Genomic DNA, 122826 nt, shown 5'->3' with positions numbered 1-122826 from the left:
GCTTGGCCAGTGGGGCTGAACAGATGGCGTGTGTAGCATATGGCCATGGTGACTCGGCACTAGAGAGAAATATCTCGCGTGCTACACGTCCTCTTGATTGATTCACGTCAGACTAACGTACACGATTCTCTGATTCATGAATGACCAGGGAAATCGTGGAAGTGATCTTCGGTTGATATGTACGTACGTGGTCAACAACACGGCCAAGGGCCAAGTTGACGCTTATGCCGACCAACCTTCACTGTTGGGCGAGGCACCAGGCAGGCGTGTTCCTCTCCTGCTCCTGGCCATGAGTAGAGTATGGTGAAAACTGTTTGTACGAGGTGGTCGGTGTGACGCCCAGGCCGATGAATGCACTCATGTCTTAATGGTGATCACAGACGTGAGCACTGGAAGTGCAATGTCTAAGGCGGTCGTATCATCCAGGAAGCACCAAGCACCAGTCCTGGCAGCGCCCTGGCTTACGTCACTGGTCGCTGCCATCAATTGTTTGTGTTTCCTCATTTTTTTTTTCCCCAGATAGAGATTGTCCCTGGCTGGTGGTACTGTGGCCCACCTGTTGGTGGCGCAGGTTAAAGCGGAGGACCCGCCGCAGCGGGCTTCCTGCCCTGTGTTGGGATGGTGGGAGGGAGGATGGCTCTGTGGGGGGAGACCCACCACGCTACCATCACCTAATACACTCAACACATTACCTGCTGTGATACACTCACCACAGCACCACCAGCTCTGTAACATAGCAGTGATGCTGTGCTTGTCTGTGTAACACAACACTAATGCCGTGCTGGAATCAGTGTAACTCAGGATTGTTTCTATGCTGGATGCAGCGTAGCAGAGCACTGATGCTGTGCTGGGGTCAGTGTCGCACAGCACTGATGCTGTGCTGGGGTCAGTGTCGCACAGCACTGATGCTGTGCTGGGGTCAGTGTCGCACAGCACTGATGCTGCGCTGGGATCAGTGTCGCACAGCACCGATGCTGCGCTGGTGTCAATGTAAGTGACGAGAGCAGGTCATCATCATCGCCTCTCCAGTCATCCATGCGTAGCCCTGGTCATCACCAGCATTGCTCGTAGTTTACAAAAAGACCACATCACACGTCATGATCCCGGTGTGACGTCACGGAAGACAGCACACACTGAAGAGTGAATGCTGATGAGAGGCTCCCTCGTCCTCCCCTTGCTCTCCCGTGTAACCAAAGCCTCTCGGTACATAGAATCATCATTGGATACAAGGGCATTGTGATGCCTTCCCCGTCCGCTGAGAATATCACGAAGGACCTGGTGTGCAAACAACCCTACATCGGTTAGGTTTTGGTCGCTGGTGTAACTTAACTTTGCCGGCGGATTATCCAGTCAGCAAGTGTGGTAATGTGGCTTTGATTCACCCCTGAGTAAAAAGTAACAAATTACCGTAATCATCTGTTTCCTGTCCTCGTTTTCCCCCCGGTGACGAGGTCATGTATACGTGCTGGGAGTAAAGGCTCTTGCTCGCGGTGTTGGGACGCCCTCATCTGTGTGTGTGTGATGGGGTCCGTCACACGCTTGTCCTCACCCTGGTCCAGTCTGTCGCACATCGGTCTCTCCACCTCCTACCACCAGAGATCCTTCTTCCCGGAGCTGCCGTTCGGCATCATAACCGGATCGAACCCATCCCAACTCGTACACACCGCCACCAGATCAGCCCCATTCCAGTCACTGTGAACATCGTCAGCAACATTGTAATGCTTGTATTGCAACTGTCAGTTTGAAACCCCACTCCCTGTCATAACCCCGATGACTTTATTGTACGTATTTACTCAGTATATTATCATCACTCCATGTCTCACAGGTGGGTCGTCCGGTCTGCCACGGTATGATCACAGCGTAGGTTCTTGATGGCCTTGATGCGCTGCTCCTCTGTTTATAGAGTATTATCCTACATGTTTATAGGGAAGCCGCGCGGCCTTCACACTTTCTCTACATGCGTATTTTCTCTCTCTCTCTCTCTCTCTCTCTCTCTCTCTCTCTCTCTCTCTCTCTCTCTCTCCATCTCTTTCTGGTTTATAAACATCTAATGTTCCTTCTGACTTTGATTTTTTTTTTTTTTTTTTTTTTTTTTTTTTTTTAATACTTTGTCGCTGTCTCCCGCGTTTGCGAGGTAGCGCAAGGAAACAGACGAAAGAAATGGCCCAACCCCCCCCATACACATGTACATACACACGTCCACACACGCAATATACATACCTACACAGCTTTCCATGGTTTACCCCAGACGCTTCACATGCCTTGATTCAATCCACTGACAGCACGTCAACCCCTGTATACCACATCGCTCCAATTCACTCTATTCCTTGCCCTCCTTTCACCCTCCTGCATGTTCAGGCCCCGATCACACAAAATCCTTTTCACTCCATCTTTCCACCTCCAATTTGGTCTCCCTCTTCTCCTCGTTCCCTCCACCTCCGACACATATATCCTCTTGGTCAATCTTTCCTCACTCATTCTCTCCATGTGCCCAAACCACTTCAAAACACCCTCTTCTGCTCTCTCAACCACGCTCTTTTTATTTCCACACATCCCTCTTACCCTTACGTTACTTACTCGATCAAACCACCTCACACCACACATTGTCCTCAAACATCTCATTTCCAGCACATCCATCCTCCTGCGCACAACTCTATCCATAGCCCACGCCTCGCAACCATACAACATTGTTGGAACCACTATTCCTTCAAACATACCCATTTTTGCTTTCCGGGATAATGTTCTCGACTTCCACACATTTTTCAAGGCTCCCAAAATTTTCGCCCCCTCCCCCACCCTATGATCCACTTCCGCTTTGATATGTCTGATATATATGATATTGGTATATGATAACAATAATTATGATAAATTTTATATATATATAATATATATATATATATATATATATATATATATATATATATATATATATATATATATATTGGAAAGGATCACAATTTTGCGCGTGATCAAGTGTATTCCTGTGAGTCCACGGGGAAAATGAAACATGATAAGTTCCCAAGTGCACTTTAGTGTAATAATCACATCATCAGGGGAGACACAAGAGAGAAATATAAGTCAGTTGATATACAACGAAGAGACGTAGCTAGGACGCCATTTGGTAAACATGTGATTGTCCTAGCTACGTTTTGGACAATCACATGTTTACCAAATGGCGTCCTAGCTTCGTCTCGTCAATGTATATCAACTGACTGTTATATTTCTCTCTTGTGTCTCCCCAGATGATGTGATTATTACACGAAAGTGCACTTGGGAACTTTTCGTGTTTCATTTTCCCCGTGGACTCATAAGAATATCTTGATCACGCGCAAAATTGTGATCCTTTCCAATATATCTATATCTGTCTATCTATCTATCTATCTATCTATCTATCTATATATCTATCTATCTATATATATATATATATATATATATATATATTTATATATATATATATATGCGCGCCTCCTCTGTCTGTTTGTAATCACCAAATTTAGCTATAATTTTGTCCTTCCAACCTTTCCCTCCCATTTTCTACGCTTTCCCTCATGTCCGATAATTTTGTAGTGTTAAAGTTTTGCTGCCCAGCTATATTCTGAGTCACGAATTATTGTAGAATTCCTTTATGGAAGTGTTCAGTTACGCACCATGAGGATGAGATCTTCTGTTACACACACACACACACACACACACACACACAAACATCCACTTCCATGATTGGCCCAGGTGCGCAGAGTGGCCCACCAGATGAATACGCAATCATCTGTATGGCAGACTGACCTGGGGGAGATGCTGAACAGGTAATCGACTCGTGTGTCCTGACTTAATTTGACTGTGTGTCGATGGTAGGAGCGACGCCGCGGGCAGGGCACACCTCACGCGCCACAGTGCGCTCCCAAGATGAGCAACGACGCCTCCGGCCAGGCCGACATCCCAGGCAACACGAGCGGTCGCCGCTACGTCTTGCTTTCCTCTGGGAAATCAAGGAAAAAGTTTTTTTTTTCTCTCTCTCTCTCGCTTCTGTATTTTCCATGGTGTTTGTTCCGTACCGTCCCAGAGTGCAGTAAGTTGCTTCCTCCAGGCTCCAGCGGTGTGGGCACTGATACTGTGGCCATCATAACCACATCTTGTGCATGTGGCAGACACAGGGCAAGCACAGCCGAAGACCCTTTTCTAGCATCATGCTAGCCAACACCACGCAGTAGAGGCCATCATTATATCAGTAATCATAAGGTAATATCGCCTCTACTTACTTGGATATCATTAGTCAATTATCCTTTCATGCCTGCTGAGTTATACATCTGACGGCAGGTAATTATTCATTAACTGTGGTTATCCGTGGACCAATTACTGGACACAGGCAGGGGGGGACTCCGGCATTCCAGTTCAGTGATGGTTAGAACTGAAACGGTCTCCAGTGTTTGGAGACCTGACCTCCCCTCCCCTTAGTGTGGCGTCAGTAGCCGTGTTCTAACTTACCGCACGTCGCATCCTGGTGTATCCTGGGCTCTCCACAACCTTGGTGTGTGTCATGCTGGGGGAATAATGGCGAGAGGTTAAGTTTTTGAGACTTCTCTGCAGACGAGGGTCAGTCACTGATTTTAGGTCATGAAAATGTTGATATTTCAGGTCTTATTAGGTTCATGCTGAATGTTAGCGATGTTTGAAAAGTGTATCACCTCCATGTCTAGTGTCGAATGTTAGCGATGTTTGAAGAGTGTATCACCTCCATGTCTAGTGTCGAATGTTAGCGATGTTTGAAGAGTGTATCACCTCCATGTCTAGTGTCGAATGATAGTTTGAAGTTCATGTTCGGTGATGGCGATGATGTTTGAGGTTTGTCATTGCTCGGGCCAAAGTTGGCTTGTGTGTGATGTTTACACTCGACCTGTCGAATGTTGGTTAGGTCCTGAGATCCAGCTTTTGATAACAGTTAATAATGACTTAAGGTCAACCCCTTTTTGTTTTCCAGTCCCGTACCGTCAAGATGGCGGTGGTGGTCGTTGGCATTCTAGGAAGCCCTTGATTCCCCGGGGCGCGACGACACCACCCTCAGGTACTGACGCCCTGGAGTTTGCTCACCCTATACACATGGTTCGCACCGTCGTGCTGAGGGGTCGAGAACACGGATTGCCAGGGAGGCACCGTCGTACTCAAGGTTCTGGCTTGAGAGTTAATTAGTACAGTTAACGAAACCACTAAGTCAACAAATGGGTATTGCGTCACAATTCAGACTCGCTGGGAGAGAACGTATACAAACCACCAGATGTTCATCTTACTATCTCTGGTGCCTGCAGGCGTGTGGTGGTGGTCCCAGACTGGGTGTGATAATGTATTGGTGCAGACCAGCAGAGTTTCCCACTACTGTTGGAGTCCCCACCTGTGTGTGTGTGTGTGTGTGTGGTTGTGTGTGTATGTGTGTGTGTGTGTGTGTGTGTGTGTGTGTGTGTGTGTGTGTAACACGTTGGGGCTGGGAGTATGCTTGCACATTATGTTTACTCATTCATTCGTTTGAGAACTTGTCTCCCGGCGCATTAGAGTCAACATATCAGACTGATGGCGTGCATGTGTGTGTGTGTGTGTGTGTGTGTGCAGGAGTGAGCCGGTGTGGTCAGCAGTACAGATAACTTCTTTGAAACCGACCATTCGGTACACCTGCCACGTGAGGGAGTCCCGGCAGCAAGGACGCAGCCTCAGTGGTGTCATTCAAACTTTCAAGATAACTACTGCCTCGGTTGGGTGGCTCCCCGGTGTGAGGCGACATGATAGTCACCTGACGAAATTGGGAGCACATGACGGCACCTGTGTTTTATGGATGTGATGTTTCGTCATAGTGTTTAACGGGGACTTCGTTGGTTGTGAGGGTGGGCTGTAGTGAGGAACTGTGAGGTATGCGGAAACTGTCAGCCTACGTCAGGAAACCTACCCCACATAACGTCGCACCTGTCCCTCTGTTTCCACACTCTACCTACCCTGTATAACCTCCTCCGATTCCCGTTTTACACAAGCCATCGATCAAGAACAGAAGTGTATGTGTGGAGAACATTTCCTTTACAGAAATTAACTTTACAGTCGTGTGTGTGTAAGTTTCATTGTCACCAACAAGATCAGTTTCAGTCAGTCATCGCTCGGGATTTTATGGACTTACACTCAGTTTGACCCGAATGCATGCATGACACATGATGATACGTAACCCATGTGACTCAGGGTCGGGAGGGGATGTGTAACAGCTCTGTAATCACCCAAGGGAAAACAGAGATGGCCGTGTTTGCACTCTCACCTCACACGCTCGGCCGGGGACGCTGGTAGAAAGCGTCGCTGAGAGAAACTAGTGTTTTGACATCTTTGGTAATGCAATGATCGCCAGCAACCATGACAATGGAGATGATGGTGGTCTGGGGAAGCGCTGGTATCATGCAAAAGGCTCATTGGACCACCTGACATCCATCAGTATGTAGCGTTACCCCCAGGCTGATGACTGTGGCCAGGAGACGTGTAGTGCTGGGCGTAACGTACCAGTAACAGGTATTAAGGTCTGGTCCAGTGATGCTGGGTATGTATCAGGGACTCTGTAATTCACTCCTCCAACATGTATAAAGTCCCACACAAGTTTTAATCCTTCAGATGTCTGGATGTGTCTGTGTATCTTGTTGTCTGTGATGATTGGTACGCGACAATATGCATCCTGTTTGACCCAGAACCAGGTGGTTATCACCTGCCACACGAATGATCGAAACCCTCAGACAATATAGTGTGTGACGTGTAAGTGGACACCTCTGTATCTCTTCTTCTTATGTGTCGTGACGTAACTGGCCTTTGGTGACCAAGCAGAACCCTTGAGTAATGTACCTGCCTCCTGAAACGTGAACCAGGCGGCTTGCGGCATCCATGGGTCTCGACATTTGGTTTTCCACGATGCCTGGAGATATTCCAATACTTGCTGTTATACATTTCTTCGCGAGTGTGGCCAGCACCCAGGTGGGACAGTCTTTGGCGATGGCGTAATTGTGCATCGTCTCATTTGTAACGCCGTGGTTCCCACCACTGTACAACAGTGTGTTTATGGCTAGTTGGCTGGAGGTAAAGATATAGATATCTTTCTTGATTTTAGACCGGATGGACACAGTCTGTAGGAGCTGAAGAATCTGGGGAGTGCCAGTGTTCATAGAGATGTTTAGAAGAACGGAGGTCAGGGGTTGGAGACCCCCTGGGAGGCCTTGTTGGAGGGTACCTGCGAGTGTAGTATGCAGGAGTAAGAAAAAGATGAGTAAGACAATAGAGAGTTGGGGTTCAACCCAGGTGCCCCATTGTCAGTTGTCAAATACTCTCTCATACTCTCTCTTGTGCATGATCGTAAGGACTGAGGAGCAAGTGGCGGACATTTAAACGCAAAGTTTTCTGAGGAAACTTTTTGTTGCATATGAATGTAATTTGCACAAGCGATGCCTCGCAGTGTGTGCTGGCAGACTTGCTTGAGTCTTTATATTTCCGGCGAGATGTTTCCCAACGTTCAGCAGAGTGGAACACACAAAATCTCTCCTGGCCGATCCTTCTTTTATGTGCGATACGTTCTGGCTTGTGCACTCGTACCCAGATGTTTCAATACAAATTTCCTGTGATATGCGTCAGGATCCTTCTTACTGACTCTCCTCCGTGGCTCTTAGCGAAATTATCTGAGGGGGAAAGAAGAGGAGGAGGAGGAGGAGGGAATAATAAAGGCTATTCGAGGTTGTATCCAATCTCTTTGTCACCGCTTGCTTAAGTGGTAAAGAAAACGGTATTACCAGAATAACTTGTACGTATCTCTCCTCTCCCAAAAGGTCACTTTGGTGCAAATGGTCGTGCATCTCTGTTGTCCCTCCTAGCCTGCTGTGTGTGTGTGTGTGTGTGTGTGTGTGAGAGAGAGAGAGAGAGAGAGAGAGAGAGAGAGAGAGAGAGAGAGAGAGAGAGAGAGAGAGAGAGAGAGAGGATGAGGTGTCACGGCGGTCGGTCATGACCATCGTGACTGTCATGTGATACTTGCAAGCTGGTGTTGACAGTCGGTGTTGAGAGAGAGAGAGAGAGAGAGAGAGAGAGAGAGAGAGAGAGAGAGAGAGAGAGAGAGAGAGAGAGAGAGAGAGAGAGAGGTCACAGTGGTGCGCGTGATCTAGTATATGCATAAAACCACGAGGAAAATGAGACACGATAAGTTCCCAAGTGCACTTTCGTGTAGTGATCACATCATCAGGGGAGATACAATAATGAGATAGAAGACGTAAAACAGTCAGTTGATATACATAAATGAGACGTATCTAAGACGCCATCGGTTTGCGAGAATGAGATAGAAGACGTAGAACAGTCAGTTGATATACAAGAAAGAGACGTAGCTAAGACGCCATTGGTTTACCAATGGCTTCTAAGCTACATCTCTTCCTTGCACAGCAACTGACTATTCTGACAATGTGATCATTACATGAAAGTGCACGTAGGAACTTATCGTGTTTCATTTTACTCATGGTGTGTGTGTGTGTGTGTGTGTGTGTGTGTGTTCATTCCTCATCTCTGGCTCTGCCATACACCTCCGTTTTACCTACGCGTTACACCCCATCCTCCACCTTCGCCCTCCAGTTACCTTCCCTCCCTACAGCAACCCTCCCCCCGCCGCGCCGCACACCTTCCGCCCTGGGGGTTTTTCTACCGTGGTCGCCACAAGGAAGTGGGTGACGGCTGCCGGGGGTGGCAAAAAGGTGGATAATGATGCGTGAGGACCGTGGCCGCGGCTGTGGCTGTTCTGGATCGCTATACACTGGGCATTCCTACTGGCCTGGGGGAGTTACGGTGGCCTGGGGAAGGAGTTACGGTGGCCTGGGGAGGAGTTACGGTGGCCTGGGGAAGGAGTTACGGTGGCCTGGGAAAGGAGTTACGGTGGCCTGGGGAGGAGTTATGTTGGCCTGGGGAGGAGTTACGGTGGCCTGGGGAGGAGTTACGGTGGCCTGGGAAAGGAGTTACGGTGGCCTGGGAAAGGAGTTACGGTGGCCTGGGGAAGGAGTTACGGTGGCCTGGGAAGGAGTTACGGTGGCCTGGTTAGGAGTTACGGTGGCCTGGGGAGGAGTTATGTTGGCCTGGGGAGGAGTTATGTTAGCCTGGGAAGGAGTTACGGTGGCCTGGGGAGGAGTTACGGTGGCCTGGGGAGGAGTTACGGTGGCCTGGGGAAGGAGTTACGGTGGCCTGGGGAAGGAGTTACGGTGGCCTGGGGAAGGAGTTACGGTGGCCTGGGGAAGGAGTTACGGTGGCCTGGGGAAGGAGTTACGGTGGCCTGGGAAGGAGTTACGGTGGCCTGGGGAAGGAGTTACGGTGGCCTGGGGAAGGAGTTACGGTGGCCTGGGAAGGAGTTACGGTGGCCTGGGGAAGGAGTTACGGTGGCCTGGGGAAGGAGTTACGGTGGCCTGGGAAGGAGTTACGGTGGCCTGGGAAGGAGTTACGGTGGCCTGGGGAAGGAGTTACGGTGGCCTGGGAAGGAGTTACGGTGGCCTGGGGAGGAGTTACGGTGGCCTGGGGAAGGAGTTACGGTGGCCTGGGGAAGGAGTTACGGTGGCCTGGGGAAGGAGTTACGGTGGCCTGGGAAGGAGTTACGGTGGCCTGGGGAAGGAGTTACGGTGGCCTGGGAAGGAGTTACGGTGGCCTGGGGAAGGAGTTACGGTGGCCTGGGGAAGGAGTTACGGTGGCCTGGGGAAGGAGTTACGGTGGCCTGGGAAGGAGTTACGGTGGCCTGGGGAGGAGTTACGGTGGCCTGGGGAGGAGTTACGGTGGCCTGGGGAAGGAGTTACGGTGGCCTGGGAAGGAGTTACGGTGGCCTGGGGAAGGAGTTACGGTGGCCTGGGGAAGGAGTTACGGTGGCCTGGGGAGGAGTTACGGTGGCCTGGGAAGGAGTTACGGTGGCCTGGGAAGGAGTTACGGTGGCCTGGGGAGGAGTCATGGTGGCTAAGGGGAGTCGTGGTGGCTGTGGTAGTCGTGACTGCAGAAATACTGATCGAGTCAGAATGTTCTGGTGAGGAGGGGTCAGTTCTGTGATGGATCACCAGGCTGTAGTCTAGGTACAGTATGGTAGTTACGGAGAACGGTGGCTCTTCCGTTGGCTCCTGGTAGTAGTGGTAGTCCTCTTGGCTATTAACTGGTTGTGATGGAGTATGGCAGTCCTGGTAAATGTCGGAAGTTATTCTGGTTTGTAGAAGTGACGTTTCGTTACGTTAGGAGAAGTTTGGTATTGGAGTTATGATTGCTACCACTGATAGTGGTAGAATTTCTTATGTTTACAGATGCGCGTCCTTCATCTTTTGTGATGTTCACTGCGTCATACACTGCTGAGGTAAGCACAGCAGGTCTTCCCCGGCCGTGGGCAGGAAGTGAAGGCAGCGTAGTGCATCTCGCGACGCACGGAGTTGGCGAAGCGTTGCAGCCAACAAGACCGCCAGCCGGGGGTGGTGGGAAGGTGAGGGGGATGGGCTGGGCTGCTGGAGGAGTCGGGAGGTTACCGAAGACACCACAGCCGCCCAACGATGTTCTCGGTTCAGGTGTGAAAGGAGCCAGCGTGTCGTCTGTTGCCTAGCCATTGTTCGCGACTGATCCTGGATGCCAGGCGGGAGAATCACTCGCTTTCTTACTGAAGTAAACACACACACACGGAGTGTGGGTTGGGGTTACCTGTGTCGTACCGCAGTGTCATCCTTAGGGCCGTTGCTGTTCTTGGTGTGTACAGTAAACGACTCGCCGAAAGGATTGGAGTCGTACTTGCATATAAGTTTGCGGATAATGCCATGGTCGTGAGGGAAGTAAGGAACGGCGAGGATTGCATCATCTTTCTAAAGCACTCGGACAAGGAAGGTTACATTGTTGGCAGATGCGTGGTTGATGAAGCTAAGGCCAAATAAATACTGGTGAAAAAAGTCCTCGTTATGATAATGAGTTTACAGGAAACATTTTACACGATCTGAGTGTGAGAGGAACTTAGGCGCTCAACGCTGTATCCAACCAACAACACCACGTCAGAGTCCAGGAGACATATGTCTCTTGGTTGGTATTACAACAGTCTTTGATCGCATCGATAAGATGATCCATAACCTACGTATCACAGACTTGGATTGTAGTATATACCTCAAGTTTGGGTTTCACTTAGAAAAGTATCCAAGAGACGATCCAGGAAAACAACAAAGATGGTGCATGTACATGAAATGAAAGTTGTTATAGGAAGAGGTAAAGCCTCTCTCTCTCTCTCTCTCTCTCTCTCTCTATACACATACTATCCCTGGGGATAGGGGAGAAAGAATACTTCCCACGTATTCCCTGCGTGTCGTAGAAGGCGACTAAAAGGGAAGGGAGAGGGTCTTTGTCATGCTTCCTGACACCAATTTTGTCAGCCTTCCTGATGACATAGACCAAGACATCAGTTGTGTTCTCCCTCCTAGTGGCACTGGACCTGACACCAGGACAATGTGGCACTGAGTGCACCAGCCATGACTCCATCTTTTGTAAACCTGAAGATTGGCAGGTCCTCGTCATGAAGGGGAGACAAGACGAGCAGCCATGACCTTTAGGTGCCCCTCTCCATAAACTGACCTTTCGTACCATCACCAGGAGTTCACCATCATACACCCACACCAGCAGGTCAACACCCCCACCACACTGAGTCACCCAACACATCCCTCCCTCCCTCCACTCCACTCCACACCCTACCTTCCTCTGTATCCTAACCTAGCTTGAATTTGTTTCTCCAGATGTTATGACTTTGTTTGCCTGTCCCGCTCTTATGTTTTGGGTTGTATTTTGGTCTGAGTTACAGCAGTGTCTTGTTACTGGCACGGTCGCTGCACATGCAGGAGCTTCACCTGTAACGTTACACCTCCACTGTAACAGGTTTGTCACACGCTGTGCTCTCATGTTTCCTGCGCAGTTTGAAAATGATTCTGTCTGTGCGTTTACAGACAGACAGACAGACACACACACACACACACACACACACACACACACACACACACACACACACACACACACACACACATATATATATATATATATATATATATATATATATATATATATATATATATATATATATATATGTATATATATATATAATATATATAATTTTTTTCCATACTATTTGCCATTTTCTGCGTTAGCGAGGTAGCATTAAGAACAGAGGATTGAGCCTTTGAGGGACTGTCCTCACTTGGCCCCCTTCTCTGTTCCTTCTTTTGGTAAATTAAAAACGAGAGGGGAGGATTTCCAGCCCCCCGCTCCCTACCCTTGTAGTCGCCTTCTACGACACGCAGGGAATACGTGGGAAGTATTCTTTCTCCCCTATCCCCAGGGATGATATATCTATATATCTATCTATCTATCTATCTGTCTGTCTATATATATATATATATATATATATATATATATATATATATATATATATATATGTTTATGACAAGAACTGACAAGTAATTTTAGAATGCTTATACCACAGTGCTACTCATGTCAGTGAAGGGGAAGGCTGCATTACCAAAGCTTGAGAGTTGTTTTGTCAGTGTATGATGGTATGTTCTGATATCAGTTATTATCCTTTGTAAACAGATACAATATAATTAACAATTATGTCCGTCTTGCTCGAACGTGAAGTTAGGAGATCTGACTTGCCCCTTCCATATAGATTTCCTAGACGTCAGACACCCATAAGAACAGATTCACTCTTGTCATTGTTTAATTTTTCACTGAGGTAGTGAGTGAGTGAGTCCTGTGCTTTTCATTTACCTGTAGGAGAAACATTATCAAAATATTCAAGCGTCATCGTAGAAGTCGGTTGGTTGGTTGGACTTGTGGCACGTCAGCTGCCAGGGATGTTAAGACGTCGAGCGACGTCCGCCAACCGAAAAAATCTGTTTGCGTTTTAAAGTATATAATATTTAATATGTAAACCACGTGACAAATAAAAAAAGTTTGGTTTTCAATAAGGTACTTAGTATGCTGAAAAGAGATTTCATTAACCCAGGAATTAATATGATTACTGTTAGTCACATATTTTTCCATTCTCTTTGTTCCAGATGACATTATTAGATTTTCGCTAGGGACGCACCAGTTTCGTCTGGCGCTACATTCCACGCGTCACTGCTATATCGTCACCTTCAGGCAATATGCAACATGCATGAGAGGTAAGTTGCTCTAATGCAGTACTTAGGCGTGCTTTTCATTATTGGCGTGATGAACGCGAAGGTGAAGATGTATGGAAAAGCCTTTTTTGCCAGACCGTGATAACAGATGGGTGATATGGTGGTCAAGGAAGGAGACAAGTAGGCTTCTGTCCAACACCAGGTTGTTAAAGCTGTCTGGAGGGATCCCGATCGTAGGTAAGTGTTTTGCCTCGTGTACAGCAGAGTTCGTGTTTTGTTAGAGTACATCATATTAGAAACTTAGCAACGATGGATTTCTATTTGTCAAATTATATCCTTTATTGGGGATGTATGGAGTTAGGGGAATGTCCCGCTCCACCTTTAGCAAGGTCAGGGAGCGACCCCACTCCACCCGTGTCATGATAACTTCACGGTCGTGTTAAACTGGTGTTCTACAAGTGTCCCATTATTGTTCTTAGTTTGTTCACTGTGAATAGAAATGTCGACGGGAGGAAAGGGGGAGACGATGGTGCAGTTGAACCTGGAGATTGGTTTATTGATTCAGCATAAATTCCTATATTTTTTAATTTGATTTACTGTTTTTTTTTTAATATATACATTAGATAAAACTACACATGCATGAAGACTTCTTTAATATTCCAGTATCATTTCGAGCCATCACGAACCCTTCTCAAGAGGGGAGGGTCCATGATGGTCCGAAACTGCAATGGAATAGAACAAAAAAATGTCTACAAGAGTTGTGGTTTTGTCTTCACATATTCGCGAGTGCGTTGTTGTTCGTCGTCAGAACCAGTAAAAGCTGGTAAATTTGTCGTCAGTGTCAATTTTATCGTTATCTGAAATATAGCCAGCGAACGCCCGTACTCTGTGTGTGTGTGTGTGTTGTGTTATAATTTGCGGGTTTCCCGGTGGAACCATCGGTGTTCCTTCGTGGCTGTTGGAGGGTATTATGTGATATATATATATATATATATATATATATATATATATATATATATATATATATATATATATATATATATATATATATATATATATATAGTTTCCAAGAACCCGTTGTGGAAACATGATTATACCAGGACATTAATACAACCAATAACATGGCACATAACAGTTGATGATCATCACCTTAGATGCACTCCTCTTTAAATGTGCTAATACAGCTGAGTAATGTGAGTGTTCAAAACTCTCGTCCAGAATAGGAAATGTTCCAGCTAGAGTCTGACACACTTGCGTGCATGTAAAACAGTTTCACGTCCAGTGATTACGAGCTATTTCAGCGATGCTCACCTCGGCAGTGTCAAGTGGAAGCTGAAATACTGGACCAGAGTCGTCAACACATTACATAGAACCCGGGTCTTGTGTGTGTGTGTGTGTGTACAGTGTGTGCCATCATGAAGTACATAGTCGGTCATCGCCAATGATCAACATGGCCAGTTGTTATGGCGCAAGTGTGGAGAAAAGAAAATAACCATAATCTTTACAAAATAATATATTGTATTAATTTACACAATGTGAAAGGTTAAATAGTATCTTGTCTCACGTTAATGACACCAGCTGGATGGCTGGAGGTAAGGCTTTCCCTAGACACATGGACCAGCCAGGCCCACAAAGTGTCACAACCAGTAGCTACAGTATCATGAGACGTACATACATGTCTGGGAGAATGACACTACCCTACCCTACCCCTGGCGTGAGCCCTGGAGTTGGGGGGGGAAACAAGCTTAGGTCGCTGACGTAGGTTAAGATCCTCGGGGAGGTTAACTCCACAAAGACTTTAGTCTCAATCTATCAGTGAGGCTGATCATGCGCTAGATGGGCGGGTTATCTCGACGACTTATCGCTGCCTAGATCAACCATCAGCGGAGGTTAGCGGTTTAGGGCTACCTCGATCAACCACCAGCGGAGGTTAGCGGTTTAGGGCTACCTAGATCGACCATCAGCGGAGGTTAGCGGTTTAGGGCTACCTCGATCAACCATCAGCGGAGGTTAGCGGTTAAGGGCTATCTAGATCAACCATCAGCGGAGGTTAGCGGTCTGTGAACCAGGCCCTCTGTCGCTGCCAGTTCCCCCTTGGTGTGGGCCAAAGCCCGTTTTCTTAATGGTAGGGAAGCAGTGAACGACGTTGTTAGTTAACCTACCCAACACTAGGATGCGTTTCTTGAAAGCGTTTCCGAGGCCTCGCGCTCCGGCCGTCCGAGGCAATGTAGCTAAGAAAATAAAAAAAAAAGTCTTCCACTATCTCCCTAGCGACTAAGAAAACGGCCTCCGGACATGGAAACCCGTGACGTATGTGGTTTGGTCGCTACGCAACAACAACTGGTCAATGAACCCTCGACCACTTTATCGTGGAGACTCGTAAACCGTCGCACCAGTGTCTCATGAACCCCCTAGACTCGCTGTTCACTCTAGCACTGTCCAACGAATCCTTCGTTCGGTGAATCTTTGAGAAGTCAAAGTTCCCAGGTTCGGAGCCCGTGCTCGGAGAATAGCTTCACGGTTTACGCTCGCGCTTCACAGTCAGCTGTTCCTCGTCAGTGGCGGGGGAGAGGAAATGTGTGGTTTACTGGGCTTCCCCAAAACCGCACGAATACTGCGTTCAGTTGCAGCGGTTCCGCGAGGACCTGGACCCCTGCATCAGACCGTCTGGTGCCAGAGGGGAAAATCATGGTTTACTGATGGACGAAGAGAATCAATGTCATTTTACACAGAATTCGCTTTCACTAGATGTTTGGCGTAATATTCATTTTGTTCGTTAAGTTTTGTATCATTGTAGAAGTTACAGGAAGTTAGTGTAATGCTAGACCACACTGTGATCACAAGGTTGAGGTTCGTTTTAGATACTGTCTCTCTCTCGGTTCCCAAGTGTTGGCAGTGAGGCAGCAACATGAGTATTGAAATCACATCAGTGAGGCATTGTGAAGATATCCGGTTGATGACCGAAAGGCAGTGTAGCACATTTTTTTTCTGGGTTGTTAGCATCTAAGGCCTTAAGGTGAGGGAAGGTTGCAGGATATTGCATAACTGATGCATTTAGAGTTTCATTCCATTATTTAGGGGATTGCATCTTTTCCACGAAGGATGTTTCCTTCACGCTGACGCTGAAACTTGCAACACAAATGAGGAAAATTTCTTGTCTGAATATTATCCACGGAGGAAGTATGTTGTCACTCTCTGGGCAGTACCTTGCTGAGAATGGCTACATCATGGTTAGCCAGTGTTATCATCTGTAATGATGACCTGTTAAATAGGATATAAATCTGGAGTACCTAAGGGTTGTATATTTGAACCCTTGAATTCCTGTCTTGATTGATAATATCGCCAGGTCATGAAAACTTGCCATGTCCCATGTTTTTTGCTCACGACACCCGTGTTCTTCGACTGTCCGCCTCTGGAGGAGCTCATGTATCATGATGACCACAGGTCAACCTCCAGTAGATACATCACGGCCGGTATGTGTACTGCATGAGAGCATGGTCCACCACCTTACATGTTGGCTTTCCTTCGCGGGGCAAAACCTGGACCCAGTCATTATCAAAAAAGTGTCATGCCTTAAATACAGACGGAACATTCAGGTGACTGTAAGACTGAAGATTGATTTCAAAATAGTAAACCAGTGATGTGGTTTATTACATCCATAACCTGATGAGCTTATTTACTGTTTATGTTACATACATCCAGCTGACATACTGTGATAAACATTCGGCGTAGTGACACCAAGAGCTCATATTAGCATCCAAAAAAGTTGGACGCAAATAATGGTCACGAGTTTACATGAGGAACAGACAGACAACGGGAGGCCTGATTGGTCCACGACTGGGTTGTCTGGTTAAAACACTGAAGTTCTATTTAGCCTATAAGATTTTCTTCCATTAAAAGGAATATATGTCTAATGATGATCATGACGATGTGCCCACTGCACTAGACTGCCATACACGACACTGGAGGTGTCATGCTGCAGGTTTGGTTAGCCACTGAGATTTCCAGCGAGGGAGGCCCTTACGGTATGCAGAGATCTGTTGCATGTCGTGCCACGTCTCCTGCACAGTTGCTCCCGTTGTACTTGAAAGGTTAAAGATCAAGTAGTGGTATATACCTCCGTGTTCACTGCATGTACACATCCTTCAGCACCGTGAAGCACTGCCCACACTGATGTGTATTTTACTCTTTCATCATTTCCCTCAGGTATGCAGAAGCATTCTCCGTATATTCTTTTGCCAAACTGTGAATAATGTTTATGATTATTGCTAGCAAATTAGGCATCTGAATCGTCCTTTCTCCCGTATGCAGACAAGTAGTAGAAGAGGGGACATTCTCGAACTGGAATTACTATAAAGTCTTGGAGCAGTTGGCCATCGGGTAAAATATTCCCCAAAATTTGCGCCCAACGCAGAACCACACCCACCATCGTTGTCATATCGAACCCTCCTCAGCTACATGTGTGGGTTTTTATCCCCCGAGGATGTTTCCCATTACTGTCAGACGACCACACGAACGTACACAGCACAAGGATGAACTGATGAATTCATGAATTATAAAGAAACATGGCTTTATATTTACAGCACATTCATACACACACGCGCACTATATATATATATATATATATATATATATATATATATATATATATATATATATATATATATATATATATATATATGAAGTACCAACAGTCTCATTAATAATATAAAGTTATAAAACATTCAACTCAGCTTTGTTTAGTAAAATAATTTGTCAAAATATGTAGACTCCGGAATCAACCAGTGCAGTTGCCAGCTTTTAGCAGTGACTGGAATTTGAATTTGACAGTATCAGAGAAAGGCTGATCATTCTGGTAATATCAAGAGCAGGCTGATCATTCTGAAGCCTATAATCTAGAGCGTATCAGTCTTCATCTTCGGTGTCAGGCGTTGAAGTTGTTTCAGTAAACGGAATCGGTTCCGTTTGTGTTTCCACGTCGATCAAAGTTACCCTTCGTAGCTCAAGGATTCCGTTTTCTTTGGAGTCCACTTGAATACTGCCACGTTTTCCTTCTTGTAAGTTCTTGTCGTCCTTCCCTTTGAGTCCTGCCAACTGGATAACTTCCACCTCTTCATCCTGCAGAAGATTCTCCTTCTCGGCGTTGTTGAGTTCACGCAGGCGGTTGCGATGCTGGATGTAGATGTGGAAGACGAAGAAGATGATGGCGCTGAGAAGGCTGGCCACGGTCATCATACGGAAGGTCTTGCGTGCTCCCAGGTGGTAGTACATGTAGCCTCCCACCAAGCTGCCCGCGCCCTTACCTGTGTGCAAACCAAAAACTGGTAAACACTGGCTAAGAATCGTGCTAGAGCTGTCACACTGCTCCAGTTTTGTTTAATAAGTATAGTAATAAGTTTAATAACTATAAAAGATATTCAAAGCATTATTATTTAGCAACATATTGATAGAAATGAGTACTGAAATAAGAATTGTCAGTCTCCGCTGTGATGGAAGTAGGAGACATATTAAATGACCCATTTGTGATAAAGTTCATGGATGAAGAGAGGGGAAGACAGTGGATAAAGTACGTTATACTGAAGTACACACAAAAAAAAGGTTATTCCCCTGTGTGTGGGTACTGACCAACACCGTGGTAGAGGGTGCCACACAGCCCCTGTAACGACACGATGTTCTTGGTGGTGGTGAGTTCGCTGGCGTAGGTCATGCCCGTTGACAACATGAGCGCTATGGTCACACCCTCCAGGGCCTCGAAGTAGAGGGCGCTCACTGGGTCGTAGATGGAAGCGTAACCTGGCGATGTTAAAGGTCATCGTTAAGACACAAGGATTTTGCATATCCTGCCTGGACAATTCCGGGATAAACTGTGCCAGATATGGCACAACACCTTAATGTTTATTAATCAGATGAGAACCTGAGATTCTGGGACTGTATCAACGTTGTGCATGTAGTCGATGAGTTTATAGTAAGGTGGTTGTAAGTTGGGGGTAAGGAGCCAACTTTGTAACAACTTAACGTCACAGTTGTTTGGTCACTGGGGTCTGACAACGTCCCTTTGTGACTCTCTCCGTGTAATCATACGCCACCAAAGGAGCGTAGGGTGGCTATATTGCACCGGCTGGCTGATAGCGGCAATCTAAAACATCCCTCGGGGAGAGACATATTTCTCGTGGATGAGTTAGAAATTAGTCCTATGAAATTAAACTGTCATTAGAATGTTTGGGTGAAGCGGTCCTCTAGAAAAAAAAAACAACAAGAACTATTATCGCCATACTGACGTGAGTAAGTTTATACCGCTGACACTGGCAGAGTACCGCTGACACTGGCAGAGTTCCGCTGACACTGGCAAAGATCAGCACAGAAGAGGTTGCACTCTTGCTGACACTGTCGGGGAATATAACAATGTCTTCAAACACTGGACCTCCCGGGAAAAAGAAACTTGGCCTTGGCTGTGACTTATGCACGTGCCGTAGTGGTGCGCAGTTTTTTTTTTTTTTGGCGCAGCAACGGAAGCCCTTAACAAAGGAGACGAGATGATGAATTGAATTGTGACCGTTTTGTTCTCCGTTGTCACGAGTTTTAAGTGTGAGGAGTGAGAGAGTTCGCCCTTCCGTTGGTTATCTCCGCCATGCAAAATAGATATATTCTGTACAACGTCACTAGATGCCTTTTTGAATATTTTACCCCCGTCGACCGTTAACATATTTCGTAACCAGTTTGCCTGTCTCCTCACCAACATATCCCTTTCCGTCGATTACATGGCGACACTTTCAAATAGCTTTTGAAGACCTGGCACATACGCAGACTATTGGTGCCGGCGGGCTGGCTGGCCTATAATGGGATTACTCGTTAGTTACGAAATGTTTTCCCCTCGGGGCAGGGTATTGGGGTTGGGGCCTGGGTAGAGATGGTGGGGTGGGGCGGGCACAGCGAATGCGCGCCTCCTCCTCCTAGTCAGCCTAATAACGGTCCGCCGGAGCTGTGGGCCGCCGACTCCATGGTTTTGTATTCCATATTTCCAGTCATTGTTCTGCATATCTTACTCCTGAGTGGGCACACGAGCCATGTCCGTTTTCTCTTCCCTGATGTGTAGGCATGTTATTCGAAGGCTAATCATACCCCGTACCCCCTACCCTCTGCATATATTATGGCCTGTGGGTTCCATTTACATGGTAATCCTATTATACTCCGGTGAGTTATTGGTGATATATATATATATATAATGCTCTTGCCAGATTCTAATGAAATCGCGAACTTTATTCCGGTGATGAAGATTATTCGTTTTTATTCCAACAGATTGTATCCATGCGAGTTCTAGATTGATCTAGATATCAGTTCTTCATGCGCCACGCTCATATTATCTGTACGCTGGGTACACTGTGTCAGCTTTACCTGTACAGTGGGGTTACCCTATTAGCTTTGTACTGTGGGCACACACTATCAGCTTTTTATCGGTACTCTAGGTACACCTTATCAGCTTATCTACGCAGTGCTTAAACCCTATTATCTTTATCTGTACAGTGGGTACACCTTTTTAGTTTTATCTGTACATTGGGTTTACCATATCAATTTTGTGTATACGTAGTAAACGTTGTCAGCTGTCAGCTTTATCTGTACATAAACGTAGTGCACACTGTCAGCTTTACTGGGACGTTGCATAACGTGGGGGGGGAAACTTGTGTGACGTGAGGACTGTAAATACTGAAGCTTGTTACGCAGATGAACAGCTTAGTGGTAAGCTTGTCTTTGGCGTTCAATACGATTCAGGGATTTATGTTTTACGTTCCATAACAGATGATCGGGTGGGAATAACTACTTGTGTTCTGTACCGTCTTCTGTATAGATATAACTCTGGAATATAGATCTTAAGAATATCATGTTTTTTTTTCATAATGGATATAGAAAAAATTTTAAATGATCGTTATCAAGGAAGATTGTTCGTCAAATTGTATTTAGAATTAGATTTTTGATCTGTTCTCTTCGTGCACTTTTTTTTGTAAAGGGAGTTTGAAGCCCGTGTACCGTCTTCTGTATAGATATGACTCTGGAATATAGATTTTAAGAGTATCATATTTTTTTTTCATGATGGATATAGAGAAAATTTTAAATGATCGTTATCAAGGAAGATTGTTCGTCAAATTGTATTTAGAATTAGATTTTTGGTCTGTTCTCTTCGTGCATTTTTTTTTTTTTTTTTAAAGGGAGTTTAAAGCCCGACCTGGAATGTAGGCAACGAAAATAGTGAGACTTTGAAAGTACGACAGAAATAGGGATCAATGCGGAGAGCAACTCACCGGCGAACCTGATGGCGTACATGAGGAAGCCGGCGGCGATGACGCCGATGTGTCCGAACTTGTTGACGATGGGCGACATGAAGATGAGGAAGGGGAAGGCGGAGGCCGCCCCCATGGTCACCGTCAGGCCCATGAGGGACCTCGAGGCCCCCAGATCGCCCAGGAACCAGAACAGGAAAGCCTCCAGGAACCCGAAGAAGGCCCCTGTGTAGGAGGAGAACCAATAACATTATTGTGTATTCATGTACTCAGACCGTCGTTATAATGGGTTGGTTCAGTCCATTCCTAGTCATTCCCCCTTACCCACGACGTTACGACCCTTGGGTCAGGTCAAAGGCCTCGACATCCTCCCGAAGGATAGGATGGTTGTAGTCGAGGGTCGTGCTGTCGTGGGCAAGGGGTTATGAACATGCCCTTACGGAAGATAGTGATGGGTTTTGACCAGTTTTTATTTCCACATGAGGTCTATAGTACTTGACTGCAAAGAATCGGTCATTATAGATTTGTGAGAAGAGTCGATGATACCCACCGGCCAACATCATAGCCAGGAAAAGCATGATAACCTCCGGTTTGTGCATGAGGAGCCAGATGTTCTTGATGACCTGTTCAGAAGGCGTCTTGAACTTGAGGTCCACCGAGAGAGCCACCAGGCCCGCCAGGCCCTGCAGACCGACGAACAGGTAGAACGCCGGCCTAGGGTGAGGGAGGGACAGACACACAGACATCACTATGGGTGATCCACTGGACGAGAATTATAGTACGACAACTGATGTCGCTTGATCGGATCCGTAGCAAATGAAGGTACGATCCTTGAGAACGACGGTACGATCCCTGGCTTTGGTGTCCGGCTATCATAGCCAAAGGTCGTACCGACGTGCTCAAGTGCTGTACCGTTGGGCTCAAGAGATCGGATTGACTTGGAACCAATTACTGTAGCAGGCTATGGGAAAATGTATTCATGAACACTAACAGAAACACGGGATACTGTCAGTATGTGACACATGAGTTGTCACAACAAGGTTTATAGAGAGACATGGCCACTGACCTGTAGTCCGGGGAGCTGACCCCGTAGCTCATGGTGTCAATGAGCCAACCCGAGAGTGGTGTGAACACCATACAGCCTATGTAGCCCCATATCCTGCAACGAGGGACCACTGTCAGTTTACAGCTGGACTCCAGAGGAGCCACAGTATAAATGTGGAGTTACCAGGGGGCAGGTGAGCTACATGATAGGTATGGTAACACTAGGTGAGCCACAGGACACGTGTGGAGCTACCAGGGGACAGGTGAGCTACATAATAGGTATGGTAACACTAGGGGAGCCACAGTACACACGTGGAGCTACCAGGGGGGCAGGTGAGCTACATTATGATTATGGTAACACTAGTGGAGCCACAGGACACACGTGGAGTTACCAGGTGACAGGTGAGCTACATTATGATTATGGTAACACTAGGGGAGCCACAGGACACACGTGGAGTTACCAGGGGACAGGTGAGCTACATTATAGGTATGGTGACACTAGGGGAGCCACAGGACACATGTGTTGCCAAAGGAATCAGGATGTACAGAACAGGTATGGTATTGACAGTGGAAACACGAGAACCCAAGTACAGTTGAAGTGTTATCAGTGGAACCAGGTGTCTCTCTTCAGCTGTAGTGTGTGTCACCAGGGAGTCATGGTGGCTGCACCACATCATGACAACTAAGATTCATTAACCTATTATCAGGACGGCTCAGCCCCGTGTGATGACTTGAGTTAGTTCAACATTAGAAAGACTGTGGTCGTCCCTCATGTTAAGTTTGATTTCTGTATTTCATGAAAAATATTTTGGCTCATTGACTGTACCTCTTCAGTGATTTTCAAGTCTGCTTTGGAGTAGTTAGGGTGCTAGTAGTAAGGTATTACAAGTTACGAACAACCACAGTGAAGCAGATAAGCCGAAGGCAATATATATTCATAAGAGCGGCATCCTGAAGCACAGCCTTACTTACCTCTGTAACCCATAGTCTCCGCCGTGTTTTTTGAGGAGAGAGAGCGTGGCGCCCTCAAAGAGCGCGAAGGCTGCGTTGAGGGCGCCGTTGAGGATGCTGCGGGCGAACAGATAGGTCCAGAAACTCAGGTTCTCGGCGCCTATGATGTCGGCGTGGTGCGGCTCACAGAGCCCCGGCACCTCCACTTTACAGCCGCTCCGCCACCAGGCGTCCATATCCGTCTCCGCTACGCTCCCGTTCACCGTCCGGTTGAGGCCGGACGTATTGTAATCGACCAGGATCTCCGGCAGTAGGTCCTCGGCACCCTTGGAGAGCGGGCGTAAGGGGACGTCCTCAGGGCAGAAGAGCGGGTGGTTGGTCGTGACGGCCATGAGGGAGAAGTTCTTGGCCTTCAGGATGCGGGTGATGTTCACGGTGGCCATGGGCTCCGCCGACCCAATGTTGATCTGTCAACACAGCTACAGTGAGCCTATAACTCGGGTCATCCCTGAGCGCGACGGTACGACCCTCGGGGAGGACCATGTCTGGCCTCTGACCTAAGCCGTAAGGACCGGGCCAAAGACTATGCTTTCATACCCAAGGGTCGTATCGTCCTGCGCAAGGGTCATGCAGCCGTGCTTAAAGGTTTAAGGGACATCATGCTGTAGATGTGATGACCAAACTGCACTTTCCATTTGACTGATTGCTCAGCGGAGTGACCATTAGTGCAACCAGTGTCGATTTGGTATATATATATATATATATATATATATATATATATATATATATATATATATATATATATATATATATATATATATATATTCCTATGAGTCCACGGGGAAAATGAAACACGATAAATTCCCAAGTGCACTTTCGTCTGATAATCACATCATCAGGGGAGACACAAGAGAGAAATATAAGTCAGTTGATATACATCGAAGAGACAAAGCTAGGACGCCATTTGGTAAACATGTTTACCAAATGGCGTCCTAGCTTCGTCTCTTCGATGTATATCAACTGACTTATATATCTCTTGTGTCTCCCCTGATGTGATTATTACACGAAAGTGCACTTGGGAACTTATCGTGTTTCATTTCCTCGTGGACTCGTAGGAATATCTTGATAGCGCAAAATTGTGATCCTTTCCAATATATATATATATATATATATATATATATATATATATATATATATATATATATATATATATATATATATATATATATTTACGAAAACAAAATAAAGGTATGAAATTGTAAAGCTAATGTTTATGTTCAAACTTTAAGATAATTACATCTATTCATGCGAGGGGCAGGCTGGGTGAGGTCATGAAATTAGAACAGTTAGAGGTTATATCTGACGAGAGACAGCGAGGGAACGTCAGGAGCCGTCATGAAGATATGACTGGGGAAGTTAACGTCAGGGTGAGACGAACTATGACGGAGGGACGTGTCAGGCAGGGGACAACACTGTCAAAAAACCACAGAGGTCAGAGGAGGCCATGTAGAGTGTGGGGTGCAGGAGGCTAGAGGAAGCCATGGAGGGGGTGGGGTTCTGGAGGCTAGAGGAAGCCATGGAAGGTGCGAGGTTCAGGTGGCTAGAGGAAGCCATGACGGATGTGGGGTTCAGGGGGCTAGAGGAAGGCATGAAGGGTGTGAGGTTCAGGTGGCTAGAGGAAACCATGAAGGGTGTGAGGTTCAGGTGGCTAAAGGAAGCCATGGAGGGTGTGAGGTTCATGTGGCTAGAGGAAGCCATGAAGGGTGTGGGGTTCAGGTGGCTAGAGGAAGCCATGAAGGGTGTGGGGTTCAGGTGGCTAGAGGAAACCATGAAGGGTGTGAGGTTCAGGTGGCTAGAGGAAGCCATGGAGGGTGTGAGATTCAGGTGGCTAGAGGAAGCCATGAAGGGTGTGAGGTTCAGGTGGCTAGAGGAAGGCATGAAGGGTGTGGGGTTCAGGTGACGAGAGGAAGCCATGAAGGGTGTGGGGTTCAGGTGGCTAGAGGAAGCCATGAAGGGTGTGAGGTTCAGGTGGCTAGAGGAAGCCATGAAGGGTGTGAGGTTCAGGTGGCTAGAGGAAGCCATGAAGGGTGTGGAGTTCAGGTGGCTAGAGGAAGCCATGAAGGGTGTGAGGTTCAGTTGGCTAAAGGAAGGCATGAAGGGTGTGGGGTTCAGGTGGCTAGAGGAAGCCATGGAGGGTGTGAGGTTCAGGTCAGGAGAGAGAGGGTGTCTACTGACGTTGTTGAGGCCGTCCATGGAGGTCTGGTACTCGTCGTAGATGTCGCAGCCGCTCTGGTTGGTGATGACGATGAACTGCAGGTAGTCGGCGTCCACACTGTGGCCCGTCTCCTCCTTCGGCAGCACCTCCGCCAGCTTGTTGATATCTGAAGCAGTTTATCCAGTTACCATCGGGTCCCCAGTGTCTGTGATTGTTAGCAAGAAGTTAACAGGAAGCAAAATGTACTGTAGTTATCATTGGTTGCCAGATGACGTCATAGTCTGACACAGGTCTCTGGGGGTCAACACACACTACCAGACGTACGAGTTAGCGTGGGTCAGTTTGGGTTAACACATCAGCCGGGGTCAACACGAGAGAAGTAGCAGCGTTGGAGGTTTCCAGCACCTGTAGGTGGACCATTACTAGGTAATCTCTGACTTACTGAGTATACCTCTGGTCTGTTCAGTATACCTCTGGTCTGTTGAGTATACCTCTGGTCTACTGTATATACCTCTGGTCTACTGAATATACCTCTGGTCTACTGAATATATCTCTAAACAACCGAGTACATCCCTGGTCTGCTGAGTATACCTCTGGACTATACTATACCTCTGATCTACTGGGTATACCTCTGACCTACTGTATGTACCACTGGTCTACTGAGTATACCTCTAACCTACTTATTATACCGTTGGACCACTAGATATACTTCTGACATGCAAAGTATACCTTTGACGTACTCAGTATACCACTGGCCTATTTAGTATACTTATGAAATTCCTTTTACGACATCTTAACTGTGGTTTGATTACCGATGGAACCTTGACCTTTGATGTAACCTCTGTAGGGACCTTGATCTTTGACCTGGTTTTGCAGGAAGGTCGACCTTTAACCTTGCTGGTTCAAAAAAGTCACCATCCTTTACCGGGCATCAACCTAGACCATCAGCTCACGTATCTTCCGCCTGACCTTACACATCCAGTGTCCTTCGTACATAACTACTGACCTTTCTGCTGGATCTCGTAGGAACTGAGTCTTTCTTGTCGCTTGACCTTATTCTGTCATATCCCTTTATTTGACCTGGCTCCCGCTGAGACATTGAACTTTTATGGCTGTAAGACTCTCGACCTTTTGACTCGACTTCTTTGCCGGCTGGATAAAAAGGCCAAGCTTGAAAAAAGGCACCAGGCAAGGCACCTGGTATTTAGGGTTATTTGTTACGTGTTTTTTTTTTTTTTTTTTTTTTTACGGGATGCAAATTTTGCCCAAAATATCATCATGTATACCTTTAGTTTTTATATCTACTGCTTAAAGAAATTATATATATATATATATATATATATATATATATATATATATATATATATATATATATATATATATATATAGGTTAACCCTTATGAATATATTTATTTATATTCATTGTACTTTGTCGATGTCTCCCCCGTCAGCCAGGTAGCGCAGTTATGAATATATATATATATATATATATATATATATATATATATATATATATATATATATATATATATATGTGTGCGTGTGTGTGTGTGTGTGTGTGTGGTGAAGCGGCCGGGGGAACCATGGGAAAAATAAGAACTTGATGTAATTGCTAATAAGTTCTTACGTTCTTATGATGCCAAGAAAACTGCGATAAGCCGAGATATGAAATCCAGCGCTACAGTTCTGAAAGTCAAGATATCACATGATTCTGCCTTGGGTACTTTAGGAGGGTGGATGAAGAACAGGGATACATTAACTTGTAACTGCTGGGGAAACGTCAGGGAAGATGAGAGGCGGGAGGTCATCAGTACACCTGCTTGTGCGTATACGCAAAGAACATACCAGTCGGTTCCTTCCCAGTCTCACTATAACAAGTATATGTTGGAAGAATACAGGCATATAACATTTTCATGACTTATTGTGAACATGGCGTATCATACGTGCTTGTATATATAGCATGGTTACATACAACGTGGGCCACATGCACAGTGAGAATGTATGTGGTTGTGGAATGGTTCCAGACGCATGAAGAAGAAGATGGAAGGTATTTTGGTTGGTGGCTGTGGCTTGCCGTTGGCGGCCTGGGGTACCTTGGCAGTTTACAGGCCTATAGCCCAAACAACCATCCAAACTTCATGAGGTAATATGGAAGATAAGGTTTAAGTGAAGCGTTTAAATGGTCGTAATAAGAAACATCTGAGTATTGTATGTTACTTTCTCTTTTACCCTGTTGATTTGAACGGTCGACCATGAGGCTCAGGTGAGTTTGATATCTTGACCTCACTCGGAATCTTGACCCAGTAACTGGGGCTTCTAGGCTCCACCAAGAACAACATCTCGTTGTCTAGATACAGTGACTTTAAACTGGAACTCCAACTGGACCAGTGAGCTTCCTGCTTTACAATCCTCTCTCCATTTCAGAATTTATTTTTCAGTTCTGTTCTGACACCAAGGAGTGGGGACACGAATTGTGAGACATGAATTGGAGTCGCACAATACCATAATTTCCCATCACAGTTAGTGAGGTACTGACACGGATAAGCTGAAGATCACTTCAGGTCTACGTCCTGATCGTCTCTGTCTACAAGTAAACCAAAAACTTTTAATACGAAGTTGCCAAACCATTAACTTGCATCTTCAATAAATCTCTCCAAGATGGATTAGTCCCGCAGGATTGGAGACTGAGAGACGTCACTTCTATATTCAGAAAGAGAACCCGTGAAATGCCTTGCAATTACCGTCCTATTAGCCTCATACAGAACCGTGAAATGCCTTGCAATGACCGTCCTGTTAGCCTCGCATCAATCGTATGTAAACTTCTGGAATCGATGATTAGAGATAAAATCACAGCCTATGCGGAACAAGAGTCTTAATCAACGATACACGGTGTGGGTTTAGAAGGCACAGATCATGCTTTACAAACCACCTTCAATTTTATCCTGGATTATCCAATACCCACGACAAGACAAAAGCAGTAGATATATCCTGACTTCATAGAAGCATTCGATACAGTTCCCCATGTTAGACTGATGTCTCGGGAGTTACTGGTCACATAGGAAACTAAATGGAAGCCTGATTACATGATAGAAAGCAGAAGGTCGTAATGAATGGTGAATCATCACCGTGGTCACTCGTTATTTGTGGCGTCCCCCAGGGATGCGTCTTTGGGCCTAATATTTTTCATCACTCATATTAAAGATATTGATGCAAGGCTGATGAACTTAAGTGTCTAGATTTGCGTATGACAGAGATCGGCATTGCCATATAAACTCGAAAAAGATTGGCTAAGCGTACAAGAGGATCTAGATAAAATCGCTAGCTTGTCTAGAAAATGGTTAATGCTATTTGACACAAGTAAATGGCAGCTGTTACAAGTAGGAATCTTCAACAGTGAATTCGACTATGGACTGATGGGCCACAAGATAAAGGACATCCTTGTGTGTGGGATTTAGGGGGTCACTACATCCAACAACTTCAAATTCTCCCCAGCACTGTAATGAAGTATATGAGATGGTAGGATTTATTAACAGAAACTTTACATATAAAAGCAAGGATGTGACATTGCCACTATAGTTCTAGTTAGATCCGACCTCGAATATGCAGTGCAATTCTTGTTCCCCCACATAAAGATATTCTCAAATTGCAAGCACTCCAGGGAAGAGCAACTAAACTGATGTCTTCCTTGCGTGAGAAACCATGAGGACAGATTGCTAGAATTGAACTTGGTCTCTCTAAGCATGAGGCGTCTCCGAGGCAGGTTGATAGAATGTTTCAAAAAACTTTTAAGAACTTAACCACTTCGATATTGAAAATTTCTTTAGAGTAGCGCCAGCACTACCAGCGAGAGGAGGTGAACAGAAACTTACGAGGTTCACAGAGTTAATCTGGACTGTACTGAATGTTTATTTACCAACAACATTACTGATGCGTGGAATAAGCTCCTAGAACATGTTCAGAGCAACGCTCCTCATGTCTCCAAAAAATTAGGTTTGATCATCACTCGTCGCTCACCGGGATTGCATAATTCATTTAATCTGTCATGATAACGTGGTGGTGTATCATGCTACCTTCTCAACCACTAGATCTCTCCCTGGCCATGCTGCGGTAACATACCAGCATTGACTAACCCGTGTCGTCTGGTTTCAGAGAACAAGAGAGAAATACTGTATCGATTCCTCAACCTCAGGAATAATGGAACATGGTGTGTCGAGAGGCTGGAGCACAGGTTTATCCTTACTATTAACTTCATAACAAAGAGTGAAGGCATGCATGTCGTTGGTCACAGGAAGCATGGCATATGTTCATTCTACCTCATGACTCTCCTATTGAAAATTTCCATCAGACATGTTAATCCTGCAAGGTATTTTTTTTTCTACAATCCTGCAAGGTTTTTTTTTTCTACATGTTTTCCAAAGCCCGTCGTGTTGCCGGAGGGAGTAGGGAGGGTGGGATGGAACCTTTCCTTTGCTCTGCTTTTCTTTCATTGCTTTTAAGGGGATTTAAAGCTGTGTTATGACCAGAATACCTCGCTTGAACTTAAGGTCTCTGTGGTCTTTGTATCTATATAACTCTGTCTAGGTGTCGAGTTTGAAATTTACAATGCTTTTAACTATCCTCCAGCAGAAATCCTCGTCATAGACCATCGGTTCTTCTGTTATCTAACTTTTCAGTATGCTTCCCAAAATGAGGGAATTTACCTACCTTTGACGTGGCACTACTTTACCTACCTTTGACCTGGCACTGTCTTATGTACCTTTGACCTGGCACTATCTTATGTACCTTTGTCATAGCACTGTCTTAATGTACTTTTGACCTGGCACTATCGTATCTACCCTTAACCTGGCTCTGTCTTTATCACTGACCTGGCACTATCTTATCTGCCTATGACCTCGTAAACTCTTCGTTACCACTGACCTGGCACCACCACATCTTGTCGTTTTCCAGGCGACACGAGTAACCTTTAGCCCTCACTTTGCTGTACCTGATCTTGGGTTAATCTCAGCGCAGTGCTGGCCCCCCCTCTATATATCAAACAGACACACACAACATCCATCTTTACGTTGTAAAAACCAATGATTACTCTTCCCTATAACAACGGTACATGACTCGAGATCTTCAGGAAACATTTTTGACTTTGAGACTTCCCTGACCTTACCAGTCAAGTCTTGACCGTAGGCAAGCATAAGAACTAGAGTACATCCTCTACGAGAGACTGACCTTGAGCGCCTGGATGTTCCGACTGGTGTTGGTCAGTGATGAGGGTGAGGGCTAGGCCGGGAGGGATGGGCACCTCCGGGATGACCAGCAGCGGCAGCGACACCATCCCGGACACCGCCACCATCCCGGAGAAGAACAGCTGACGACGAATAGAGCAGCAGGAGGCGTTAGCAAGACATGGTGGTTGGAGGCATAGGAGGTACCCAGTTGTAATAACCTGTGTGTGTGTGTGTGTGTGTGTGTGTGTGTGTGTGTGCAGAGTGTGGGGATGGAGGGGGAGGTTGGTTCTACACTCGGAGGTGCCCCAGATCTCAAACTTGCTTGCTTAGGACGAGATTTTGGTCTTAGGGTTAACACTCAGCGCCCAGCGCTCACTTGCAGGGAGATTTAGAGTTCAGAAAAAGTCGCGCGAGTTTCATGTTGTCATGTGGTACGTGTGAGATGAAGTGTGCGCTTGTGTGTGGGCTGAATGTCTGCAGCCCATGTGTTGGCTGAGGCAGAGAGATTAAGACATCCAACATGGGCTGCGGTAGGGAACTTGACAGCCGCTGTAGTGCTGGCTCTCTCTGCAGCCGTCACTAACCCTCCAGGCGGGTGTAACTTCCCTATGTGTGTGTATCTGTGAGTGTGTGTGTGTGTGTGTGTGTGTGTGTGCGCTAATGGAACAGTTTTAAATTCGTGTTGTCCCGTCTCTTAACCTTCTAGATACACCATGTCTCGACCATATGTATATGCACTTGTACACGACCAAGCCTGAATCCAGCTTAACGACCAACCCCAGTGGAGAGGATGAACAGCTGGGTTGGCTTTTGAGTCTACTGCGCGGTCCGGGACGCGAACCCGGGCACGTGAGATCGCTGGGACTTAGCGCTAACCACTGCACTATGAAGGCTATGAATGTGTGTGTGTGTGTGTGTGTGTGTGGGTGGGTGGGGACTTACCTTAAAGTTGCCCAGCTTGTCGGCGATGGCTCCGGCAACCGGCGGACCCATGATGGCCGCCAGGGGCGTTATACCAAGCAGCACTCCCGCCTTGTCCGCTCCGAAGCCCAGCGACTGCAGCTGTACCGCCAGGTACGGGTAGAGCGTGGCGTTGGCTGTGTGGAAGACAGTGTTACACGGGTTACTAGGGTAGTGACCCGTACCTGTGCACGGCAGGGGAAGAGAGTGTCTGTTATGCCAGGGACATCCTAGAGACCCAGGCTACGACATCAGGGTTGTCAGCAACAAGTATTTGACCAACGGATCGCTCCGTTGAGCAGCACGACAGGACGACCCTGAAGGGTGATGGTTAGCCCTGTACGACCAAGGGTCGTCCCGTCATGCTGAGCGGTCGTCATATCATGTTGAAGGGTCGTACTGTTATACTGAAGAGTCGTACTGTCAAGCCGAAGAGTCGTAACTGACATGTGCTAGAGTTAAGTCAGGAATCCAGGAGCTGGAGCCTGGGACACGTCTGGTCCCTGGTAAGGCGAGGCAGGGGCCGCCCTCTCTGGCGGGGCGGGATAGTGGGACGAAGTTCTCGGGGAACCTGGAGGGTTCAGAGTTCTTAATACCTCACACTAACACCTGGAGGGTTCAGAGTTCTTAATACCTCACACTAAACACCTGGAGGAACATACCTTGTGCTCTCTGAATGTGGAAAGAAATGATAAAAACTCTTTAACTGATTTTATTCTTGCACGGCGACCAGCTGTCACTGACGGCCGTGGGGAAGACCTATTTAACCTTGTAACACTGAAGGGCGTAGTTCCTTGGTTGCATAGTTTATCTCCATGGTAGACAGAACCAGCACGGCGCACCTCGCAGGTGCTTACAATAACCTCCTCTTACCACATACGTCATCAACAGACTTCAAGTACGTTTGGCAAAGCACTCCAGAGGGATCTGTCATCAGCCAGTCACGAGGAGTTAATGTTAACATTTGCTTTAAGTTGGGAGATTGTGCTTGAAGAAATATAATACAGTCACACCAGGATTGTACGGTTTAATATAAGGAATAAATACATCCATGGAAAAGTCTAACTACATTCTCTTAGTATTATACAATATGTTTTGGTTCAGTAGATAAAGAAGTTTCGTTAAATTTATTTAAGTGCAGTAAATTATGGGAAAAAAAATGTACGTTTGTCAGACAGAGCAAGCCCAGCCTAACATTAGGAATGGGGAAGCTGTGGTGTGTGTGTGTGTGTGTGTGTGTGTGTGTCTGTGTGTGTGATAGTAATACATGTCGCGTTACTGATCCATCTTGTTTACATCTTAGATAATATAGAACTGACCAGAATAAGTTAACAGACGATTGTTTAATGAGATTGAATAAAGATGACTGTTGAATACAATGGTAATTAAAGACGGTTGCTGAATAACACAGTTTTCTCAAATGTTCCACAATCCCGGTTCCTTCCCTCGGCACGCACTAGAATGTTGATGTGAGGGCGATACAACTCTCCTCCCTCTCCCCTGCTCGTATCTCCACTGAGGGAGAGATGTCGGAGTGAGGTGTGTGATGCGAGTGCACATGCACCACAGCCTCGGGAACAGCAGCTCACACCACCGGCGACCTTGTCGGCTTCATGATAACTAGCATAAATTAAAAGCCTTTGTTTGTGAGACGACCCTCGTGAGAGGCATGAAAACTGCCATAAATCTGTGGGTGTGAGTGTGTGTGTGGGTCTTGACCACCCATTGTCGGCCGTGTGCCTCACCCTTCCCATAGTTACTCGCTCACATAGAGCTGTCGGCTCCTGCCGGGTACGCATGGCTCATGATCTCGAGTCGCTTTCCTTACAAAAACTGCCAGCTGTCCGACGTTTTTTTTTTCTTCAGGGATGTAAAAGAAGACGGAGGTGTATTCCGCTGTAATGAGGCGCCTCATTACCATCCAAGGTGTAGTAATTACTACAGGACTAGACGCCACCACCAGCCAGGTACACCTCGCAAGGAGGAATACCAAGCAGGAGGTAATTGTGGCAGCTCTTGATGATTACCTCTTATTGATGCCCTCCTCTGACTTAACACCTCTCTCTCTCTCTCTCTCTCTCTCTCTCTCTCTCTCTCTCTCTCTGTGACAACATGATCCCGACAACTGTATGTGTCTTGTTTACTCATTCGTATGAAATTGAATATATATATATATATATATATATATATATATATATATATATATATATATATATATATATATATATATTATATATATATATATATTATATATATATATATGTTATGCAGATGCCGGCCTGGAAATGCCATAGGCCCTCCCGCTTTGCTGGGTGGCGTGTTGGTCGCGTATTTAGGCCAGACTATAAAGTATGATATAGTTCCAACCTGACTCTCGGGCTTTTTATATAAAGTCCTGAAGACATGACAGTTTTCCTATCACGTCCGTACTGTCACCCGGGAGTGCCCATGCCATCTGTAGCCCTGGGTAGATCCCTCATTACGTACATGAGTAATGGGGTCTGTATCTTCGACCTCCAGCCACTGGCGGAGGCGCTGGACGTGTGATCACTCGGACGGCGGTGGCGGCCGCTGGCTCCTGCTGAGGCACGGGAGATGGATGTGCCTCCAGTAACAACACGTTGGTTTGCATTTACCTCATACGGTCTGTAAACGCCTGCTCTTCGTTGTTGAGTGCCACTCCGTCTGCAGGTGTATATATGATACTCCCGCGCTTGTGTGATGGTCCTGGTCTCCTCTTGTCCGCTCTTGAGTGTGGCTCTGCGATTTTTCTATAGCAGTCAGAGGAGTAAAATATTGGGGAGGGTTAGGGGAAGTGGGAGGCAAATCGATACAAGAAAGAGAGAGAGGCTTGAACAAGGGGAAGGGGCGTTAGACGGCCTTTACACACGCACTACGTGCTACCTGAAGTGTTCACGTTGGCTGGCACAATGTTGTTCTGGTATGGGTCCGTTCGTTGGATGGACGAGGTGCGGTCATGGTGGCGGAATGCAGCTTAGGGACGAGGGATACCTGGCGCCAGGAGGTGAAGGTAACAAGGAAACAAAGAAGCAGTGTGTGTGTGTGTGTGTGTGTGTGTGTGTGTGTGATCACCCTTTTTTTTCATAGATACTTTTGCAATTGCTTGGATATTCTCTCTCTCTCTCTCTCTCTCTCTCTCTCTCTCTCTCTCTCTCTCTCTCTCTCTCTCTCTCTCTCTCTCTCTCTCTCTCTCTCTCTCTCTCATTTTCCCAGGACACATTTCCCCGTGGGCTCCTGCACCTCCCAGGCAGGACTGCCCTGGGCTTTGCTCCGCGACGACATTGTGGTCCTTTTTCGCCCCTGACGGTGATCGACTCTCGCCGGAGGATGCATCCCGCTCACGGCGCACTCTGGTAACACACACACATACACACACACACACACACACACACACACACACACACCGAGGACATGGTTAATGCGGGCAGCATACATTTAACTGAGAACTTGTACGTTGATAGAGCATGTTCAAGAGACGGGGCCCCGCTAGACTCTCTTCCCGTACAATAAATAGAAACAGGTAACTGCATATTTGTGATCACAGACACGGCATCATATCCATCTTTCTTTCTTTCTATCTATCTGTCTATCTGATTATGTCTATCTATCTATCTCTATCTGTCTATCTCTATCTATCTATCTATCTATCTATCTATCTATCTATCTATATATATATATATATATATATATATATATATATATATATATATATATATATATATATAAATATATATTAAACATAAATAAATGATTATTTGCATTAAATATTAAGGCCTTCATATCTAAGATTAACTTCCTAGATCGACCCCGTTTTGCTCGTATGATTTAAGAGCTGCAGGCGACGTGTTTTCCGGGTGAAGTGCGGAGCTCAAGTTACCCTAGCATGAGGTCAAGGTGTTCCTGCTGGTGGCCCGCTCCAGGACGTCCGTACTGGTGGCGGCCAAGGTCACCACCGCTGCTCACGTGCACCTGCATTGGAGGCCCGACCAAGAAGAATTCGGCCAGACCAGCAGGAATTCTGCCGAGCGACAGTGGGTGAAGAGCCCCCCCCCTTTTTTTTCCCCGTCAGGTGATTAGAAGTAAAGGGGAAAGCAGCTCCGTAAGGCAAATCGAAGTTGCTGTGAATGATTTGTAAGTCGGTGAGCGAGTGGCCGGGGAGTGCTCAAATTCTTGTATCGAAAAGATGGCGCGCGTTGCGGGGGGAGAGTCTAGCGTCTCGTCAACCCACTTTTTTTTTTTTTTTATCATTCTACCAAAGAGCAACTTTTTTCGCCACTGGATGACTACTCTTGCCCCTGAGTCCGCCGAACGTTTAAGAGATTTCTATATATATAGATAAAGTAAGCCGTCGTAAGTTCGTAGGCAACCAAGTGGTTTGTTTGGTCCTGGGCAGAGGTACTGACTGAAGTAGGAAGCTCAGGGAAATGACTTGAAATATCTGGGTAGAAATATAGAAACCATCTTGATAATTGTGGTTGACAAGACTTTTCATGAAGGCTATGCAGCACGGAGGTAAATGGAGATATTTATAAACGAAAACGTGTATCCTCAACTCCCATAGCCTTAAACACCTCGAAAATCACTGGTGATATTCTTTCCAATGTTACTAAAGTCTGGTCGCCATCCTGAAAGGTTTTGGGGAGTCAAGTGTAGTTGACCTTGACATATCTGAGGCTTTTGACAGGGTGTGGTATCGGGATCGCATCTCTAAGCTCCCCTGTTTTGGCTTCCCTCCCTCACTTTGCTCCTTCATATTTAGCTTCCTCTCCAGCCGACCTGTCTCTGTGGTTGTTGATGGATCAACCTCCCCACTTTTCTCCTTCAGCAGCGGTGTCCTTCAAGGTTCTGTTCTGATCCCTACCCTTTTCCCCCCTTTTTGTTTCAACGATTTCCTTTCCTCCACAAATAATCCAGTGCACTCGTACACTGATGACTCAACACTGCATTGTTTCCTACCCTTCAATTCTGATCCTCCTCCTCTCACTCGCTGTTCATCTCGTCTTGATACAGCCTCCTCAGTAAGCTCAGTCTTGGACAGGATATCTTAGTGGCGTAGAGAAAATCTGGTTAAGTTTAGAGCCTCCAAGACCCAGTTTCTACCCATCTCTCCATCGAAAACTCCTCACAACTCTCGTCTCTTCTTTGGCGGTTGTGTAATTCCACCTCTTGATTCAGTGAACATACTTGGCATTACTGTAACACCCACTCTTTCTTGGAAACCCCACATTACAGGAATACCTAAGTCTGCCTTTAAGAAACTGGGTGTCTTGTTTAGATGTCGAAACTTCTCTGAACAGTTGCTCCGTTTATACAAGGGACTGATTCGTCCATGTATGAAGTACTGCTCTCACATTTGGGGTGGTCTAGCTCTGTATGCTTACTTGACAAGAATTGAGTCAAATGCGATCCGCCGTATGAACTGTCTCAGGCCAACTTCCAAACTTGACCCCCTTGCCCTACGCCGTAATGTTGGTTCATTTTCCCTCATCTATATATATTACTTTGGTTCTTCCTCCCGAGAGCTGGCTGCCGGTGTACCCACACCACTAGCCAAACCACGCAAGTCTCGGGAAGCTGCTGCGTCCACGATTATTGTGTCGCCTTCAGCAACTCAGGGTGGGCCGTTTTGCTACCTGCTTCTTTCCCTACATGTTGACGAAGCTTTGGAACTCTACCCTCTCATATCTTTCCTAATAGCTATGACCTGGCGCATTTCAAAAGACAGGTTTTTCACTTTCTCAGAAATTCGTAAATACTTTCCCTTTTCTTTTTCCGTTCCATAATTCTCTATATTTCAGTTGATACAGTGGCCACAAACAACGTAGTTCCTAAGTAACCCAGACTGTTGATATAGTGGCCACAAACAACGTAGTTCCTGAGTAACCCAGACTGTTGATATAGTGGCCACAAACAACGTAGTTCCTGAGTAACCCAGACTGTTGATATAGTGGCCACAAACAACGTAGTTCCTGAGTAACCCAGACAGTTGATATAGTGGCCACAAACAACGTAGTTCCTGAGTAACCCAGACTGTTGATATAGTGGCCACAAACAACGTAGTTCCTGAGTAACCCAGACTGTTGATATAGTGGCCACAAACAACGTAGTTCCTGAGTAACCCAGACTGTTGATATAGTGGCCACAACGCAGGTAATAAGACGAGCCCGACGCTCTAGGGCTTTAGTTCAAAACCTCGCATCACTCCTGACTCCCGGCTTAACTAACGCTACACATGATCGAGTCGAACTTGGCAGCATGGATATGAACTGACCAGTCCCACAGGACGTGTCTGTATCGCTGTAACATACAACTTTTGTAATCTACTGGTAATAACTGAAGAAGTCTCTCTCTTCTGGAACCTTGAAATGTGTTGCCAGCAGGCTTGATCGCGGCCATGACAAACTTGACGTGTTCCAGCCCTTTTTATTGGGAACTTCTCGCACTTAATTAAGTCCCTTTGTCCCAGTAAATGGAATACCAGAATGATGGAGTAGACATACTGATTGCGAGAGGGGGCGAGAGTTGAGGCAAGGCGTCGTCGGGTGGCAGAGTTATAATGTGGATAGCCCGTTAAAGACGCCATCCCCGTTACAGTAGGCAGTGGTGACGGAGTCGGCCACCCCACAAGTATTGCGTCTGAATAACATGAAGGTACACCTGTAGGTGAGTGTGGGCTGGCTCTGGGGAAATAGTCGTAAGTCAATGGGCCTTATCACTGGTACATCGTCCACAGAGAAACGGTTACAAGTTTTGATCCAAACTTTGTGAGTGGGACGAATTAAAAATTATATATATATATATATATATATATATATATATATATATATATATATATATATATATATATATATATATTTTTATACCTCGTCGCTGTCTCCCGCGTTTGCGAGGTAGCGCAAGGAAACAGACGAAAGAAATGGCCCAACCCCCCCCCATACACATGTACATACATACGTCCACACACGCAAATATACATACCTACACAGCTTTCCATGGTTTACCCCGGACGCTTCACATGCCTTGATTCAATCCACTGACAGCACGTCAACCCCTGTATACCACATCGCTCCAATTCACTCTATTCCTTGCCCTCCTTTCACCCTCCTGCATGTTCAGGCCCCGATCACACAAAATCCTTTTCACTCCATCTTTCCACCTCCAATTTGGTCTCCCTCTTCTCCTCGTTCCCTCCACCTCCGACACATATATCCTCTTGGTCAATCTTTCCTCACTCATTCTCTCCATGTGCCCAAACCACTTCAAAACACCCTCTTCTGCTCTCTCAACCACGCTCTTTTTATTTCCACACATCTCTCTTACCCTTACGTTACTTACTCGATCAAACCACCTCACACCACACATTGTCCTCAAACATCTCATTTCCAGCACATCCATCCTCCTGCGCACAACTCTATCCATAGCCCACGCCTCGCAACCATACAACATTGTTGGAACCACTATTCCTTCAAACATACCCATTTTTGCTTTCCGAGATAATGTTCTCGACTTCCACACATTTTATATATATATATATATATATATATATATATATATGACAAAAAAGGAAATTAGAAAAATTAGGACAAGCCCTGGGCTCGGCTGTATCTGTCATACCCAACCATCATAATAGGAGCCTTGATAATATAATAAGTAAAACAGCAGTTTTTGAAGTCAAGCTCGATATAATAATGAAAAAAGCTGTCGTATGAAATAACACGAGAAATCACGAGAAACGTCCTAAACTCACAGTACAGTAAAGTGTTGGGAATATGTTGAGGTAAAGCTAAGATTCTAAAAAAAAAAAAAAAAAGCGAGGCTTCACCACCATCTCCTTTTACCCACGATAACTTATGGGGAGATCAGATCAGGTAGGGTTTGTGATCTCACAAAAAACGGGCGCTCAATATTGCGCTGTGTGGAAGGCTAACCAGAAGCAAGCTGAATAACGAAGCGCTTCCTGAACGTACTTGGCAGAATAGTGTTGTCACTTTGCTTTATGTACAGGTAGCTGACCTTCCTGTAGCTGGCAACCTTGCACACTTTCTTACACGTACGTAGCAGCCAATCGGTCCGACCGCCACACAAAAGCTTAACCAATAACCTCGACCACTCGGGGTTCCCTCAGCCAATGTTTTTCTTCAAGCGTCTGGACGGTGTTGTGACACACACACACACAACACACACACCTCTACAGAGCTGGTCCCTCGTTGGTGGATATTGCGCCACGTTAGATTACCAGTAAGACGTCACCATCGGCTGAGGTTCTCGGGGAGCGGGGGAAAAATGGAGAAACTTCTGCAGACGGGAACTGACTCTTGAGGGACGTCGCCGTGACGCATGCGGACCAGCGGGTAATACTGGTATGTGTATTTTCCTGTGCCGTCAGACGCGCCTCACTGACATCCCACAAGCGATTCATGTTTGTAGGGTTCATTTGTAACACGTGGGTTCGAACGCACAGGATTGTCATTGGCCTCAGAATTTCATGGGGTTTACACTACAGTGAAACCATAGAATGAACTGGGTTTTATATATTTGCATGTAAATAAATCTAGAATATTACTTATTCAAGAAGTTTGCCACATGCCACCGTTTGGTTCAATAACTTCAATTGTTACTGTGGATGTCCAAGTTTAACGAGCTGATAATGTGTAGAGTTCTGCTCCTCCTGTAATACACAGACTTTCAGGGACTGAAATCATGTATTCATTCAGTAATATGGAATCATCGGGATGGACAAGCGAAAACGTACAGAAGAGGTTGTTACACTCATGGCCAAAGATCAGAAGAACCAATCAGTGGGAGAGAAGAGGTGGTTACGCTTCCTCTGGCTTACTGAAGATTTCGCTTCACGGAAAACAGATTTACGATGAAATCGGGCGGTGATGGAAGCTGTATGCGAGTCAGAGGAAGGCGAATTTTCCAGGCCCGAAATGCCGGGTCCTTCGCCTGAGTGGCCTAAGAACAGAATTGATTGAGCAAAGTGCTTAAAGATGATGTAGTTTTTGAGGGAGAGGAGATGTATACCTCAGTTTCCGCAACGCGATCCCTTTCTATAAGCTGAGCAGAGAGAGAGAGAGAGAGAGAGAGAGAGAGAGAGAGAGAGAGAGAGAGAGAGAGGCACCACCCAGGAATGTGTCATCTTCCCACATAGTCAAAAAAGAATTATCGTACGTTAGTCCAGTTTTTCTGTCATTGTCATGCCAATATCGAAGTATCGAGGAGGAAACAGGAAGGGCAGATGTGTGAATGTACAAACGTATACATGAATGTGGCTGGGTGAAGTAACCGGGTTTTGTGAAGGAGTAAAAGATACAAACAGATCCAGCGTGTTGGCAGAGTCGTCATGACCGTATGACACCTGAGGAAGGTGGGTGATAGTTGGCTTAAGCTCGTGAAAGAAAGGAAAACGCGAGATCCTACCATCATCCACATGTGGTAGGATTTAAACCATTTCCCAATGACTTACGGTGAAGACAAACCAGTGGAAAGTGTGGATGTCCAAGTTGTGAAACACTTGCTATAAATGTTAGGTCTAGTAGGTACAGAATTCATGTTCAAGCGAGCATTACCATCGCAAACTTCTTAGACTGGAATGAAAGTCGAGGCCAGACACTTCCAGTGGCATTGGGATTTTGTTTTCATTTGGTTTTATTGAAGCTTGGATGTTGTCCAGCCAGAAGCCTGCTACCAAGAAATGAAAGTCCGGGATATTGCCGTCTCCTCACTCATGGAGAGGAGAAGAGTTTGGTGGAATGTTCTGATCGTACTCCATTTTAGTCACAAATATTACGAGCAGATTTGTGATGCTTCATGTATAAAACCACTCTCAAAGCGCCCTGCGTGAATGCTAGAAGTTTTTTTCTAGCAGGAAAATAAGAAAAATTAGTGTAGATTAAGGTGAATTAGTTACGTTAAGTTAGGTAAAAACATGAAAAGGAAACCCGGCTAGGCTAGGCTAGGCCAAGCCTTCGTTTTCTTTAGAACGTAGAAGCGTCATTGTTGGGTTTGTTCGGCACAGATTTATCATTGTTCACTGCAGAGAGTCTATGACTGACGTGTACACTGTACACTCACTTTAGATCAGTTTCTCGAACATTGTAATTGCGACCATACAGTATCATCTCGGCCTCGCGACCCTAAGGTCTGATATATAATACAATATGTACGCTTCACTGTGTTGTTCAGCAACACAGACACAACACACGTAAGCGGGCACTAATTACAAAACGGGAAAACAAGCGACGTTATTGGCAACATTTCCCCTCCGAAGGTCATACATATTCCTGCGAATGACCACATCTTGCCGCTCAAGGTCATACATTCCAGTCATACACATCTGAACCGCCACCACTCCACGTCAGGACATAACTTTATTTTAACATGTAAGATGCTGGCAAAAAACTTACATCGTTTCTGATAACTAGGAGCTCTTTCTTTCTTCAATAATTCACCGAGTCCTCGCGCACGACACCATCGGTAACAAGGGACGATCGTCAGTCTGTTTGTTACACGTTCGCTGTGAGTGACTTGGGTGTACCATTATACGAATACTTGACGTGACAGACTCGGACGTGTGGCGAGTATAAATGGAAGCTTGTGTTCCCACCCATTTTACCTTTGTCAGTATATCCGTAATTCCTCATAATTCATCATTTTCGTTTTATAATTATAGTTATCCTATTTCATATATTTTTGTACCAAAATATGTAGATATTTTTCTCGCACGAGACCTTACCTCAATCCTGAGTAACATCTTTGCAACCCTCATAAGGTGTAAAACCCTGGGTTTGTGAACCGCTCCACCATATGCTTCCGGTAATCACCCAACTCCACCGAGAGGTCGCGATGCTCCATTGTCTTACATAAGTAAGTGTGGTTGTCGGAATGAAGAAAAAAGGAACTGCTGAATTATTCAGATATTCAAAGAGCAACCCTTAACTTTGTTGCTCCATCACACAAGGCACGGAATGTCTTACTTAACAAGGCTATATATATATTTTTTTTATATCTTAAGACGGTCTTTCTTTTGATGCGATGCTGTTACAAAACCTTTATCTTATCGAGGAAGACGGATTTGATAAAAAAAAAAGAAAAGAAAAAGGATCATTTAAAAAGATCACTTGTGTCTTATTACCAGTTGGTGAGGGGAAAAGCGTCGTGGCAATACTCTTAAGACATCCCAGGGTTTACAGAAATTGTGGGAGGGATACACACAGTCCACAGAACCCGCTCGCCTGGCCGGTGCCTGCCAGACGCAACCCTCGCGCGCATTGGGCCAAACAGGCGACCACAGGAATACTCAAGTACGATGTTTACGAACTTCTCCGCTTTATTGGGGTGGAGGAACGTCATGTTATTTATTCTTCTCAAGTTTTCAGAAGTGTAATGTTAATATTCAGTTGTTTATATTTTGTGACATATATGTGGGTGTGCCTTTGCATGAAGCTTGAGATGGAGAGATCTGGGTTTTTTTTTTAGGAGTGCTTCTTGCATTATGGCTGGTTTATGGGGTAGGGATTGAAATTACTGATGGCTGATAAGATTGAGGAGGAAGGAATCGCAATTTCCGAGATGTTACAGTAGCTGTTTCTAGCCTGAGTTGGGGGGAGTGAAGAAATGAGTGGTTTTAAGGGGGGGGTGGGTGGTTAATATATGATGGTTTATGAGGTAGTTGCAGTAACTAATGGTTGCAGGCAAGTAAGCTTGGGGGTAGAAGGAACTACTGGTTTTCGAGGCTGGGGTTGCCAGGGCTTGCAGATTATAGTGTTTATCGAACTTCCTGATGGTTTATAAGGTTTGGCTCGCCAAGAATTATGGTATATGAGGCACTTTACGGTGTGGGGTGGAGGGGGGAATTATCTATGGTTTACTAGTTTGGGTTCGTGGTCGCTGCGGTTTGCCAGGACGTCGAAACGGATACTTTATTGGACTGGGGGTCGGAATATCTTTAGTCCCCCCCTCTGAGCTGGAAGTCATGGTAACAGTAAGTCTCGAGGATCGTCTGCTATTCAACAGGAGGACGCAGCAGCTCGATCCGATGGCGTCTTGGGTATCTGAACAGTTTGGGACTGTCCGAGGCAGAGGGTGGTGGTAGCGGTGGATGGATGGGCTGGAAGATCATAATGTATCTGGCTCGCGTCGTAAACCGATACTTAACGTGGTATGATTCCTAGACACGATAAAATTACCCGTTTCCGTACCTCTCTTTTTTTTCCATCTAAGATTCAGATTAGACACACGGGGGTGGGGGGGGGGAGTTACGTGTAAATAAATGGTAAGGGGTTAACGGGTCGAGTGTAGTTCAGGAAGGGAAGTTAAACAGCGTACAAAACTGTAAAAGTTATGCATAGTATAGATCTTACAGCACGTATCCGATTGAAAACATTTCCTGTTGGCATTTTGTTGACGGGAAGCGTCATCTGGTGAAGAAAAAAAAAAAATGCAGCGTAGTCATAATTGTTGACGGCATTGTTTTGAAATATCGCGGAATACTGAACATCTGTAATTTAAAGCGACGACAGCGAAGGACGTGTGATAACCGGTAATGAAGACACAGGGAAACACAGAGGACGGGTATTGTAGGTTAGGTTAGGGTGTAGTCTCCTGGTGTGGATAGGCTAGCGGATACAGTGTCTCAAAAGAAGGAATGAACAACTGGTAGCTCTTAGAAATGCATTTAAGGAATTGGATAGGAACTGAACCTTTTGCTTTGATTCAGTGGCGAGAACTGGAAAAAAAAATCTCGATTTTGGCTGTTATCTTTTGAGGGACGGGAGTCGCCATTCAGACTATCTGTTCAGTACGAGGCACTCACTGTGTCCACTGACCTGAATGATTTGGTTTTCCTGTGTTAGCAGCAGGTTGTGGCATTCAGTAGGCGCTGGACAGTAAAAGAGGTGAACATCAAGACTTTTATCCCGATTAGTGTGTCAGTATGAATCGGACGTTGATTCAATACTCAAAGTTACGTTCTTGCACTTTTATACTTATATAAGTTCATTTCATGTGTGGCGGGGTGGCGACGGGAATGAATAAGGGCAGACTATGAATTATGTACTTGTGTATATATGTATATGTCCGTGTGTGTGTATATATATGTATACGTTGAGATGTATAGGTAGGTATATGTTCTGTGTTGGGCCATTCTTTCGTCTGTTTCCTTGCGCTAACGCGGGAGACAGCGACAAAGTATAATAAATATGAATAAGTTCATTCAACGGAAGTAACTATGAATTGGCTGTTAACATGAGAAACTGCAATCCGGTAAGAGAGAGGAGTGAGTACGTGGATCAGTATGCGTCCGACATGCAGGTTGCTGGATGTAGACATACATACATTTACCCCAGTTAGTCTGCCGCTGTGAGAGATTACTCGGGTAGCGACAACCTCCCTCACAGAAAGTAGAGGCTGGCTAAGCTAGCTAGCTACCCGGGGTGGTGGTAGGAGGAGCAACTCTGCCTCTTCGCTGTTGGCTTCTTGCTCAGCTCTCGGCCACATCAGCCTCCCAGCTGCGATGGTTGTCCGCGTTTTTATCGGCTTTTCTCATAGCCTGAAAATCTCTTTGTGTGTTAGGTAACGATCAAACAACGCAGTTAGCACGAGGGGTTGGGGGGTGGGGGATATTTTCTTCGGATGTATTTTTCACTAAACAGGAAAAACGGAAAGTTGAGAAATTAGTGATTAGAATACATTAGATTTTTTTTTTTTTCATCTTGTAAACCTTCGAACTAAGGAAGGGAACGGTAGCTAGTCTGGGCAAGTCTGGAGAATGTGGCGAGCTTTGCGGAAAAGAAACGTCCAGGGGTGAGCAACTCGCTCTCTTCTGGGTAGTCATGAGCGTACGTACGTAAGGTCGGGTGCTGGAGCGGGACATGATATTCTCACCAGCACCAAGTTCCTCAACGTCGCCCTGCCTTATAGCGACTGAAAGTATGAGGAAGAATTATCTCGAGAGCGTTCGAGGTCGTCCATTCCTTTATCTTTTTTTTTCTTAAAGACTTGGAAAAAAAAATGGGGGGGGGGGGATACCTTTATCACTTCTGCACACGTCATAGTAATTCAAATCAAGGTAATTTTCCATTTTTATTTTTTTTTTCTATCATTGCGAGTAAAAGGATGTAGCCTTCATTTATTTATTTTTTGTTACTAGATAATTGCAAAAGCCAAGCGAAGGAAACTTTTGGTAGGTTAGACCACAGTTATATTATTTTGGGTACTAGGAAAAAAAAAAAAGAAAAAAGAAAACGGCCAAATATCATTCCAACATAAGGTTGTGGATGTGATGCTGAGGTGGCGAGAGACGTGGCTCCATTGCCTCAGACGAGGAGTGATGTGACTTCGTTAATGGCGTGCAGTAACGAGGGTGCTACATTTTGTTATTGTCCACGTGTCATGAAGTCCCCCAGCAGACCGACACATGACATGAATTGGAGAGGAGAGACAGCCTTGGTCCCGGCTGGCTCGGGTGAATGTCGAAAGGCTACGCTGTAATGATAAGCCAGAAATTAATTAGCTTTTTGTAGTAGGGCTGGCGTCTGGGCGAGTGACAGGCAGTGAGATGTGTGTCTTCTGGACAGAAATGAAATGATCTTGTAAGTGCGCGATGCCACAACTAGTCTTAACAGTGCTGTAATAGTCAGTTTATGTGGTTTTACACACACACACACACACACACACACACACACACACACACAAATTTCCCCGTGGACTCGTAAGAATATATATATTTCTTGTATCTCCCCAGATGTGATTATTACACGAAAGTGCACTTGGGAACTTATCGTGTTTTCATTTCCCCGTGGACTCGTAAGAATATATATATATATATATATATATATATATATATATATATATATATGTGTGTGTATATATATATATATATATATATATATATATATATATATATATATATATATATATATATATATATATTTATAATATTATCCCTGGGGATAGTGAAGAAAGAATACTTCCCACGTATTCCCTGCGTGGTGCACAAGGCGACTAAAAGGGGAGGAAGCGGGGAATGGAAATCCTCCCCTCCCGTTTTTTTTTATTTTCCAAAAGAAGGAACAGAGAAGGGGGCCTGGTGAGGATATTCCCTCAAAGGCCCAGACCTCTGTTCTTGACGCTACCTCGCTAACGCGGGAAATGGCGAATATGTATGAAAAAATGAATATATATATATATATATATATATATATATATATATATATATATATATATATATATATATATATATATGTAAGCATCCGCTTACATCCATTCTCTAGCTGTCATGTGTAATGCAATGAAACCACAGCTTCTTATCCACATCCAGGCCCCACAGACTTCTTCATGGTTTACCCCGGACGCTTCACATGCCGTGGTTCAGTTGACTGACAGCACGTCGACCCCTGTATACCACATCGTTGGAATTAACCCTATCCCGTGCACGCCTCTTGTTCTCCTGCATGTACAGACACCGATGGCTCAAAATCTTTTTTCACTGCAACCTTCACCTTCCATCTCCAATTTGGTCTCCGCGTTTTCCTTGTTCCTTCCACTTCTTACACATATATCCTCTTTGTCATCCTTTCCTCACTCTTATTCTCTCCATATCTCCAAGCCGTTTTAGCACACCCTCTTCGGCTCTTTTAACTTCACCCTTTTCAATATCACACCTGTCGTACAATTTCATTACTTCGACCAAACCGCCTCTACCACAGATTGTCCTCAACCATTTCATTTCCAATTCATGCGCCCTCCTCCGTACAACCTTATCCATAGCCAATGCCTCATATCCATATGATATTGTAAGGACGACTATATTTTCAAACATACCTATTTTTGTTTTTGCCCTCCCAGAGAACGATCTCTGTTTCCGTATATTCTTCAGCGCTTCCAAAGTCTTCGCCCCTTACCCACCCTATGCCTTACTTCTACTTCCATGGCTCCATTCGCTGCCATAATCACTCCCAGGTATGTAAAACACTTCACTTCCTCCATTTTTTCTCCATTCAAACTCTTCCCAACCAACTTGTCCCTCAACCCTGCTGAACCGGATAACCTTGCTTTTATTCACGTTTACTCTCAACTCCTCCTTTCACACTTCCAAATTCTGTCATCACCTTCTGCAGTGTCTCACTCGAATTTGCCACCAGGCCTGTATCATCAGCAAACAACAACTGACTCACTTCCCAGGCCCCTCTCATCCCTCACATACTCGCCTCCCAAACTCTTGCATATACCTCCCTCACCACTCTATTCACACCTCTGCCGCAGACCAACTCTCACTTCGAACCATTCACTCACCTCTCCTCCTCCTCTTGCACATGCCTTACACCTCTTGATAAAAACGTCTCTGCTCCTAGCAGCTCTCTTCCCACGCTGTATATTCTTAAGACCTTCCGCAAGGCATCTCTGTCTACTTTATCATATGATTTCTCCAGATCCATAAATGCCGTATACAAATCCATCTGTTTCTCAGATATTTTCCAGACACATTCTTCGAAGCAGTCACCTGATCCACACCTCCTTTGCCACTTCTGAAACCACTCTGCTCCTCCCCAGTGTGATGCTCTGTACATGTTCATCCTCTCAATCGCCACCTTCCCATTCATCTTACCAATTACGCTCGATAAACCTGCACCTCATTAGTTTGAACACTAACCTTTACCCTCCCTGACTGTACATGCATTTCGCCAGTCCTTACGCACCTCGCCATCATTGAAAATCCAAATATCCAGTTAGCAACACAGCCACTTCCTTTCTTAATAAATTCAACTGCAATACCGTCCACTTCTGCCGCCTTGCTACATGTCATTATATATATATATATATATATATATATATATATATATATATATATATATATATATATATATATATATATATATATATCTTTCATACTATTCGCCATCTCCCCCATAAGTGAGGTTGCGTTAAGAACAGAGGACTGGACTTTTGGGGGAATATCCTAACCTGGCCCCCTTCTCTGTCCCTTCTTTTGGAGAATTAAGAAAAACCGAGAGGGGAGGATTTCCAGCCCCCCGCTCCCATATATATGTATATAATGTGTTAACCATTATGCAAAAGCTGACATCGGGAAATGGAAACCTTTGAACTCGGATGATTATCAGCTTATTGGGGTAATGTACTGAAAACGTGTACAACGGTAACTGTGATGAACAGGTACGCATTGAAAGGGCAGCGTGTAATTTAGATCGACAATTATATTGGGAGGAGGATCTGTCGATGATGTGTTTTGTCAGGTAGGGAAGTTTCTTTTTATTCTGTAGAATGACAGATACCGTTACTTTATTAACGTGTATTTTGCCCAGTATTGTTGAGCTCATGGCCGTCTGGTCTATTTTTTTGTAACGGGAACAAATAAGATATTCATTCGACAATGGTGGAGTCATTCGGGGTAAATGCCGTCGACTTATTTCCAGGAAGGTAGAGCTTTACGTGATTAATTTTGAGTGACATTTCTGTCAACAAATGCTGGTCTTGTTTGGATATACCCTATTCTGAATGCCCTCTCCGTGCGAGCTGTGGTGTCGCCTGCTCCCTTTAGAGCGCCGATGTCAAGCGATTCAACCACCTATATTGCGCGCCAGACCTGGAGTTATAGTGAATGAATAGGATTTTGTTGATCCTATTGCGAAGTCACTTCGCTGCTTAGTTTTACTCACTGACTTGCGAGAGGTATGAGTCTAGGGTTGGGCACGACGCATTGGCAGATGAACGATGGAGAGCTAGAAAGAAGAACACATACGTGAAAGAAGTGAAATGTGGGGAAGAGATGGGGAATGGAAATGAGAACGAGATTGGCCAGGAAGCTGGTTTGACTAAGGTTGTGCCAAAGTTTAATCCATGGCGAGAGAGGAAAGCCGCAACATGTCATTATACTGTAACACAGCGTAACCTAGATAATCCTAACCATACTCTTACTTAACGTGGCCTGAGAAAACCTTACCGTCTTTTGACTCGATCGAACCACCCCTTACTCTTCCCTGACTTAACATAGCCTAACCAAACTTTGTGGTCCCATCCCACCAACCTGACTTACCCATACCAACCTTTCCTATCCACTATCTAACCCAGATCAACGCTTGGCATAGCCTAAGTAGCCTTAAATTTTCTCCAGCCTAAACCATTCCTAACTGTTCTTCAGTTGATCTAGCATAAAGTACCACTGAAACATGAAAGTGTGCCCCACCATAATATCGAACACCATGACCTTAGTGACCCACGAAGATGATGAACAGGTCGCTTCCAGTCAATGACCGGTGCTTAGGGGGTCTCTTTTTTTTTTTATGTTGAAGGCTCCAGTCACGGACGAAAGTCCACATCAAGGTCGGGCCTTGATTGAAATATAGCCTTTTGTTGCCCGAACCCTGAGAAGGCAACAACTGGACTCCAGATATAGAGGTTGACACAATGAAGAAAAAGAGACAAATGTAGGTATATACGAATTTTTTGAGAAGGGGAAAACCTGTCTTATAGAATATGCCAGGTCATCGTTATTGTGAAAGACGTTGAGAGGGGAAAGAGTTCTGAGGCTTCGAGGTGTAGGGAAAGAAGCAGTTATCAAAACGGTCCGCCCTTGAGTTGCCAACGGCCACACAGTCATCATGTAGGCGCAGTAGCTTGCCGAGTATCGGCCTGGTCTAGCTATTGGAGTAAACCAACATTACGGTGTTGGGCAAGAAGGTCGAATTTTGAAGTTTGCCCGGGAAAGTTTATAAGTCGGAACGCTTTCGACTAGACACTGTCACGTAAAGATGCAGAGCTAGAACCACCTCTGAGGAGAGAGCATTACTCCATACAAGGACGGATCAGTCCTTTATATAGACGTTGCAACTATTCGGAAGAAATTTCGACATCTAAACAGGACTCCCAGTTTCTTAGGGGTAGATTTAGCTGTTTCTGTAATGTGGGATTTCCAGGAAAGAGTGGATATTACATTGATACCAAGTACATTCACTGAGTCATGATGTGGAATTACAAAATTGTCAAAGGAGAGAGGAAAGGTGTGAGAAATTTTGGATATAGAGATGGGTAGAAACTGGGCCCTGGAGGCATTTAACTTATTTCGTGTACCCCACTGAGATACCCTGTCTAAGTCTGAGTTTATTGTGGAAGTTGTGTCAAGACGAGATGCAGAACGAGTGAGGGAAGAAGGAGCATAACTGAGCATGTGGAGGAGTGCTGTGTTGAGTCGTCAGTTTATGAGAGCATTTAGTTATTTGTGGAAGAAAGGTAATCGTTGAAAAAGAAAAAAGAGAAGAATTGTAGAAGACAGGACAGAACCTTGAGGCACACCACTGTTGATGGAGAAGGGAGGGGGAGCTGGTCCATCAACAACCACGGAGATAGATCGGCTCGAAAGGAAGCTAGATATGAGGGAGTTAAGTGAGGGAGGGAGGACAAAAGAGGGGAGCTTAGAAATGAGACCCCGATGCCTCACCCTGTCAAAAGCTTTGGATATGTCAAGGGCAATACGTGCGATCCTTTAAAATCTTAAAGGGTTGATGACCAGACATTAGTAAGATAAAGAATATACCAGTGGATCTCGCCTTACGGAAGCCATACTGGTGATCAGAGAGTAAGACAGTGAGATTCAAGATGCCTGAGGATATAGGAATTGAGGAAGGAATCAGAAAATTTGGAAATGGTAGATGCCACAGCAACAGAACGATAGAAGAGGTTAGAATGGTCACCCTTCCAAGGGTTCCAAGAAGGAAAAGTTCTTGCTTTTATAAAGAATCGAAATAGACTTCTAAGCACAGGTGCAAGCTGAGAGGCACATTCTTTCAGTACACGGGGATGGATGCCATCAGGACCATAAGCCTTACTTGTGTCCAGAGAGAGAAGCGCTTTTCGGACAGTTCGGAAAAGTGATTATGGGAAGGGACAAGGGACACTGGATAAGTAAGAGGAGCATCAAGGGATGAATATGCTCGACTGTGTTATGATTCCGGTGCAGACAGGTTTGGGGTTTAATTCCTGGCTGTCTGGTTGGGAACTGGAAATGAAAGCCAGACATGGTTTTTGACACCACAGACTAGAAACAGATACAGAAATAAATTGGAACCACTAGACTCTTAAAACTTTTTTGAATAGTGACCAAACCCCGGTGCGTCTTTAGCTGGAGGAAAACTCTGATGATTCCGTTCGTGTTACAATACAGGAGAGGAGAAGCATAAACGCTGACTATATTGATTAGAAGGTATGATAACTCTCCTGGTTGAATGATTGTTGACATAAATCGCAGAAGAGATTGTGAAAGGTTTTTGGTTATCGAGTTATCATTTCCCTGCTGACGTGCTATGGTAAGCGGAGGTCCTATGCCACATTGTTGAGAGGGGGTGTTCTGTATTACACGATTTTTCCGACGTTAATTTCACTTCCTGACACCAGTCCGAAGCCAACCACCTAACCTTACATAACCAGATTTTTTTTCTCCCCCCTCCCCTCACCGAACTCGACCTCCTTTAGCGATATTGCATAAAGCCCCGCCGTCGCTGCCTTGCCTCCGTGGCTCGTCTAGTTATCCTAGCGGGGTGGCTGCCTATGGAAATTATTGAAGATAATAGCAGGGGTGTGTGAGATGAGATCAAGGCCAGCCTGGAACTTGCTCACTCAAGTCGGCCATACACCAAACACTGCCAATTATATATAATCTAATAAATCAACGGCTTCTTCTGCTTTTATTCAGAGAGTGTGTCCAGCGATTGGGAATTTTTCATTATTTATAGAATTATATAAACCTCAAGTTATATAACCTAAGACGGAAGATTTTGTTTTTCTTTACTCCCCCCCAACACAAAGTTCGCCTTTGAATATCTCGCTTCGATGTTGTGTAAGCGCATGCGTAGAACCTCTAGATATTGGTTTTAGCCACTGCGTATTAGTGTGCTTTAAGAACTGTTAACGGCGCAGTGTTGTACACTGTTGATTACGTAACGGAGCCAGCCGAAAGTCAGCGGGGTCTTCGAGGCTTCCAGTAGGTTGGTCCCGCTGCCTGGTTGGAACGAAATACTTCAAGTTATTTACGTATTTTCTTCTTCAGGTCTCATCCCAGAGTGCAACATCTGGTTATGTGATATAAAGTAAGGTTCCAGAGACCATTCATGAAACTCGGAAGGGGTCAAGTGAAGTACGCAGAGGGTTGATAACGATCCGGTTTTGTTCGTCAGTTCTGTCTGGCCGTGTTATGGCATTTCTTTTCTTTTATCCACTTGATGCTTTAGCAGTCACTGGCTTGTCTTGTCCTCTGGGCTGCCGGAGGTCTACTGCCTTCGACTCACCTCTACCACAAGACTGACTGCCGCCGTTACTGCCACTCGCTTCTACCTTCCTGGGGCTCGCTCCCTCCGCTGCTCGTCTTAGGCAATGTAAGTCTTCCCTCATTAAAGTTTCTGCCGAAAAAGTCAGAAAACGATGGCCCCCCCCAACATTGTTTTCTGATTTCATTTTCAATCTTAGGATCTTATGTAAATGATCCAAACGACAAGAAAAAAACCCCGTGACCTTTATCACCTTTTTTCTTTCCTCAGGCATCTTGTTCAATGACATTTTCGTCTTTAAGAACTATCGCCGTCGTGATCGTAACACCCTCAGTCTTTGGAAACGTTTGTGTTTTTTCTTTCCTGTATGAAAGTTAACTCTGGAGAAAATGGGTCTGCAAAATGGTCACCGTGTGGGCCTTACACAGTGTCTTGAAAGAGGTTCTAGATTTTGACCTCCGGTGAGTGTAGGAAGCCAGTCATTACCCGGGTCACTTTCGCTACCACCAACACCTTGATACAACCTCCACCAACACCTTGATACCACTACCACCACACCTTGATACCACTGCCACCCAGCACTTGCCAGTCCCCGCACCACAGGCCACTGCGGCTACCACTCCATGTGTGACTATATCACAGAGTAGAACCAACCTGATCCCCATAGTCACACATTACCTTGTAAAATGTATCGTTGACATTCATCATTTATTTATTCATTTGTTTTTTCGGTTCTGTCTCTTGTTTCCTGACGAGCATCAGGTAGATGTGAAAAAGCTTCCTCACATCAACATCAGCTTGATTTTGAGTCGTCAGTCACCATGAGGACGATGGCAGTCAACGAAGGGGAACTTGACATTGTGAAGCTGCCAGCTTTTTCATGGAAGAAAAACCCGATCTAGACGTTATGTATATATATATATATATATAAGTAACTGGGTCCTTCAGCAAGGGTTCTAGAGGTCCCACTGTATAAAGTAAGGCTATTGTGAGGAAGATAACATAAGGTGTTGATGGATGCTGTGTTCTGTCTCGTTTCCTCAAAAACTCTGGGCAGTTGTGTCGTTTTAGGAAGTATTGCTTCGTCTTGGAGGGGAAAACTGTGTGAGCCACGAATGATTGAAGCTGAAGCTCTCTGTATCTACGACACTCTTCCCTCATGGTTGAGGGACGGAAGATGGGTAGCAAAAGAGTACTGGACAGGAAGGCGGAGATTGTGCTGAAGAATATCGTAGCCACTCTTCATTTAGCTAGTTTCATGAACCTGCTTTTTGACGGATCATAAGATACGGTTCGTGGAAAATACTGCGTGTGCTTCCACTTGTGTTTGATGGAAGAGCCAACCAAACTTGTTTCCGATTGCATAAGTCTTGTGGTATGGTAATCACAGACTCTTACACGGCAGCAGGGAGTTTAAGGCTGTCTCTTGGTACACTGGTATGAGGTTCATCGGAATATCTTTTAACCTTAGAAGTTCTTTAACAGTGAGCATTAATACGCTTGGAGGAGGCTTTAAATGTAGAATTTTGGTGTACCCAAACCGGATCATTCTCGTCCACATAAGGTCCTAACTAAATACAAACTACTTGCAGTTCTGCCTCAGGCAGAGTTATGATTTTTTTTGCGGAAACAAGATTAACTTGGAGCAACGATACACGATTTCCCAATATTCAGGGACAAACTTGGGTGAGGTCCTTGGATAGTTTAAGATTTTATTTGCCTGATCCTCGACAGTCGTGGAGCAGTGGTGCATTCGAGACTCGGGTTTTAGACGCTTGCTTGTGAGCTATGTGCTCGTACCCTGAGCCAGGGTCTCGGGAGATGGTTAATGTCATTACCTTCCAGCCAAATTTCATTGTTACGTCTGACTGCGTGGAAGTCACTGACCTCACTTTAGACTGCCGGAGTAGAAATCAGGCCAGGAAGGTCCCTGTGTCTGAGGACACCAATCCCTGGGGGTCTTACTATCCACAGTGCCATCAGGAGGAGCGGGTTACATCAGTGTACTGGTCAACATGTTCAGTGGAAAATCTTGTCGGCAGTCTTCGAGGAGATTCTGTCCATCCAGTCGGGCTTGTGCACTGCTTGCCCATGTGCAGGTTTAGGCTTCATCAAGAACCGATACGCCAGCATTGTGCGGCACTGCAGTGCGTTGTGGGCCCCACGCAAGACTGGTAGCATGAAAAACTAGAACTACTTAGCCTCTGATCGCGGGTAGTTACTCGGGTTCTTCGTGTCGTCCTTGCGTAAGCAAGGGCATAAGGCCCTGGATGCGCCGATGAGAATTTTATCTGCGTATCTATATGGCTCTGGAGCGCTGGTGCCCACAAGGGCCTCATAACTTGTTCCATGCACACAGTCTGTTGCTGGCACACGAAACCGGCTCGTGTGAATGACAGCAGGTGAAACGCCTTCGAATCGAAGCCTAAGATCACATTCTGGTGTGGCTGACGACCCGCGAGGTCTGTGTTATACAACACCGGGCACAAGGAAAGCTCAACAGTTCTCTTCGCCAGACGACTGGGTCAGAAAAACGATCGATTTCAGAAGACTAATATCATTTGCCCTTCGGGGAAAGAGAAAGTATGAAGCATCAACCTGAAACTTTGATACTTATTGAATGAACTCCGAGAAAGGGACTTCCACTGCCTCGCTCAATATAAATCTCGCCCAACCTCACAGAGCCAAGCCTGGTCTTGTGGTATGTCCGCTAAGGAACTTACCCCTGTCTCCGTTGGTGGTGGTTGGCTGTGCTACCGTTGGGGATGTTTGGTTATACTACCATTGGTGGTGGTTGGTTATGCTACCATTGGTGGTGGTTGGTTAGAGGGTGATTATGCTACCGTTGGTGGTGGATGGCTATGCTACAGTTGATGGTGGTTGGTTATGTTACCGTTGGTGGTGGTTGGTTATGCTACCGTTGATGGTGGTGGTTGGTTATGTTATCGTTGATGGTGGTTGGTTATGCTGCCGTTGGTCGTGGTTGGTTATGCTACCATTGATGGTGGTTGGTTGTGCTACCGTTGATGGTGGTGGTTGGTTATGCTACCGTTGGTGGTGGTTGGTTATGTTATCGTTGATGGTGGTTGGTTATGCTGCCGTTGGTCGTGGTTGGTTATGCTGCCGTTGGCGGTGGTTGGTTATGCTACCGTTGATGGTGGTTGGTTATGCTGCCGTTGGTGGTGGTTGGTTATGCTACCATTGATGGTGGTTGGTTGTGCTACCGTTGATGGTGGTTGGTTATGTTACCGTTGGTGGTCGTTGATTATGCTACCGTTGATGGTGGTTGGTTATGTTACCGTTGATGGTGGTTGGTTATGCTACCGTTGATGGTGGTTGGTTATGCTACCGTTGTTGGTGGTTGGTTATGCTACCGTTGGCGGTGGTTGGTTAGTGGGTGATTAGGCTACCGTTGGTGGTGGTTGGTTATGCTACCGTTGGCGGTGGTTGGTTAGTGGGTGATTAGGCTACCGTTGGTGGTGGTTAGTTGTGCTACCGTTGGGCCTTCAAGTGGAGCATCTCGCTGTTGGCCAAGGTCCATGGGAGTGGAGGCTCAAGTGCCTCGGGTGTCCTGAGATAAAAACGGACGCCATGACGTAATATCGAGTTGCCAGGTCGGTGTGCGGGAGGATGGCTGTGGTAACATTGTTTCTCCAACGCTGTTGAACACCTCTGCGACCTGAGCTCATCGTCTTAAGCCAGAGATGCTCTTGACTTAACGTGCGTAATGTTCAGTGATCCGCTGGTGATGAACAGGCCTTATGTTCAATAGTTTCCAGAAACGAAGGGGGGGAAAAAAGAAAATAGAACCCACGGGAAACCAGTTTAGATTAAACTCGCTGTGAAATTTAGTTCTAGTGGCATCATCGCCTTACTATGTAGATCCGAATACACCATACCACGTATTATGTATTTATTCAAGTAACATAGTCGTGAACACACGTGCCATGGTATCAAGCAGTTCATGTACCCCGTAGCCAGACGCAGGAGTTTTGAGCTAGGACAATTCATCCTTTCGGAAGACTTGACGTTACATCGGCGAGAATAGATAAATGATGTGGCGTTAAGTGCTTACAGACCTTCTGGTGTGGGGCACCAGTTTGGTCTTGGCTTGGGGACTTGATTACATATTCATGGTTCGGCAGCTGCCCCGCAGAAGGTGCAAGTATACGCCTGATCCGCCCTCAGGAATTCGTAACCGAGAGATGTTGACGATAATGATAGCCAAGATAATGTATTTAGCGTGACGTAGAGATAACGAAGAAAATACATTCATTGTAGCGTAGAGACGACCAAGATAATGTATTCAAAGTAGCGTAGAGATGACCAAGATAATGTATTCAAAGTAGCGTAGAGATAACGAAGAAAATACATTCATTGTAGCGTAGAGATAACGAAGAAAATACATTCATTGTAGCGTAGAGATGACCAAGATAATGTATTCAAAGTAGCGTAGAGATAACGAAGAAAATACATTCATTGTAGCGCAGAGATAACCAAGATAATGAATTAATGTAAAGAAAATGTATTCCGTGTAGCGTAGAGATGACAAAGATAATGTATTCATGTATTCAGAGTAGCGTAGAGATAACGAAGAAAATACATTCATTGTAACGTAGAGATAACCAAGAAAATGTATTCAGTATATAGCGTAGAGATAACGAAGAAAATACATTCTTTGTAGCGTAGAGATAACTAAGAAAATGTATTCAGTATATAGCGTAGAGATAACCAAGAAAATACATTCTTTGTAACGTAGAGATAACCAAGAAAACGTATTCAGTGTAACGTAGAGATAACCAAGAAAATGTATTCAGTGCAGGTTAGTGTAGCTAACATTCTCATTGTCTTTGTGAAAGCAATGCAGCTGATGTTGCGCCTCCTCAACCTTCGTATTTTAGCTCACTGATGAATCTGTTATTTAGAGTAGGACGTCGTTGAGTTAGTATTGAAATAACCTGTTTCTCCCCATTTGTGATGTACGGGTAAGGAGTTGTACACCCCTGGGGCCTCCTCTCTTGAACATTCTTTACCATCGTACAACTTTTTAGATTGTGTGTGTGTGTGTGTGTGTGTGTGTGTGTGTGTGTGTGTGTATGTGTGTTAGTGTTCATTCTGCTGAACTGAGAGAGGTGCGCAGAGCTATGGAAAGTGCTAGCTGAGACCAGGGCTAGGCTATGCAAGGCTATACTGGGGCGGGGCTGGTTTAGCTAAAGCTGTCAGTTTAGGCCCTTGGGTTGTCTGGGCCGTGGAAGGCGAAGCCTTGGTAGGGTTGGCGACGTGAGGGGGGGGGGGGCTGAGTTGGGCTAGGCTGGGAGATATTTGGATTGGGGCTGTGTGAGGACTTGATTTGGGCTGGTCGAGGGCTGGGTTTGGTTGGGTTGACTGAGGCCACGATGATTGGATTGAGAACAGGGCTTAGCTGGGCTGGCAGGATACAGGTTGGACCCCTGGCTGGGTTGGATAAGAGGTGGGCCTGGAAATGGGTGGGGCTGTGGTGGGACTGGCCGTGTTGCGCTGGCTTAGGCTTTGATGAGGGCAGGACTCCTGTGGAGGTAGACAGGGCCGTGTGAAGCCTAGCCTGATGGCGGCTGAGCTGAGCGGGGCTGAATGTTAGTGTGGTGAGGGCTGGGTAAGGGCTGGGTGAGGGCTGGGATGGAGGATATCGGCTGAGGGTGTGGTTGTTTAGTGAGAGAAGGTAAGATCGTCCTCACAACACATGGCAAACACGTGCAGGTTGAGTGTTGCCCGGGCCATCCCTCCCGCACCGTGTCTTGCGGACTCTCCAACACACGACAAACCTGTACAGGTTTGGAAGCGTCTGTGTGTTGCCCAACATCTGCCCTTCCCCTCCGAGTGTTGCAAGGACTGTCGTGGAGGTGATACTCAAGAGTCGGTCGTGCCTTCTCCAGCCGGCAAGCCACAGTCTCACACTTCTTTGAATACTTCCTGTTTTGTTTGACCATTTGTATTTTTGTTATGAAAACACTTGAAGTTTATGGGCTTAAAAGAAACTCGCAGGGGAAAAAAAATATTGTGTCCATTTACATTAAGCCCAAAGTTGATTGATCGTCTTTGGATTGTAACTGATTTTGTTTTTAAAACCAATTTTCAAAAATTCTTCCTATGTTTTAAGACGCTACAGCACTTAACCGGTTTTACCAGGTGGAGGTGTACACTCCCTGAGGTTATTATCGTAACATAGATGTGTTCGCATGTGTGTGTTTATTTCCTAAGATGTGTACTTGAATTTATATAGTATTATTAGTGATGACTTATGTATATGTATATAGTCTACTTTGTGATACTTTCGAAATGATGGCATGAACACCGGGGGGTCTCTGGGTGAAAGGCATAGTTGAGTTAGGTACGAGTCTCCAGGCCTAGTGTCCAGCTGGTCAGACCCCGCTGACGGTGAAGGAAGAAGAGCGTAAGGAATGGCAACTTTACGACGGTTACGGAGAACCCCGCTGAAGAATGCCGAACCTACGACGCGCCCGGAGAAGCGGGTTGGAGTATGACCAGGGTGTGTTGGAGGAACCCCCCACCAGCCTTGTGGTGCCTGCTGGAGCTGTGGCCGGGTCTTGGGTTTACACAAGCCTGGCTGCCTCCTGGGGTGGGTTCCTTTCAGTAATATGGGGCGGGAAGTGTTGTAAGTGTCTGCTGATTACTCAGTTGGGCGACGATGTATGAAAGATGCATGTCGGGCAGCAGGAATGGGATCAGTACGGAGGTGGATGCTTGGCGATGGTGACCTCGTGGACTGGTGATAGTGAAGCTTTGAATGGTGACGGTGATACGCTGGTCTGCTGGTGGCTATCCAGCACTGCACCTCCTGCACACGTTCTATCCTGTCATAGAAAAAAAAAACCGAGTCTCTTTCTTCTCACTCTTTGCTCCTTGCACTTCAGCCACTATTAGAGCTTGAGGTCCATTTGGACTTCAGTTCTGACATCGGGACAGTGTTGATGCAGTCCGCCCCTGTCCACGGCGTCCTTGTATGCAAAGATTTAATGTCGGTGCATGAGCGTTTGTTGCGACCCTGGCTGAAAGGCCAGTCGGTAGGCCTTACGAGGGGTTACTTGTCCTCAGGAGGTCAGCTTCTTGCGTATCTGAGTGACGTTCATATGAAGGTTAGTTGATCACGTGTCTGCCTTCGGTATCCCACGCCTTAAGCCGCATGACCATAACTGAGAATGATGAGGATATCTGGTACGTGAATGAGATCGGATGAGAGAGGAAGGAGGGAGGGAGATGGATGGGAGGTGAGACACATGTACCACACACTGATGTAGTCAGGCACATGCAGGTGTTGCAGGTACCGTAAAGAGTGGAGAGGTAGTGGCCAGAGTGGATGATACATTTCAACCTTAGCGATATACCTCCGTCTCCTGCCTCTCGGAAACCATTACCTCCTCAGCCAAGGTATCCACGTTCCCCGCTCCAGCCCACAGTACATCTCCATTTCCCTCCTTCCAGCTCCCTCTTAATACGGTGTTCAGCAGGTGACATTATATGCTGGAGACGTCCTCTGCAAACGCCTGATTCGTATTTCAAATTCATGTAACTCACCTCTAGTATACAACACATGTTTACCCTCGGAAACTTAATGTAAGAAATTGTGTTGTGACAGCTCCTGGTGGCGAGTCTGGCAAGCATACTAATGACGGGAGTGCACACTTAAGGAGACGCTCATTAAAGGGGGTCAGGGAGACGAAGAGAGAATAGAGAGAGAGAGAGAGAGAGAGAGAGAGAGAGAGAGAGAGAGAGAGAGAGAGAGAGAGAGAGAGAGATTTTTACGTCACATAGCGTATCCCCCTCATTGGGGTCAGACAATGCTTCAAGGTCTGGTCTACCATATTTTACCATTACATTCAGCCTTCATTACATGTACTGGTTCGTCATGAAGATCTAGGGAAGGCTTGTATAATATACAGAACACGAAGGACTGTATCCTTATAAAATAACTCTATATACGTCCGTCAGCAGTGAACCTTGTCTCTACTGAGTATCTCCTGAAGGAGGTTATCGTCTACGGGGAATGTTACCCCCGCCCGGTAACATTTCATGTTCAGCGGGTGATCAGAGGATAGAGGGGTAACTGCTGTAAATGGACTGAACTAAGAGAGAAAGAGGTAGACTGAGTGGTGGCAGTGACCACATGAGATAGAGAGAGGACTGGGGAGGAAGAGGTAGGAAAGCCGGATAAAAATATAAGTAGTAAGGTTCCTCGAATGGAACCCCCCCCCCAAAAAAAAAAAAAAAAAAACTCGAGTAGTTACGGGATCTGAGTTGGTGTTTGGTTGAGGAGTGTTATCTGCTGTACCCGTGAGGACCAGGGTAATGTGTCCAAGTGCTGGGTGGATGCAGCGGCTGCACCTCTGTATAAAAAGATCTGTGTTGGGGGAAGTAAGCTGGAAACAAGTGTAGGTGACGAGACCCAGCGCTAGAGGAATGGTGTTCGGTCTGTTCACAAAAGGCAAGACATGATGAACCTTTTAGATTTATGGAGACGCCAAGTTTTGTGGCTCGGATATCTGTCCTGAAGGTCATTGTGGGAGATTGGAAAAAAAAAAATCACGAAAGAGTGGGATACTAGTTTTTAGAAAAACCTGTGGCTTAGTTGACAAGAAAGGATTATAAACACCTCTTTAGGAAATATAAACTCGGAGGTGTCTGAGGGTGGGATTGGCTGGGTGGAGGCGCAAGAACGACTGATACAGACTTCGGCCTCAGAGATCTCCAGGAGTAATAGAAGGAGTGCCAGCCATCATTAATTTCCCACCGCGCGACGAACAGCGGCCAGGAAGACAAAGAGGCGAAGTAGGAAGTTAAGAGACGTCAAGTCAACAGAGGACGATAGGCCAAGAAACTGACGCCTGGTGATTATATCAAAGGTTTAGAGGAACTCTTTAAGACGCGACCGGCGGAAAATATCATGACTACTTAATGTTAAGGTTGACACGAGAGGTGAGGGGTGGGTGTGTGTGTGTGTGTGTGTGATTCAGGCAAAGTGTATTCTGTCGCCATGATAGAGAGAGAGAGAGAGAGAGAGAGAGAGAGAGAGAGAGAGAGAGAGAGAGAGAGAGAGAGAATATATTTTGAGGCTGCATTATTTCTATAATGACTGGTGGGATGTGTGAGAGGCCAGGGGAGTCGGGGCTGGGGCGATGTGCGCTCGACTGGCTGTAGAGCGTGCGGGGCGTCGGTCGTCTGGCCACTTAGCAGTTGACTTCGCAAAACAACACCTTCAGGAAATGCCAAGAAATTTTGATGAAACTCTGCGGAATCTCGAAAAAAAAAAACCCAAGGAAAAAAAAAAAAAGAGAGACACGTTAGTTATGGTTTGATATCAGTCTGGGTTCAAGGCAGGCCGGGCGTTTATCTTCACAGCTGTAACCCCGCTGACGTGATAGCCCGTATAATACAGTACCAACAGATATTGACGGAAGGTCATTGTTTAACATCCTGGACGAACTAAGAACTAGATCCTGCATGACTTCGGGTAGGTCATCTGTCACTCAATAGGTCGTGGTTTTTTCCCCCCTATAGTTCCCTATTATTACAGAGCTCTGTATTGTTGTGTGGCTGAGCACTTGATGGATAGTGTCGGGAGGAACCTTTGTTCCGCCTGGGATTCAGAGTCGCCTACGGGGAGGTTTGGTCCCCACCATCTTGACACCGTAGACATTTCGTCAAATCCTGCTGGAGGAACACCCGCCAGCCTCTCCCTCAGACGGTCCTGGACACGAGCATCAGGTTCAGCCAGAGGCTCGGCCGTGAAGGTCGCCGAGTTTTGAGAGAGTCTGGAGGATCAAACGTTTGGTGAAATACTTATTTGAAAACGTCTGTTGTGCGATGATGGAAACTCTCTGGAGGAGAGTGTGACGAGGAGCTTCAACTGCGTCAGTCAGCTGCGTATCACCTTGGTGGTGGGTCGTCTCGTTGTACCTGACGGAGTGGTTGATATTACTAAAACTTCAGGAGATCGGGGGAAAAATTCTGGTAGAGCGCGACTTGAGATATATTTTGGGGAAGCCACTGGCACGATTCTTAACATTTCCCTATAGCCATGACGGTAATACTAACCAATTTCACTGATCTATTGGGGTTTAGGTCTACCGCAACAGAAGGAGGCATGGTGAGGTTTTCATTGCTGGAGTAGGTGGTTGAGGGTAAGGATATCTGTGGCTGAGGTTGACAATGTGGCTGAGGTTGAGGCTGGCACTGTGGCTGAGGTTGAGGCTGGGTGCTTGTAGAATATGTAGCTGTAGAGGTTTCCTTAAGCTGAGTGGTAGCTTCAGGAAGATTGAGAGATTTTGTGACTGAGTTTATGAAACCTCTGATCAGAAATTCCTGCAGAGCCTAATGCATGAATGAATGCACCAGAAGCCACTGCTGAGCTAGCCAGGGTAGTTGGGATGTGGAAACTGACCACACAGACGAACATTGCCAGTCTGACATGGTATAGTTGGCCTGAGGTCTCCAAGTGGATCACGCGATGGTAGGCGGAGGATCCATTATTCTGTAGGCGTCGTTGCGGTAGACCTCCTGCATATCGTACTACATGACGGTCCGAGACTTCAGTAAACTGGCCTGTGACATCAACTGTAGGGCAGGGAAACCCATGACCTGCAGCTGCCATGCCACACCGTCTTGGTCTACAAGATGACGCCTGCAGAAGAACAGTGTCCAGGAGTGCGTTCTGTGTGCCGGTGCACTAAGGACAAACGGAAAAGAACTAACACATGGGCTTGCTTAAGACTTGTGCTCTCGTACTTGGTTTCTGTTCTGCCTGATAGAAAGTAGTAGTCATTAAGGATAACAGGTAGTTCTCACACACAAGGAGGCAGGAGATACCTAGTGCCGAAGACCTGGCAATACATCCACGAGCGAGGACCTGGTATGAGGGTAGGCATGTCCCTCTGGGGATGGATGTGGGGCGACACAGATGAACTGGAGGTAAGATTCCTCGAATAATTGTCATCCATCCATTGTTCCATGCACTCGAGTCGGGTAGAATGGGACTGGCTCCAGGCACGTCTGAAGTGGAGGGCCTCCTGCAGTGGCGCACTGTCGTGCTCGATATGAATCCCCGTAGATAATGTGTGTGACATCACACGTGGGGGAGTGGACGGTGGGAGGCGAACGTAGCTGCCAAGGTGAGGGAAAACTAAGGTTCATCAGCTGTAGCAGAGACTATGACGACGGTTACTTGTCTCCTGCACCTCGCCAGATCCTCTCGTCCTGGGCTTAACAATGTGTGAACGTAGCTAGGATAGCAGACTGTATGCCATCGCTGTTCTTTGCCTGGGTTTCCGCCGCCAGACTGGAGCTGGTTCCCTTCTTACGTTGTCTGGACTCCCACAATCTGTCTCCCGTTGCGAGGCGGGTCTATCATCACCAGGAGAACCAGTGACCTTTTTTCTTGTTTCCATTAGGCCCGACCTTGATGCGGGCGCGAGTGCCCGTGATCGCTGCTTCTTTATACAAGCGAGGGGGGAAAAAAAAGACGGTTTATGTTGTGTTCAGCTTGGTGTCATGATCTGTGTTTTGCGTGTTTCTAGGTTAGGGCTACATTTCTAACGCTGGAATGTATTATTTATATTGTGTCCATCTGGCATTCAGGGGTGACCTTCGGTCGTTTCTTTCGTACACGTACAGCATGGACCTGGAGGTGGCTGGTCCCATTGTGAGGATGATATGTTCACTTCTATTTTGGTAGAACAGGTTTCGTCAGTAAGGTGAGAGAAAGTGTTAAAGGAGGACTTCTCGGTGGTGTACGTCGGCCTCACAGGAGTGTCACCTGGTTATGAATATACTTGGGTAACGTTAAAGGTCAGAAGGTGTCAGACAGGTTACAAGAGAGAGAGAGAGAGAGAGAGAGAGAGAGAGAGAGAGAGAGAGAGAGAGAGAGAGAGAGAGAGAGAGAGAGCACACACACACACACAGTGCTCAGACCAACAGTGTCGTGGAGAGACAGTTATGGTGTGGAGGCCTGGGGTGTCTGCTGTGTAAAAGGTCAGGAGTATTGCTTCGACCTTGTACAGGAATGTACATAAGTTCTTAGACTGATGAGATGTGATGGTAAACTGTGTTTTACAATGATTTATTGATTCTGCTGATGTTTATAGGGACGAGGCGTCTAGTGGAATATTCTGAGAATAAGAGAGTGGTGGATGGAAAATGAATATTTAGCTTAATATATTGATATTACTGTTGTGTCTGTGTGTGTGGATGCGCAGCCTTCAAACATAGATCACAGGATCGTGGATAGAGACAGCCCAGGTGGTGAACTCAGCCTCTGTGTCGCTGTCTTTCAAAAGTTCCTCATTGCCTCACACCTTTTGCTGACGAAAGCAACTGACACTTGAGCTTCATTAGTCGCACGTTGTTGGTACATACCCACCAGACTGTGGTGGCACAATACTCCCCCCAGACTGTGGTGGCACAGTAACCCCCCAGACTGTGGTGGCACAATACTCCCCCCAGACTGTGGTGGCACAGTAACCCCCCAGACTGTGGTGGCACAATACTCTCCCCAGACTGTGGTGGGATAGTACCCCCTCCAGACTGTGGTGGCACAATACTCCCCCCAGACTGTGGTGGCACAGTACCCACCCAGACTGTGGTGGCACAGTACCCCCTCCAGACTGTGGTGGCACAGTACCTCCCCCAGACTGTGGTGGCACAGGATCACACTAATTCATTTTTCACATGAATTACTCAGGTCACTCTTCGTAACCTCCAGATGACATATAAAGTCACACGAGCCAACGTTATTTGTTGGAGTGAACCAATTAGTCCTCCAGGGTTCTACCCAGACCCGATGTGTTACATATAAAGTAGTGCCAGCGTGTGTGAGATCTCGTGTCACTTGTGTCCCTGCACATGACCACCACTGGCGTGGCTGATGCGTCAGACCTCGCACACTGTTGTGATGTAACCTGGTGGTGATACGGAGGCCCATGTGGGCTGCCCTCTCCCCACTGGGAACACACTGCCATCATCAGATACTCCTCCACGTGCGTCCCGACCATGCCAAACACTCCTTCCTCATCTTTGCAGTGACTTCCACTTCATCTTCCTTATGGAATACTAGTTTTTTTTTTTTCTGTGCTTCTCCACACCTTTGGCACAAGGTGTGCTTCTTCCTCTACCCGTATTGTGTAACTACATTCTGACTTGTTCCTCTTTTCATATATATATTTGCTCCTACGTCCAGATTTCGGGGACTCGGAAATATTACCATGAACTTTCTTCGACTTCGTCATGGGCCATTTGATATCTTCACATTTAGATCATGTTTATATTGCCTTACATACACTATTCCTTGGCTTCACACACCTTATGTGTGTATATATATATATATATATATATATATATATATATATATATATATATATATATATATATATATATCTCACTTGTGTTGTCCTGTAACGCTTTCTTTGTTAGTCGACCGACTTGCTTCCTTTGTCAGTCGACTTACTTCCTTTGTTAGTCGACTCACTTCCTTTGATAGTCGACCGACTCGCTTCCTTCGTTAGTCGACCGACTTTACTTCCTTTGTTAGCCTTTGTCAGTGGACTTCCTATGATACGGTCGGTGTGGAATCATCCCATTTCTCTTCACTTTTGAGTGCCATTAGGTACGACCACCGGAGATCTATACTGGTTAGCCTTCTGCATCTCACGCCCTCCTGTACACTAACCTTTTCTTCTGCTTCTTGCTCCAGCCTCTCCATCAGGCAGGCAAGTCTTCATGTACCGTTGGTACTGTTCTCTGTATTTTCTTTATGATATTCAGCCATTGGCTGCAGTTGGTCGAGTGGATTATTATTATTATTATTATTATTATTATTATTATTATTATTATTGTTATTATTATTATTATTATTATTATTATTAAGTAATTATTTATGTTGTCTTTACTTAAGTCTGATACATTTCATGGCATCCATTTTATTGCGGTGGAAAAATTCATATATGTATATATATCAGTCCAAGGACTCGCAGGTATAGTCAACCACTCCAGCCAGTACAGCAGAATCCTAAATATCTGGAAACTTACGTACATACGTAATGCCCATTTTTAAATCCTCTCCGTTACCTTGTACCCCTCACTCTCGCCTCCAATATCGCTTCGGTCATCAGTGTCCAAAAGCCTTGGAAAAACTGATCCACAACAGTCGACCAGAATGTCCCACTGTCACCCACCCACCCAGCCTCCTCCCACTATCACTAGTACTTCGCACACACGCCTCTGACAACGCCACCTGGATGGCTTCAACCAGTTCCCTCCCTCACAGTACTCGTGGTATTAGTTATTAATGGTCGACACTGTTCACACACACACACACACACCACAACAAAAAAAAAGATACTTGACGCCCCGCCAACCTCAACAAAAATGACAAAAAGTTGTTAGTTTCATAACTGGCCCGCCAGGAGAGAGAGAGAGCCATTCATAAAGACGCCAGCTCCCAGACGCTCAAACCGTACAGCGAGGTCCTCCAAGGAGCATTCCTTCCCCCCATCCCATGATTGCTCTCTCATCACATCCTGCAGACCATGGTGTGTAAGTCCTCTGAAATCCAGATAAACTCACTAGAATATGTATTGAGACTAATTACTTATGTATCACCAATACTGTTTGTGATACGAGAGTAATGCGCCTCGCTATATCTCGGTAAGAGTCGCCTTATGGTCTGCATTTTTGCCCCATGTTGGTCAGAAGGTGGATAGACCCCACCCCGCTCAGACACTCTTACCGTCTCTGGGAGCGCTTGTCCGAGAGATGATTCACTTCGGTCGAATTGATCGAATTTTCTAACGGTACGCTCAGCTCTGGCGGTGAATATGAGAGAGAGAGAGAGAGAGAGAGAGAGAGAGAGAGAGAGAGAGAGAGAGAGTTGACACCACACTCAGCCCTTTGTCACAGTGTAGGAGTATCCGGTGGGCCCCCGGCAGGCAATACTCTCACACTGGCGTTACAAGCAGTTCCTATTATGTCACTTCTCTATTTTCTTCTCTCGTGGTTTGACTTTCCACGTATAAGGTGGCAGTAATTAAGGTGTGGTTGGAGTGGCTTTCTCGAAACGACCCGGGCAACGGAGAACCTGAATTTATTTCTCGCTGAATTTTTATTTCTCGTTTAAAATACTCTTTTGTGAGGGTTCCCAGAAGTTCAACAGTCTCGTCTATGAGAGGGGGGGAAAAAAAGGAGGAGAAATGACACTCAATAGAAATTGCTTGTAATGACCGACTGAGAGCTTGGCTGCCGTCGCTGGTTGGGACTACTCCAGAGTCGGTTCTAACTTTGTTGATCTCTGGAGGGACGACATCACTTGACGCCTTATGACGCCAGAACCATTAGTTATGTAGTCGATCGTCGGCCTTAAACCCCGGGTCTCCGATCGTGGCCCCCTTGGTCACCGACTTTACTCCCTGGTCACCAGCCTTTCATCCTGGTCACTAACCTTATACTGGTCACTAACCTTATACCTGACCTTACCCCTGGTCACCAGGCTTATACCCGACCTTACCCCTGGTCACCAGCCTTATACCTGACCTTACCCCTGGTCACCAGCCTTATACCTGACCTTACCCCTGGTCACCAGGCTTATACCCGACCTTACCCCTGGTCACCAGCCTTATACCTGACCTTACCCCTGGTCACCAGCATTATACCCGACCTTACCTCTAGTCACCAGCCTTATACCCGACCTTACCCCTGGTCACCAGGCTTATACCCGACCTTACCCGTGGTCAGTAATTAAAGATCATGACGCTTTGATATCGTTGGGCTGGTTGGTGACTTGAGGTAGCTGTGAGTGCGGGCATGTATGCATGTATGTATATATGCATGTATGCGTGGATGTATTATGTATGTAGCTCATGTGTCAATGTTTCCAGAGCGTTAACGTGCGACCGTTGTTGGAGGTCGAGAAGCCTCGTCTCCAGTGGAAGTGTGACGTAACCAAGACAACACATGATTTGTAACAACCCAAAACGGGACGTAGTGTTTTACAACTGACTTGTAAAGCCATAAATGTCTACCTCTGGTATCCCGTCTTGTAGCGGGGGCTGGTGGCCCTGGCACTGTGCCACCCACACCAGTGGGAGGCCAGCATCACGCAACGCTGCGGGCCACAGCTGCCACTTCGACTGTTTCCTCCTCCTCCTCCTCCTCCTCCTCCTCCTCCTCCTCCTCCTCCTCCTCCTCTCTCTCTCTCTCTCTCTCTCTCTCTCTCTCTCTCTCTCTCTCTCTCTCTCTCCCCCCCCCCCGTGTCAGGTGTTGTGGTGGGTGTCGGTCCAGCGGTGCAGACGGGGTAATGCGCCTCCCGCGGTGGTTGGAAGACGTGATCCAATGGCGGGCGGTCTGGGGCGACGACGCCGTCGGTGGGGGAGGGAGTTTACCCGTGGGGCGACGGGGACAAAAACGAAACGGAGTTATCCAGTAAAGACGAGGAGGAGGGAGGGAAAACGAGGGAAATTTCCCAATGGTGACGGGTAAAAATTCTAGAAGGGAAAAGTCGAGTTGAGACGGAGGGGGGAAAAAAATACAAAAGAGGGGGAAATTGTTGTGTGGAGACGGAAGAAAATGTGGAGGGGAAACTGTCCAGCGCGGCGACGGGGGAAAAAAAAAGAATATCTGGTGGTTAATTGCAAAAGTTGAGAGTGGGAGTGTGTGAGGGGACACCGCTGAGGCCGGGGAAACACCCGCATCACTGATTATCATAACCAGCTCAACAAGGCGTCGTCAATAAGAACCGGAGTAAACCATCGCATCTTGCCATCCTGATCTTAGCCAACGAAATGTTTATATCAGAACTTTTCCATTATTTTTGTCATATTTTTTTTTTTTTGTACTGGCAAGTAAATATCAGAACTTTTCCATTATTTTTAGTCATTTTTTTTTCATCCTTTTTACTGGCAGCTCAACTGTACTGCTAAGCAAAGCTATTAACTTTTCTGGTTCTTACTCTCATCATGTTGGTGTGGATGCAAGATCTGCAATCGAGAGGGTGTATCAGCCTTGTAATACTGTCCTGTTTGGTGGCCGCGGATGTGTCGCTTGTCCAGAACGTTCTCTTGGACCATCGTAGTGTTCTATGCTGCACCAGGACAAATCGTATTCATTATATATATATATATATATATATATATATATATATATATATATATATATATATATATATATATATATATTTTTTTTTTTTTTTTTTTTTTTTTTTTCCAAAGGAAAGAACAGAGAAGGGGGCCAGGTGAGGATATTCCCTCAAAGGCCCAGTCCTCTGTTCTTAAAGCTACCTCGCTTATGCGGGAAATGGCGAATAGTATGAAATATATATATATATATATATATATATATATATATATATATATATATATATATATATATATATATATAGTATATATAAGTCGACTTGTCGCGCTTGGGTTTACACAGTGCGAGTGAAAAGTCACCTTTGGCGAGGCTCTGGTGTTCATCTTCAGTGGAGACGTAAAGGAATACAGTCTCGTCGAGGAGTTTACTCTCTCTCCCTCTCCAAGGGAGACTGTCAGTTCCCTGCTCCCGACTGGGAGACACGGCCACGAAGTTGTACAATCCCGTTGCATGAGTCTTGGGGGGGTGGCCGCCGCATGATTAATCATACATATATAATGTTCCACATTATCAACTTGGGTCAGACGATCACGCCCACTGGTGCTGCTTGCTCTGTATTATATACTTAAGGACTTCAAGTGTAGGTCGGTCACTTGCAGGTGTAGGTCGGTCACTTGCAGGTGTGGGTCGGTCATGTGCAGGTGTGGGTCGATCATGTGCAGGCTTAGGTTGGTCCTGTGCAGGTGTAGGTCGGTCATGTGCAGGTGTAGGTCGGTCATGTGCAGGTGTAGGTCGGTCATGTGCAGGTGTAGGTTGGTCATTTGCGGGCGTAGGTCGGTCATTTGCAGGTGTAAGTCGGTCATTTGCGGGCGTAGGTCGGTCATTTGCGGGCGTAGGTCGGTCATGTGCGGGCGTAGGTCGGTCATGTACGGGGTGTAGGTCGGTCATTTGCGGGCGTAGGTCGGTCATGTGCAGGCGTAGGTCGGTCATTTGCGGGCGTAGGTCGGTCATTTGCGGGCGTAGGTCGGTCATTTGCAGGTGTAGGTCGGTCATGTGCAGGTGTAGGTCGGTCATTTGCAGGCATAGGTTGGTCCTGTGTAGGTCGGTCATGTGCAGGTGTAGGTCGGTCATGTGCGGGCGTAGGTCGGTCACTTGCGGGCGTAGGTCGGTCATGTGCGGGGTGTAGGTCGGTCATTTGCGGGTGTAGGTCGGTCATTTGCAGTTGCAGGACAGTATTTGATGTCTTGGTTTAACACAAGACCATACACCAGTCCTCATCACCACAGTCCTCAACTCCTTATGTTCACCCCGGCTGTGTAGAATTCTCCCTCCATGGTCATGTAACATCGAATATATTGCACGTTCCGTAGATGAGGACTGAATCAAGCAAGTGTTGTGACTGAATCCCATACTTTGATATTTGTTTCTGTATGTCCAGTTATAGTCAGCGCCATCCTTAATTCACCCTTCGCATGGTTATATTTTCGTTTCTCTTCAAGGTACTTGCAAAGGAACGTAACGAACAGAAAGATTCCCAGAAATTATCGTGTTTTTGTATGGACGCGCGCATGGTTGCGTGAGATAATGTGTGTGTCTGTTTTTGTTGACCTCTGCTCTTGTGTACTTTGGCGGAAACGACCTCTACAGAACTACCAAGGTCGCTACCGAGGGAGCCACTGTGGCCCTTCACCTTGCTGTAAGCGTCAGACATTAGGAAATACGATGTTTTGCAATGATTGTCAGGCAATTCAGGAAATTTTTAGCGCGTAAGAAAATGTTTACTGCTACCAGTGTTGACTCCCTGAGAATTAACATTCCTAGCGAATGATCCTGCTGACGCCCATTAAGTGCATGGGGCCCTTCATACAATATACACCCAGCCATCTGCTTTCCTCGTCACCCAGAACACGATTCTATTCAGAATCAGAATTAAAAAGTAATTCAGATCTGATTTAGATATTTCCAAATCTGGGAGGGAAAAAAAAGTATTCGGTAGCTAACCTTTGCTGCCTGCGCTGCTTGGGTGGGTTCCTCCCAGGTTATGACTTGTGTAACGTTCATATTATTCCTTCAGGATAGACCTGCCATAGCGCACCATGGTAGGTCCCACTTGATACGTGAGGTGTGAGAGAAGTATTTCTCCGTGTCATGATGGTGTGATAGCCAGACTATGGTTTGTCAGGTGAAGGAAACTTTGGCTCGGGAGCCGAAGGCCCTGAGCACAAACAAAGGTCCTCTTCGAGGCCAGAGTTTAAATGCAAGAAACAAATGGAATTTCACAAATAGACCGACCGAAAGCGAAGCTGGGACTAGTGAGAGAACAGCGCGAGAAAGGAAAGCCTAAAGAGTGGGGGGAGCTAAGAAATCGGAGCCCGGTGCCGCGCCTCCGTCCAAAAACTCAAACCTTTCGAGATCTCAAAGGTAACAGCATGGAATTCCTACACCTAAACCCCTCAGGATACGCCATCCATACTGTGACCACCATGAACGCTTACTTATCAACTATCCTGGACTCGCCTCGTACTGGTATATACACAGGTTCACGACGCTGCTTAATCTATGGTCCCAGTCCCACCGGATGGACGCAGCCTGCTTTGTGGGTTCTGCGGGAGCGCTAAAGAAGGCTAATCCAGGTCAGGACGGCAAGTTTTATTAGTATTATTGTATATATATATATATATATATATATATATATATATATATATATATATATATATATATATATATATTGGAAAAGATTACAATTGAGTGTGTAATCAAGTAAATTCCTTCTAATCCACGGGGAAATGAAACACAGTAAGTTCCCAAGTGCACTTTCGTGTAATGACCACATCATCAGGGGAGATACAAGAACGAAATATAACAGTCGCTTGATATGCAACGAAGAGACGCCATTTGGTAAACAAGTGACTACTCGAATGGAGGTCGGGTGCGTTCAAGTCTGGCAACATGCATATCATAACATTTATTATGTGGACAAGAAAGGTAACAGTTTACAAATTGTATCAACAATAAAGCTATCCAATTTGTACAGACGTTCACTGATATTAATGCTAAGATTCTTAATTTATTCAATATTGAAGATTCAGGGATAATTCTCGTAGTACAGGAGTTAGAGTTAATAACTGAACAATGCAAATTTAGTTAACAAGCTTGATGATATCAACGTTGATTGTGATTTCAAACTGGTAAGCTTTTGACGTTTCATCTCGGTTCACAAAAGTTCCAGCTCGTGACCTCTTTTAATATTTATTCGATGTCTTGGATGATAAAGACCCAAATGTTATCGAGGTATCGGCAGTGCGTAGTGCGACGGATGTTGGTGTCATGTAAAACTTGCTTTCCTACTTGGCACGGGTAGAAGTCAGTAAACGTTGGGCTCAGTGGAAAGCCCATGGCGACCTCCTCGACCTGATAATATAGTGTACCATCCCATCATGGCTGCGGCGTGGGGCTTCGGTGGTACAAGCACACAGTAGGCCTTCCCATATGGTGCTAAGGATCTTGGGTGTTGGTCTTGATGGGTGATCGTAGACTTTATTGAATATTATCTCAATGGAGATTCCACTTGAACATTAGTAAACAAACTCTCTACATCTAGTGATTCCAAAAGGCCCAGTTGGTGGAGAGCTACGGAGAATGTCGGTCATGGACATTCCAACGTAGCTGACTTGTAGAAGACCAAGAATTGCTAGACAGCAACGCCTCTCCGGCAACGCACTGCCGATATGCCGATGACATTTGGGTCGTCATAAGGAACGAAAAACATCCGAAGACGCTACAGAAGGTTATGGAGGCTACGAGTTGGGTATGGACAACAAGACTCCCTCCCTTTCTTGATACAGACATGATAACGTTAAGTCTTCCAATCTGGGCAGGTGTCTGAAGGCTACGAGTGAGTGCCCTGATAGGTACAAATTAAGCATCATCAGAGCCTCACTAGGTCGTGCGTACAGGAACTTGTCATGATGGAACCTCTTCCACCTAGAGATCACCAGAGTCAAGCAAATTTTGTTAACAATTCTTTTTTTTTCTGATAAAATAATTGACTGAGAGACGAATGTGTTCCTCCAAACTCGACAAGGTAACCCACACGTCGAGTACAACCTGGAACTGCTCATTAAGTTTCCTACAAAAACCAGATGTCTCCTGCCAGGCTATCGAACTGATGGAAGTATTCTGAAGGAGATGATACATAGGAACATTACCTGTAACATCCCTGATGATCATCTTTGCATCATCGTTTTCTACGAAAACAAGAAAACTAGTGATTGATTACATGATGTGATACAATCTCACATAGGCCAATAACCCGCTACGGTCAACCAATGTAGTTTACAAGTACTCCTGCACAGGTGAAGGGTGTAAACTTCGCAACAACGTGAACTACATCGGTACGACTACTTCGTCTTCAGAGCGGACGTCTTCAACTCCATGTGCAACAGTGACAAGCGTGAATCTCGGTCGTCAGTATCTCGCTGAAAACACGATTGTACCCAAACATTTGCCGCGACTCCACGAGACTACAGATACCATGTACGTAAGAGATTATAATCCTTCCATGAATCATCAGAGCACAGGACAAGTTTCGACTCGGCAATTATTCTCTACTGCAAACCAGATGACTCTACCGTTCTACCTTCACCGGACTCTCCCAGGTGCGGAAATCTCAGGCAAACCTCCCAACCGTTAACCCAACGAACTCCGAGGGAACACGGTCCACCAATCGACATAGTATCCGCGTTATCGCTCACATTTGTAACACTACAAGATGTGATGCATGTCTGTTCTCTATATTATGTTGCAATATTTATTGTCAATTTGACTGAAGATGGACAGTGTCCGTATGCCGAAAACGTCTAATGTTTTTCAGAAAGTGAAAAGGAGTATAGGACATTTAATTCACACTTTTATCTGATGAAGCTAAACCTGTGGTTAGAAAAACTGAGAAACTAACATTGTCGTTTCCTGCGTCGGCGAGGCAGCGCCAGGAATAGACGAAGAAAGGCCACACCCGCTCACATCCATTCTCTAGCTCCCATGTGTAATGCAATGAAACCACAGTTCCATATCTACAACCGTACCCCTCACTAGTATGCCTCACACACTGGTGCCCCTCACTAGTATGCCTCACACACTGGTGCCCCTCACTAGTATGCCTCACACACTGGTGCCCCTCACTCACTCGTGTGCCTCACACACTGGTGCCCCTCACTAGTATGCCTCACACACTGGTGCCCCTCACTCACTCGTGTGCCTCACACACTGGTGCCCCTCACTAGTATGCCTCACACACTGGTGCCCCTCACTAGTATGCCTCACACACTGGTGCCCCTCACTAGTATGCCTCACACACTGGTGCCCCTCACTCACTCGTGTGCCTCACACACTGGTGCCCCTCACTAGTATGCCTCACACACTGGTGCCCCTCACTAGTATGCCTCACACACTGGTGCCCCTCACTCACTCGTGTGCCTCACACACTGGTGCCCCTCACTAGTATGCCTCACACACTGGTGCCCCTCACTAGTATGCCTCACACTCTGGTGCCCCTCACTCACTCGTGTGCCTCACACACTGGTGCCCCTCACTCACTCGTGTGCCTCACACACTGGTGCCCCTCACTCACTCGTGTGCCTCACACACTGGTGCCCCTCACTAGTATGCCTCACACTCTGGTGCCCCTCACTCACTCGTGTGCCTCACGCACTGGTGCCCCTTACTCACTGGTATGCCTCACACTCTGGTGCCCCTCACTCACTCGTGTGCCTCACACACTGGTGCCCCTCACTAGTATGCCTCACACACTGGTGCCCCTCACTCACTCGTGTGCCTCACACACTGGTGCCCCTCACTCACTCGTGTGCCTCACACACTGGTGCCCCTCACTCACTCGTGTGCCTCACGCACTGGTGCCCCTTACTCACTGGTATGCCTCACACTCTGGTGCCCCTCACTAGTATGCCTCACACACTGGTGCCCCTCACTAGTATGCCTCACACACTGGTGCCCCTCACTCACTCGTGTGCCTCACACACTGGTGCCCCTCACTAGTATGCCTCACACACTGGTGCCCCTCACTAGTATGCCTCACACACTGGTGCCCCTCACTAGTATGCCTCACACACTGGTGCCCCTCACTCACTCGTGTGCCTCACACACTGGTGCCCCTCACTCACTCGTGTGCCTCACACACTGGTGCCCCTCACTAGTATGCCTCACACACTGGTGCCCCTCACTCACTCGTGTGCCTCACACACTGGTGCCCCTCACTAGTATGCCTCACACACTGGTGCCCCTCACTAGTATGCCTCACACACTGGTGCCCCTCACTAGTATGCCTCACACACTGGTGCCCCTCACTAGTATGCCTCACACACTGGTGCCCCTCACTAGTGTGCCTCACACACTGGTGCCCCTCACTCACTCGTGTGCCTCACACACTGGTGCCCCTCACTCACTCGTGTGCCTCACACACTGGTGCCCCTCACTCACTCGTGTGCCTCACACACTGGTGCCCCTCACTCACTCGTGTGCCTCACACACTGGTGCCCCTCACTAGTATGCCTCACACACTGGTGCCCCTCACTCACTCGTGTGCCTCACACACTGGTGCCCCTCACTAGTATGCCTCACACACTGGTGCCCCTCACTCACTCGTGTGCCTCACACACTGGTGCCCCTCACTAGTATGCCTCACACACTGGTGCCCCTCACTCACTCGTGTGCCTCACACACTGGTGCCCCTCACTAGTATGCCTCACACACTGGTGCCCCTCACTAGTATGCCTCACACACTGGTGCCCCTCACTAGTATGCCTCACACACTGGTGCCCCTCACTAGTATGCCTCACACTCTGGTGCCCCTCACTAGTATGCCTCACACACTGGTGCCCCTCACTAGTATGCCTCACACTCTGGTGCCCCTCACTCACTCGTGTGCCTCACACACTGGTGCCCCTCACTCACTCGTGTGCCTCACACACTGGTGCCCCTCACTAGTATGCCTCACACACTGGTGCCCCTCACTCACTCGTGTGCCTCACACACTGGTGCCCCTCACTAGTATGCCTCACACACTGGTGCCCCTCACTCACTCGTGTGCCTCACACACTGGTGCCCCTCACTAGTATGCCTCACACACTGGTGCCCCTCACTCACTCGTGTGCCTCACACACTGGTGCCCCTCACTAGTATGCCTCACACTCTGGTGCCCCTCACTAGTATGCCTCACACACTGGTGCCCCTCACTAGTATGCCTCACACTCTGGTGCCCCTCACTCACTCGTGTGCCTCACACACTGGTGCCCCTCACTCACTCGTGTGCCTCACGCACTGGTGCCCCTTACTCACTGGTATGCCTCACACTCTGGTGCCCCTCACTCACTCGTGTGCCTCACACACTGGTGCCCCTCACTCACTCGTGTGCCTCACACACTGGTGCCCCTCACTAGTATGCCTCACACACTGGTGCCCCTCACTCACTCGTGTGCCTCACACACTGGTGCCCCTCACTAGTATGCCTCACACACTGGTGCCCCTCACTAGTATGCCTCACACACTGGTGCCCCTCACTCACTCGTGTGCCTCACACACTGGTGCCCCTCACTCACTCGTGTGCCTCACACACTGGTGCCCCTCACTCACTCGTGTGCCTCACACACTGGTGCCCCTCACTCACTCGTGTGCCTCACACACTGGTGCCCCTCACTCACTCGTGTGCCTCACACACTGGTGCCCCTCACTAGTATGCCTCACACTCTGGTGCCCCTCACTAGTATGCCTCACACACTGGTGCCCCTCACTAGTATGCCTCACACACTGGTGCCCCTCACTAGTATGCCTCACACACTGGTGCCCCTCACTCACTCGTGTGCCTCACACACTGGTGCCCCTCACTCACTCGTGTGCCTCACACACTGGTGCCCCTCACTCACTCGTGTGCCTCACACACTGGTGCCCCTCACTCACTCGTGTGCCTCACACACTGGTGCCCCTCACTAGTATGCCTCACACACTGGTGCCCCTCACTAGTATGCCTCACACACTGGTGCCCCTCACTCACTCGTGTGCCTCACACACTGGTGCCCCTCACTAGTATGCCTCACACACTGGTGCCCCTCACTAGTATGCCTCACACACTGGTGCCCCTCACTCACTCGTGTGCCTCACACACTGGTGCCCCTCACTCACTCGTGTGCCTCACACACTGGTGCCCCTCACTAGTATGCCTCACACTCTGGTGCCCCTCACTAGTATGCCTCACACACTGGTGCCCCTCACTCACTCGTGTGCCTCACACACTGGTGCCCCTCACTAGTATGCCTCACACACTGGTGCCCCTCACTCACTCGTGTGCCTCACACACTGGTGCCCCTCACTAGTATGCCTCACACACTGGTGCCCCTCACTCACTCGTGTGCCTCACACACTGGTGCATCTCACTCCCTAGAATGCCTCACACACTGGTGCCCCTCACTAGTATGCCTCACACACTGGTGCCCCTCACTCACTCGTGTGCCTCACACACTGGTGCCCCTCACTCACTCGTGTGCCTCACGCACTGGTGCCCCTTACTCACTGGTATGCCTCACACTCTGGTGCCCCTCACTCACTCGTGTGCCTCACTCACTGGTCTCCCCACCCATTCCTTGTTAAGACATGAGCTGCTGGATGTTGATATACACAAAGTCAACAGGAAATTAATAATGCAAATGTGATATTAAGATGACCCAGACACCAGCTGTCTGTGGATGTCAGCCGTGGGTACAAGAAGGAAGAGGACAACGTGAATGTCGCACAGTATGCCCACGTGGGGGCATCATTAGGGCAGATGACACCGTGACTATCGCCCCCTAACTCTACAGACACCACTGGGAAGACGAGACTTACCTGCATACAACATGAAGAAGAGAAACTTCAGGGGCATCAGGTCTGAGGACAGGAGGTTGACCTTTATGTCATTCGCTAGTTTTTCCCACATCTTGGCGATGGTCACTTGCTGGGTCCGAGTGTAGTAATTCCTGTTACACCACGGATGGCGCTCCCAAGATTTGGGCGGGAAGCGGTTATGCAGACGACCTTGTCACCAGGTCTGGATAGCACGGCCAATACTCAGAGTAATACACCACAGTTCTCCTCCAACGTCAGCTTTGAACTCGGTTGTCTTACTGTCTATCAACGGAAGTTCTCACTCCTCTTTCGAGCCTGAAGCCTGAACTCAATGGCAGTCACTGAAATAATTGTTTTTTTTTTTTTTACGCTCGGCTTCAACACTACTGAAGTCACTGTCACGATGTGTGCACTCGGTCCACGCGGGACGACGACGTCTTGTGTTGCCGGGGAGGCGAGGCGTGGCTCGGGAAGCAGGCAGGGAAGGAGCAGTCCGGGGCGGGCGTGTGCCTGTGTCCAGGGAGTGTGTGCACGAGTGGCACCTGGGCATGGTAGATCCCGCCAGGCTGGCTACCCTCCCACCTGACCCTCACCGCCACCACACCGCTAATCTTCGTTCACCACCGCTACACCAGCCACTTTTACAGTCTCCGCTCTCGCCCGTTGTATACCAGTCACGAAGTGCTGGGTGACCCACTTCGTTTCCGTTTGTGATGAAGAAGGTCCTCAGTGAGTGTACGTGATCACAGCAAGCCTTTGTGCTCAATGATCCCAGGAATCTTCCATAAGTTTTGATTCAGGGTTGAACGATAATTGCGGGGCAGAGGGAGGCAGTTTCCAGAGGCGGCGGGTAAAGAACGTGGAGGCCAGACGCCTCCACCAATGGGGCGAGGACTTGCACAGTGTACCTTCGGCTGGCCAATCACACGGCGTGTCATATGGAGGTCTTGTGGTCATCCACTTGGCACAAGTGTAGGCGACACGTCCTGCCTCACAACAGATCCGCTCCTACACTCAGACGTACAAGAGGAATATTTCATTTTTGTCCATAGGGTTCGCGTTGGCAACACTCATATTCGAAAAGTCGTTGCTACGAAGTGGACAAGATGGTTACAGAAGTCAGTATCAACACCCTGTTATCAACGACGCTCACCATAATCATTAGTTCTGGTTGCATTAAAATACCTGGATGGTGTTACAGGAACCCGTGGAAGAAGAAGAACACCACGACCGTCACAGTAAACCCTGGATTTCTTAAGGAGAAAAAGGGGATGACGGAAGATGAAAACTGAGAAAGTGATTCAAGATATGAATGGGTTTTCTTGCCTGTTGCTGGACGAGTAGCCATGGCAGCGGCACGTTTGTGAACAAGGGCTGGTTCTTTCTGAGGGAGGGAGGGGGGCAATTTTTTTTTTTTTTTTCCAAACCGGATTAACCCGAATCTTGAGTGAGTGATGCAGGCTACTACGCCGTAGTACACGTAGTTAACCTCAGGATACGAGTGAGTGAGGCAGGTTATTACGCCTCAGTATACTTACCCCAGGATGCGGGGGAATGTGTTCTGGCTCACACGTACAGGCAAGACACATCCACACATTATGTACTGTGCATGTTGAGATACGAGCAGTCACGGATGAAGGCCTGGGGGGGCGTCTCTTTTAAGTCTTGAAGTCTCCGTGTACACACGTCTGCTCGAAGCTGGACCGACTCTTCCCGACACAGGGATCGGTACAGCTTCGACCAAGCGTGACGCAGGAATTTTGTCCGAGACTGAATCTGCACACACACACACACACACACACACACACACTGCCAAGTTATGGAATGTTTTCAAAATGGAAGACACCATATATCTCCAATACCGGTGAGATGGATGAGAGTTGGCTTACAGTAAATAAAGATATATCTACAAAAGACAAACCGAGAATAAAAGGAACCTTGACCCATTTAAGGGTCATTGTCGTGTTGAAATTTCTCTATATATGGTGGAGATGTAACCCGTTAGCGTTCCTGACCGTGACGCATTCACAGGCCGACCAGGGTCGAGCGCATAGGTTCGAATCCTGGTTAAGGCAGTCGGTCCACTGTCAACCAAGCTGTTCATTTACTCATAGGGGTTTGTCGATAAAATGGGTACCTGGGTCAGGTTAAGGTGTGTGTGTGTGTGTGTGTGTGTGTATATATATATATATATATATATATATATATATATATATATATATATATATATATCATTTATGGAATGGCCTTGAATAGGGCCTCAGCTGCCCTTGCCGTCCTAGCTTAGAAAAAAAAAAAAGTTGAAAAAGTTGGTACGTGGATTATCCACTCAGCAAGTAGGGTAATGTAGCTTTGATTCACCCTTGAGTAAAAAGTAATAAATTACCGTAATCATCAGTTTCCTGTCTTCGTTTTCCCCGACGAAAAAGCCATTTTGTACGTGCAGGGAGTAAAGGCTCTTGCTCGCGGTGTTAGAGACGCCCTCATCTGTAGCCAACAAGACTACTTGAAATGATGCTTACGATGTCGCTGGAGAAAGGTAAAGTGCCGAGGGAACGGAGGAGGAAATACATTATGCGCTGAATTATAGTAAACCGGTCTTCCTGACGATTGTGGTCTGCGAGGTACTGGAAAAGACCATTAGAAAGCAAGTGGATGACTTTCTTGCGCCAAGATACAGACAACACCATTGCAGGGAGAGGAGGTCGTGCATCACGTACATCCTAGGCTTGTGTGAGAGAGCGAGCTCCGGTATAGACGAAAGAGAGGACTTAGGTGGATTGTCTAGTATATCTGTGCCACGAGAAAGCATCTAACACAATGCCGCATAAGAAGATGTCAAAGAAGCCGTATCTTCAGGCAGGAAGAAGGTGGAGACTCCCTCGCCGGGTAGATTGTATTTCAGCGAAAGGGAACAAAGGACGAAGGTAGAGGGGGCCTTCTCGAAATGGGTCGAGGTCACCAGTGGCGTGCCTCAGGGTTCCGTTTTGGGGCCACTGTTTTTTTTTTTTATCATTATTTTGTTTTTCTATGTGAATGACTTGCCAGAAGGATTGAACTTCTGCATGAACATGTTTGTAGGTGATGCCAATGTCATGATGGAAGTAAAAAAAGCGAGGATGATTGCATCATCTTACAAGGGGAACGTGACAAAACTCCACAGTCGAGGAACTTCAACCCGAGTAAAGCAATGAGGATGGAACGCAGAGAAAAAGAAGCCTTTTACCGTGCAGAAAACAAGCTGCTGGAATCTGTGTGTGTGTGGGATGAGCCTTGGGGGTCGACCCTCCCGCCGCCGTCCCTAGCCTGTCGCCAGAGTCCCACCATAAGAGAACAACAGTGAGGGAGAAACCTGTCTGTTGGCAAATATTAGAAATCCGTTTAAGTTCATGAATAAGGAAATATTCAGCAAACTCTTCATATTTCTGCATGAGGCTCAAGCAAGAACAAGCTTCTCAGGTTTGGTCACCGCACTTAAAAGAAGCACAAAGAGCTAAAGAAGAGGCTATAGAGGAGGACAGCGAGTATGGTACCAGGATTTAGAGAGATGAGTTACAGGCATCTGGTAGAAGCCTTGAATCCGTCGAGCAGGGAAGACAGGAGAGTAAGGGGTGACTTGATCAGAATGGTGATGTAGGCAGTGAACACTCCTTCGAAAGATGCAAGGACAAGACAACCCAAGGCCGGAGTCTGACAGTAAGCATGAAAATTGTTTGAAAAGATGTAACGAAGCCCATGTGGTATGAGTAATGAATAAATGGAAAAAAACTGTGCGAAGAAATTGCGAATGTGGACATCGAGTGAAGACAGTGTGAATGTGGACAGCGAACAGAGTAGAAAAAGTTCAAGAGATGGGGCTTCATGAGTGTAGAACTTCCTACTCGTACAGTACGATCAGGTAATCACACACACACACACACACACACACACACACACAGGAAATTCCGAAGGCACTGGCAACGAAAGGACATCCAGCTGAGGTAAACATTGTGAAGGGAACTAGGAAGTCCAAAGGGACAGAAGAGAAGACAAAAACAGGTTAACCGTTGCAGTGACAGAAGACAGTAGAGTGGTACCATCACAGCCTTAGCTACGGGTGACTTGTGAAGATCAAGACAATTTATTCTAACGAAAAAGACAGAATCCAGGGAGAATCATGAAGATCATCCAGAAGGTAAACTTGAAAGACTGGAAAAGTTGGAGAGACCTCTGATCTTTAGCAGAAGACGAAGAAGAATTTGGAAACGAAAATACGATCATTTATATACAGGTTACGGTGGCTGAACGTGGGTCGCGTCGCTTGTCTGGTATTGGTCCACCACAAGGCCTTCGACGCTGTACTTCATAACAGGATAGTAAAGATGAATGGTCAGGTTGGTATGACGCTGTATTTCATAACAGGATAGTAAAGATGAATGGTCAGGTTGGTATGACGCTGTACTTCATAACAGGATAGTAAAGATGAATGATCAGGTTGGTATGACGCTGTACTTCATAACAGGAATGTAAAGAAGATGAATGATCAGGTTGGTATGACGCTGTACTTCATAACAGGACTGTAAAGATGATGAATGATCAGGTTGGTATGACGCTGTACTGCATAACAGGACTGTAAAGATGATGAATGATCAGGTTGGTATGACGCTGTACTTCATAACAGGACTGTAAAGATGATGAATGATCAGCTTGGTATGACGCTGTACTTCATAACAGGATTGTAGAGAAGATCAATGATCAGGTTGGTATTAATGAAACGACCTCTAAAAACTGGAAACAATGATTGACAGGGAAAGAGAACATCGGTGAGCGACGCCTCAATCGAACAAGGTGACGAGTGGAGTTCCTCACGGATCACCGTTGGGACCACAGTTATTTCCGATCGACGTAAATGAATCGCGCGAAGAAACCTGAAGCATCCTTGAATGTACAGTACTTTATAAAGAAGGTCCACTGGACCAGTTGTCGTATTATCTCTTCCGTAATCCCGTCGGGGGAAGTTATTGCCTTTAGCTACACAGGGTCAAGGGATCCTGGCAAGCTTTTTGCCTCTGTGTCAAGCCAATTAGAGCCATGGAACCGCTTCTTTTGCTCCGGATCAAACTAGTTTTCGCCTGTATCCCAGTGGCCGATTGACCTTACTCATGCGCAGTAGAAGTGAGTAAAAATCCTGCAGCCTGCTTACGATGAACATGACTCGGATCCTGTTACTTGTGAACACATTGTGAATCGTCGTAAGGATCCCGCCTCTCCCAAGGGTCATGTTGTATGTCATTAAGAATTTGTTGCTTGTAAATCTGACACCCACGATTCGGCACCGAGAAATACTGTTACCTGTGAGTGTAGCATTATCTTGAGTCAGAATCCAGTCCCTTCATAAAGAAAGACGGGAATCGTATGTGAAAAACCTTTTTCTTGCGAGCATAAGTGATCATTTTGATTCCGAGACAGGTTATCCTTGCAAACTGAAGTTTGCTTAAATAAAACATGTTGTTTACTGGTGCTGATGTGTTGTCCTGACCACTTTGGTCGGTGATCAGGATATGTTGCTTCAGGTAGGAGTGGAAAATTGAAGAAAACTTTTTTTTTTTTTTGAGAAATGAAAGTTTACTCAGGAGATCCAGACTGATGATGATCAATGTGGACTGTGAAATCTCTTTCTTTTCTTACGTATCTCTGTAATTTCTCCAGTGACGTGACCTCTCTGGCTAGTACTACAGCCCCTTTAAAGTTATAATGATTGATGTAGAAAAGTGTTTGAACTGGTACAGTGTACTGGCTTGGGTGCTAGACATCACTCGCGCAGTTGCAGACCACAATCACCTGCGCATCATCGCAAAGTTTCCATTTCCGGCTTTGCCTCGGTTGCACCAGGAACTCCCTCCTGCCTCGGCTCCTCCAACGCGTCGAGCCACCACTCCCCTCGTGTAGGTCATGTGGACACATGGTCCCGCTCGACTAGAAGAGTAACGTTAGTTTCAGACACATTATACTGTGTGGCCGCCTTATGCTCATAGGGCAGACAGAGCTGCGTCATCTTGTTTGTCGCGACTGTCGACGGCAATGTAGTTCTCAGCGTATAATAAGTAAGAGGATTTCATGACAGAATCGGAGTGACCCATTGTTAGCCGTGTTTACTCACGAGCTGGTGACTTGTCTCTGTGGCAGTAGGAGGACACAATACGAATGTCACGTTACCCCTGAGGGACCAATCTCTTGAGAGAGCTAATACCGTTACAAGGCATTGCTTCGCGCGGAAGTCGTCCGGCACACGAGAGCCCTTAACATTTCCTGGACCCGTGTGACCCAGGTGGGAGTTGTCACCGTTCCAACAGCAGCAGCAGCATCACCGGCACTGCCACACGCTCTTCACCAGTCACGTCAGATCCTTCGGCAGGTGAAGGACCCGCATACGTAACGCCTTCTGCAGTGGGGGAAGTTACGGAAAAAGTTCGTTACGAAGACAAGTTCACAGTCTGTTTCCGTTTACTCTGAAAATGAACTTACAGAGTTAGGGACAAATATTAACAATTTAAGATAAATGCTTATTGTTTTCGACTCTGATGTTAGCAATACTTTAACTCGTTGCAGCCAACTTGGTTCAACACCATGAGGACGACGGTACGATCCTTCGGTACGACGCGTCGGCCTAGCGAGGCTATCACACGCAAGGGTCGTAACGTCGTGCTCAAAGGTCGTACCGTCAAGCTCAAAAGGTTGACTGCACATGAGGTTGGTCGATGGCAGTATGTCTGTATATTCTCTCACCAGTACATACAATCGCCATGAGGACAAGGCCACAAGCCACATTAACTCACAGTTAGGTATGTGTCATTTGCTGCGACACCTAACTCTGGTCAACCCTGCCTCACTCACACCTTCACTTTCACCCATCCTCAACTCCCACCTCCACCCGAACCTCACCCCCTTCTCCCCACTTCCCCTAACAAGTCTTCTACAGTCAAACGTTTTTCCGTCGTCAGGTGCGTCAGTGTGAAGACCCGAGACCTTGATGTATGCATATTTAGAGATCAGGAAACACCCCAATGATCGCAGCTACATAAAGCTTTCACTTCCGGGCCTGGCTGTCCCCTACAGCTCAAGCCCGCAACACACGCCCACAGCAGTAAGCAACACTGTGTTGTCATCAGCCTCCACTCCTGCAACACACACCACCAGGCAACACTGTGCTTGGCCCTTGCCTTCATCCGACGCGACCACCCCTCCCCCTCATGAAAACCCAGCGTTCTGGGATGTCTCTTGAACTAAGTCCTTTAAGAGGAATGATAGATTGCGTGGTTCACCACGACCTGCAGTGTAGAGGGAACCTGTCGCCAAGAAATGTTACTCGAAGTTGAGGAACTTATCCTGCTGACATACTGGGGACCGAGGACGAGATTCGAGGCGGCATAGACGACCCTCCCCTTTCCTCACCCAGGCAACAGTAACTGGTTCCAGCCAGTATATTCATGCACGGTATATCATTATATCGCTACTCCTGGAAGTAGGTATATTTTCACACACACACACACACACACACACACACACACACCAGCATCTGTGATCGCCATCACGACCTCGGTGCGCGTATAACAGTTCGTCAAAGGAGCGAGTGTCGGCCGACGAGATCAGATGACCTCAACTGTGATTAAGGCGTGAGCAGAGATTGATCTTGTCGTATTGATCGTAACGCTCACGAGTGAGTGAGTGAGTGGTCATTCACTGTGGATCAACTGTCACCATCCTAATTTAGATGATTGTAAAGAAAACGGTTCAGTGATGGTCATTTTAAGGTGAAGTGGCGGTATCGTAATTATGTGACAGTGAAGAAGCGACCCCCATTGATGTGAATAACAAATTCAGATTGTGATATCAGGCTCACTCGACTTTAAAGTAGACTTAGAGGCAGTCCACCTCACCTCCTACAAACGTTTCTTCAACATGATGATCGGGCGATTACTGACGCGATAACGTCCTCGTCACAAGAACGAGCCTCAACGTTACGATTTAACTTGCAAACCAGCTGATTGGTAACGACACGATCAGCTGATTTGTAACGACACGATCGGCTGTTTGGTGACAACGCGATCAGCTGATTTGTAACGACACGATTAGCTGATTTGTAACGACACGATCAGCTGTTTGGTGACTAACGCGATCAGCTGATTTGTAACCACACGATCAGCTGATTTGTAACGACACAATTAGCTGATTTGTAACGACACGATTAGCTGATTTGTGACAACGCGATCAGCTGATTTGTAACGACACGATCAGCTGACTTGTAACAACACGATCAGCTGATTTTTGACAGCCCGAAGAACTAAGACCATGCTCAGCTGGCTCTTAACGAACATGAATAATCAAGTCTTGAAAAAAAAAATAAAAATGGTGAGTAGGAAGTTTTGAGTCGTGTGCATTGCAGTAATTGTATAATTTCGTTCCCAGTCATTCACGTAAACATTTATAAAAGCCGATACAGGAAGACATGTTCAGGGAAGGATATCTCTCTCTCTCTCTCTCTCTCTCTCTCTCTCTCTCTCTCTCTCTCTCTCTCTCTCTCTCTCTCTCAGTTTCGTTGTGTTGTTTACTTGTGCTCTTTCCTCTGAAGGCAAGGTATGTCTCCATCATTTCTGGGATTTACTCTGATATTAAGAGAGATATCCGGGCGGCTGGCCAGACTGTGTGTGTGTGTGTGTGTGTGTGTGTCTGTGTGTGTTTGTGTGTGTCTGTGTGTGTGGGGGGGGGGGGGGGGTAGGGTAATAATCATCATCATCATTCGTTTATCATCGTGGAAATTCGCGTCGTTTCCGCGTTGCTTGTTCGTTCGCCGCCAGACGCAAGTAGACAAGCCGTGCGCCTACGAGGAATTTATTGTGCCTATAAATAAAGCTGATGTCTCGCACTGTCAAGGATGGAGGGTGGGGGATCGGATGTCGTAACCCTGAGAATGGCAAGTTGCAGCCTTCAATAATGTTTTCCCCAAGATGGCCAAGCCTCTCTTGACGTAAAGGTCGGGGGAATTGATTGATTCGTACATTTTAGATTTCTTTTATGTATGTATATGCTGAGGTTCCTTTTTTGGGTGAGGGAGGAAAACCTACAGTAACCACGGAAAAGAATGGTTGTTACCTCCTTATTCGAACTGCGTTTGGATATCTTAACCATTGCCATGGACACGGGAGAGTCTATTCGTTTGTGACTTGAGGCAGTTCGTCAGGACTTGTGTGGGTGGGTTGAATGAAAGGTATTGAGAAATACAGGACATCTGAGGGTTGAAGGGGGTGTAGCTCACGCAAGGCTGAGATGAACGCACAGGTCCGTGCCTGCCTGCCTGCCTGCGAGGCCCAGTCGCCCGTGGACGTCCAAACAGGATCAGTCCGGTTTGCGTCTTTCACAAGCTCGTGACGTCACGCGAGAAGTTCCCCGGGTTGGAAGTCGTCCTAACGCCCCAAGGTTGTTGGCTCGTTTTCTTTTCGTCGGATACTTGCAATCGCCGCTGGAGTCATCCTTAGTCATTATTAACCTTACGTTGGATGGTGATAACACCAGGAAATGTCGTAATGGTTGCCTGATGGTGGTGGCGTCAACATGTTTCCCTCCCTCCCCCCACGTGAATGTCGGCGGGTGAGGAGGAGGGAGGGAGAGCGGGCGGCGCGGTCGTGTGTGTTTGTAACCACCGCAGTTCTTTGCTTTGATAGATCAGCGGGCGTCCTGCATGGCGGCAGTGCATCGCCAGCCAGAGGTGTTATCGGACCTGGCCACTCGCCACCCTACCCTACTGCACCCACTTCTTGTGCACTCGGGGCACCACCCTGGAACCTGTTGGGGGGTACTCATGACGAGAGCCTTTGACCTGGATCACAAGGGTCGGGTCAACATGCTCATTTGATGCACCGTCTTGCTGAAGGGTCATCCCGTCGTGCTCCGGGGTCGCCCCGTCGTTCTCTCGGGACGACCTGTCGTGCTGTGCAGGCTCGTGCATCGCGCGCGGACGGGTCGCGCTGTCGACCTGAAGGGGTTGAAAGGTCATTGTCCACACCTGCCACAAGGTGTAGTAGGAAGTTATAAAATGCGCTGGTGGCTGGCGAGGATCAAAATCTCCACATAATGTTGATACCTGGATTTTGCCCGAGTAAGATATGCCGTGGGGCTCCTCAGTGCTTGTGGGGGGGGGGGGGGGGGGTTGTCGGAATAACTAACTGGGTGGCAGTGAAAAACTGAAGTACCACTCGAGACGCCAGTGATGGATCACACTGTTACATGACCTGAAGACATTTCACACAGTTTCTGAAGGCGGCGTCAAGAGTTGATCTCAGCGGAACAAGAAAAAGACGTGGCATTCAAGTCCTCTTTTTGAGGGGTTGGTGTGGCGCTGACCACCCCAGAGTCAAAAACGTGATGACGTCAAGCGCTGACACGAGGGAAAAAAGAAAAAAAAGAAAAAAAAGAAAGATGTTTGGTAATGTATTGAGGTGGTGTTGGTGGGAGTGGGTTGTGTGGGCAACCCTCTGGTTATAGTCATAATGATAGGAAATAAACGAGCAGTCAACGGATAAATCTCTTACCAGATATAAATTTATTTATCATTTTCAGATTGCGATTATTTTTTTTTTTCGCTTCTGTGTTTGTGATTTTTTTTTTTTTGGTCTACGCCAAACAGGTTTAGTAAATATACCTCTAGTAAAGCAGCCTTCAACAGACATAAATAGATCTAACTAGACCCAAACCCGGAACAGACTGGGCAAGTATTTGTCTCCACATAAATGGGAGGCAAAAATTAGGTCATATTTATCCTATAGGGAAGAATTATTCACCGCCTGTATATATATATATATATATATATATATATATATATATATATATAGGAGGGGGGGGGGGGGGCTAAAAATCCTCCCCTCTCGTTCTTAATTTTCCAAAAGAAGGAACAGAGAAATGGGCTAAGTGAGGTTATTCCCTCCAAGGCTCAGTCCTCTGTTCTTAACGCTACCTCGCTAACGCGGGAAATGGCGAATAGTATGAAAAAAGAAAGAAAAAAAATATATATATTTATTTATTCATTTATTTATTTATGATTACCTCGGACTAATTTCAATAAAGCTGCCGTCGAGTTACCTACTTACCTTTCTAAAGCTTCCTGTCTCCCAAGGTTGAGTTACTTCCAGCAGCAGGGAACTGTGTAGACACCCCCCCGTGTGGAGTGAGAAGTTCACTGGCGAGACAGTCGGTACTCCCAGTCATACAGCCTCGCTAAAGGTGACATCTGACTCGCGGTGGAGCCTCGCGCACATGTTCTCTGGTTTTATGTGGCACAAAATTATATATATATATATATATATATATATATATATATATATATATATATATATATATATATATATATATATATATATGAGTCCACGGGGAAATGAAACACGATAACTTCCCAAGTGCACTTTTGTGTAATAATCACATCATCAGGCAAGATACAATATATATATATATATATATATATATATATATATATATATATATATATATATATATATATATATATTCAATAGGGTATGCTTCTCTTTTTACCATCCTGTGCGTCCAAATATAGTCGTCCATAATTTATCCGTACGTTGGCAAGAGATAAGATATTGCCAGGTTAGCGTGACGGGCGTGAGTCGTCTGCTCCTACAGTGCTGGGCAACCAACTCACTCGCGCTAGATTGAACTTGGTGTTTTCGCTGTCGTATTTACTAGATGAAAAATGATGTTGGTGATATACCAATTTATGTTATTGGTATATCAATGTAAATATCACCTTAATATTGGTGATATATCACTTTATATATCGCCTTAATGTTAGTGATATATCGCTTTGTATATCAGCTTAATTGTGGTGATATATCAGTGTAATTATCACCTTGATATTGGTGATATATCAGTTTATATATCAGCTAAATCTTGGTGATATATCTCTTTATGTATCAGCTTAATGTTAGTGGTATATCAATTTATACATCAGCTTAATGTTGATGATACATCAGTTTATATATCAGCTTAATGTTGGTGATATATCAGTATATATATCGGCTTAATGTTGGTTATATATCAGCTTATACATCAGCTTAATGTTTGCGGTATGTCAATTTAAGCGTAATTGATTACTCTTCATATATAACAGGTAGCTTGAAACGTGAAGAACAAAAATTGATTATATTTTTTGATTACGAAAATGTACAAGAAAAACCCCAAATGAAATGGGTATTATTTTTTGATAGACCAGTCGATTATTTATCTCATCAAAATGATTCATTCGTTTAAAGTGAGACATAATATCATCCTTTAATTTTTTTTTTTTTTACTGTTTACATTCTGACAAAGGATAAGAACCACGTCAAAAGAAAACGGACTTGACTCGGTTCAAATTTGTAATTTCCCATTCTTTTTGAGTTTTACTTCCGCATAGTAACAAGGATGAACGGAGATTATCATCATCATCATCCAGTTCGGTCTTATTAATATACCAGGAGAATATGGGTCGTGATAATCAATACGTGTTGTGGTAGATGACCCGGCACTGCTAGCCTAGCCCCCTCCTGCAGCTGTGTTGGTCACCCAAGACCTCGTCCAGACTGGTTGGTCGTTTGGCAGGCTGACGCACACACACACACATGGCTGTGCCTGGAATATGGATATGAGAGAGTGTGGTGACGGTGGTCATCAGTCACACGTCCTCGGTGTGTGTGTGTGTGTGTGTGTGTGCTCAGGCGTTTGTGTATGCCTGAGAGAGCGGTGGTGTTCGTACCCTCCATCGCTTAAGACACGGAGAAGACAAGTCGTTGCTCTGCAGGAGAATGCACGTTTACTGCAGCATATTTGAGTGGTTGCCAGACGCATATATATATATATATATATATATATATATATATATATATATATATATATATATATATATATATATATAAAGGCTGGGCAGGTGGAAAGTGCGACTCGTTGGGCCCGTGTCTGTGGCAGGCCGTGCTGTGCGTGGTGACGACCAAGGCAGTGTCCAGGTGAGCATGTAGGAAGGCGCCTCAGGATTATAAGAGAAACTGAGCAGCTCACTGTTTTGATGAATCATTCAACCACATGAACAACGTGAACTCTAAGTTCTAGATACCTCGTCATCGTCATTGCTAATATGAAGGCTGATTATACTGGTTATAATTGCTATTCAGTAATTACTCTTGCTCTTCTTGTGGCTCAAGGTCAAACCCATGGAGCGAAATGGCTTTTCCTTGGTATAAGGTGTAGGTTGTTGGATGTAATTGCTGTCTGCAGCATAAGAGAAAATATTGATCATAATCCGTACGTTGTTGGATGGAACCACGATCAACAGTTCGGAGTCATTAAGCCGGGATCCATACCATACTTAACTCAGCCAGTGATGGAATTGTCATCTAATGTATGTATAATATCGAATGTTATGACCATGGTAGCTAGATATCACATTAAATCACACATGCCTACGATACCTTTATCGTGTTAATTTGCGTATTCTGATGTCGTTGTTTGATAATATTTTTCTCAAGGGATAAACTCTTAGGTTAGAGAAAAGGATGAATAATTTGAAATATTAGAAAAGGAAATACAGGGGAGGTAGAAAGTAGGGTAACTACCTGATTCACCGTCACCCTCCCTCGTGAGTGAGGTCTGCGGGCGGTCGTTGGTTGGTCTCTTGTGGCTTGGCAGCTGCCAGGTTCATTAGGCCGTCAGCGTCGAGCTCCTTCCATCCACCAACCAGGAAATGCTATCCTAACCTAACCTAACCTCTTGTGGTGTTCCTCCCTCACTTTACTGCCTCCTCCCTGTCCGATCTACCCGGTCTGTGGTTCTGGATGGATCAGCCTCTCGCCCTTTCTCTCCATCAACAGCGGTGTCCCCTCAAGGTTCTGTCCTGTGTCCTGCACCTTTTCTCCTTTCAGTCAACGTTTGTCTTTTCTTCTACAAAAAATCTTAAGCTCACTTACATAATGACGACTTAACCCACCATTCCTCCACATCCTTCGGATTTGCTCCTTTCTCTCACGCGATATGTATCTCGTCTCGCCACACCTTTCTCATTAAACTTAGAATTGGACAGGATATCTTACTGGAGTAGACGCAATCTTATATAAGTCAAATGCCTCTAAGACCCAGTTTCTGCCCATCTTTCTATCGAGAACTTCCTCCCTGTAGCTGTTCTGTCTCCTTTGATGATGCTGGAATTCCACCTGCCGACTCAATGAACATACTTGGGCTCACGCTATTTTCGAAACCTCACATTAAGGAAATGGCGAATTTTGCCTTTACAAACCTGGTTATCTTCTTTAGATATTAGATTTTCTTTCGGAAGAATTGCTCCGTTTATACAAAAGATTAGTCCCTCCTTGTATAGAGTACTACTCTCGCATCTGGGGTGGTTCTAGCCCTGTGCATCCTTACTTGACAGAGTTGAGTCAAAGCGGTCCAACTTTTTAACTCTTCCAGGCTAACTTCCAAACTTGACCCACTTGTCTTACGCCGCAACATTAGTTCACTTTCCCTCTTCTGTAGATGTTACTTTCGTTTTTGCTCCCGAGAGCTAGCTGCTTGTGAGCCCCCCCCACCAGTTAGTCCACGCAATACGCCATCAAATAGCTGTGTCACGCGATTACTGTGTGGCGTTGGCAACTCAGAAGTGGGCCGTTTTAGTAACTATTTCTTTTTACACACTTCGAAGGTTTGAAGCTCTCTACCCTCTCATATCTTTTTCAATAACTATGACCTGACACTTTTTAAAAGAGTTTTTTTTTTTTACTTCCTCCAACATTCGGAAATACTTTTCCTTTTCTTGTTTTTTTCCCTTTCATTAACTCTTGTACAGTGCAAGTGAGGCCCGTGACTGGAGCCTTTAACGTAGAAAAAAAACAAACAAACAAACAAACCCTGGAATGCAAATTATGGGGAGCATATTAGAAATGAATTCTTGTAAATATCTTATGCGATATCCTCAGTGAAATTTTTATACTTAATCTGCATAGTTATTTTGCCAAAAGAAATTCTAGTGGTAATGACGAGGGTGGAAATTCAGCTGGCGTTGAGTACGGTTGGTTCACGTCAACTACAGCTCTGCATATTAAGCTGATGTGGTAGAGTTAGCCTTATGATTTCTCACCGTATTTTCTCGATATGCATTGGTTCATGTTATATAAATCTTAGATCTTTTTTTTAGACCTGTAGAATAAGAAAAATGAGAAACAACCTTAACGTTTTGGAAAATGCGAAATTGCTATTGTCTGTGTATTCTTGTTAAGTGCTTTGAAAGACTGCAGCGTTCCCCCAGCTGTCATCATTCACTGCGCATATGTACGCTTCTGGATTATCTGGCCGAAGTAAATGATGCATGTTGTAAGTAAATCAATGAAGTGACTGATGTAAATTTGAAATAGAGATATGTATAAATTATGGAAGTGTATACCTTAAATTAGTCGTTTTCTCTGAATCAGATTCTTGATCGTTTTCTATAGTTTACTGGGCAAACGTAAGCATTTAGAATGGTGACGCCATGTCCCCTTTGTGGTCCAAGTGTATTAGATATGATTTACTAGGAGGAAAGGTATTTGCATAGTATTTAACATACGAAGACTTCGTATATGTTAGAATGTACAGATACCCTCGAACTGGCAAAGGATTCTTATTTGACTTTAAAGCATTCTTTTGCAAATTAGGTTTTGCATTGATATATTATAAATTATTGATTAACGAAAGGGTAAGAGCTAGGTGTGGTTTTAGAAATAATGTGGTTGAGTGAGCTGAAAGGAACGAGTGGAAAGGTTGACGAAAAGAATATAGGTGTCAGAAGTGGAGGGAATACAAGGAGAATGGGGAGACCAAATTGGCGATGGAAGGACGGAGTAAACAAGATTTTTGAGCGATAGAGGCCTAGATATGCAGGAGGATGAAAAGTGCATGGGATAGAGTGATTGGAACGATGTGGTATACTGGGGTCGACGTGCTATCAGTGAACTGAACCAGGGCGTATGAAACGTCTGGGGTAAACCATGGAAAGTTCTGTGGGGCCTGGTTGTGGATATGGAGCTGTGGTGTCGGTGCATTACACCTAACAGCAAAAAAAATGGATGTAAGCGGATGCGACCTTTCTTCGTCTGTTCCGGCGCTACCTTGCTAACGCGGGAAACGGCAACATCATTAAAGATCCACTCATCATCATTATTTACGAATAGAACGAGAAAACAATTGCCTACATCGTGAGAAACACACACAGAGCAGTAACCCACTACAGTCTACGGACGTAGTTTACAAGTACTCCCGCCCAGTTGAAGGTTGTAAACTTAAACGTGAACTACTTCGTTATGACTCGTACATCACAGTCGACACGTAACACTTCATCCTGTAGATGTTTGTAAATATATTTTTTGATGTAAATCTCACTGGGGGGATGATGAAGATGAGGAGTGGAGTAGTATATTACCCCGTCCTTTTTGACGTAAATATGTCGGTAAATATTTTCAGTGTAAATTTCAAGTCTCATCGGTATAAACGGAGGCCCTAAACTACACATGCAAGAGCAGCATGACTTGAACCTCACTCGTCAGCAGCTGACTGAAAACACGACGATACTGTCACACTGCCACGACTGCAGGTAAGAAAAGCCACGCACCTAAGAAATATAAACCCTTCATAAACGATCAAAGTCCAGGACAAGGTGGGAACTCTACAGTTATTCTCTGTAGCGCCTGAAATGACCCCACTCTACCTCCCTCCCCCTACGGGATTTTCCTAGGTGCTGTGACCCAAGGTAAACCCTGCCTGCGTTTGTTGACCCCATCAAGTGTGACCCCCCCCTGTCGACCAGACTCCCACACATTTAACTCGGAGGAACACTGTCTACGGCTCAACATTATCTACGTCACAGCTCTCATTTGTTCCCGTTTTGGTCTTTATATTGTGTTGCGTCATTTATGATCAGTTTGACTGAAGGTGGGTGGTGTTCGAGACGTTTCATGTATTTCAAGAATAAAGGGAAGATTGATGTAGGAAATTTGATTCACACTCTTTCTGCTGAAGGAGAACGGGTGGTGAGAACTACTGAAAAATTAATAGGAAGCGTGTGAATGTTCAATTTGCATTGATCTTTAAATCTCTCTCTCTCTCTCTCTCTCTCTCTCTCTCTCTCTCTCTCTCTCTCTCTCTCTCTCTGACAGTTAGAGTGACTGTCAGTAAATGAGGCGGTGAATGGTGAATGGCGAACTGATATGATACATATGCTTACTTTATAAGAGTTGGCTGTGATGAAGCACTCAGTTGCCCATGTCGCCTCGGCTACCATATGAGTATCTTCAAAGCTGCGTGCACACCTGGCGGGTACTGGTGGGTAGGGTATGGTGGACTCCTGGCGAGTACTGGTAGGGTATGGTGGACTCCTGGCGAGTACTGGTAGGGTATGGTGGACTCCTGGCGAGTACTGGTAGGGTATGGTGGACTCCTGGCGGGTACTGGTAGGGTATGGTGGACTCCTGGCGGGTACTGGTAGGGTATGGTGGACTCCTGGCGAGTACTGGTAGGGTATGGTGGACTTCTGGGCGAAAAGGTCCTCGAAGTCTGGCCTCTCTACCGTCCACTTAAAAAGGCAAATACAATTCTTGTATTTCTTAAAAAAAAAAAGGGGGGGGGGGGGCTGTAGAAACTTGGGCAGTAACCCTGATTTGTGTACAGCTCACTAGTGCCTCCCACCCGTTGTCCAGTTTCGGTCACCCAACTCGAGGAAAGAGAGAGAGGCGATGGCGAGGAGTCGATGGGCGGGCAACCAAGATGATTCCTGGACTTGAAAACAAGTCACCTGGGAGCAGCCTACACGACTTCGACTACGACCAGCGAAGGTAAGGAGGTTATTTCATACCAGTGTTCAGAAATGACCCAAGGCCTTGATGCTTTCGATCAGAGAGCAGCAACAGAATGTAAGATATGCCGTCTTTCGCTCGTGGAAACGCGACCACTCGTACTCGCGGGCAAAAGCGTTTTAGATCGAATGAGGAACGTCCTTTGGCTGAACACAGGTTGCCAACACAATAGGAATGATCTGCCGAGAAGAACAGAAACGTTTCAGATTTGATGAATGGCATCAGATCCTTGACTGGCATTTGTTTGCGTTCTCCTTTATCATACGTGAAGTGTACAGATACGTCTTTGAAAATCATTTGGTATGATTTGCTCTCGGTACACTGATGACTGAGATTCTCATCTGTGCCATTACGATAGAAAGCTTCGATAGGACACAGTGGGTCTGTTGCTGTGTGACTTTCTCTGTATGCCTTTGTATGAAGAGTCTTTCTCTCGTGGTGATACCTCTTGGAGGTGGAGTCCGGTAAAACTATATATATATATATATATATATATATTGAGTCAGGCTTTTCACTGCCTCTAAAATGGAGAGAATGAGTGAGGAAAGATTGACCAAGAGGATATATGTGTCGGAGGTGGAGGGAACGAGGAGAAGAGGGAGACCAAATTGGAGGTGGAGAGATGGAGTGAAAAGGATTTTGTGTGATCGGGGCCTGAACATGCAGGAGGGTGAAAGGAGGGCAAGGAATAGAGTGAATTGGAGCGATGTGGTATACAGGGGTTGACGTGCTGTCAGTGGATTGAATCAAGGCATGTGAAGCGTCCGGGGTAAACCATGGAAAGCTGTGTAGGTATGTATATTTGCGTGTGTGGACGTGTGTATGTACATGTGTATGGGGAGGGTTGGGCCATTTCTTTCGTCTGTTTCCTTGCGCTACCTCGCAGACGCGGGAGACAGCGACAAAGTATAAAAAAAAAAAAAAAAAAAAAAAAAAAATATATATATATATATATATATATATATATATATATATATATAAAGAATTAATAGCTGTAGAGAAGACAATGAAAATTGGTGAAGGATAAAGGAACTCTTCTATGAATGAAATACATTTCCTTCCCCTGTCATACACCGCCACCCCTCCTCTTGTAGTGAGTGGAACAAGTGTACGCCTTGTGGTTGCATGGCAGAGACAAATGTGGTGTTCATCCCTGCTCGTGTTGTCTCCTGGAACTGTCTGTGAGCTTCAAGCGTCACTGACCGGGCTTTTCCTGCTGGTTGGTGTGTGTTAAGGTATATTGCTTGTCTGTTGAAGGTGAAGCAGTTTTCTGTAATTTGCCATTATTTACGTAAATGATAGTTAAGCAGGGTGGTTTGTTATGGTTGGACTGTAATATATATATATATATATATATATATATATATATATATATATATATATATATATATATATATATATATATATATATATATACAGGACGAAGTGTATAAGTACGGTAAAAGTGATTCTATTGTGGAGAGACCATGCGTTATCTCATTGATGTGAAAGAGTACATGAATTATGGAATTTATAATGGTATGAAACAATATTAATGTATCGGCTGGATAAGATGTCCGCTTCTGTGCCCCATCACCACTAGCTAGACCACGCAGTACTCGGTAAGCTGCTGCGTCACATTGTGTGGCCATCAGCAGCTCAAGGGCGGGCCGTCTTGGTAACTGTTTCTTTCCCTAAACCTCGAAGCTTTAGAACTCTCCACCCCTCTCACGTCTTTCACAGTAACGATAACCTGGATATATGTTAACAGTCAGGCTTTTCACTGCCTCTGAAATTCATAAATGCTTTCCCTTGTCTCTGTTGTTTTCCCTTTCAGTAACCTCTTTTATATTCCAATTAAGGCCTGGCCTGGATGTGGACTTCTGTCCGTGACTGGAGCCTCCAACGTAAAATGTATAAACAAAAGTACCGTGGGAGTTGTTAGTTGTGTAAACAAGCTGTGATGTTGTGTCGTTTATAGTTCCCGGGTGTTCTCCATACTCTTTCTTCTTCAGAAGTTACGTGAGTCAGTCTTGTATCCCATCATCATTACCAGAGTGAGGCAGTGTACATATTTCATGATTGGAGAAGGAACGTCCTTTTTTAGCTCTTCTAACCCCCTTTTATATATATATATATATATATATATATATATATATATATATATATATATATATATATATATATTAGCACCGTAGTGAATACAGAAGTGTTGAGGCAGGAGGTGAAATCAAACACCACTCATGGTTTGTGTGTTATTTTTTACAAGCTGGCATCTTTAAAAGTCTCAGCCGAAGAATTTGGACGCAGTAATAATAATAATAATTCAAAATCAAAAAATATGACCCGGCAGTGCTGTAGCCTCCCTCAGCACAGGGAATATTCATTATGCACCAGTTTAGTTTAAGAGTCGGTTTGTATGCTACTTGAAGCAGACGACACGAATGTGTGTTCGAAATTTAACTTCACAAATCATCGTTTTCTTGAAGGTTTTAGGGAATTCATGTTGAGATTGAAGGACTGTGTAACGACTTTGCTATATATATATAGATATACATATTCCCTGTGAGAGGCTGGCCTGACATTACCATACATGGGAGAGTAGTAGGGTTGTAAGGCCCTCGGAAGAGCTTTAGAACTCCTTAGAAAAAGAGGGTATGAGAACAGGTTTATATATATATATTATAGGTACAAGGATGGATTTAGGTGTGGGATGGAGGGAGTTATCTGGGATGAAGTAAACAAATAATTCGTGTCTTGTTTTTTTTGGGGGAGGGTGGGTGGGTGGGTGGGCAGAGAAAGCATCATGGACTATGTAATCTTGAAAGGTTTTATTACAGAGTAATTTAGTTTGTTAGCTCTAAACATATCAACAGCTTTATTTTGAAATACTGCAAACACTATAGTTTATTTTGTTATGTGTACATACCCAAACATGTAGCACTAAGTTACTTAGATTACTGCTAGGGTTCATTCTTGCCACTTGGATTTTAGTCTCTTTGGCTGTAACAAATGGTACGAAATTTATATACTTGTGTCCACGTCTAGAAAATCAGGAATCTTGTCATGAAAGGGGAGAGACAACATAAAGGCGAGACTGAGTGAAGTAAGTGGTGAAGGAAGTGGATCATATCATGGAGTGTTAACACAGAGACCAGTCGCTGCAGTGTTAGGGGAAGAGTGTGGTGTTTTTTAGGTGGTGCTTGTCTTCTGGGTGGAGTTGTGTTGTAGAAAAAGAATATATATATATATATATATATATATATATATATATATATATATATATATATATATATATATATATATATGGACAGAGAGATGATGTTGTGGAGTGAAGAGAAAGTGTTGTAATTCATTACCCCGGGAATGAGACTTGCAGTTGTAGAATTCACAAACGGTGAGTTGTAAGGTCATCACTCAAGAAACCTACTGCGATGAGTATTTAGTGTTACACTTAACATAATGACATCTCGAGTGCTAATTGACATCAATTTGTGAATTCTTCAATAAACAGGGAAACTGGCTGTTAACAGAACACGGGACGACACCTCCCCCAAGCATGGTGGAGGGAGTCGCCTGACCAGCCAAAACGTTTATGTGACAATCGATCCATCCATCTGATTGGTGAAAAATCACGTCATGTGGTTACACAGTTCACGTCAGCGTCCTGAAGTGTCATATAAAGGTCTGGCGGAATCATTATCAAACCTGGAAATTCAGGAAGACTTTGTGAATGACTGTTAACTTTAATACAATAAAGAATAACATTGTACAAATGAGGAGAGGGGGAAAAAAAAAAATATAAATATCCTTCTCTATAAAAGGTACATCAATGTATGAGATAAAGTACAGGAGCCAGTTTCCCCCCACAATATAATGCAACAGGAATGTAAATATTCAGTGGAACCACTTCTCTGCTATTCTCTATTATTTTTCTTTAACAAGACATTTATAACATATATATGCTCTAGACAGTCTCTTGTCAAGATTCAATATCAAGCAACTATATGAATGGAACTCAAAAGGAGAGGAGCCTTGGAAGTGTTTATCCATTTTTTTTTTCTTTTTTGGTTTTGTTTTTGGTCTGTGTAGAGCTGTACAGAATCTTGGCAATTGAGGTACAAAAAGAAAAAAAAATCATCATCATGGAACTCTATGAAAGAAGCAGCTGAGTGGTAGTCTGGGATTCTCTGGTCCCAATGAATACTCACTCTCCTTGACGCTACAGCTCTCACGGCTGCAAGTAAAAAGGACACACAGCATTATACAAAACTCCAGATCAATGCTTACGGTGTGTGACGCCATGAAACCTTGCATGAAGTCATTGACTTAATACGACTAAAGAATATGCCTGATTTTTTCTCAAATCTTCACACTTATCATTATTCACTTATTGTATACTTGGAATTTATGTATAATTTCCAATCTATATAACCAGGTGCAAACTGCAGGAATCTCACATGGATGTGGACGATAAATAAACTTTGCTTCTATGATAAACGTAACGGAGGTATCGAAAGCAATATACAGTACATATATCATCCTCGCAGATGTAAATGCATTAACTTTGGTTGACAGAGTAACTCCTCTTGACCATGGTAAGCAAAGAGTCCTTATAGCAGACGACAGCAGATCTACACGACAGCCTTGGTCAGGAACACACACACACACGCGCGCGCGCGCGCTTTTATGCTATAGTGACTGGCCTTTGAAGAAAATAGGTGGCGGCAGAAGCGCCCAGAAGCAGCAGGAGGTGAACTAGTGTATAGTGAAGCCCATACGGGGGGATGTGTTTGCCGACGGTGAGTGAGTCTGGCGTCTTTCACGACCGTACCGTACCAGCAGTGTCAGCCCAGCGGCCGTGGCTGACGCCCGCCCCAGGAAGCGCCTTGACTGACACCTGTGTGTCAGCGGTGTTAGCCAGTGGTTGTGTGTGGCGGCCGCGGCTGACACCTACACCTAGCGTCCATGATCGGGGAGGAGAAAGGGAGAGAGAGAGAGAGATAAGGGGAAGAGTACACCTGCCTCTTGGGCAAAACACCTTGCAGGAGGCATGACGGAAGGGCCTTGTGGCACCCAGACTCCAGCTCTGGCACCACAAGGCCAGGTACTCCTCTGGTACACAGGGTACTCGGACATCCTACGAGTGTAATCTCTTGGGGGCGGAGCGGGTCTTGACTGGTCATGCACCGAGCCAGACTTAGACCTCCTATGATAGATATAGCATTTATTATTTAATCACCTATGTACAAAGGTTGGAGACATTAATCACATACAATGCCTCCCACGCATTTTTTTTTTTTTCAAGTTGAGGAATGTTTCTTAGGCGTCACTTCTGCCAAAAGTACAACTGTGTTCAAACGAGTGATAGTTGGCTAATCTAACATTTTCTTTGCAAGTGAGACTTCACTGTACCGCTGGACAATAGTTTTATCTTCGTATCCATACATACCGATATATATATATATATATATATATATATATATATATATATATACTTAGTCAATAACCTCAAAATCTTACGGAAAAATAAATTGGTGTACAGAAAACGCACACGAGCGTATTGGTTACCCAGGGCGGCGCGCGCGGTGGTGGCAGCGTGTGGTGGTAGGCCTTGAATTTTGGGGCTGGGGCGCCGCGCCTCAGGGCCGGCCTGACTTGACTGGTTCCCGAGTGTGAACTGATAATATTGTGCCTAGTGACGGGCGTTGTCTGTAATTGGTATAAGGGGACGATATATATATATATATATATATATATATATATATATATATATATATATATATATATATATATATATATATATATTGGGGATGTTTTTTCATTGTCCAATAAGTTTACTAAACATTAGTGCGTCAGGGACTTGTCGTCTTTGTTTTCTAGCTTTTGACTGAAAGATGAAAGAAAAACATATGTTTACAAATTGATCATACGATTGACTTTTATAGAACCAGAGGCGCGATATGTCTTTCGTTCTCTTGGGAGGTCATGACCATTTTGTATATCACCGACCCTGGCTAACGCTGTGTTCTGCTGTCTTCACGCTAACAGTTTTCCTTCATTTTTGGCAACCTTTCTCTCTTTTTTTACTCTCTCTTTTGGTTAGTGTTTTGTAAATCAAGACAATCTATAATTTACAATTTGTGTAACGCCTCCTGACGTGCCAATTTGAAACACTGACCTTCCAGAACGCCATTGCAAGCCACATTGGGTTGCATTAGGGCGTGTGGTGTTAAATGTTGCTGAAATTCGCTCCTTCCAGACACTCACTTTGCACGGACGATGCACGTGTGCAAGGTGTTCCTCTGAACAGGTCAATAAACACAGGACTGGAAAGCTGTATCTGTCAACAAAATTGCAGCGCAGCTCTTATCTGCTCGAAGCGAGACAACGACATTTCTCAACCTCTTTCTCTCTAGATTGATTTCAGGTAAAACGGAACAGATTACTGCTCTTCCTCCGGGACTGAAGTTCGTACGAATAAGTCACGCCATGAATGGAAGGATGATATTAATAACTCCATCTTTGTAAACGTGAATTTTGCTTCGAAACTCGTGCACCTGATTTCATTAGATTGCGGTGGGGTTCATTTCTTTTCCACAAGACCTCGAACCTCCAGAGTTAAATTCATGTTATTAATTCAGAGGCTGTTAGTGCCATCTACATGTATTAATTGCATTGAATTTTGCAGTCTGACGCCAGTACATATCGCGTATCAGTCTGGGGGAACATGGGAAAACGTATCGTACACGAAATGACGCCAGTTCATATCGCGTATCAGTCTGGGCCCGTAGTAAAACTTATCGCACTGGAAATGATCACCTACAATGCTTACTATAGTTTGATTGGCTTTGGAGCCACTGTCAGACTGCAAGTGTAGTTGTGGCGATAGTTGTACAATGGGCGATTGTGGGTTGTTAGAAATTATATTCTCTCATACATAGCTGGTGACGGTTTGGCTCATGGGTTGTTGGTTAATTAGTTATTTGGGCTTTAGGTTTATCAACTACCGGGGTCTTTAAGGCCGTCAAGCCTGATGCTATGATCGCCAATGGATGAACACCCACACTAGATGTTCTGGATAGATCTCAGACCGTGCGCATGCGCTCTCACGACGTACACAACTTCCCTTGATCAAAATGGGCGAGCTTTTGTATATACACACACACATGTCTCATGTTACCTTCGATACCGATCTTTTATGATGATAGGACCTTCACGTACAGCTAGGTGGTGGAGGGGATAATGGAAGAAAGAAAAAGGAAAGGTAAGAAGAAATGCCAATTTATTTTGAGACCAACACGAAGGGTTTGAGTAGAGACGGGGCGTTATCAGTGAACGGTAACTCAGGGTTTCCATGTTACGGTGACCGCCAGGTTAATGTCACACTATTGTGCATCCTGTGCAAGGTACATGTGAGGCGTCAACACAGTATCTTGTCAGCAGGGGATATAGATTATGCTCTAGGAAATGATATACTTTTTTCTTCTCATGTGTGTGCGTGTGTGTGTGAGGCATTATCTTGTAGAGGTGCTTCGCCTGTTGTTGGCTTTGCCCTGTGACCACGTCATCATTGGCTACACTTAGGGAATATAATCAAATCTCTACAGCTTCACTATATAACCTATTTATATACATACATAGCATTTACAGTAGTTATTTCTAATATTATAACGCTTTAGGTATAGGATATGATAGTTTCACCTCGTTATCTTCAATGCCAAATTTCGAGACCGATTAGAATGAAGTGATTTTGTTTGGGATCAAATAGGTTGATGAAACGAAAATTTCCGCAAGTTATTAAGCTATTGACCCGTGATTATATATACACACACATACTTACTCATACGCTAGCTTTAAAACTCGTGTACTTTTACATAATGAGATCAAGACATGTTAATTAATTACCCAGCTACTCCAAGCCTAAGAAGAATGCATCAGAATGATAATCAAACATGGTTTCATAATTTCCTGATACGATCAAAATGTATTTTGAGTATTTGTGAGGCGAGGGACGGGCAACGTCCCAGGAGACTGGGACAGGCCGACCCTGCCGCGGGCCGCGCGGGCGGGCTAGGCTCCTACACACTCAGCCGTCCGCCCTCCACAGGTGGTGGTTGGTTGGTGGTTCCGGCGTGCGACGCGAGTGTTAAGTGCCCGTATCAGGCCACGAGTCCCTCTGGTGACCCTCATCTCTGTGTCCTCGTCATCATTGAACTAAGCACAGTAACTATAAAATGCAAGAGTCTTTTAAGACTGGCAATGTTTGTCCTTGACAAGTTCCACGTTGGCAGTTAGCATGGTGGCGGCGGGAACTGCCCCGAGGTGTTGGATGGGATGGCAGGAGGCGGTGTGAGGCTGCTAAGGGGGGCCGCCTAAGGGGGTTTTAGATGTCGAGGGGCATGTCGGCGCTGCCCTCAGCCATGTCCATCTCGTCGTCACCTTCTTCTGCGTCGTCGTCCACGCGGTTGCTCACTTCCTCGCTGCTCACTATCGCATCTGGAAGAAAATATGTGGTAAATACAGGGTCCAATCCTGTATTATTACATAGAAATACAATTTTTTTTTTTTTAGTTTAATTCAGCAAATTATTTTCTCGTTTATAGGATCAGATTTACAGTTTATAGACGACAGGCGATTTCTGAAGGATTGGAAACTACCAAAGTGTATCTTGAAGTGATGATGATGCTGGTGACGTGATGGGATGATGTGTTGACCTACGATGGAGCTCTAGGTATTGAGATGAGCTAATGATAAAGTAAGAAAAAAAAGAGGAGTGTAAAGTGGTGTACATCTAATCGCAGATGGGAAAGAATTTTTTTTTTTTTTTTTTTTCTACGCGCGGGTCTATATTAGCATGTGTAGGTATAAGACAGGGGTCAGGTGAGATGAATTCACAGTAATTAAATGTCTTGACACTTAAGGGGAACGTAGTTGGTCTCTCTCTCTCTCTCTCTCTCTCTCTCTCTCTCTCTCTCTCTCTCTCTCTCTCTCTCTCTCTCTCTCTCTCTCTCTCTCTCTCTCTCTCTCTCTCTCTCACCGTCTTCATTGTCTGCAGGGATTTCAAGTCCCCATAAACACACACCACGCATTTCAGACTGACCTCTCCTTCATTTGTCTTAACATTTACCTCACGCACTGTGGTAGTCCAAATGAACAAAGGAATAGAGGGGAATAAAAAAAGAGTAAGACCATAAGCTTCCAGAGTGAACACAGATATATAGGGGAATAAAAATAAAATGGTAAGACCATAAGCTTCCTAACTGACCATAAGCTTCCTAACTGACCATAAGCTTCCTAACTGACCATAAGCTTCCATACTGACCATAAGCTTCCATACTGACCATAAGCTTCCTAACTGACCATAAGCTTCCATACTGACCATAAGCTTCCTAACTGACCATAAGCTTCCTAACTGACCATAAGCTTCCATACTGACCATAAGCTTCCTAACTGACCATAAGCTTCCATACTGACCATAAGCTTCCTAACTGACCATAAGCTTCCATACTGACCATAAGCTTCCATACTGACCATAAGCTTCCTAACTGACCATAAGCTTCCATACTGACCATAAGCTTCCTAACTGACCATAAGCTTCCTAACTGACCATAAGCTTCCATACTGACCATAAGCTTCCTAACTGACCATAAGCTTCCTAACTGACCATAAGCTTCCATACTGACCATAAGCTTCCTAACTGACCATAAGCTTCCTAACTGACCATAAGCTTCCTAACTGACCATAAGCTTCCATACTGACCATAAGCTTCCTAACTGACCATAAGCTTCCATATCTTCACTAACTACAGAGGTTAAGCTGGTGATATGTTGACACTAAACCTCTCGCTTCACTTCCTCTTGACTATCAACTTTAATTAGAGTTTATTAGGTGAAGCAGGAGGAGGACCGAACAGGAGCCGAGGGAGCTGTAGATACACACTAGGAATGATGAAGGTCCCGAACGCTAGGGTCAAGGAACGATGGTCATGGCTGAAGGTAGATAATCATCACTGTTGATCTGCATAATGACATTTATGATAATATAGTTTAGCCCTATCTACAACCCATCGTCTCTTTAACTCCTTAAGCATGACCCTTGGCTATGATGTCGTGGTCTTTGATTGGACTCTTTTAAGTGTCTGGTGAGAGATCAGGCCATCATCATACCCAAAAGTCGTACCGTCGTACTGAAGGATCGCACGGTCGTACTGAAGGATCGCACGGTCGTACTCAGGGGAAGAACTACCCGTTAGATCGTATGAAGGCGGAGTACTTCACCCCCACCTGCACCATTACCTGTGACGGAATACCTACCACAGTTGGGTGTGCCGCGGGTGCGTGTGTTGCGGAGCTCAACGCCGTGCCGGTCAACACACCAGCAGACCCCTGCCCCGGCGTGACACTGGGTCGGCTGGTAGTATCCTTCGCTATCACACTCGGGGATGTACCCTCCTGCAACCACAGAGCCCTGCGTTACTCAAGCCACACCACCACCCCCACAGACGGGGGGGAAACCTTTGCCTCCGACTAGACCGCACACCCCCTGCATGATACGGGTCAGTCGTACATTATTTACACGTAGACAGAGACAAGGGAAGAGTGCAGATGGAGGGGTGTGTGTATGGACTGACTGACTCACCTAGGAGGCCCTTGCTGGCCTTGCGGAGAGCAGCACACGGCCGCTCGGATTTGTCGAAACATTTGCACCACTCCCGGGCCGACAGGAAGATATCCCTGCAGACAGGTAAATGCGGTTAGTAAGAGTCATATATATATATATACATATCTTTCTTTCTTTCAAACTATTCGCCATTTCCCGCATTAGCGAGGTAGCGTTAAGAACAGAGGACTGGGCCTTTGAGGGAATACCCTCACCTGGCCCAATTCTCTGTTCCCTCTTTTGGAAAATTAAAAAAAACGAGAGGGGAGGATTTCCAGCCCCCCGCTCCCTCCCCTTTTAGTCGCCTTCTACGACACGCAGGGAATACGTGGGAAGTATTCTTAATCCCCTATCCCCAGGGATAATATATATATATATATATATATATATATATATATATATATATATATATATATATATATATATATATAATTTTTTTTTCTTCCTGTGAGAGAATTAAACAAGTTAGGATACTTAAGGGGAAAATTGTTTCATATAAGAAAGAAGAACAAATTATGGTACGTGAGGAAGAAATGCATAGGGTATTCCTGTTATCCTTCACCCCTTCCTCTCCCCGATCCCTACGGAGGCACACAGGAAAGTCGCCAGTCTTCTGGCCGCCAGGTGAGATCCCATACACTTGACGCACCATCCCGTACCTCAGTCGCTCTCCGTCTTCTCACTTGAAGACGGTCGAATCCCAGTATCAGTACGTCGCTCTCTCTCTCTCTCTCTCTCTCTCTCTCTCTCTCTCTCTCTCTCTCTCTCTCTCTCTCTCTCTCTCTCTCTCTCTTAATTCTACCCTGAGCAACATCTCGGTGGAGGGAGTGAGGAACCTCGTTACATTCGCCGATGCAGAAACCCAGTTTCTCACTGCGTATCTCTCTAGATTTCATTCAGTTCCCGGTGTTGATAAGTTTCACAGCACTGCACTGCAGGAGTCATAAACATGTCCCTCTGTCTGTCCTGGAAATCCCACGTAATGAACCCTCAAGATCTGTTTTCCACAACTTGGGCGTGTTGTATAGCGTCCCATCTCTCTTGTTCCGTCTGAGCGGCTTTTTTTGACCCCTAGTACGGAGCATGGCTCGCAAACCTGGGATGGCTCTCCTTCCACACCTCTCTGCCTCTCACCCTAGAGAGGAGTGGACGCCCTCTGCCTTAATGAGTCTCCTGTTTTCTCCTCTCTTCAACCACCCCTGTCCGTCTGCAGTGCTGTTGTTGTCCCTATTCTGTTTTTTAAGTATTACTTCGTCCACTGCTCTCAAGGACTGTGTGTGTGTGTGTGTGTGTGTGTATTCCTCCCACCAAAGCTTGGCCCCATCACAGTACCCGTCTCATAGATTCTTTGTGGAGACTCGGTCGCTCGATGATGAGCCGTTGTGATACCTCCTGCTTTCCGTGGAAACAGCGAAGCTGTTGAGTTCTCTTCCTTCTCGCGTCTCTCCCACTTCCTACAACCATTCCACCTTTGAGACTCGACGTCCAGGAACGCCTAAGCAGTTGTAACAGATTTCAGTGTTTTCTTCTTATCTTCTGCTTTGCTTTCCTCTTGGGACCGTCTATATTAGGCCATGTTTCCCACCCTGCCACGTCAGCTTCCATAATAATGAAAACATCGCCATGCAAAAACTCTTCATTATTTCCCTTTTATTTTGCATGACTTTTCTCATTAGACTCGGCCTTTCATGATTTTGTTTGTTGGATATATTTGTACTGAAGAATTTCCCTGTGTATATTTTTGAAAAGTATCAAAAGCATTTAACTGACATGTTTACCAGGTGAATATATAGCTCGCCCTTCCCTCCTTTTAGGCTACATTTTATTCCCCACATGTCGAGGTCACAGTATGGTGGCTCACCCGTCCAGGTCACAGTGTGTTGGCTCACCCGTCCAGGTCACAGTGTGTTGGCTCACCCGTCCAGGTCACAGTGTGGTGTCCCACATGTCGAGGTCACTGTGTGGTGGCCCACCTTTTGAGGTCACAGTGTGGTGACCTATCCGTTGAGGTCACAGTGTGGTGACCCATCCGTTCAGGTCACAGTGTGGGGACCCATCCGTTGAGGTCACAGTGTGGTGACCCATCTGTTGAGGTCACAGTGTGGGGACCCATATGTCGAGGTCACAGTGTGATGGCTCGCATGTCAAGGTCAACTTTCCTGTTGGGGTTACAGTATCGTCCCTCACCGGTCTGGGTCACAGTATGGTCCCTCACCTGTCCAGGTCACAGTACGGTCCCTCACCTGTCGGGGTCACAGTATGGTCACTTACCTGTCCAGGTCACAGTACGGTCCCTCACCTGCCTAGGTCACAGTGTGGTAACTTTCCTATTGGGGTTACAGCATGGTCTCTCATCTGTCCAGATCACAGTGTGGTAACTCACCTGTCCAGGTCACAGTACGGTAACTCACCTGCCCAGGTCACAGTACGGTCCCTCACCTGCCCAGGTCACAGTATGGTCCCTCACCTGTCCAGGTCACAGTGTGGTAACTCACCTGTCCAGGTCACATCGGTCGATGAAGGGCTTGATGCATCGCTCGTGGTCATCATGCTCCAGCTGGTACAGCTCCTTGACACTCAGCCGACCGTCGCTGTCGCCGTCCAGGTGACCCAGCATCCACGACACCTCGGGCTTACACCACGCGGGCGCTGCTGCACACAAACACACACACACCAGTGATACATTAGTCAGGCACTGGGCGAAGGCAGGGATGACGTCTGGGAACACACGCTCTTGATTTACTCACATATGTCTGACCAATAAAAGGTATAAATATGACCTGGTTTTGATAGAAAAGAGGGTGAGGAGTTGGGGGTGCTGTGGACCCTAATATTGGTGATTGGATCGTGCAGGAAATTACTATTGAATGTCGGTGATGTCGAGGGTGCGAACTACTGAGCGTCATTAAGGTTTGCCTCCAGCATCGTAGCCCCCCGGGGCACGTAGGAACTTCCTCGTAAAGAAATGAATGTACAGTGTACCAGAGCAGAGAGTGAAGGGAAGACTGTAGAGAACGAAGGTAGTATTAATGTCTTTGTAAAGTGAGGCACTTGCTTGGCTGCAGCAGCATCTGGTAGAGTGAAGGTTTAACAACAGTTTATGATGTACAAGTGTAGTCCATCCACTCTAGTGACTCTAGGTGTAGAGTTAGTCTAGCCAAGAGCCAGTGGGTGTGACTACAGGTCACAGAGGGAAGGGGTGTGAGGGAAGATTACTGGAGGGTGTTTGTGGGGGCAGGTCACCGAGGGAAGGGGGTGTGATGGTACATGACGGAGGGGGTGTGGGTGTGAGGGAAGGTCACAGAGGGAGGTGGTGTGAGGGAACATGACGGAGGGGGTGTGGGTGTGAGGGCAAGTCACAGAGGGCGGTGGTGTGAGGGAAGACGACGGAGGAGGGGAGTGTGGGTGTGTGAGGGCAGGTCATCTTACCTTTATTAACAGGGTTGGATCGGCTGCGGGAGTCGGCCATGATGACAGAGAACCAGTCCAGCATCCTGTTGCCCATCGCCTCGAGCGCGTCCTGTGTACACTCTGCAAGCACGGGGTCGCTTTCACTCATACACCCAGGGGTTAGGAAGCTCACATGTCGGCTCACAGGTGAGAGCCGTACTTACCATTACAAGCTACTGTAAGCTGGTTCACAGAGGCCAGACCCTACACAGCCTGTGTTTACTTCGTGAGGATAATACCGTCTGGTTTGGTGTCCCTCACCATCTAAGATAGTGACCTCGCAGTACGAGGTAATTTGGTCGGGTTTTCCCTCCCGGTAAAATGTACATATTGACTGCTAATCCTCGACATGTTGCTAAGATTATGTATGTGACATTCCTATAATGAATGTAAATAGATCTACTACATGAACCTCCAAGATCTACAGTATGGTGTAGTTATAGGTACAGTACTTTATACATCATGTAAGTGAGACTTCCAAAGGACCTTGCTGGGTTGGCTCATTGCACCAAGTGTCACCTCAAGTGTGCTCACCATTTGGTCCCCAGACGGTGTTGGTGGCCTTGTGGGTTGCGTCGTTGTTACGCCGGGACCACTGCCGCCGCTGGACCTGTGGGGAGTGAGGTCAGGTCAGGGTCACGAGCTGGGCTCAGATGGCTTTAGGTAAAGAGTTGATATTTTGCTGATGATTTAAGTTTGGTAACAATATCTGAGATCATCCTAAGGGCATTGGCTTTATATATATATATATATATATATATATATATATATATATATATATATATATATATATATATATATATATATATATATATATTTTTTTTTTTTTTTTTTTTTTTTTTTTCATACTATTCGCTATTTCCCGCGATAGCGAGGTAGCGTTAAGAACAGAGGACTGGGCCTCTGAGGGAATATCCTCACCTGGCCCTCTTCTCTGTTCCTTCTTTTGGAAAATTTAAAAAAAAGATGAGAGGGGAGGATTTCCAGCCCCCCGCTCCCTCCCCTTTTAGTCGCCTTCTACGACACGCAGGGAATACGTGGGAAGTATTCTTAATCCCCTATCCCCAGGGATAGTCCGGCGCTAACGTGGATTGTTGATTTGCCACGATAAGTCTTCATCATACATTATATATATATATATATATATATATATATATATATATATATATATATATATACAGACAGTACTTAAACATACATGTTTGTTTCCAGATAAAAATCTAAATTCTTCTGAAACTGGCACCTTAGAAGGTGTTCGTCAGTAGAAATAGATTTGATGTGCTTTTAACTAGTGTCGTATTGTACAGCATAGCGTATGCATTGTACAGTGTATCAGTGTATGTATTGTACGGCATATCAGTGTATGTAATGTACAGCATAGCAGTGTATGTATTGAACAGCATATCAGTGTATGTAATTACGTACAGCATATCAGCGTATGTATTGTGATATTGTCACATTGTACAGCATGTCAATATATGTAACATGTACTCAGCTGGCCACTGGTAGTACTGTTACATTTACGTGAAGTATGAAAGATGTCGCCAGAATTTGACGTAGTTTGGATTACTTTGGATTATCACACCAAATGTTATGTAGCTTCACATTATTTTTTTTATTCTCCATCTGATAATGAAAGATCAAACACCGAATACCCAGACATGAAGGTGACGTCGAGGCGCTGGTGAAGAGGCGGTTTACCAGGGTCGGGTGAGCGGGTCGCCCACCAGGCACCACCACCACCACCTGACGTGGCGCCGCCAAAGTTGATGAGAAGGAACCGAATTTACATTTTGGAGCCTCAAGATAGACGGTTGATGTGGGGGGTCGAGGGGGTCGAGAGAGAGGCGGGGGGAGGGCAAAAGTAAAGTTGAAAGTGGTTAAAGTTGTGTTGCTGGAGTAGACGGGCAGCGGGGGAGGGCTGAGGCAAGGTGAGGTGAGGTGGCTGGGATGGGGGAGGGGAAACGTTGGAGTTGACGTTGATCAACATGGTTGAGGATACGACAAGGAATAGAAGAAGAAGAAGACGAAAAAGAGGAGTTACTCACATTGTACTTGTCCGTCTGTCTGTAGCCGTCCTTGTTGTACTTGCTGCTGTACTTGCTGTAGTTACTGTTGGAGTGGTCGTTGTTCTTGTTCCCCTTGACCTTAGCAAGACGACTGCGGACGCGGTTGGTGAATTTGTCGCCCCCTTCCCTGTTGTGCTTGTCGCGCCTGCCGCCGTTCTCTCTGTTGCGGCCCTGTTGCTGTCCGTCCCGCAGGCGGCCGCGGGTCGTGTTGTCCAGGTCGTCTGCCCTGCCAGCGGAGGAGGAGGAAGCTGTGGAGGAGGAGGAGGAGGAGGGTGACTCGGGCGAAGCTGAGGAGAGGGCCGGAGTGTTGGCCTCACCCTTGGTGGTTCGCAGCTTGTTGATGTACGCGTCCAGCCGCTCACGCTGCCGGTCCTTCTTGGCTGCGTGTGAGTTAGGGTCTGAAACACAGGTGGCGCTGTTAGCCATCGTCGACCAGGTAGCGGTAGGTCGCCAACCGAGAATAGCTGGGTACACTGCAGGTATCGTCAGCAGGTGTACGTACGACAGAAAAAGAAAAAAATACAGGACGATCTACTGATAGCAATGTGCTCGAATGTCCAAAACTTCTGTAGTGATCAATGTAATTTTGATGGCGTAATTCTGATTGCTTCCTCGTCATAGTTGAAAATGGTATATTCATTTTGTGTGACTACAAAGATCTGTACGTCAATGTGAGGGGTGTGTGGTTGGCAGACGGCTGCAGCACAACATAAGCTCCCGCCGGCAGATTAAAACCCGATCCTGTGAAAATGTTGCTCCAGTAATAAAAAAAATTATGTTTATCCTATTTAGTAAAAGTAATTAGCATAATGATTAATGGCATTAGCTCACAACCTTTTAGAAAAATAGGATTTGCCTCCTGATGTGGACTACGTCCAGACACCGACGTATTGTTACTGGTGGCGTAGTGCATTATGGAGTATTAGTGAGGGTCGACTTTCATAGAATGATGATGCGTCTAACGCAGTCACATGTACGCCTACTTCTTCCTTTACGCCTATTATGAGACTTTACGTAAAACTCGTAATTTCCGGTGGAGCGTCATGGTCAGGCTGGACCGTCATGGCTGAGGTGAGCCGAGACCCAGCTGGTCCTTCAGTTATTACCCGCCTCCCCTGAATGTTTAGAAATAATTGCCTCACTCTCCCTCCCTCTCCCTCTGACACTCTCCTTTGATACTGCATACGAGACCCTCCTTCCTCTACACGACCTTCCTTCCTCTACACGACCTTCCTCCCTACATGACCCTCCTCCCTATACAACCTTCCTCCCTACACGACCTTCCACCCTACACGACCTTCCTCTCTACATGACCTTCCTCCCTACATGACCCTCCTCCCTAAACAACCTTCCTCCCTACACGACCTTCCTCCCTACACGACCTTCCTCCCTACACGACCTTCCTCCCTACACGACCTTCCTCCCTACACGACCTTCCACCCTATACGACCTTCCTCCCTTAATTTTGTTATTAAGTACTCCGGACCCTTGTGCACGGCGGTACGACCCTTCACTCGACCTTTCGATCGTCGAGTACTAGAGCCTGGCCCTTGACCACGACGATATGATCATGTATATATATATATTTATAGTCGCCATTTCCCGCGTTAGCGAGATGGCGTTAAAAACAGAGGACTGAGCCTTAGAAGGAAAATCCGCACTTGGCCCCTTTCTCTGTTCCTTCTTTTGAAAAAATGAAAACTGGAGTGGAGGAAATCCAGCCTCCCGCTCCAGCCCCTTTTAGTCACCTTTATAGACACGTAGAGAATACGTGGGATGTAGTCTTTCTCCCCTATCCCCAAGGATTATATATATATATATATATATATATATATATATATATATATATATATAAATATATATATATATATATATATATATATATATATATATATATATATATATATATATATATATTATACTTGATCGCCATCTCCATCGTCAGCGAGGTAGCGTCAGGAAACAGACGAAGAATGGCCCATCCACTCATATACTCACACATACATAAACGCCCATACACGCACAATATATATATATATATATATATATATATATATATATATATATATATATATATATATATATATATATATATATATATATATATATATATATCAACAAATACACATATAACACATATACATATACACAGACATATACATATATACAAGCATGTACATATTCACACTTGCTTGCCTTCATCCATTCCCGGCGGTACCCCTCCCTACAGGAAACAGCAGTGGAACACGTCATGCGGCACAGGATTATTCGCAGCGTCTACACCTGACGCTCGTGATGAAGAGGTAACTTCAGATAATGGGAGACTTACCCACAGTACGAGGCCAGCCCACGACGGATGTGCAAGTTGCTCGTGCCAGAGGGAGAAGCTGGGAATGTGTTGATAAACTTGGGTAATTTTCAAGGTAATGTGTGTAGGTGGGTGGGTGGGTGGCGGCAGGGTGTTCATTAAGGAGAAAATGATGTCATCATTGTGACAGAGTGTGTTGCCCGTGGACGAAAGTTTTCATCGTTAATTAGGGTAATTATTGTTGTGCTGGTGAGTTGTTGTGTTGCAATTATCATTAACGGGAGGGTGGGGTGGGGGTGGGGGGATATGGCCAATTAAATCTGGGCGATAAAAGTAAAGCGAAAATTGCCCGAGTTTTTCTCTAAATGGAAAAGTAATCAGAGGAAGGATCACATCTACCGTAGAGGATCACGTAGAGGATCACGTCTACCGTAGAGGATTACGTCTACCGTAGAGGATCACATCTTCCGTAGAGGATCACATCTACCGTAGAGGATCACATCTACCGTAGAGGATTACGTCTACCGTACAGGATCACATCTACTGTAGAGGATCACATCTACCGTAGAGGATTACGTCTACCGTAGAGGATCACATCTACCGTTGAGGATGACATCTACCGTAGAGGATCGTATCTACTGCAGAAGGTGAACCTTCTGTACCCTAGAAGTCTTCACTCTGGAGAGAGAATGAGTGGGAAAGTTTGCTTGTAAAGAGAAGTGTTATGGAGAGAGAGAGGGGTTGAGCCAGCTGTAAAGGTGGCTATCAAGTTCCTCCTCCCTGGCCCAACTTGTCTCTCTTCCCTCTGCCTCCTACATACGTGGATCGCGGGCATTTCAGTCCTCACACACACACACACACACACACACACACACACACACACACACACACACACACACACACATACTCTCTCTCTCTCTCTCCGTCTTGCACATAAAACTCGACAACATGTAGCCTATGCGACTCTGTTCTTATCTCTCTATTTTTCTGCGGTGAACACTCCGCGCTAGCCCTGCCCAGTGGCAAAATCTCGTCGTAGGTAGAGTGTAAGGGCTGGGGCGCTGCCCTCCCGCGCGGGTGTAGAACCCTCTCCCCGTGCTGAGTTAATTGCAAATATGTAATTACAGTATGGAGGGTAATGTCTTGCTAAGGTCAGGGAAGAACTGGTTCTGCAAGACTTCATGATGTTTAGCATGACGGCGTGGCCCCTCGAGAGCGGCGGTGCGGCCCTTGAGCACGACGGTGCAGCCCTTGAGAGCGGCGGTGCGGCCCTTGAGCACGACGGTACCGCCCTTGAGCACGACGGTGCAGCCCTTGAGAGCGACGGTGCAGCCCTGGAGCACGACGGTGCAGCCCTTGAGAGCGGCGGTGCGGCCCTTGGACACGACGGTGCAGCCCTCGAGCACGACGGCAGCGGCCCCTGGGTATGATGGCTTGGCCTTCGTCCCAGTCCTTAAGGATCAAATCAAGAGGCCAGGCCATCGTCTCGCACGACCGTAACGCCCCTTTGCTGGAGGGTCGTGCCGTCGTGTTGCAAGGGTCTCGGGGATGTGGGCGTGTGTGTGTGGGTGTGTGTGTGTCTCTTCCGTCGTCCAGGTCATAGTGTCAGGTCCAGACGCCCAGGGAAAGAGGAGGAGGAGATGACGCCTCCAGCTGTGCTATACGATAACTGGTGACGTGACGCACTGCCACTCTGTGTGTGTGTGTGTGTGTGTGTGTGTGTGTGTGTGTGTGTGTGTGTGTGTGTGTGTGCGTGTTTGTGTTGCTATGAAAAGTTTGGTGTAGGAGTAAAGTCGTGTGTGAGTGAGTGTGAGTGTGAGAGCTGTTGTAATTACTGGGCTGCACTTGAGTAATGTGTTCCTCCCTGACTAACTTCCTCACCGTCTCCCGCCCTCGTTCCCAACCTTCTCTCTTTACTTTCATTTTTCGTCTCCCCGGGTCATTATTTTCCCCTGGTGTGTTCTCCCCTCGGGGGAAAAAAACTGGGTAATGAACGGAGGGTAAGCAGTGTCTGTACACGTGTCCATTTTATAGTATACTGAGGTTAAGTGGCTGGAATTACTGAGGTTCGTTGATTGTAGTTACTGAGGTTCCGTGGTTGTAACTTCTGAGGTTCCGTGGTTGTATCTACTGGGGTTCCGTGGTTGTGACTACAGGGATTCCGTGGTTGTAACTACTGAGGTTCCGTGGTTGTGACTACAGGGGTTCCGTGGTTGTAACTACTGGGGTTCCGTGGTTGTGACTACAGGGATTCCGTGGTTGTAACTACTGAGGTTCCGTGGTTGTGACTACAGGGGTTCCGTGGTTGTAACTACTGGGGTTCCGTGGTTGTGACTACAGGGGTTCCGTGGTTGTAACTACTGGGGTTCCGTGGTTGTGACTACAGGGGTTCCGTGGTTGTGACTACAGGGGTTCCGTGGTTGTGACTACAGGGGTTCCGTGGTTGTAACTACTGGGGTTCCGTGGTTGTGACTACAGGGGTTCCGTGGTTGTGACTACAGGGGTTCCGTGGTTGTGACTACAGGGGTTCCGTGGTTGTAACTACTGGGGTTCCGTGGTTGTGACTACAGGGGTTCCGTGGTTGTGACTACAGGGGTTCCGTGGTTGTGACTACAGGGGTTCCGTGGTTGTAACTACTGAGGTTCCGTGGTTGTGACTACAGGGGTTCCGTGGTTGTAACTACTGGGGTTCCGTGGTTGTAACTACAGGGATTCCGTGGTTGTAACTACTGAGGTTCCGTGGTTGTGACTACAGGGGTTCCGTGGTTGTAACTACTGGGGTTCCGTGGTTGTGACTACAGGGGTTCCGTGGTTGTAACTACTGGGGTTCCGTGGTTGTGACTACAGGGGTTCCGTGGTTGTGACTACAGGGGTTCCGTGGTTGTGACTACAGGGGTTCCGTGGTTGTAACTACTGAGGTTCGTTGATTGTAGTTACTGAGGTTCCGTGGTTGTAAGTTCTGAGGTTCCGTGGTTGTAACTACTGAGGTTCGTTGATTGTAGTTACTGAGGTTCCGTGGTTGTAAGTTCTGAGGTTCCATGGTTGTAACTACTGGGGTTTCGTGGTTGTAGCTAATGAGGTTCCTTGCTTGTAACTACTGGGGTTCCGTGGTTGTAACTGCTGAGGTTCCGTGGTTGTAACTACGGGGGATCCGTGGTTGTAGCTAATGAGGTTCCGTGGTTGTAACTACTGGGGTTCCGTGGTTGTAGCTAATGAGGTTCCGTGGTTGTAACTACTGGGGTTCCGTGGTTGTAGCTAATGAGGTTCCTTGGTTGTAACTACTGGGGTTCCGTGGTTGTAACTGCGGGGGATCCGTGGTTGTAGCTAATGAGGTTCCGTGGTTTAGCTAATGAGGTTCCGTGGTTGTAACTACTGGGGTTCCGTGGTTGTAGCTAATGAGGTTCCTTGGGTGTAACTAACTGGAAGATAAATACCCCGTTCGTGATGGTGGCAGATCCGTCCTCAGCGCCGGGATGGTCTGTGGGTAATTTCAGCTCAGTTGGCATTACTGGTCCAGGTGTCGGAGGTCGCCGCGTTCCCAGCAGCGTCAGTACCCGTCCCGGACACCACCCACCACCCACCACCACCCCGCCAGTGTTTACCCCGACCTGCAGGCAGTCGTGCCATCACCCCACGACTTGTGGACTCACGCCCCCCATCCCCCACCCCCCTAACTGCACTTTCGTCAAGGTTATCACAGGGTCAGAGGTCACGAAACTTCACGAAACTCCCCCCCCCTAAACACTCGAGACGTCACAGTGTCTAAAGGTACTCGTTTCCTGGCTGGTCCTCGCCTAAGCCCTAGCCACCACAGGGGGTGACATTCCACCCCACCAGCTGACTTTTGTCTTCCCTCGTCAACCTCCTATCCACGCTACCTAGCCGTCTTTCTACTACAGGGCCTTCTGACCTCATCCCATCCATCCTATCTATCCTTCTGACACCGTCTCTATCCACTAGCTATCAACCTCTCTCAAACCTACTCTTTGGCGTCTATCCGACTTCGTCCTTCTTCTCAGGCTGTCTTCCTGAGCGTCTCTTAACCTCTGCCTATCCCTCTGGCCATCTCTGTCTTTCCTATCCGTTCCCGGCTCTCTCTCTCTCTCTCTCTCTCTCTCTCTCTCTCTCTCTCTCTCTCTCTCTCTCTCTCTCTCTCTCTCTCTCAATTTGACCCTGCGTGCGTGCGTGCGTTTGCAGCCTGAGCAGGAGCTGGTCTGGCTGACTGCCCCTGTGACGCGCTGTGCTGGGTCTAGGCCCCATTCCCCCCCAGACCCCTGGAATGTGTTGGGTCTAGGCCCCATTCCCCTAGACCCCTGAAATGTGCTAGGTCTAGGCCCCATCCATCTCCCCTCGACGCCCGGAATAAGCTAGGACTGAGCCCTATCCCCATGTGGCCAGCCAGCTCTCTCTCTCTCTCTCTCTCTCTCTCTCTCTCTCTCTCTCTCTCTCTCTCTCTCTCTCTCTCTCTCTCTCTCTCTCTCTCTCTCCCCCCCCCCCATATCTCTCCCGCCAGCAGCCCCCCCACGCGCACTGCCCTCACCACTTGTGTCAAACTTATAATATTTCATAAAATCGAGTTTCCCCGCGTGCGTGTTCCCCCTTGTTATGAAACATCCCGACTGTAGGAATTAATTTTGGCCTCTATAAATATGTACGTCCCCGAAGATCCACTGTTTACTGTTTGCAAATACGATCAGAAATTTGTTGTTTTCATCTCGTTTGTTCCATCTGTTCTTTCAAATGTTTGGTGTTCTGATGGTTTGAATACTTGGGCTTACTGGTTACATGGGGGAGGGGGTCGGTGGTTGCAATATTTCTGTGAAGAAGATGACAGCGAGGTTGACATACTCACTGATATACTACTGCCAGGAGCTTGGAACACAAGAAAGTATTATAAACACAACATGGGCGTTATAGAGACGACATGGGCAATATATATAAACACATGGGCATTATAGACCCGACATGGACAATATATATACACAACATGGGTATTATAGACAGCTTGGCATTATATACACAACGTGGGCGATATAGAGACAACACAGGCAATATTAACACTTAACATGGACATTATAGACCCAATAGAAACCTTATAGATTCGACATGGGGATTATTGACATCTCAGGCATTACAGACAAAACATGGGCATTATAGACACAACATAGGCATTATAGACTCAACATAGGCATTATAGACACAACGTGGGCATTATAGACACATCATGGGCATTACAGACCTAAGATGGGCATTATAGACAGAACATGAACATTATAGACAACACGAGCATTATTCTCCTAACGCTTCCTTAAGGGCAAAGATCACAACGCCACACACACTTCTCTACCTGTGACCACACTTCCATCCGTGCCCCCAGTAAACTGCCTGTGGCACAGACTGAAGCTCTGCCACACGGAGCGTCAGGAGTTGGCCTTGCACATCCCCCATGGACAGGACAGCGTGAATCCAATCTGGATACTTGGATGAATATCAGGCGGGCCCAGTCACGCTCAGTGTGCTGGTCCTGGTGACGTCCAGTCTCATGTGACGGAAGCGTTACGAGAGGCATGATACTGGTGACATTGGTAACAGTGTGTGTGGAGAAATTGCGTTACGTACCTACCTGAGGGTCTACATGTGCTGGAGGCACGTTCATACTATCGGGGACTGACGGCACTGGTCGTCGCTAGGGTAAGTCGTGGACACGACCATGATGAGGACCCTTCCGTTGAGTCCGGGACGCGTCACTTTCATGTGTATCATCCCTGGGCACATCCCTGATGACTGGGGGAGGTCTCCGAGGGGAAAGACCAGGACGTATCTCTGGGGACTTACTTCTCCTAGTACATACTGGGGACGCCAGGTGACTTGTCTCCACAAGGACAAGCCTGGTGGGACACTAGAGGACTCTTACCTCCACAGGTATTATGATCCTTGCTCACTTGGAGCACCTCCCTCCACGAGGACAGACCCGGGACACCAGGCGACGTGCTCCCACTATAAACCAGCCTGGGCCGCCACCGTGTGGGACTCACCTTTACAAGGACAGAAGCCCTTGCATGTGATGCGGACGTTGGCGTCGTGTATGCAGTTGTGGTAGTGGAGGCGACACAGGGAGGAGTAGGTACGGTTGTCGGAGCCACACAGGAACACCGGCCGCACCACAGGGCACGACGGGCACTGCCTGTAGGAAGAAGAACAACAGTGAGACTACCGCAGTGCATCACCAACATCACTAACATCACCACCAACATCACCACCAACATCACCAACAACACCAACATCTGATCACCACCATCACCAACATCTCATCATCAACAACATCACCAACATCATCACCAACATCACCACCACCAACATCACCACCACCACCATCACCACCAACATCATCACCAACATCAAGTCTGCAGCAGCAGTAGTGAGTCGGTGAAATACATTGTGTGTAAACCAGCGACACTTGGTCTATGAAAGGATATTTTAGGGAGGTAAACCACACGGATCAAAGGAAGTTTACACATGGGAAAGGTATATACCTTTATGGGTAAAGAGCAGCAGTTAACTCTATAAATGTATACTCTAGCGTTCACCGGTAACGGTTTAACTCGTAACATTTCACGATAGAGGAGGTGACCGCCAGAAGAGGGGGGGCGAGCAAACAGGACCAGGAGGAGGTGGTGACTGCCGGTCACAGTCAAGACTGAGGGTCAGATGTGTGAATGTGAATGCACTCGATCGATTCTGTTGTGACAACACATCTGCCGATACACCTTACCGGGGACCGACATCTGTCTTCGCTCACTTGTCTTTTTCCACAAGTGAAGAAAAAAAAGAATGTCTTTCGCTTGAAGTGTTATATTCGAAATAGATAGATAGATAGATAGATAGATAGATAGAGAGAGAGAGAGAGAGAGAGAGAGAGAGAGAGAGAGAGAGAGAGAGAGAGAGAGAGAGAGCATTTGTTAGCAAAGACACGAACTGAAGGAAGGGGAGGTCCACATTTATCTAACCCACTGACGAGGTAACCAGATGCCACGTCGACCGTCCTGGGAATAAACAAATACCATTATAGGATTGCTGGGAACAAAACACACACACACACACACACACACACACACACACACACACACACACACACACACACACACACACACACACAAGCGTTGTAGACACAAAAGTTCGAGGACTCCACCCAGCATCAAGCGTCTCTCTAGAGCTGATAAGCTTGCCGTAGTTGAGAGCCTTATGTAATATACCTTATGGTCGTCTGAGCTGTGGTTGAGAGCCTTATATATGTCCTTACGGTCGTCTGAGCCTAGGGTTGTTGTTCTCAGCAGTGGCCTCCAGGCTGGGCCAGGTTATGGCTGCCAAGCTGT

The 122826-nt window shown here is 46.2% G+C and overlaps 2 protein-coding genes across 4 annotated transcripts in view; both read right to left on the bottom strand.

Moving 5' to 3' along the window:
• Positions 1-15906: 15906 nt before the first annotated feature.
• Positions 15907-79657, bottom strand: LOC139761904 (major facilitator superfamily domain-containing protein 6-like). Its single transcript, XM_071686521.1, has 10 exons — positions 79096-79657; positions 31775-31929; positions 30834-30972; positions 25634-25779; positions 23420-23865; positions 22470-22562; positions 21954-22117; positions 21425-21628; positions 18756-18923; positions 15907-18433 (listed from the first exon to the last, which is right to left on the bottom strand). The coding sequence occupies exons 1-10, from the start codon at positions 79184-79186 to the stop codon at positions 18036-18038; spliced, it is 2004 nt and encodes a 667-aa protein (XP_071542622.1). The 5' UTR covers positions 79187-79657; the 3' UTR covers positions 15907-18035.
• Positions 79658-99206: 19549 nt separating this feature from the next.
• Positions 99207-122826, bottom strand: part of Cow (Proteoglycan Cow) — a 308738-nt gene continuing 285118 nt past the window's right edge. Inside the window, exons 4-11 of one of the 3 annotated variants that reach the window (XM_071686536.1) lie at positions 121489-121637; positions 113126-113544; positions 111612-111687; positions 111057-111158; positions 110123-110279; positions 107607-107701; positions 107282-107419; positions 99207-105464 (exon numbers count right to left, since the gene is read on the bottom strand). In XM_071686536.1, the coding sequence (XP_071542637.1) occupies positions 105352-105464; positions 107282-107419; positions 107607-107701; positions 110123-110279; positions 111057-111158; positions 111612-111687; positions 113126-113544; positions 121489-121637 (1249 nt within the window). In that variant the 3' untranslated portion in view covers positions 99207-105351. The remainder of the gene's footprint in view (positions 105465-107281; positions 107420-107606; positions 107702-110122; positions 110280-111056; positions 111159-111611; positions 111688-113125; positions 113545-121488; positions 121638-122826) is intronic. The other 2 variants (XM_071686537.1, XM_071686538.1) reach the window with 2 other exon arrangements.

Source organism: Panulirus ornatus, chromosome 42, assembly GCF_036320965.1.
Source record: "Panulirus ornatus isolate Po-2019 chromosome 42, ASM3632096v1, whole genome shotgun sequence".
In the NCBI taxonomy this organism is placed as follows: domain Eukaryota; kingdom Metazoa; phylum Arthropoda; class Malacostraca; order Decapoda; family Palinuridae; genus Panulirus; species Panulirus ornatus.
Note: the sequence above shows the minus strand (reverse complement) of the source record. Positions and strands in the feature narration are given on the sequence as shown.

What these genes read in the sequence shown, in the direction of transcription:
- LOC139761904 (XM_071686521.1), bottom strand. Translation starts at nt 79,186, where the DNA reads ATGTGGGAAAAACTAGCGAATGACATAAAGGTCAACCTCCTGTCCTCA. An exon ending in GGAGACTATGGGTTACAGAG is followed by an intron (nt 22,563 to 23,419) that starts GTAAGTAAGGCT and finishes CCCTCGTTGCAG; the next exon opens with GATATGGGGCTACATAGGCT. An exon ending in CCTGGCTATGATGTTGGCCG is followed by an intron (nt 21,629 to 21,953) that starts GTGGGTATCATC and finishes CCTCCTACACAG; the next exon opens with GGGCCTTCTTCGGGTTCCTG.